Source organism: Adiantum capillus-veneris, chromosome 5, assembly GCF_014529385.1.
Source record: "Adiantum capillus-veneris isolate H3 chromosome 5, ASM1452938v2, whole genome shotgun sequence".
NCBI classification, from domain to species: domain Eukaryota; kingdom Viridiplantae; phylum Streptophyta; class Polypodiopsida; order Polypodiales; family Pteridaceae; genus Adiantum; species Adiantum capillus-veneris.
In genome coordinates, this window is record NC_140935.1 from 139,732,101 (window position 1) to 139,854,629 (window position 122,529).

The 122,529-nt window shown below is 42.7% G+C and overlaps 1 protein-coding gene across 1 annotated transcript; it reads left to right on the forward strand.

Annotated features, from left to right (window-relative positions):
* The first annotated feature begins 48,953 nt into the window (after nt 1-48,953).
* LOC147458176 (uncharacterized) lies at nt 48,954-108,557 on the forward strand. The gene is made up of 3 exons (XM_086512901.1): nt 48,954-49,201; nt 49,328-49,457; nt 107,190-108,557. The coding sequence occupies exons 1-3, from the start codon at nt 49,075-49,077 to the stop codon at nt 108,469-108,471; spliced, it is 1,539 nt and encodes a 512-aa protein (XP_086369027.1). The 5' UTR covers nt 48,954-49,074; the 3' UTR covers nt 108,472-108,557.
* Nucleotides 108,558-122,529: the final 13,972 nt, after the last annotated feature.

Sequence of the window (122,529 nt, forward strand, 5' to 3'; positions counted from 1 at the left end):
GGCATGCCAGATAGTTGTTGAAATGGGTCTATGGTGTTTTGGTAGTTGTCTAGCTTCTCCAACATACCTGGGAATTTTATCCACTTTAATGCATTCATCAAACATTAATACATTCATACAAATGTGTTCATGGTATTGGCCAAAGGAAAATGTATGTGTCATACACATAAAACTTAAATACTAAAACAATGGGGACATTTAGTTATGTAGTCCAACAACTAATCGTGGTTCTAGAAAATGGAGAAGGGCTTCTTTGACTCACGGTCCTCCTTGTAAAGTTATCACAAGTAAGTTTAGGATCTATTACCAAATATTTTGACGATTCCGATAAGTAAACTAATGAGAGTGAGATTACAGACAGAGGGATGGGTTCGCTGGCTAAAGAACCGCAGACAGCTAGGCAAGAAGCTACTTTGGACCTTGTGCCTTTTCACATAGCACCCGAGGTGGCTCCATGCGTGGATGAGGGGGACGATATCCACTTACATGGGGAAAGAGGTGAGGACATCCTAAAGACCACAAGGGTATTCACTTACTTTGGATCTCCTACTATGGAGAAGAGAGCTGGGCTACTCTTGAAAATTTGAATTTGATTGCACTTCATAATGTTACATTAGAAAACAAAATCCTATGGGTGTCTTTAATAGAGGCCAGCAAGATCACACGTGTTTCCTATGGATTGGTGTGAGGTGACCACAATTTCCATGGATGGGTGTCTCAAAGGCCCTTTGATTTTTTTATAATTTTGTATATGTGTACACATCTAACTTTTGCTATAGAGCAAGAGTTACATGATGCGCAGTTCAGAGGAGTTCATAGCCATTCCTCCGTCCTTTCTCGTAGATATTGTTGATCCACCCTCTTACTCTCTTCTATCTATCAAACTCGCACTAGCCCATAAATTATGGTGACCCTTGCCCTTAAGAGGACAAGCAGTAGATTGATTGCTTTAAGCCTTTTCGGCGGTTGTTTTGTTTTTTATGCAACTCTTTGGACAAGAGCAAGCAGATAGCTGCATGTTTGACAATGTATTTGACATCTCAAGTATAAAAACGTTTGCTTGGATGTAGTACATATTTATTATGGTTAGAATAGACGAATGTATTAAAAATCACAGTGTTATCACATTTATTATGTTTGTTTTCCCTTATCACTTTTGAAATTCTCTGTATAACAAAAATAATTTGTTGAGGAACTCGCTCATTTTTTTGTCGCTCGGAAAAACTTGCTCACCATTTTGTAGGACCCAAAGTTCCTCGCTGCTTACAGCCACCGCACACCCTTGTTTGATGTCGCGGATGATATTTGTTGTACGTTGCAAACTACTTTGTATCTTTGGAGGGGTATTCCTATTGCTTTGACCCCCTTGATATCTAAAGGATTGTGTAAGTTTGAACCTTTGGCATTTTCATGAAAATTATGAAAATTATCATTGTATGTGTACCTTGGTCCCCTGAAAATTTTTACTAGTGCACTTTATCTTTTGTACACGTACTTTTTCTTACTATTGCTTTGGTACTTTTCTGCTACTACTTGGTGACAAGCGTGACTTTGCAGGTAGTGACAAGTGGGATTTTCCAGGTTAGTAGTTCCTCTTCAAGGCAAGATGAGAGGAGGGAAGAGGACAACAGGAAGCTCGGGGAGAGAGATGATGAGAACAAGGGAGGGGAGGATGAGAAAGAAAGAGGAAGGGGATATTTTTTTAGGAGTACTAGGAAGGGTTCTTATTACGCAATAAGAATGGGCTTTATAACTCTGCCTGCATAAGAACTGTACACAACAATCAGTTAAAACCATTTAGCACACTACCAAGATTCGATACTACAGTACCAAAATTGGTGGCATATTACCACCAAAGATTTGTATTGTATAACACAGTAGTAACTGAATGATGATTGTAAAGCGAGCAGATAGTACCAAAGGTGGGTAGTATAGAGTATCAAATTAGCTACTACATTACTATAGAGTATCAAATTTGGTATAGTAACATAGAGTATTAAATTTGGCACTACAGTAGTCAGTTGAACACAAAAAAACACAGTATCAAAATTTACTACTACAATAACACAGCTTTCAGCTAAAAAATATAAAGCACAACACCAAAGTTTTGTATAATAGAGTATCAACCTTGGTATTGTGGAGTACCAAAGTTTGGTACTGTAGAGTACCAAATTGATAACACAGCAATGGCACTAGACACTACTGGTCTTAAGTAAGATTCTATTCAAGAGAATTACAATTGTTGGCTATGGTCAGAATTGTAGTTGGGAAAAACATTGTATGGGTCCCCTCTTGCCCACTTCCTTCTTCATATGTCATACTATTGTAGATATTTTCGTATATCTTTGAGGATGCGTTGAAGTGGTTAAGTAGGCCATTCATAGCCTCCATGGGGAACCGTATGGCTCTAACTAGTAGACCATCATTGGTGATTTGTGATTCAATAGGTTATAGGTATCATCTTTGCCCTCAACCTAGGCATAGGTTATAGGTATCATCTTTGCCCTCAACCTAGGCATAGTACAAACCCTCAACTAGAATTCCACATTTTATGATCTTGTTATGCCAAAGGTCCTTCAGTACTCTTGGTGCTTGGTACATGGTTTTTGTACACTTTAGAAGGTAGAAGTCTTCTTTCTCATAGACTGCCTTCATTGCAAAATTATCCCCAATGGTGGACAGTAATTGGCTCAACACCTCACGATCTCCTTCATACATAGGCATGCTTAAATCCTGACTCATTTTGGAGAAAAACAGATAATTGAGTTCTATTTATCATCCTCATCCTCATCACTATCTGCTTGTACCAACTCTATTAATGGCTCGATGGAGACATATTTCCATTCTTCAATGTGTTGCTTATTATTGCATCTCCTCCATTGTCCATTCACACATGGATCACAAAAGCATGACATCGTTCAAAAACGCACATGGCATGGGTTATGTGTTGAGTAGCCATCAACACATTGGAATGAGCGAGAGCCTGCAATTGATTTACAGTCCCATAGTGGAGAACGCAGCACCTCATTCGGTGAAACCAACCAAAACACCCTCTTTGTGCTGACACCATCTTCCCCATGTTGAATGAAACCTTGGACGTTCAAAAAATTGACCGCATCAGCCGCACACTTCATCGGCCAGCCATCGGGTTATAGCTCTTCATGCGTAAGAGTTCTTGTAATAACAGTGCCTGCACCATCATGCTCTCCTTTTCCATGTCTTGAAGCGGAGAAGTTATGCATCATATGCAATCCTGTCCTGATAATCATGTGCCTTGAATTGCGAAGCGGCACCATCTGACCACACCCAATGATAACGCAAACTGTCTCCTTGTTGTTTCAGTCAATTGTCATGCAGACTAAAGCAATGCTGAACAAAGAGCGTTTCATGGAGCTTATCATTCAATATGTAAAAATGGAGTCTTCTCAACAGCTCCTACTAAATTCTTGATATAAGAGATGTGCACCAGTATTGTTACCTGTATTAACCACCAATGCATGGGCTGCATCTCGTCCTGCACTTAAAGCTGTAATTCTCTGCAAAATCAACAACAAAAATCACGTCCCTAGGAAACTCAAGCAAGCAGTCTTTAAATTGTTGGGCCTACCACCTAAACACAAAGTTATGCTTGACGAAGCTTTTCAGATGATCTAAAAAAAGATAAATGAAAATTTTAATTTTTATCCTTTCACCACCAAGTTCTTTCTCTTCTTTTATTTTCCTTCGGCATAAACCTGTCTAATACCCACATCCTTAAATATCTTAGCAGTCACCTCCCTGCTATTTGTTGCAATCTCGTTTGGGTAGAATGCCAACTTTTTACACCACATCTAGCGTACTCTCCAAGCAAGCATCTCTTTGCATGATATTCATGATCCGTAGGGCGAGGGCACAATATGGAGATTAACAAGTTACTTATGTGCTAAAAAAATGCCTAATTTGCAGAACACTTACTTAGGGCACTATGTATACCACAAATGGAGCATCCTTGAAGTATACCATGTGGATATGGTAAACACAATAGTAAGTATAGCGCTCTTTCAATTTTCGGACAAAGAATGGTTTGAGTTTCTCAAAGGACCTAAGTGACAACTGTTAAGTATGGAGCTTGATTTACCCTTGTAATTTTATGTGGTAAAAGCACACATTTGTAAGGCCCCCATTATGAGGAGAAGCCATCGTGCGTGAAGGAAAATCACTCATCGGAAACCAAAATTTTCACGGACAAGAATCAGGGACAACTTTAAAGGCAACTTTTTCGTCGGAATATTCTTTTTCGCCGGAATATTATGGCCGGACGGCGGCCGGAAAGTGATCGGAAAACAACCGGTCGGGTGGCCGGTGGTCGGAAGTCAATGGCCGGTGGCCGGTGGCCGAATTCAAAAGCGGACTTGTCTTCTCAAGGGCGGCCACACATGGGCGGATTGGAGGGTCCGATTTGGGCTTATTCGCACAAGGGCGGCTACACATGGCTGTCTCTCATAAGAGAGGGCAGCCCTTTTGGCCTATAAAAGGAGGCCATTTCTACACACATTTCATAGTGTGAAGTTGATGCAACAAGGTGAGTGTGAGGTGGTGAGAGTGAAGCAAGGCGGGAGCTCTATTAAGGGTATAACCCTTTGTAAACTACTTCTTGTTTTGAAGTACTAAAGCCATTGAGTGACTGCTTTCCCGTGGACGTAGCCCACATTGGGTGAACCACGTATATCGTGTGTACTCTCTCTCTCTCTCTACTCTATAATCTCGTGTATATAAATCTCTCTCTCTCCATTAAGTAATCTACTCAATTATCTATTTAGCTACGTCTTATTTCCTAACAACTGGTATCAGAGCAAGGTTTGCTCGTAGCTAAATTATCTCAAGGAAAGGATTCCTTGAATTGAGTGGGAGTTATGGCGGAGGAAGGGAAGCTCAAGATTGAGAAGTTCAACGGCAAAAACTACCAACATTGGAAGATGCAGATTGAAGACTATCTCTACCAGAAGGACCTCTATTTGCCACTAGGCGGTCTTGCGAAGAAGCCCGCAACAATGGCAGATGAAGCATGGATTGTTCTTGATCCAAAGTCACTGCGAACAATCTGGTTAAGCTTGGCGTCAACGGTGGCCTTCAATGTTTCGGAGATGAAGACCACGGAGGACTTGATGAAGTCACTTGACGACTTCTACGAGAAACCATCGGCATCCAATAAGGTATTTCTTATGAAGCGCTTGTTCAATCTAAAGATGGTAGAGAATGGTTTAGTTGCAGAACACCTAAATGACTTTAACACAAACATAAGTCAACTTCGATCGGTGAAAATCAATTTCGATGACGAAGTGCGAGCTCTCCTTATACTATCATCTCTACCGGATAGTTGGGACAGCCTTGTGATGGCTGTAAGTAATTCTATTTCTGGCACAAATACTCTTAAGTTTGATGATGTTGTGGGTATTCTCCTAAGCGAGGAAATACGAAGGAGAAGCGAGGAAAGGATGAATAGGACAATCACAAGGCGAGCACGAAGCATGCAGCTACATGTAGGCCTACCGCTTGAGCTTTGGACGGAAGTTGTAGGTACGTCTGTGTACTTAATCAATCGGTCACCCTCAACGGCATTGGATAGGGGAGTTCCAGAAGAGGCATGGACAGGTAAATCGGTGAATTATGCATTTCTCAAAGTTTTTGGGTGTGAGGCTTTCATGCACATAGATAGAAGCCTAAGATCAAAGTTAGATGCAAAGTCCAAAAAGTGTTTCTTCATTGGCTATGGAGAAGGTGACTTTGGGTATCGTCTATGGAATCGTGAAGATGGTAAAATCTTAAGGAGTAGGGATGTAATTTTTAACGAACAAAATATGTACAAAGATTACTTGGAAAGAAAACAAACAAAAGAAACAGGTGATGAGTACATGGAGCTTGAGGACGGTGAAGACTTAAGGACTACAAACGGTGACAATGTGCAACAACGTCAACCAAATGAGGAGCCTCAACCTATTCCCCGAAGATCTACAAGAGCAAGTAGACCTCCAGAAAGGTTTATGCCTTCCTTCAACCATCTCTTGATCTCAGCTTCTGGAGAGCCAGAATCATACGAAGAAGCTATGCAACATGAATCCAAAGAAGAATGGACGAAGAGCATGCAAGTGGAGATGGACTCACTACATCACAACCAAACATGGGAGTTGGTTGAGTTGCCTAAAGGTAAGCGGGCACTTCAAAACAAATGGGTGTACAAGGTGAAGGAAGAAGGTGGGAAGAAAAGGTACAAGTCTAGGCTTGTGGTAAAAGGTTTTTCTCAAAAGAAAGGTATTGACTTTAATGAAATATTTTCTCCTGTTGTAAAAATGAACTCAATTAGGCTTGTCTTAAACCTTGTGGCTGCTCATGATCTAAATCTCGAGCAAATGGATGTAAGTACGACATTCCCTCACGGTGACTTAGAGGAGGAAATCTACATGCTTCAACCAAAGGGGTATGAAGTAAAAGGTAAGGAGAAAATGGTTTGCAGATTAAAGAAGAGCTTGTATGGTTTAAAGCAAGCATCAAGACAATGGTACTTGAAGTTTGACGATGGATGTTGGATCATGGATTCACAAGATGCAACTCGGATCACTGCGTCTACACGAAGAATTTGGGAGGTGGAAAATTCATCATCCTAATGTTGTATGTTGATGACATGCTCATTGCAAGTGCTAACATGCAGGACATCAAAGACCTAAAAGAGGAGCTGTCTAAATCTTTTTCAATGAAAGATTTAGGTGATGCAAAGAGGATATTTGGTATGAAAATATCAAGGGACAGGACGAAGAAGACAATAAAGCTATCTCAAGAAGATTACATCAAGAAGGTACTAGAAAGGTTTGCAATGCAAAATGCAAAACCAGTTTCTACACCTTTGGCTAGTCACTTTAAACTAACAAAGGATATGTGTCCAAAGATACAAGAAGAGATAGCCTATATGTCTAAAGTTCCATATGCTGCAGCAGTAGGTTCTCTAATGTATGCTATGGTCTGGACAAGGCCAGACATTGCACATGCAGTGGGAGTTGTGAGTAGGTTCATGGACAACCCAGGTAAAGAGAATTGGCAAGCTGTGAAGTGGATACTTAGGTATCTAAAAGGGACAACAACAAATGCTTTGTATTTTGGAGGAACTGATATTTTTCTAGAAGGGTATGCTGATGCAGATAGGGCAGGTGACAAAGATACTCGAAGGAGCACTACTGGCTATGTGTTCACGGTTGGAGGCACAGCAGTAAGCTGGGCTTCAAAGCTGCAGAAAGTGGTTTCACTTTCTACCACGGAAGCAGAGTATGTAGCAATGACGGAGGCAAGCAAAGAAATTCTGTGGCTTCACAGATTCTTAGAAGAGCTTGGATTCAAACAAGACAATTGTGTCTTGTACAGTGATAGCCAAAGCGCTATCCATCTTGCGAAGAACTCAGCCTTTCATTCAAGGACAAAGCACATTGAGGTGAGATATCACTTCATACGCACTCTTTTGGAAGAGGGACAACTAAAGCTAGGAAAGGTGCATACAAGTGAAAATCCTGCAGACATGTTTACAAAGGTGGTCAACAAGGAGAAGTTGAGCTTTTGCTCATCTTCAATCGGCATTCAAGGATAAGAAGCCAGAATGGAAAGCAGTCACAGGTTTGGTTTGGAGATCAGTCTCCAAGTGGGAGATTGTTAAGTATGGAGCCTGATTTACCCTTGTAATTTTCTGTGGTAAAAGCGCACATTTGTAAGGCCCCCATTATGAGGAGAAGCCATCGTGTGTGAAGGAAAATCACTCACCGAAAACCAAAATTTTCACGGACAAGAATCAGGGGCAACTTTAAAGGCCTCGGGGGCGGAGGCCCCCGAGACTTTTTTTTTCGCCGGAATTTTCGTTTTCGCCGGAATATTATGGTCGGACGGCGGCCGGAAAGTGGTCGGAAAACAACCGGTCGGGTGGCCGATGGTCGGAAGTCAATGGCCGGTGGTCGGTGGCCGAATTCAAAAGCGGACTTGTCTTCTCAAGGGCGGCCACACATGGGCGGATTGGAGGGTCTGATTTGGACTTATTCGCACAAGGGCGGCTAGACATGGCTGTCTCTCATAAGAGAGGGCAGCCCTTTTGGCCTATAAAAGGAGGCCATTTCTACACACATTTCATAGTGTGAAGTTGATGCAACAAGGTGAGTGTGAGGTGGTGAGAGTGAAGCAAGGCGGGAGCTCCATTAAGGGTATAATCCCTTTGTAAACTACTTCTTGTTTTGAAGTACTAAAGCCATTGAGTGGCTGCTTTCCCGTGGACGTAGCCCACATTGGGTGAACCACGTATATCGTGTGTACTCTCTCTCTCTCTCTCTCTCTCTCTCTCTACTCTATAATCTCGTGTATATAAATCTGTCTCTCTCCATTAAGTAATCTACTCAATTATCTATTTAGCTACGTCTTATTTCCTAACAACAACTTTGCCACAATATATGTGCTCTTGAATCTTTTGTAGAGCTCCACCTATAAACAAAAAATAATCCATGTTAGAGCTCATAATATTACAAAAAAAAGAGTAAAGCACCAAATTAGTTTACAGTACCAAATTTGGTCCTATAAAACACTAACTCATTCTAAAATACCAAATTTGGCACTATACTGACATAAATCGGACTATAGTACCAAATTGGATCCTATGCTTGCAAATATCCTTTTTGTTAGACGAGACTCGTTTCGGATTTTTAGAAAGCGGTCACCAAATCTCTAGTTTCACTTGTGATACTTGTTTGCAGAGGCAATTATTTGAGCAGCAGTAAGTGGCAACACTTCATCCTCATCTTTCATTTTCAATCGCTACTTGCTACCACTATATTTCGTCAATGAACACCCAAGACAACAAAAAATTTGGACAGGTTCACTGACGTTGTCCTCTAATCGGCATTGTTCAGTATCATCATCAAAGAGGTTCTCTTCACAAAAAGCTCACTTGAAGAGAGGGATACTTTCAACTGAGACAATGTGTTGCAAACACCGAAAAGAAGACTTGATTGCACATTTAAACTCCTGAACCTGGAGAATGGCTACTAATGCACGAGCTGGTCTAGAATTTATTGTTGTTGTACTGTTGTTAGTCCTTGGGTCTGCCAACACCAACATCTAGCCATGGCTTTGCATATATTGTTCCTTGATCTAGTTCTAGAATGTTCAACTGTCTTAGCAGGGTTGCGCTTCTTGCGTCATTGCTCACGCTTCTTTTGCGTCTAATAGCCCCACAAAAATTCTTCATTGCTAATAGGTTCGTGAGTGTTGTTGGTTCCCATTACAGTACCCTCTGTAAATTCAAGTATCCCTGACTTGAGATTGTTGAAGGGATTGCGACTTGCTTCCAACATCGTCTCTGTAGATATGGTACTGGCCGCAACTACCATGGAGGTAGAGAGAGAGAGAGAGAGAGAGAGAGAGAGAGAGAGAGAGGGGGGGGGGGGGGGGGGGGAGGGGAATATGGTTCTCCACAGAGAAGAGAGGGTGGGGAGGGAGAGACAGACGAAGAGAGAGAGTGTGTGTGAGAGAGCGCAATGGAATCTGAATCCCACCTATGTCTTGCACCCCACCCACGTCAATCTGTTACGGACATTTCAAAAAAGAAGACTAAAGTAATAAACCTCTGAGGATTTTGCAATTGATTTTCTCCTTTATTTTTCTTTTTTCCTCTTTTACTTTAGTCTTGTTTTCTCAGGAATCCACCAAGCCTGGGTGGTGTCAAGGACAACCAATTTTGTACCGCCATCCCTTATTTTCAGCCTGTACCAGCTGGTGTCCCGTCCATCCTAATTCTAGGACAACGCATAGTATAGGAATAAAAATTTTCACAGGCAGAATGACATTTATTCCATACACCAGATTGAAAGGTGTGTGGGATGGGTTTCTAACCTCACTCCTATCTTATTGCAGACATAGCGAGAACCACGAACATAATTGTCAATCCATGGGATGAAGCTGACTCGACTAGTGCATAGAGGCTACAAGAGGGTGTCAATCTCTTGGAAAACAATAGACAACTCGCATCTAACACAAACTACACTCAAATGACCTAAGTCATCAAAAGCTAATTGCTAATCGACAAACAAATCATAATCGTTATAGCATCTAACGACGTCCGAATGTTACGAAACTTTTAGGACATGTATATAAGACCTAATCACACATGCTTATGGCCTAAAATCTCATTTTTGATGAGTTGCAAAAAACGCGATTATTAACATCAGTGAGATTTTGACCTAGTCATTTTTTACTCCGAATGTATATAAATGCTTAACAATGATGCCCCAATACCCTGCTTATGCTTACTTTGTGATTTCCTAGCTTAAATTCCTACTTATGATGAAATTGGCGATGCAAAAAGCTATGGATTGCCATGATATGTTTACGTCAATGCGTAGAGCTCTTACCTCTGGTTTCAACGCAGCAGATGGCACCGCAATGTGACAATCGGGAAGGGAGTAGGAAGCGTGAGAAGGAGAGAAGTGAGCGCCGTTAGCTCACACTGTGTTTCTATTATCCAAAACGAAATATCAAAATTTATAAAGTTGGCTTTTATGCCTTAGCCAAGGTATCTTTGGTCAAAAACTAATAATCTGGGAGCTTTAACTAAGGATAGATTATTACAATCTGGAAACTTATAGCCCCGGCTCATCGATTACAATATCCACTTGAAAAATAAGAATTACAATATTCTTGATATTTCAAAAGAATAACTGTTTTTACAATAAAATCTCCCAAAAATGTTACATGGGTTAGCTTGCTGCTATCATTCCCCCCTCCTCGACTGTGTCGTCCCTTGACATAGTTTCAAGGGCTGAAATAGTCTTTGAGTTGACGATTGGCGAGGTGGTTTTTAAGTACGTGTAGAGCTTTCTCATATCTAATGCGTCTTTCTTTGTCAGAGACTTGCAAAAATTGAATAGTGACTTTGTTTTTAAGTTCGATGGTAGAATAGCTAACAAACCTTGATGTCAGATTGATGATCATTGAACCCAAAATCTTTGTTCGCCATGTGAGAATTCCTGTATAAAAAGCCTCTTCAAATGCCAACATATTGCTTGATGGCAAGAACATACATCTAGCGTAGAAGCCGTAGAGGACTTCTTCTGAAGGCTATCCACTCAAATCATCGCACAAGCCTTTGTTACCTTCTAAGAAAGACATCCATGGGGCTCCTGCTTGCTCAGGCTCATGAAAAGCTTGAATGCATATAAGCAGCATTCTGCATATTTTATAGAGCATTGCACATGAGAGGTCAAGGAGGCTCTTGAAGAAGTTCATGGCATCTGTTAGGGTTTTCACCATGTATTCCTCCGTTGGCTGGTCCCTGCTATGGAGCCGGCAGTTTTGGGTAATTGAGCCATGTCGGCCTCTTCTTCTTTAATGCTTCGTGTGCCTGCCATGTCCTTATCCTTGGTACATGACTGAATGTAGGGTCTTTCTGTATTGTTGCAGGTGCTCTTGTAAATAGAATGAGGTACCTTGAGTTCTTGTTGAGCCAATTTTTTTTCCATTTGGGATGGAGACCATCACCATCGGAACCTTCTTCCTACATATCCTTGTAAAGTCTTTCTTTGACTTGCAGTAGCTCCACCTTTATCAAAGGGTAGGGGAGCGACTGTTGATGCCATTGAGAATTGATTTGGTTGGTTGTGAGTTGGGTTACATTGACCGAGTGGAGAACTCTCAACTCTCAATCCATTGCTGCTTTCCATTCAACATCTACTTGATGGACAATCTATTTTTTCACTGCATCTTCTTTAGCTTTAGAAAGCTAGACCATTGGCACTTGTTCTTCTTCAATGATTGGTACTTGGAATTCAGAATCTTCAGTCTGTTGCCCTTCTATTGGTTGTGTTTCCATATCCGCAAAGGAGACTGATGGTATGTCTATAATTGGTTGTTCAGAGGCTCCTACCTCCTCTTGAGCTTCTGTATGCCCTTCTCTCAGCAACTGGTTGGCTCTCTTTAAATCCTATATCTCCTTAAGAAACTGCTCTTTCCTTTGTACTCGCATTAAGGCGAGGTCTCGTCTTTATGCGTATTTCAGCTTCAACTCAAGTTACAGGTCCTTGTTTCTCGTTTCTAAAGTCTTGTAGACTTCATCTGTCCCCTTGAGTGAAGCGTTGGGTTTTCTCTTATTTGCCTTAGGAATGCCGCTTGGTGCTTGGAGTATTGCAATGAGGCATTGGCTACATCTAATTGCACTAAGATCTTTTGGACTGACTAAGTAGTGATTAAAAGTTCATTGGTCACTTTCGCCAGTTGTAGGTCCTTGCTTTTTCATGCATCTAACAGCTTCGTGAGGAGCTCCTCTAAATCTTCCATCTCTTTCTGCTGCCTTTCCTTGACAGTTTGGTGTTTTGCTTCATGTTTCAACTCTTAACCTTAAGCGTTGTTGTTCGCACCTTCTCTGTCATCATCTGCATCTTCTTTATATGCTCATTAATATGAATGATGACCTCATCCGTTGTTTTCCATTCTTCAGGTTCTACCTGAGGCTGCTTAGAAGTTCTAGTAGATTCTTCTTCTGGCTCTTCCGACGGTGCAACGGATTCTGGTTGTGGCTTCGTAGATGGTTTAGTCTATTCTTCTTGAGGCTTTGTAGCTGCTTCAGCTGATTCTGGTTGTGCTATTGTAGTAGGTCCAGCTTCATCTTTGTCACTTTCTTTAGGTTGTTCATGGCTGGCTTCCTCCTATTGTTTCTCTCTTTTCTTTGCTTCCTCGCCTTCATTGGATTTAGTAGTTGGTGAAGGGTTTGGACTTGGCATGGGATGGTTGTCTTGTTTCGTAGTGGGTGAAGTGGGTCTTGGAGACATCTCTCCTTGTTCATGTTATGGTTCAGGTTGTTGTGCATCTTCTGCTTGCCTGTGTTGCTTAGCCGACTTTTCTCTTGCTTTTCTTTGCGCTTCTAGAGCTTCTTGTATCTTCAAGGCTTCGGCTTCTACATACATTTACTCAAAATAAATCTTCAGATCTTCTGGGACCTTCTTCGCAGAGTTCTTGGTCCTTGGACCCCTGATCTCCCTCAAACTCCATGATTCCGGGCTTTCTCTTGCAGCTTGCCGGATTCTTTCATAAGACCCTTTTTCCCTCTCAAACCTTGCTTTCTTCTACTGAGGTTCTTCTTGATGGGCTGTCACTGCTTTGTTCTTCATTTTCTCTCTCCTTGCCCTTTTTTTTCATTGTCAGAGCTTTCACTATTGTGGGCTTTAGGCGAGCTTTCTGTTGATTCCTCATTTGATTTATATATCCTTTTCTTCTTTGATCTAGTGGTTCGTGGAGAGGGTTGAGCTGAGACTATCCATGTATTTTGACCTAGGGCTGGCGGCAAGTTTCGGGCATTCCAATAGCATGGTATGCGATTCGTGTTAGAACTTCGGGAGCGCCCATATATGTTATCTTTTCTTCCTTCTTTGTGCTCTTGAGTGTTGTAAGCACGTACTACGCGTGATCTATTGCTTGCCTTGTTGTTGACTTCAACAACTTACGTGAAAGTAGTTACAACTGCATGATTCATAGTTGTGTATCTTGGTGGTCTCTTTGAGAGAAAATGGAAGTGTTGGTGATAAAGACGGGCGAGATCCTCCACTTGCTTCAGAATGAGGTTAGAGAAAGTGGCGGCAGTTGTATCCTTGGTGAATGTGTCAGTCGTGTTCCTATCCCTCGTCCTCATTGTCATGTCTTCCGTTGGAAGCTTTAGTGCCTCGGCCACTATGTCCTTGTTGATAACCACTTCAATTTTCTGACCTTGTTGATCCGTGATCTTAGCAAATCCATCTTCTTTGATAGTGGATAATAGTTCATAGGCCCACTGGAAATCTACTCCACATGGCTCTTAGTCGTAGAATTCTCGAAGTCACGGTATTTTGTTGGCTTCTTTAGTGTTTGGCTTTGTGGCTACATCATAAACTTTTTTGGGTAGCATTTGTAACTCCACCTGGTTTCCATCTTCGCTCTTAAACCTGCCGATGAAGGCTGTAGTGTTGTTTTCTTCAAGCTGTTCTTCGGATAGGTAGGTTGCCTTTGCCGTTTTCACAAAGCTCGGCTCCAACTGGTATTGAGGCAATTCTTGCAGCTTCTCTTTCTGAGTCACTCTTATTTGCTTTTTCAATCGCTTGCATTGCACCTAATAGGAGAATACAATGTCAAAGTTAGAAAATTCCACGGATTTTACTTTGAAATGCTATGTGTCAAATGATATCCATTTTGATTTAAATCAATTTTGGAGCATGCATAGATGCATAAAAACATGTAAGGATCAAAACCATGTAATCGAGGCAAAATTTGTAACCAAAGTAAATAATCGTAATTAATTAAGGCTGGAAAAAAATTTCAACTTTTTACATTTTTGACATCGTAGGCTTGAAATATATGTGATTTAGATACTCTAAGTGAAGTGTGGGCTCATTTGAGTGTATTAAATGGAAATGGTGCCAGACTTAGGCTTCAGACTCTGAAACAGTAAGTACGAAGAGATTTTGGATTTTTGTGATCCAAATGTGATCAAACTTGATTGGTATGCTTGGAGCATCATGTACTTTAGTCTCATAAGGTCAAAGTTGACATTTTTTGTTGTAAGTTGATTCTAGGCATGATATAGATCCTCTATGTGAGATATGGGATGATTTAGATCAAAAAATGTGACTAATAACTCAAAATTTGGACAGAAGATTCTTTAATGCATTTTTTTGACAAAAGCAAAGGTTTTCTTGATCTTTTGGGCTCATATTTGACATGTGGCATGAAATAGATGTATACAAGCGATAGGTCAAGTGACAAGATAAATTTCAAGCTAAATGTGCAAATAAATAATCGCGATTATTTTCAACGGTCACTTTTTTGTATGAAAAGATAATTTTATGACCTATATATCTTTAATACATCTAAAACAAGTCCTAAAAAGAACTTGGTAAGGTTTTGTCGTATCGGTATCACTTGGTAAGGTTTTGTCGTATCGGTATCCCAAATTATGTTCCCCCAGCTTCCTCTGTTAGTTTTAATAGGCCGTGAAATCTACGTTATACTCAAAAAATTTCTCAATCGGATTTCGTTAGCTCATTCTACAAGAATTTGCAAAAGCAGGTTTTGGTACCTTAATTTAAGCTTTCCGCTTCCGTTTGTCGTTTTGATTGAAAATTTTTGTGTGTGTGCGTGTCTTGTTCTTTTGATCATCAGCGTATCTTCAATTTCTCCATCTGAAACCATTTGCTATTTATTATTAATTTTTGATCTATTTATTGAAAAAATCAAAGACAATAATAAAATGCACTGAAAAAGCAATGTAAAAAATCAACATTAAGAAAATTCATTGAAAACCACTTTTTTTTTGCAGATTTCTATATATTTAAGCTTCAATATCAAGAAAAGTTGATGAAAATAAATTAAAAGAGCTATTTTTTAAATGTATTTTCTAATAGTATATACACTATTTACACTCATCCGGGAGATGTTATCAGTTGAAACACCCCTGCTGATGATTTTTAAGGGCATTATTAGGTAATTTTGCAAAAAAAACACACATTGACATCCAACTTTTCCTCCCTCTTCAAACATTGCACTTAATTATTGAAGTTTCCTTCCACCCTTCCTAGATGGAGTACTCCGAGGCGACTCTATGCTAGATTGAACAATCGTGTCTATGCATAGCCGTGGTTGGCTCTATCATGCTTTGAAGGTCAATGCAATTCAAACCAGTATGCGGTGCAAGAGTTGGGTCTTGAGTAGTTAACTCAAGGGTTTCCGTGGTTGAGGAATTCCAAAGACTGAGCAAGAGTTGTCGAGCAAACCAAAGACCGAGCAAGAGTTGTCAATCAAACAAGATAGTATTGTAAACTCTTGGAAGATTTTTGATAGTACTTAATTTCATGTGAAATTTCATAAAGTAAGCAAACACTATAAAATTTTCTCAATATATTTCTCTACATCTAGAGGCATTAGATTTCTTCACATATACAAGAAAAACTAAATTTTTTCATAGGTTTGCACGTTCCATCTCTCTCTCTCTCTCTCTCTCTCTCACACACACACACACACACACACACACACACACAGGCATGTGCACGCACACGCACACACACACACCAACATATTCATAAATATTTCCCATAAAGCATACGTTTAATATTGGCCATACATGAGAAAATAAATTAATTAAAATGCATGTTTTGTGTATAACAATTATAGAAATTATAGTAAAATACTTCAAGGTGTTGAAGTTAATGTGTACAAGGTAGTGATAGATCATGGCAATAAATGTAAACATGGCCATGATAGGAACTTATTGTCTCCATCTGTAAAGGAAAGGACTCGGACGATTGGTATCAGGCCATTAACGTCACTCTGGCAGGATAAAGTCGACCTATAGTGGGGTAGTGGTTTGTTGCTTTGGGAAGCTTGGTTGTTTTCTTATGTGATCTGATGACCATCAAGATTTGGCACAATCTTGAGGTATCTTTGTACATTAATTTGATGAATACAATACGTATGCACTCACTATTGTGAGTTTGGAGAGAAAAGGAATATTTTTATGTCGACGTAAGTGTTTGTTTAGGGCTATGTCCTCTTATAATCGTTAAATGTTGCTTTCAATTGAGTCCCAAATTGAGTGTACTGCATTGTGCACGAAAAAAGAGACTCACACATTGAATAGCAATACCTATTTCATGATTTTAGCTCACAATTAACTAGAAGTGAATAATTGTTAACCATCCATTATCACATGGACAAGGGATCAATGGGGGTATTTAAATCAGCTATAGTGTAAGTTGGTGCAAAGTTCTCTCTCTCTCTCTCTCTCTCTCTCTCTCTCTCTCTCTCTCTCTCTCTCTCTCTCTCTCTCTCTCTCTCTCTCTCTCTCACACACACACACACACACACACACACACACACACACACACACACAGTTTCTCTCAAGAAGTAGACTCGCTTTGACATTATAAATTTCTCTCTTCTTCTTCTTCTTCTTCTTCTTCTTCTTCTTCTTCCTCTCTCTCTCTCTCTCTCTCTCTCTCTCTCTCTCTCTCTCACCATTTCCTTTCGAATAACAAGTCTTGAGTTCAACTCTCCTCGTCGGATAGATCTTTGGGACAGTTTCCTACGACGTTAAAACTCTCTTCTTCTTCTTCTTCTTCTTCTTCTTCTTCTCCTCTCAATAATCAAAACTTAAACTCCATCTACATAAACCAAAATTTTAAAAAATGGTACCATGTGGTCTAGAAAACGGTTTTCGTCCACATAAGGCCTCTAGTACACTTTAAGCAACTAAATTCTAAATCACACCCCAAGGCAACATTCTCAAGAAGACTCTTGTATGGGTACTCAAACACTATTCCCTAGCTAGCTTGCTTTTTAATAAACTCCATTGAATCTTGCCAATGTGTACTCTCTGGTGCAAGGATCAAGGGATGACTTGTGCAAGGCATTTTTGGATCTAAAGGACATCCACAACATCTGCATAGGGCATTTGATGACAAAGCATTGGTGATATTTGGCTTTAGCTAGTAGGCATGGATAAGGAGGAGGAGGAGGGATGGTTGTTAGAGACAAGAGGCAGAGCACTAGGAACATCCACTAGGAAATATATATACCATCTAGTAGCGGTGGCGATGAGCATGATGTAGATGTATCACAGCTCTTTACATTCTCTAACGTGTTCATGAATGTTGATATAAATGGTGAGTGAGAGTATTGCAAGAACTCTTGCTTGCTTTGCCAAGCAAGCCTTTCATAATGCATCTTGCTCACCTCTAGGCTTCTACTGGACTCTTCTACTTGAAGCTTACTTAGAGCCGTTTTGCACGGGAGGGGTCAGAAGTTTAAAGGTCACTTAGAGGCGTTTCGACCCCTGCGCATTTGTGGAAGGTTAGGTGCGGATGGGCGATGCGCAGTGTTCAAAAAAAATCATATATCCAAACATACATGATTCCTTCCCTTGAATTTGCTAAGAAGAAATTTTAGAAAATTAGGTTTATTTTTTGGGTTTTAACACTATTTTCCTCTATTTTGGGACGGATTTTTTCATTTTCCCTGGGTTTTAACACTATTTTCCTCTATTTTGGGACGGATTTTTTCATTTTCCCTTGCCCTCAACCGATATTTTTGAAATTAAAAACAGCAAGATATTAACCTGAGACACATTTTTCCTGAACACTGGTGGTGGGTCACTCTACCTAGTTTCATAACTCCGCCCCAATGGTGGCTGGAGTTGCAAACCTCGAGGACACCCACTCATGAGTGTGCGGCAGAAACCAAGGTTGAAGATGCGGAGGGTGTTAACTACAACAATTGCTCGTGGAAACACCTCCCTCTTATATAGTAGTATTCAAGATATTTCTGTAGAAACAAGTGATAAAATCACAAGGCCTGCCAAATTAAGGAAACTAATAAAGAACATGAAAGTGAAACAAAAAACTACTAGGATGGTAATCATATTGATCCATAGAGAAAGTGATTTACAGATTACACCATAAATGTTTACCGCGATGAAGGATTGAAGAGTATCAAAGTGGTGTTTTGATAGGATAAACACAAACATAATGTATGGAATCATGCCAGGCCCGATAAAATTTTCTTCTTGAGATGCATTTTTTGAAGTACCCTTTCATATGCTTTGTGTAATGCAATCAATTTATATATTTTTTCATATATATCATTAACTTAAAGATATAAACACAAAAAATGATAGGCAATTTTGAGATTCTAGCATGTCAAATGACATGAGTTTTTTTTAAAGCACATGTTTTGATAGGCAAATAGCCCTTGACAAAGAAAAGCGTCGATTTTAGGCCTTGATCTAAAGCTAGATCCCACTTTAAAATCTCTACGACTCTGAGCTTTTAAAAAAAACATAAGCATAGTGAATTTAATTAAAAAAAGCACCCTTAAGCTCTACACCCTAAGCTTTAGATCCCTATGCTCTACACCCCACTTTAAAAATTCTACATTTTTAAGCTCTAGAGCGCCTTTTACAAATTAAAACTATAGATCCCTAAGTTGTAAATCTCACTTTAAAAGCTTTAAAGTTCTAAGTTAGTAAGCCCTAAACTCTAACGTCTCGGGGTGACCCACCCCCTACCTGTGGATCCATGTAACATTTTCACTTTCTTTAATTCAAATTTTCACCTTCTAATAAAAAAAAACTCTAGTTCCTCATTGGATTAGCTTTAAAATCTCAAAAAAAATAATCTTTAAAGATTAAAGCTCTAAAGGATAAATTCCTTCCATAAAGTTTTAACCAACAAAAATAACAACTTTAGTTATTACCTAACCCTTGACAAAAAAAAAAGCGTCAATTTTAGGCCTTTATCTGAGGCTAGATCCCACTTTAACATCTCTAAGCTTTAAAAAAAAACATAAGCATAGTGAATTGAATTAAAAAAGCACCCTTAAGCTCTACACCCTAAGCTTTAGATCCCTATGCTCTACACCCAACTTTAAAAATTCTACATTTTTAAGCTCTAGAGCGCCTTTTACAAATTAAAACTGTAGATCCTAAGTTGGAAATCCCACTTTAAAAGCTTTAAAGTTCTAAGTTAGTAAGCCCTAAAACTCTAACGCCTCGGGGTGACCCTCCCCCTACCTGTGGATCCATGTAACATTTTCACTTTCTTTAATTCAAATTTTTACCTTCTAATAAAAAAAAACTCTAGTTCCTCATTGGATTAGCTTTAAAATCTCAAAAAAAATAATCTTTAAAGATTAAAGCTCTAAAGGATAAATTCCTTCCATAAAGTTTTAACCAACAAAAATGACAACTTTAGTTATTACCTAACCCTTGACAAAAGAAAAAGCGTCAATTTTAGGCCTTGATCTGAGGCTAGATCCCACTTTAAAATCTCTACATCTCTAAGCTTTAAAAAAAAACATAAGCATAGTGAATTGAATTAAAAAAGCACCCTTAAGCTCTACACCCTAAGCTTTAGATCCCTATGCTCTACACCCCACTTTAAGCTCTAGAGCGCCTTTTACAAATTAAAACTGTAGATCCCAAAATTGTAAATCCCACTTTAAAAGTTTTACAGTTCTAAGTTAGTAAGTCCTAAAACTCTAAGTCTCGGGGTGACCCTCCCCCTACCTGTGGATCCATGTAACATTTTCACTTTCTTTAATTCAAATTTTTACCTTCTAATAAAAAAAAAATTTAGTTCCTCATTGGATTAACTTTAAAATCTCAAAAAAAAAATCTTTAAAGATTAAAGCTCTAAAGGATAGATTCCTTCCATAAAGTTTTAACCAACAAAAATGACAACTTTAGTTATTACCTTAAGTTTCAACCGTGAATGAAATTCTCAAAATGAAAAGATGGGTAAAAGAACTTCTCAAATTTCAAAATAAAAAAGAGAAATTGGGAAGAACTCAAAGTAGCTTTAAAGGAGGAATATTTCATGGAGGACTTTGAGAGAGTAACCAAAAGGACATTCTTAGAATGGATAGTCAAGCCAAAGCAAGGACTATCAATAACAGAGCTACTTAGGGAATTTGAGCGGCGCTATGCACAACTTACAAGGACAGAAAGGGCCACACTAGATGCAGAGAAGACAGATCTTTTCTTTCAAGTTGCAGGTAAAGAGTTTCAAGAAAATTTGGAGCTTATTCTTGAAGATAAAGATGCTGAGCAAGGACTAAAGACCGACTGGAATGAAGTTGAAGGTGTTGTCTCGTTGCTTGCCAAACGACACAGAAGAAGGGACAAGATGGTAGTAAACACTACAAGTCTTTCAACCTCAACTTCTGACAAAATGGTAAAGCCTACTTTTATCGCTCCTAAGTTTGATGAGTCCATGCTACATGAGCTTGTGAAGGGAATGCGTGACTTGAAGGTGAAGCTTGCAAAGCTTGAAGAAAAAGGCCAACCATCAGGGCCACTTCCTAGGCAAAGAGTTCATCTTGTTTCAGCACATTTTTGTCCTTAGAGCCATTGGAGAGCTTTTCTTCAACCTTGTTCCCGAAGTCATCACTCTGCAAATCATGGAGTTCATCCTCGTCATTGTTACGAAGATCTCAAATAGAAATTTCATTGACTATCCATTTTCAATCGATTATTTTTTTTGTTTTCGTTGTTTCGTTTTCTTTCTTAGTTTCAAGTTAGTGTTCACCATCTGGAAGGGTATTATGTCATAACTATCTTTGTTGCAAAATGTAGTGGAGACTACCTCATTCACGCAAACATCTAGAGTCGCCAATATTTGTTTCCATCCAAAGGGTTCAAATAACTCCACTGAAAAATGTATCTTTCACATAGTGATTGTCTTCTATCGGGCACTCTAGGATGCAATCCTCCTTTTTCAGGCTTCCACACTATGAGCCTCCGCACATGCAAATATGTGCTTCCCTTATACCAACTTGACAACTGTGTTCCGGAATTTGTAGTTACACCAAAGTCTTCTAATGGGGTTTGGTTTACATCTCTATAAGTATGGTCCTTAGTGCGAACCCTGGTTGTGATACATTTATGTTGTGGGTAGAGATGGTTGTAGCCCCAATTTTGAACCACTTTGAGTTGATGCATGAATGGTTATCCCAAAATAACCTCAAAGTTGTTACCTTTTTTGAAGTCAACTAGCAAAAGTGTGCTTGTACTCTATTCCGCATGAGGACACAATAACTTGTTCCAACATTCCTAAGGATCGCTCCATATATCCATCTGTTAGTTGCAATTTCATGCGTCCATTGAGATGGCATAATTCTTACTTCAGATTTTGTCTTGTGTTCCCCTACAAAGGAAGGTAAAGTCCTTATGGTTGCTCATTTACACTCCACAGATACTTTCGTCCATGCATCTGCGTACAATGATTGTATATCCCCGGATAGATCTCATGATCCATGTTTATCTCTGGAATTGGCACAGACAACAATGTGGCACTTTTGTCTTTTTTGTTTCTGATTGTTTTCAATAATGATTGTTGCCAAGGCTGGTCCACTTCCAAAATTGGTGGCACCTCGTGAGATTTGACCCCATCCGTCGTGTTCGTAGCCACCCTCACATCTAAAGGTTCTTCTCTTTCCACTATGATTGTTTTGTTTGTGTTTTTTTCGTTGAGTGCACTTACGTTTTTTTTTTTGGCACATGCACTACTTGCTCATGGGTTTTCAATGTTTCTAGCTGCATTAGACCTTGAGCGGTCTCTATGAGCCTTTTACACATTTCCATTCGTTTGGTTTCTATTACGTAATGCAGATAGGTAAGCAATCTTTGTTTCAATGTTTGGTTGCTTTTCAACCTCGCCTCATAGGCTTGTAACATAGCATCTAAATGCTCATTCACCTTTTCAAATAAGACTAATCCACCTGATAAAGTCTTTGACTCTTCCTCTCCCTACGCATTTTTCTTTTTTCTCTTGCTCACATTTGAGTTGTTACTTGGTTTGGTTTAGTTCAATTTCTAAGGTCGTCTTCTCCTTCAGTCACTTTGCTTTCATTTTGTCTCTTTTGCTTTCCATGATTCTGTTGAGTCCTCACTGACACTCTTTCAAACTCGATTTGTTCTGGAGATTTCAACTCATCTGTCACTGACTTGTTCTTGGCTGCTTCTTGAGCTTGAGCTCTTGTCACCACTTTGATAAGAATTGTCGGCTCTGACTCAAATTTGTTTGAACAAGGTAAAACTCCAATGATATTCACAGTCACCTTTTTCGTGTTGCCTGGATTCTTAGCACAGTGTTGGAGTAGGTGATCCTTTCCACGACCATCATAGAATCCAAAGATTTTTATTTGTTGGCCCTTGTGTGGATAACCTCATGTCCAATGGTCACCTCCACATTCATAGCATGGACCTTCCGTCTAGCAGCTGGCTGGTGGCAATCCCAATGGCTGTCATGTCTTAGACAAATATCCTCTAGATTTGTAATTTGCTATGAACATGAGCGGGTTTTCATCCATTATGAATTGGTTCCTAGATGTTTGAGCCACATATAAAGGTTTCTAGCTTCATCTGTGCTTGCTTAGAATGGACTATTCTCAATCGCATGTGCTACATTCTCGGGTTCTCTCACATGGGTTTCTACAGGTTTCTTGTAATAAACTATTGGTGGCATCATTGATTGAATCATGAGTGGCTCAATTAGCTTTGCGTATCAAAAAAATAGCTCCATTGACATGCGGCAAAGGTGGCTGTTAGCCCAACAGAGGTTGCGGTTTATCTCCTCCTTGTGCTACGTTATTGGGTCCAATTTGGTACCTCGGAGGTGGTGGCAATTGTTGCACCGTTGGAGGTCCATATGGACTATCCCTCACATAATTTTGGTTGTAGAAGCACTCATTAGTATCATGATTGGTATATTTCTGCTCTAAGGCACACCACTTCAATAATCTTGGATCATTTGCTGCTTGTGGATGCGGTGGTCTCAAATTGGGATTCTACCTGTATGTTTGGTTCATCTGTTGGATCACTTTTTCGACCACTTGATCCACGTTTTGTGTGATTGCAGCAGGAGCACTACATTTTGTAGCTGACTCATTGGTTGTAAAAGAGGCAGTGTTGGTGTTTGTCTTCGTACTATGTAATGAAATCCATGACTTGTTTTTCTCTTAAGACTATCTTAAATATGGAAACATGGACATATGGATCTCCTGATCCACTATACTTTTTGGGCACACACTTAGCCATTTGAAAAGATTGCATTCTCCATGTTTTTGCTACCATTCTCGTCATTCTAAGATCTCATATCATACCATCTCTCATCTCATATTCGTTGTGATAGGAGCTCTTGAGGGAGTTAGTTTGGTTACTCTCGCCTCATGTCGCATGTCTCTACCCTCAGTTCTAGTATCAGGCACCCTTGTGATGAAAATCGTATATGGAATATCACTACCTCAATGCATCGACATAGGAACCTTTGAATTCAAGGATCTCATTGGTCTAGGTTCAAAAAAATATGGTCAACTAAAAGAATCTTCCACTCTGGTTCTCGGTGGATTCACTCTAGTAGTTTTTGGCCTCGTTTTAGAGACAGTTGGTCTATGCATGCTGAGGGTAACATAATACTAGTGGAGTGGTCCCCTGAAGTGCGTATATCCCACAAGCTCTTTGTGGTTTACTGTGGAGTATCTCCGATCATACTTGTCTAGCGTGATCACCTCAATATCTGTCTCCACTTCGTACGTGAACACATGCAAGCATTTCTGCTCCGTTAACTCTCTCACATTGGGCTCATCACATCTCTAATAGCGAATTTGCTCTCCATTATCGTACTTACATAATCCCACACGCGTGTTGTCAGTGTTGATGCGAGTAGCCACATTCACTCACTAGCTTCCACAATCAAATAAAGTGTATTTGAAAGGGACTCCTTGCACAATGTTGTTTTCTCCTTGTCTCTTGGAATCTAAGAAAAAGAAGAATAAGTTGGTATCTATATCTTATGCCATTAAAGAAAAATAAAATTTCTCCATTCAATAAGTACATTTCTGTTGTTGAGATTTAATGTATACACTTTTGGCAGAAGTGGAAGGTCTTCATATGTAAGATCTACCCTGAGCTACACAAGAAATGTACTTGACACGTCGAGTGGGATAAGTTGTCAACTAAGAAGATGATATCTAAAATAGTAAAATGAACGTATGAATTTTGAGAGCTTATAATGTACTTGCAAATTATGGACTTCTTTTTGCAAAGTACAAATTGTGATCTGTAACTATTTCCTATCCCTATTATCATCAAAAAAGTCCAACCAGCTCTCAGATTTGCAAATGAACATTGTTGTGGAAGTCCTTATTTGCTCATCAAAGAAAAAATCTACAAACACTTCAACTAACATAAATAGAGTGAGCCTAATAATATTAGTAGCAATTGAAAACTTAAGGTACTTCTGTATATCTTGAAACAACCTGTTCTGGAAGCTTTCACTAGTTTGGCAAAGACCAGTCCTTTCTATCAAAGGATGGAAGTGACAAAGAAGTTACACGATCCCAGTCAGACGACATTTTAGGTTCCAAATATGACATATCATAAAAGAGCATTTCAATATTTGCAAGCTCCTTGTGCGGTCTTCCTCGGTACATTTGCTCACCGATAAATGCATGGAAAGCATAAAAAATCCCAACTTTGCTCTCAACTAGTTGTTAGTCCGTCCTGTTAGATGGATAAATATCAGCAACATACCAAACATGATATCATGTATAAACCTACCAAAATAACCATGCACTAAATGAGATGTATGCTAAAAAAACTTAAAGTTGGATAGGTACCGTGGAAAACTAGGAGAAGATGTTTGCAGCCTTAAGTCTGCATGTTGGAAAGTATGTTGTATCAGGACCTCTTTAACCCGCTTTCTTTGTGCACACACTTTGAGATCTTTAATTTGTCCCTTGAAAGCCTCCACAAAATCATTGCATTGCCTCCTCTTCCTCCTCATCTGCAATAGTACCCAACTTCTGATAGTTATTCTAGATGGTATCCATGCTTGATCATCTATAGTATAACTATTAAAAATGCAAATAGAGTCAATGGTAGTGTTAGGCCTTCGAGAGGTAGTCATGGTGTGCACTAGAACACATAGTACAGTTAGCGCAAATATTAAAAGGGAAAGATAAATTTTTGAGAGGGAAGTAGATTTACTCAAAGCAAGATTTGGATGGAAACATAGATACTAGAGTCTTCACTGCAAGTTCAAAATTTTTCGGTACAAAGTTAGTACGACTTATGGCATTTATGCTTTGGAAGTATAAGATTGTATAATTTGAAGAACAAAATTATTATTATTTTCATTTTTTCTCAACGAGTTTGGCTCTAAAATGCCACTTTTCTATGTAGCATAAGCCTCTTCATCATTAGTCCAGCGTCACTCTCTCTTTGTAAAACTAAAAGGCCCAAAAGTGAGTCCAAATTTCTCTTAATGGTAGGGATAATGGGCTTTGTGTGCCACTATTGACACCCATTTTCCACTTCACAAGTATAAGCACTTGACCCCTTTAGCTCTTTGCCATGCAGTAACGTATGTGAATCGGCAGTGAATGCCTTTCTCTCTTTTTTCTTGATGGAGGCCTTTCGCAAGCAAGCAAGAAATTAAGCTCAGGATCAGGTGGCTAAGCAACAATAGAGTAGTGGAAAAGTCTCTTGTGAATCACACAAACAAAAGCAACACCCTTTCCGTCCAACCACACTACATGCACAACAATATAGAAGTGTGACTCCAATGCATTGGCTGCCTGGAATCGCCTTATAGCCGTTAACCAAATTATCACAAGCAGACAACATGGAAACTCATGACCACCACCACCCACACCCAAGGTGTAGTTAGCTCTAAATCTCTCTTTCTCTGCTCATCACCTCCAACCAAAACAAACTACTCTAGCAGTTACAACCTTGATATTTTCAAGCATCACAATTATTTTTTTGTGTTGTCTCTTATTGACAAGCAGCTCCATAAGGTGTTACTCGTTAGCACATAGCTACATAAAATGTTTCTCATTAAAGCATACATTGTAGCGTTACATTTATCCAATTCCTTTGGATGCCAATCAATCTCGCCACACACCTAGAGGTGCCAATCAAACTCAAAAATAATCAAATGATGATATCATCTAGATTATTGCCCATTGTTTTATTACAACGCATCGTTCATCACTTTAGTCAACCATGTAATTATAATACGTAGTCAATATGACAATAGAGCATAGAAGAGTTCATAATAGAGAATGATGGTAGCTATAATCACCACCAGCAAAATATAGCCAAAAAGAGGAAGAAAGAGACTGTGATAGGGACAAAGAATATGGCAATGATGATAATTTGAGCATTCTCAGAAAAAACTATGGTTGCAGGCATAGGAAGTGATGACACTAGTGGGCACACATTATAGTACGCTTTGCAAAGCTACTAGAATAATGCAATCTAGATCCTCCTTGAGGGACAACATAGCACTTAGGGCATCGGGGTGCCTTCTAGAGTAGTAGCAAGACATATTTGGTAAGGTACCCACCTTTGGCAAACAATTCAAGCCATCAAAACAAAAGTTCAGCCCAAGTAACAAGTTACTATATAAGCTAGTCAGAAGGGCTCATAATAACCACGTTTTTAATTGAAGCTTGTTGTTGCCAATTGCATCTCGCCAAATACTCCCCCTACTATGTATGAAGGTTGCTATATCAACTATCAGAATGAGAATAAAGCTATGTAAACAATTATCTACTAAAGAGGAGAAAATTTCCCTCTCCTCACTATCTATATTGCCATTAGTTTAGTAAATGAACGGTTATACCAATTAGCAGTGATGTAATGTAATTAGATTTTCACTTTGATTGCTCTGCATTTATCTTGAATGTTGTATATTACTTGATATTGCTGCATATATTTGCTTCTATATCATATCCTTCCCAACAATGTCATTTCTAATACTCCTTGGTAGAGGGCTACGATTACTGAAGGGTGCTTACTTCTATGCGAGAATTGATATCAACACCTTTCCACTAGGAGACCTATTTGTAGCCTATCCAAATAATTTTTCATCGAGCTTGGTACCACTTTGTCACAAGACTGATATCCATTGATTATCCCAGCTTTGCAAACCACTTTGCAAATTTATATAGAATGTTCATTATCCGCTTGTTCGTACTTAAATTTTCCTGCTTTCAATCCCAACTTTTCAATATTATGTATTTAGTGTGCGTTTGAATTGTTATTGAATTTAACAAGAAATCACCTTATTGCTTTGTCTTTGAGAAACACTTTTGCAAACAAAGCCAAGTACAATGCTATCATATAAGAGAACTTTCAGGTATGATATTTCTCAATACATTTTGATAATATACATTTAGCAAGATCATTTCAATTATCTTTGATGAATAAAGCTCTCTCTATGTATCTTTAAACCCAAATACCATATATATATATATATATATATATATATATATATATATATATATATATATATATATATATATATATATATATATATATATATATATATATATAATACAGCATCATTAACATTTTTACATACTTCAGTACTTCAACTTACTCTAATTTGGTATCAAACAGGTAGTATTTGTTTTGTCTTTTATGTCTTGTCTAATCCATTGATCACGTGCACACAAATTCACCAATTTAGGTAATGCGTAAATGCTTATCCTGGTGTAGATTAAGCAACACATCAACAAATAATAGATTCATTACTTAAAATAATATTAGTGCAAATTTGTTGGTTTAGGTAGCACAAGTGCAGGTTCGCCGATTTAAGCAGCACGTCTCATTGGTATCGATTTACCAATTTAAGCAACACCAATAACAAAATCATGCTGCAATGACTGACCACCACTGCGCTAAGTGCGATTTTGCTACCAAGGTATATAATGAAAGTGATTTTGGATTTGAAATTGGAGTTGAATTTGGAATTTCGTTTATCGTGCTTGGTTGTCAACATTGTGTATGGAATTAGACTTGATATTGTGAGAATTCATTTATTGAATGATGAGTGTGACCAATGATATCTTGATACATCAGAATACAACATATAATACTTATTCTTGTGGTATAGGTCACTAGAATGTGGATGATGACAAGCATAAGCAAATGTGTTTGTTTAGGTCTATAAATTTTCATTTTCATACGTTTCATTTCTTACACACAATTTTGACCATTGTTTTTGACAATTTTGCAAATTCTTAACCTAGTAATTGAGGATAATTGCTTTTTAGCAGAGAGGTATGTAATGGAAATTGATATATAGCTATTTATTGCAGCAGACGTGAGGTAAAGGCATGAGTGAGCTATGGGCTACGCAAAAGGATATAACATTTATGAATATATTATTATTTAAGTACTCTTTATGAGCTACGATCATAATTATGTCTGAAGAGTAGTTTGTATCCATTTTTTAGCATTCAAGAAATCTATAAATAAATACGTGCAAGAGAAAAATGCAACTATTGATTGTGTTCATTTTGTCTCCTTTTCTCTTGACGTGTTGGTGTAGCACTCTGCTCTATGAGGTGCACCTGTACGTATTCTCTCTCTCTCTCTCTCTCTCTCTCTCTCTCTCTCTTCCAATTCTTATATAGCATCAATCATGTGTCCTATGGAATTTGCCAGGTATGTTGATTTGTTATTTGAGATCTTGTAGCATGCTATTTTGGGTATTTTGTAGGCTTTCTGTGCTCTCAACTATTGTACAATTAGCCTTGCTAAATTTGGATCCTTACATGTGGTAATTGTGGTGGAAAGAAATCGACACATTCTAGTCAAGCAATCTACTACTACCCAATAGAGTCATAGCCATGAATAGTTATAGGTGGACCAATAATGAAATCCATAGAGATGCTGTTCCACTTGCTATTTGAGATCTCTAATGCTTGTAAAATCCAATCTACCTTGAGATGCTTAGATGTTGACATATTTAGCGATTCATCATGTACTCATGTACATATTTGTGTAAACCTAGCTAGTAAAATTACCTTTGTACTAATACATAAGTCTTCTTAATGTCAAATGACGTGCACTTGGACTGTCGTGATATTAAAAAAGAATTTGGAACCTGGTGTTTGAGTCCCTGGGTACACATATTGTCTCTTTATGGAGTAGATACCCATCCTCAATAGAAAAAATCTTTCATCGTTGTAGGTCAATGTTTATTTTATAGGAGTCACTTCCTATGTGCTCAGTTTACTAACATGTGGAAGTGAATTAGTGATCTAATTAGATGATGTCATTGTGTGCAGAGTATACTCTCACATGAGGTAATCAGTCTGCAAAATATAATAGAATAGAGGTCGGTTTTATTTAGGTATGTGTTCAATTTTGACGTGCAGATATTTTCTCACGTCAAAATGAACATAGGTAAAAAAAAAATTGTCCTGTGTAGAGCCATCACACTATGCTCTCACTGGAATTAGAATTTATGAATCTCATGTCCAAATACATTAATGTTTAATTATCTTTATTTGGATTGCCACGTCTATCATAATGTGTGATTATATACGTACATCAACTGTAGATAGATAAGTGCTGAAAGATCTATCGTGGAACGTGAGGACTTCATGTTCGCATTTCACTTGTGCACTTCAAATAGATATGGCAATCATCAAGGTCTGCAATTAATCCTCATGTTACAATGAGGATCAATTGCAAGACTTGATTAATATTATCGATTATCGTAATGCATGAAAGCCAAAAGCTTGCACTTTAGATAAATTGATGTAGTGCAATGTGAGCATTGTGAGATTGAATAAAATTTTGTTTCAAGTGATGAAGTTATTTTGCATTTGAAAAAGATAATTTGATTGACATGAGTTTATACATGGACAACGATAAGATTATCATTGCTTATTGTTAATTGATAATATAGCGTGAGTTTAATTGATAATGTGGACAGATTTTGATCACTAGATTGATTGATAGGACATTGCTTGTGTAGTTTGTTGCTTCGAATTGTTATTGACCTCAAAATTGATAGCTAAATTTGTTGTTGCTAGCATATTAAATTCATCTGCCAACAACAGATTATCCTTGTGCAACATGGTGAAAGGACACGAGTGGAGTTATGTCCACGACTTGCGTGTCGAGAAGAATACATCTCAATTGAAATGCAAGACCTGCGACCACGAGTTCAATGGTAATACGACCAAAATCAAAGAGCATCTGTTTAAAGTCCTTGGCAATGTGTTAGAGTGTACAACTTTGCCAAGAGATATTCATTCTAGATTGCCAAAGTACGCTCATATAGCAGAGCGAATTTTTGTAGCTAAAAAGAAAAGTGATACTGCTAAATAAGTTGAAATCGATGTTGAAATGTCTAATGCCAATGAGGGAATGGAGCATGTGTCTACGCAAGCAAATGATCATACTCCCCAGTCAACTCCTCTTCATGGGTATGCTTCAATGCCAGCAGCAACAGATCCTAGCACAACTAAATTTAGTAAAGCATCATCCAATGGACAGACGCTATCTGAAGCCTTAGATAAGCAATGGTTGCTTGAGTTGCACTTGAAATGGATGCAAGCTTTTTTGGTGTGCGGTATACCATTCAATGCTATGCGCAACCCTATATTTCAAGATGCTTTAATGAGCACATCCAAAAAAGAGTTTGTACTTCTTGATTATAATAATATGTACACGGAGCATCTAGATAAAGTGAAAGAGAGTATTGAAACCATCCTCAAGCACATGGTGGTAGACTTTGTTCTTGTACATGGTTTCACTATAGCGTTGGATGGATGGACCAATTGTCAGAAGAAGCCGCTAATTAATGTGATGATTATTAACCCTAGAGGGTCCATGTTCGTAAAAGCCATTGACACCTATTTGAAAGATAAGAGCAACGATTCTCTAGCAAGGGTATATGAGCGCGCCATAGCAAGGGCAGATGGGCCAAAGAATGTGACTGCAATCGTCATAGATAACACATCCAATTACAAGGCTGCAGGGAGGGCTATCCAAGTTAAGTACCTAGAGATTACGTGGGTGTCATGTGCAGCGCATATACTTAATTGTCGTTAAAAGACATTAGTAAAATGGCCGTCATAAAAAAAACTCTACTGGATGCAAACCATGTAGTGAAATTTATTAGAGAGCATCAATTGTATTCTCTTTTTTGAACAAAAACTTTACAATTATTTTGTGCGACAAGGTTTGCAACCACATACTATGTTCTTGCCACCTTGCAAGAAGTGAAGCCTGATTTGATTGAAATTGTAGCTGATAGATGATGGGATGCATGCTAAACAACTATCCTAGCTACCATGAGGTAGCTACAAGATGTGCACAACTTGTGAACTCATCAGTTTTTTGGCGTAAATGTAGAGAGGATTGTCACTCTAGCCAAACCATTTGTAGATCTTTTGCAAACAGTCGACAAAGATTCTTTTGTCTTTGGTCGAGTTTATTGGTATATGTGAGAGGCATTACACAAAGTAATGATGGCTTTGGTGCAAAGGACAAAACTACCATAATCACAACTGCCAACAAGCGATGGGTGCAGTTGCATATGCCGTTGCATGGTGCTGCATATGTATTGGATCCCAAATTCCAAATGCATCAACAATCGACCAACAAAGAATTCATGGCCGACTTCAAAACAGTGTGCTCTTGACTGTTGGGATAGGAGGATGGGAAAATTGCTTTTCATTGAGTTTAGTATGCTATTAGAACTGGTATATTCCAGGATCCATGGCATATAGATGCCATTGCACAGACAAGTGTGCCTCTATGGTGGAAGGAGTATGGTGGAGAGAAAGTACAGCTGCAACACATTGTAGTAAGGGTTTTCTGTTGAGTATCTGTTGCAGCATCAAGTGGAAGATATGAGAGAAATTGGTCGACATTTGACTTTATGCATACCAAGAAACGAAACCGATTTCACCATAAACGAGCTGTTGATTTGGTCTATGTTTTTTGCAACATGAGACTTATCCATAAGCCAGTGAACATTGCAATAAGAGCAGCACAAAAGCATTATGGTGTCTTCCAAACCCATGAAGCTATAGCTGCAAAAGTTGACAATGATGATGATATGGAATGGGAGATAGCTTCATAATGCTCTAATATGGATTGAGTAGATGGTATGGTTGGTGTGTTTGATGCAGACGAAGATGTATGACTTAAGTTCTATAAGTTTTGCCCAGTGTGATTACTTGAAAAGTATGAAAGATAGTCATGCTATACTACTTGATGTTCACCTCCCCCCCCCCCCCCCCCCCCCCCCCCCCCTCTCTCTCTCTCTCTCTCTCTCTCTCTCTCTCTCTCTCTCTCTCTCTCTCTCTCTCTCTCTCTCTCTCTCTCTCTCTCTCTCTCTCTCTCTCTCTCTCTCTCTCTCTCTCTCTCGCTAGTACTTCTTCCATATCTGTAAATCAAGCGAATATGTCATCATTAGAAATTTGAACCATGAAGTTAACAAGTCATCACATTAAAAGCGCTTATTGAATACTACTTATAACCATCTTGAAAGACAAAAATCGATGGACAACTTAACAATCAGAGATGTAAGCCAAATATCGTATATATCTACATCCAAGACAACACCAAGTCATCTAGTGATGAAAAATGGTGTGTCTTTGGAGTCCAAAGCACAAGGGTAAACAATGTGTCACACAGAGATGAAGAGGGCATGAAGCATGCATCTCTCACTCTCTATTTGACGAGCAATACTCTTGCGTTCTATGTGGTACACACGATGATGTGTCTTGATCTTAAATTGAGAAACCTATAGGTCACTCTGAAGTGAGAGGTGTAGCATCATGCCTATTACACTCCAAGAAAAGCTGATATACCACACGAGCCTGGCACAACACGAAAAAAACAAGTTAGTACGCAAGAAAGTTAAAAATTATACCTCAATAGTCTCTATCTGTCGGTAAATGCATTGGAGCCGTTCAACTGGGTAGTGTCTCAAAACTCCGCAATGCAAAAGACAATCGTCGATTTCGATCAAAATCGACAAGTGTTCTTTATATAAGCAGTTTTTTTATCAAAAGATGCTTTGATCAAAAGATACTTCAATCAAAACTAAAAAATAAGAGTATTTGGCCATTATTCGGGATTTCGGTATATGATATCATTTTATACGTATAGTTTTTCAGTACGGGCGTATAAATGCAACCCAACACTAAAGTGAGAGATTTATCATTGGGAATTCAAGGGTAAAACACGTCCTTGGATTTCCAGGTTATGAATATGGAGCGTGCATATATAGTACTTGGTCAAGAATGGTTGCAGAGCCTAGGGCCATCACTTAAGTGTAGCTACTGCAAGCACAATAGTCTGATGTTTGAATCCCATGGCGCACATGTGTTGTTGTTATGAGAGAAAGATGTTCCTTTCTTACCACTCATATGTATAATAGAGCTTATGAAGCTCACTTCTAAGAGTGCAATAGAAGAAGTTTTCTTGTGTTACTCTTTGTGTCATTTTCTTTTAAATATTGATTCTTTTGAAAATTCCTCAACGATGCATGCTTCTCTCTCTTCTCTCCCAGGAATAACTACTACTCTGTCTCCCCTCGGTAGCAAATGTTGCTAATCAATTAAAAAATTTGTTACATGGCATAGACGTAGTTAGGTAGTAAAGCTGTTAGTAAACCACCTTATAGAATGAGCCATCCTAAGGCTGTTGAGGTGGAATGTAAGCTTACTGACTATTCTCAGTAGAGGGTTTATTCAACCTAGTTCTTCACTATGGGATTCTCCTATCCTATTGGTGAAGAAATAGAACGATAGCATGCACATGTGCACTGTGGTTTAAATGTGGTAATTGTTAATAACAAGTACCCATTACTACGAGTAGATGAGTTATTGTTTGGTGGATGCTGCGGACCATCACCTTAAGAGCTGGCTATACACCACACTTTGCTATATTCAATCATTTTTTTCCAAAAGAAGCCTTGTAATTATGCTAGTAATAATTCTTGAAGTGTAATCTAGCCCATTATTTTCTATTGCCTGCTTAGAACCTATGAGCCTTGTAAAGGGGGCAATGGCCGTGGGAAAGGGTCCTAAGTTTTTGAGTCAAAAACGTTTAGTTTGAAACGGAACATCATCATTATCTAAGAAGATTTTTGGATGTTGTGTTAGGAAATAAGACGTAGCTAAATAGATAATTGAGTAGATTACTTAATGGAGAGAGACAAATTTACATACATGAGATTATAGAGTAGAGAGAGAGAGAGAGAGTACACATGATATACGTGGTTCACCCAATGTGCGCTACGTCCACGGGAAAGCAGCCACTCAATGGCTTTAGTACTTCAAAACAAGAAGTAGTTTACAAAGGGATTATACCCTTAATGGAGCTCCCGCCTTGCTTCACTCTCACCACCTCACACTCACCTTGTTGCATCAACTTCACACTATGAAATGTGTGTAGAAATGGCCTCCTTTTATAGGCCAAAAGGGCTGCCCTCTCTCATGAGAGGCAGCCATGTGTAGCCGCCCTTGTGTAGATAACTCCAAATCGGACCCTCCAATCCGCCCATGTGTGGCCGCCCTTGAGAAGACAAGTCCGCTTTTGAATTCGGCCACCGGCCATTGACTTCCGACCACCGGCCACACCGGCCATTGACTACCGGCCACCGGCCAACCGACGGTTGTTTTCCGACCACTTTCCGACCGCCGTCCGGCCATAATATTTCGGCGAAAAGGAATATTCCGATGAGGGAAAAAAAGTCTCGGGGGCTTCCGCCTAAAGTTGCCCCTGATTCTTGGCCGTGAAAATTTTGGTTTCCGTTGAGTGATTTTCCTTCACGAACGATGACTTCTTCTCATAATGGGGGCCTTACAAATGTGCGCTTTTACCACAGAAAATTACAAGGGTAAATCAGGCTCCATACTTAACAATCTTCCACTTGGAGACTGATCTCCAAACCAAACCTGTGACTGCTTTCCATCCTGGCTTCTTATCCTTGAATGCCGATTGAAGATAAGCAAAAGCTCAACTTCTCCTTGTTGACCACCTTTGTAAACATGTCTGCACGATTTTCACTTGTATGCACCTTTCCTAGCTTTAGATGTCCCTCTTCCAAAAGAGTACGTATGAAGTGATATCTCACCTCAATGTGCTTTGTCCTTGAATGAAAGGCTGAGTTCTTCTCAAGATGGATAGCGCTTTGGCTATCACTGTACAAGACACAACTGTCTTGTTTGAAGCCAAGCTCTTCTAAGAATCTGTGAAGCCACAGAATTTCTTTGCTTGCCTCCGTCATTGCTACATACTCTGCTTCCGTGGTAGAAAGTGAAACCACTTTCTGCAGCTTTGAAACCCAGCTTATTGTTGTGCCTCCAACTGTGAACACATAGCCAGTAGTGCTCCTTCGAGTATCTTTGTCACCTGCCATATCTGCATCAGCATATCCTTCTAGAAAAATATCAATTCCTCCAAAATACAAAGCATTTGTTGTTGTCCCTTTTAGATACCTAAGTATCCACTTCACAGCTTGCCAATGCTCTTTACCTGGGTTGTCCATGAACCTACTCACAACTCCCACTGCATGTGCAATGTCTGGCCTTGTCCAGACCATAGCATACATTAGAGAACCTACCGCTGCAACATATGGAACTTTAGACATATAGGCTATCTCTTCTTGTATCTTTGGACACATATCCTTTGTTAGTTTAAAGTGACCAGCCAAAGGTGTAGAAACTGGTTTTGCATTTTGCATTGCAAACCTTTCTAGTACCTTCTTGATGTAATCTTCTTGAGATAGCTTTATTGTCCTCTTCGTCCTGTCCCTTGATATTTTCATACCAAGTATCCTCTTTGCATCACCTAAATCTTTCATTGAAAAAGATTTAGACAGCTCCTCTTTTAGGTCTTTGATGTCCTGCATGTTAGCACCGAATCTGAGATCAAGAGATGGTTGAAGGAAGGCATAAACCTTTCTGGAGGTCTACTTGCTCTTGTAGATCTTCGGGGAATAGGTTGAGGCTCCTCATTTGGTTGACGTTGTTGCACATTGTCACCGTTTGTAGTCCTTAAGTCTTCACCGTCCTCAAGCTCCATGTACTCATCACCTGTTTCTTTTGTTTGTTTTCTTTCCAAGTAATCTTTGTACATATTTTGTTCGTTAAAAATTACATCCCTACTCCTTAAGATTTTACCATCTTCACGATTCCATAGACGATACCCAAAGTCACCTTCACCATAGCCAATGAAGAAACACTTTTTGGACTTTGCATCTAACTTTGATCTTAGGCTTCTATCTATGTGCATGAAAGCCTCACACCCAAAAACTTTGAGAAATGCATAATTCACCGATTTACCTGTCCATGCCTCTTCTGGAACTCCCCCATCCAATGCCGTTGAGGGTGACTGATTCATTAAGTACACAGACGTACCTACAGCTTCCGCCCAAAGCTCAAGCGGTAGGCCTACATGTAGCCGCATGCTTCGTGCTCGCTCCATGATTGTCCTGTTCATCCTTTCCGAAATCCCATTTTGTTGAGGTGTCCTTGGGGTTGTCTTTTGCCTCCGAATGCCATTGCTAGCACAAAAGCTTTCAAAAGCTTGGCTGCAATATTCGCCTCCATTGTAGGATCTGAGGCATTTAACCTTGGTACCTGTTTCATTCTCCACAAAGGCTTTCCACCTTTGAAATATGGAAAATACATCGAATTTATTCTTCATGACATAAACCCATATTTTTCTAGTCGCATCGTCTATGAATGTTACATAGTACAATGAGCCACCAAGTGATGGTGTACTTGCAGGACCCCAAACATCAGAATGAACCAACTCAAGTTTTTTATTTTTTCTTTCATTTCTTGATTTTTGAAATTTTACCCTCTTTTGTTTACCATAAACACAATCTTCACAGAACTCTAAGTCCGCTTCTTTCAAACCTGGTAGAAGCTTGAAGGATTCGCATTCCTTTGGCACTCATATGCCCAAGCCGATAGTGCCACACCGCACTATCAACTTCTGTAGTTGTTGCACAAGCTGAAGGTTGCATGCTAACAGTACACAAGTAAAGTGTACCGACCTTTTCTCCCTTGGCAACCACCAAAGATCCGTTTGAGATCTTCCACCATTTGTTTCTGAATGCAATGTTGTGACCTTCATCGTCCAATTGTCTTGTAGAGATCAAATTTTTGCGAAGAGAATGAACATGCTTAACATCTTTAAGCTTCCATTCATTTTCGTTAGCAGTTTTGACAGAAAATGTACCTTTGCCGACAATCTCACAAGCTTCATCATCTCCCAAGTATACATACCCAAAATTACCTTTGGTGTAGTCTTGGAAATGTTGCTTGTGTGGTGTCGCATGGAATGAAGCCCCGGAATCTACTATCCAGGAATTAGACACATTGTCTAATGAGAGAATTAGAGCATCTTGCTCTTCTTTACCTGCCACATTGGCCTCCGATGTTGGCTTGTTGTTTTGAGACTCTGTCTCCTTCTTCTTCTTGGACCAGCAATCCTTCTTGACGTGGCCCTTCTTGCCGCAGTTCCAACATTCAAGAACTGACTTTGTGCGTGACTTGCTCCGCCTTGAGCGATCACGACCCTTTTGGTTTTTGAACCTTTCCTTAAGCCTTCCTCTTGTTTCCACTGACAGTGCAGCACTTGATGATTCTCCTGTGCTTCTCCTTCGTATTTCCTCGCTTAGGAGAATACCCACAACATCATCAAACTTAAGAGTATTTGTGCCAGAAATAGAATTACTTACAGCCATCACAAGGCTGTCCCAACTATCCGGTAGAGATGATAGTATAAGGAGAGCTCGCACTTCGTAATCGAAATTGATTTTCACCGATCGAAGTTGACTTATGTTTGTGTTAAAGTCATTTAGGTGTTCTGCAACTAAACCATTCTCTACCATCTTTAGATTGAACAAGCGCTTCATAAGAAATACCTTATTGGATGCCGATGGTTTCTCATAGAAGTCATCAAGTGACTTCATCAAGTCCTCCGTGGTCTTCATCTCCGAAACATTGAAGGTCACCGCTGACGCCAAGCTTAACCGGATTGTTTCCAGTGCCTTTCGATCAAGGACAATCCATGCTTCATCTGCCATCGTTGTGGGCTTCTTTGCAAGACCGCCTAGTGGCAAATAGAGGTCCTTCTGGTAGAGATAGTCTTCAATATACATCTTCCAATGTTGGTAGTTTTTACCGTTGAAATTCTCAATCTTGAGCTTCCCTTCCTTCGCCATAACTCCCACTTAATTCAAGGAATCCTTTCCTTGAGATAATTTAGCTACGAGCAAACCTTGTTCTGATACCAGTTGTTAGGAAATAAGACGTAGCTAAATAGATAATTGAGTAGATTACTTAATGGAGAGAGACAAATTTACATACATGAGATTATAGAGTAGAGAGAGAGAGAGAGTACACAAGATATACGTGGTTCACTCAATGTGGGCTACGTCCATGGGAAAGCAGCCACTCAATGGCTTTAGTACTTCAAAACAAGAAGTAGTTTACAAAGGGATTATACCCTTAATGGAGCTCCCGCCTTGCTTCACTCTCACCACCTCACACTCACCTTGTTGCATCAACTTCACACTATGAAATGTGTGTAGAAATGGCCTCCTTTTATAGGCCAAAAGGGCTGCCCTCTCTCATGAGAGGCAGCCATGTGTAGCCGCCCTTGTGTAGATAAGTCCAAATCGGACCCTCCAATCCGCCCATGTGTGGCCGCCCTTGAGAAGACAAGTCCGCTTTTGAATTCGGCCACCAGCCACCGGCCATTGACTTCCGACCACCGGCCACACTGGCCATTGACTATCGGCCAACCGATGGTTGTTTTCCAACCAATTTTCGACCGCTGTCCGGCCATAATATTCCGACGAAAAGGAATATTCCGGCGAGGGAAAAAAAGTCTCAGGGGCTTCCGCAGGCGAGGCCCCTAAAGTTGCCCCTGATTCTTGGCCATGAAAATTTTGGTTTCCGTTGAGTGATTTTCCTTCACGCACGATGACTTCTCCTCATAATGGGGGCCTTACAAATGTGCACTTTTACCACAGAAAATTACAAGGGTAAATCAGGCTCCATACTTAACATGTCGACTGTGAGCTCCAAGTTGGCTACAAATTGTAATCAATTATTCTCTTTGACTGGTAATCAGAATTCAATTTTGTTTAGTGCACTATGTTTCTTACCTCTTGCTCTTTAATCTAAGTGAAACCATTCTCAGTTTTGCTGCGGTTTGCGACAACCGGTTTGTGAGCTAAATGCATGGATTTGAGTGCTAAAATGGTTATATTTTGATGTTTTGACCTTGGAAGAGTGATTCTAAACTATAGAGATACCTTTTGAATAGTTATATTGCAGTTTTTTGCACATTTTATGGGATGGATTGGGATTTTGGTACCTTCCTAGATGACCACAGGACTTGGTAGGATTGTGCCTTTAGGTTTTATAATACTCCTCCTTAAGTTTTGTTTCTATCCTACACTGTTTGAATGCCGAAAAGGTGTGATGACCTAGAGCGATGAGGTTGAACATAGACTGATTTCTCGACTAGAGAGTGATAAATTTTCTAAAAGTAGTTAATCGTGTTGCTCCATAGGTTCACTTCTTGAGACTGACAATCTCAAAGAGTCTCCTTGCCCCATCTCGATTTGCTTTCTTGAGTATTGACATATGTTAGTGCCAGATATCTATGCTATAGACGTCCATCGCAACGACCCGCTAACATTGGCGTCGCTATCGAGGAACACGATCCTTAGGTGGTGAATGACTTAGTCGTACGAAAAAGCTTCCTTTTCAGGGGATTTGACAACCATTCCATTTACACTTAGGCAGTAAAGCAGCTAGATGAGGGTTTAGTGCTTGGTAGAGACTGGAGTCGAGGACTGACAGGAGCAAGGAGAGCTGTGAGTGAGATATAAAAGGTATTTCATTCTTTGTTTTTCTCTACGCTTGGTAAGGGCTGCTTATCCATCTATTACATTGTTATTTTTGTATTGTTTTATTCATTTCTGTTCCTAGATTCATGTAGTTCATAGGAGTAGGTTAAATGACAACAGCAACCATCAAATGGGGCTAAAAGCATCAGAGTAAAAACTATTCGGACAAAAGACCTTAACTTTGAAAAAATAAAAATTTGATAGTCAAAGCATCAAACTTGAATCTAACCTAAAAAGAACTTGAAAAAAGGGATAACCAGGTTTGCAGAAAACTATCTGAACAAATTTTTTCTCAATTTCGATGAGGAACATGGGTTGCGATCTATGTACCTCTACGACCAATTGACTAAAAATTGTCACCCTTTGTATGAGCTTGATTCCAGATACCAAAATCCCGAGTTGGACAGAAATAGACTGCTAGAGTACATCTAAAATCAAGAAATTGAATCAATCTGCAAAAAACCTCGAAAATCTAGTAAACACTTGGGAAATTGAACTTTTAGATTTCCAAATTCAGAAAGGGATGAGATTTGGCTTGTATAGACAAGAAGGAACCTTCCCAACATGGATCGCAATCCATGTACCTGGTAGACACTTTGGGATAATATTTAACCATTGCATCCCTAATAACTAGTAGATCAGCTTTTCCAAAAGAGACCACAACAAAAAAATGCAAAAAGTTGATCAAAACACCAAAAGACAACTAATAGCCAAAAAACCGCAAACCAGACAGAAAATCTTGCTTTTGACTGGGCAAAAGTGGTTCAAATCCAAAAAGATTTGGGGAAGAGTATCACCATAACCAATATTATAAGCTAACCAAATCTCATGTCAAAATGAGGACCAGCATGGATCGCGATCCATGTACCTCATTTGGATTTTAAGTTGAAATTTGACAGGCGGATAACTGGTAAGATTTGAAGAAAATTTTCCAAAAGAACTATTGTCAAAAAAGTTCAAAAAGTGGGCAAAAGGGCAAAAAACAGTTGAAGGTGAAAACCCTAAAATAGACCTAAGGATTGACTTTTGGTTGACCTAAATATGTTACCATATACATGTGGTAGTGATGTGTGTGAACACACTTAGGACTGCCGGGGTATATTTCCCTTACTAGGAGGTTTTGCCCCCATTCATTGTATATACGCCCATGATTCTAGGGCTATCAATATTTCCATTGCACACTAAGTAAAAGACTCTCTATTGTGTGCCTCAAGCTTCCTTCATCTTCTCCGAGCTGTGTATGTTTTCTTGCAACCCTAATTTCAACAATTGGTATCAGAGCAGGTTGCGTCCTCCTGGCCTTAGTCGCTAGCAGCTCCAAGACATGCCTACTCACTTTCTCCAAATTCTGTGAGCTTTGGTGAGTGTTTGCAGGTCGACAAAATTTTTGGAGATCTCAAAGAGATTAGTCTGCTCAGATTTTTTATTCGGGCTCATATCGGCCTCCATTTCCACTACATGCAATTTTGTGCAGGCTATTTCGTCATTTTGTGCAAAATTTTTGTCAGTGTTATTTTTTGCATAACAGTTCCATTTACAGTCTTCTATCGTTTGTGATATATAGCACGTGTTGTTCCCGATTTCCTTCTCCTCTTTTCAAGCAGTTTTCACACCAGGTGTAGCATTTACCATGGCTGACAACAACACATATGTGTTCAAGATGTTTGCTGGTGAGGACAGATTGGATGGGGACAATTACCTTATGTGGGCTTATATGATGCAACATGTTCTTGTGTCGAAGGCGTTTGGAACATTGTGCAGAGCATTGATGTACGTCCTGGTTTCGAGGATACAGGCGATGTTGAGAATGATGCAGGTCTTGCTGCAAGGATTGTTGTTGTTCGAGTTGTTTTGCCTACGATAGAACAAGCTTGTTGGGATGAGAAAGATGCATAGGCTCATGCATTGATTGCGTTATCTGTGAAGCGCACTATTACTCCTCACATTTGTTCAACGAAATCCACAAAACGGGCTTGGGATATTCTGGCTAGTCTTTATACAAGTCACGATGAGCCAAAAATTTATCGTAGGTTCATTTACATGTATGTGATTATTGGGAAACCTATCTACACACCTATCACTAACATTGAGTGGAACGAAGAGTGTGAGCTTGTTCTTCCTTCAATTACTTCAAAGGGTGCCTTTCTTATAGAAGTATGGACGTGTTATTGTACTCATACTCTACAAATGGTAAATACTTTTTCCATTGATCTCTTTGATCTAATTTCATAACATAGTCTTTAAGTAGATAAATAATGGTTCAATTTGCTATCGCACTTTGGCCATCCATTTGTGGGTGATAGGTCAAGGAGATAGTACCCATATTCTCAAAGAGACACTTCAAAAAATTTCTAGTCATTCTATGATCTCTATCGGATACTATAGATGTTGGTGTGATACTTTAAGAATGTGAGATAAAGAGGGTTGCCATATGGTGTGCTTTAAAAGTCTTTCTGACCGATATACAATGTGCTTGCTTGCTAAACCGATCGACAATTGTCCATATTCGTGTATTCCCATTAATGGATTTTGTCAATCCAAAGATGAAATTCATGGATAAAATCCCCCATGGGGAATCAGGCATAGCCAATGGCGCAAGCAAGCCAGGATTCTTCCCTCTATTGTACCTTGTCTTTTGAGGTGTCTTCATTGTTAGCCAATAAAAGTACATTTCTACTCCCTTGAGAGTAGTTTGAATCCCTCTATGGCCTACATAAGGTGGAACATGAGATTCATTAATAACCTTTTCACGTAAGCTACGTGTAACACATATCCTTTTGCCATAGAGAAGATAACCATCTTGCACATTGTATGGTTCCTTTTTATGCTCTATGCAATAGGTGACATTGAATATTCAAAGTCTGGATCCCTAGTGTACTCATCTATCATAGAGGATAGATTATTGTGAGTATCTATTGAAACAATATTTACCCTTGGTCTTTGTGAAAGAGTATCAGCCACTTGGCTGTGATTACCAACTATGTGAGCAATATAAAAGTTAAACTATTAAAGAGTGTTTGCCCACCTCATTTTTAATCACTTCATTTAGTTTGCATAAAAAAATACTTAAGAATTTTATGATCTGTGTGCAAAATAAATGGAATGCCTACTATGAGATAATGCTTCCATGCATCTAGGGCATGTGAAATAGCTAGCAAGTATTTTTCATATATGCTTAAATTCTTTTCTTGGTCATCCAATATCCTAACATTTTATGCTACAACATGCCCTTCTTGAAACAAAATATCTTCAAGGCATTGTCCACAAGCATCATACTATACTTTAGAAGGCTTTGAAAGGTCTAGTAATATTAAAACTGGTTAAGAGGTAAGCTTCGCTTTGAGATTTTCAAAAGGTTCATTCTCTTTTGTAGTCCATAAAAAAATAACATTCTTTTCAGTAAAATCATGCAATGGCCCTGCTATGAAAAAGACTTTTTGAAGTTCAAGATGGTTGCTACTAAGGATAAATTGGATGGGGACAATTACCCAACGTGGGCTTACATGATGCCACACGTTCTTGTGTCAAAGGGTGTCAAGAATGTTGTGTAGATCATTGATGTACGTCCAAATTTTGTGGATACAAGAGCTATTGAGGATGTTGGAGGTCTTGGTGGCAAGATTGCTACTGCTAGAGTTGTTTTGCCTATGGCTGAGCAGTTTTGTCGGGATGTTAGAGATATGCAAGTTGATGCATTAATTGCATTAACTGTGAAGCGCACTATTACTCCTCGTTTTTGCTTAGCTAGATCATATTTGCTCATATTTTCTCAGCTAGATCAACTAAACAGGCTTGGGATATTTTGGTTGGTCTTTATGCAAGTCACAATGAGGCTACAATTGCATTGTTGCGTAGAAAAATTATGGACTTTGCATGTACCTTGTAAGAAATCCTAATTTTTAGGGATTAAGGTTAATGTGATGTAGGATTAAGAGAACAAGTGCATTAAAAAAGCTAGTTTTGAGTAGGCTTTTCTAGCTTTTTTTAAAGGCACATGTAGGATGTGGACTTAAGAGGTCAATTTCTCTCTCTAGATTTTTGAAGGTGAAGGGAGTAAAGGAGTGTGGCCACATCATAAAAAACGTGTCACTAAAGACCAAAATTTGACTTTTTTCAAAAAAGTCATTTTTAAACTTATTTTTGAGTTAAACCCTCCCCCCCCCCAACATATATACATATCAAAAATATCATTTTTTGATCTTTTTTTAAACCTACAAGCATTAAAAGTCCACTTTTTCAAAAATCTCTCTCCCCCCACCCCCCCCCCCCCCCCCCCCCCCCCCCCCCCAAAAAAAAATCGTTGTTCTCTTCTCCTCCTCTCTCCCTCTCCTCTCCCTCCCTAACCCCCTTCTCCTCTTCCTCCCCTCTCTCTCCCTCTCCCCCCATGCTCCCTTCTCTCCTCCCATCTCCCTCACTCTCTCTTTTCATCCTTTGCTTCCTCACGCATCAGCTGCCATGGTGCTCATGGACATCACAAATTGTATGCCTCCACCACCACATACTCCGCACACCAAAAGCTACATATTCGCTTACCCATGATGTTTGCACCAAAGACCACACGTGAGGGTAAGTAGAGGTCATCACAAGAACGTCGTGCCATCAGTGAGACGTATGTTGACATTGGGTGGATGGCCATTTGTATCCTTACGATCCTATAAGCCGCTTTCATCCATCCTTTAATAGCCTTTTGACGTTTCTTCAATATCTTGAGAGAGGAGAAGCATGCTTGTTAAGCTATTGCAAGCGGTTGTGTATGTGTGCAAGTGCTTCTTTGCATTTGTGGATGCACGAACGTCAAGCTCTTCAACTCAAAATAGTGGCATTACAAGAAAGTATTGCATCTTGGGAGGTTGAAACTCTCCAACAACAAATGTAGGAAAAGGATGTCCACATTATAAAGCTTGCCAACACCATTATATATTTGAAAGAAACACCCCTTGGTGCAAGGGAGCGCAAGTGCACATTTTCATCCATTGAAACCCTTGCACATTCTGGTGGAGCACGAAAACAACGAGTGACAGCCACAAGGTGATTTTTGCTTCACTTGCAATATACGTTTTTACTTCACATTATTCGCTAACATTTATTTTATTGATTGCTAGAAACTTCATCCAGGAGGCATGCGGTGGAACAAGCCAAGATGATCGAGTCAACCTTCTCACTAGTTGCCGCAATACCATTGATGTGATTTCTATCTTACAATCACCTTGAGTCAAAGATCCCTGATGAAATTGAAGAAGAAGTTCACCATCCACGCTTGGCCGTGCCAAGGAGAAACTATTAGCATTTGGTGTCAATGTCAAAAAAGCATTGGATACTCCCGTAGCTTGGCCGATTGTAGACGTTTGTCAAAAAAGACCTTGTCTATTTTGACCATTTAGAACCAAATATCTTGTAAGACTTCGTGTCGTCGAGCTTTCCCTCGATCTGTTTGCCAATGAGATTGATTCTATTGCTTGAATCGCCGTTGGACTCTTGTCCACGTTGTCAAGTTTACTTGTTTACCAAATTTGACAACTTCAACTGCTTTAAAAACTTCAGCAAGCTGTAGAAATTTTGAACTTTGAATTACATGGCGAATTCATGTTGCCTCGAATAGCCTTGCCTTGGTGGCTAGGAAAATACCCAAAGGGTGTGTGTTTATGGGGTGGGCATGCACCCTTAGGTGAAATTTTGGGTAGCCTTGATGGCTCTTGGGCGCCCTCGTTCGAAGGCTCTCGTCCTAAACACAGCGATGGCAGGCTACAACATGTCACCGAGAGAGAGGATGAGAGACAACACTCTGGGATGGGAATCTGGCTTCGGTGCAATGTTGAAAAAGCTTCAGCGAGCCTCTGTAGCCCTAATGGGATCACCCCCTTTGCGTTCTCGATTAGTCGCTTGTTGACCCCTTCCAGCTCAAAGGGCACCTACATGCGCGGTGCCCCACCTCTTCCCTTGCCAAGAGCTCTTGCACACAATCAAATTTTTTTGCATGTATGCAAATCATGCAAAAGCTAAGAGATCACGCCCCGTCTTTCCCAAGAAAACTTCTAAGATTTGATACTAGTGTAAATCCCTGAGGAACTACCTTGGGAATACATTCTCCCTACCACCCTTTATGTAGGCCTTGGCTGTCCTCACATGGTATTCCCCTGTCCACACCTTGGGAATACATCCTCCCTACCACCCTTTATGTAGGCCCTTGGCTGTCCTCACATGGTATTCCCCTGTCCACACCTTGGCAGTCGGCCCTTGGCCCAATCCGTGACCCCCCAGGGTTGCCCTTGGCATGACACCAGGGACCTATATATAGGATGGTTGGATGGTTATTCACAGGTTTGTCTCCCCTCTATCTTACATAGGAAAATCACTGATTCAACTCTAACTGTCCATGATGAACACATGCTCAATCCTCACTCCTACCAAAACAGATTGATGATTTCCTTAGCCAAACAAGCTCCAAACGCTGTAGGACTCTAAGAGACTATAGACAAGGATTAATGAAACCTATCTAGACTCTATAAAATCATTTATGAGAGGTACATAAATCACAATTCATGGATTTGCAGGTCAGAATTACACGAACGAAAGTGGTCTGATAACATCGCTTATGGCTTAAGATTAGTCTCCCATAAAAAAATCAGCATTTACACTCGACTAAATAGTGAGTTCAAATTCATACAATGTAGTCATGAAGTTAAAGGAAACTAACAATGCATATACTCAAATGAAAGAATAATAATAGAGAAAAAAGATGCAATAGTCAAAACTTGATTTTGATTATTAGCAAAGGAGATATGTCGATTACAAGTTTTCATAGAGTAGCTCTCTTCTCATACAATGTCATCCTCCAAAGAACCCCTTTTACTTTTACAATTTGTCATTTGTACCTAGGGTTACTAAAAAATGGCTTTAGGTTCTATTCACATGGGATACAAATTCACAAAATGAGAGAGGACTTTACAAACTATAAATAAAAATTGGGCATTGGCAATTTTGACATTACAATGTGGCTTTTACAAGGACTATTAATCTAAAAGGGGTATTTGCAATGGCATCTCTAAACAAGATAGCACCAAGATTTAGAGTGGAAGATCACCCTTGGTAGGAGAGGGCACCAATGCTTTGGTTTAATCAACCATGTTTCGTGGGAAAGGGGGCTTTGAGCCCAATTTATTCAATAGGCCAAAGCTTATAAAACCTGGCACATGATCGTCTTAAAAAAGTGTTGGACCCACAGTCTCATGAGAATCACTAATTACAAACTTGCCTTGAATATCAAGCAATTTAACATCCACTTTTGAGATCCTCCAAGGCCCAAATTAGGATGGGTGAGCTATCCATTTGCTCCCTCAATGGCCTTATGGTAGTGGGAGGCAAAGAAAAATGGATCTCTTATTCTTTATTAACAAAGCATCACATACATTTTGGGTACAAAATTAGGAGGGAATTAGATAGGCTAATATATTAAGCTTGGTTTTCTTAAAATGGAACTTATGTAAAAAGCTTTAATGCCAATTACCTTCAATGCTCTTGTGATAATGAATTATAAGGATGGAGATTAGGTAAAGCTAGAGAGAAATTGAGTTAAAACCTCACACACACCTAATGCTGAACACCTAGGTGTTAATCCAACCCATAATTCATCAAGTGACCATTGGAAGCGAACCAAATAAGATGAATTAAAAGTAAATTGAGTCAATTTACCCAAAGATTTTGTTGATTCATACAAATAACAATTTGTGTACACTTTATTGACAGGTGATTAGTGTTTAATTTGCTCCCTTATCAACGAGGAAAGTAGCGGCTCAAGGGATTGGCCCAAGAACATATTCACACTACTAGTTTAATGAATAAGCAAATAATGATCATGCAAATAGAGAGAGATGCCTAAGATAAATCAGACAAGAATTGCTAGTCTCTTAAAGGATATGATACCAATTTGTTATCTAAATGGATCAATTAGTGTAGCATTCATAGTGATAGTGTAATTCATAGTCTCTTAAAGGATATGATACCAATTTGTTGTCTAAATGGCTTAATTAGTGCATCATTTATAGTGATTAGTGTAATACTTAATAAATCAATCCACAAGAGATGAACAAAATGAAACAAAACTTGATTCTTGAAATGAACACACAAGAAGTGTGTGTACAAGTGATGGCTACTCAAGTAGAAGTAGCATAAGCATTTAGTAGGTAGTACTAGCATGTGGCTCCAAAATGCTCCAAAGTCACCCCCTACAAAGGAGGATTGACACATGAAGCTAGGGAGGCCTTTGGCATCTAGCACACTTCATTTGCAAAATGTGAACATGGAATAAGCTTTAGAAATAGAATGTGTGGCTAGATGAACACGATCCTTTTCACTTAAAATGAGACAGCACGTGTAGTTGGTTGGATATGATAGAAAGAGGACTAAGTCCATAAGAGGTAGTAGCATAGGATTTTCACACTAAAGAGAAGCAAGGTAAGGCAAATCCATCAAACTTTGGGGTCAATTAGTTATTAATACAGCATGGGACAAACAAGTGCCACTGGGCTCATGAGGAGAGCGGGACTTCTGTGTTTGACAGGTAGACAAATTGTCAACAACTGTATTATGGTAATGGGGTCCAAGACTTGTGATTATAAGCTAAGGGTTGTTTTCCAAGGGGAGAAAACTTAAAAGGGACAGGGCACGGTGTGGCACATAACTAAAGGGGTTTGGTGTTCTATTTGCTCGCGCGCTCTCTCTCTCTCTCTCTCTCTCTCTTTCTCTCTCTCTCGTTCTCGTATCATGCAATGCATTCTGGCAAAGAAGGGTTAGCTGCTTAGCCATGGTGCGTTGTGAAAAGCAGGCTGGGCTGAAAAAGGGGCCGTGGACACCGGAGGAGGACCAGAAGCTCAAGAGCTACATTGAAACGCAAGGGCATAGCAGTTGGCGAGCGCTGCCCAAGCAAGCCGGTGAAGCTCAGTGGAAGGCAACATTCTAGGAAATTAGAGTGCCAAATTATAAGGCCTTTATAATTTTGTTTGATTGAACAATGAAGTCTACATAATACTGATCGAAAATCTGTGGGTTTTGTGTAGGGCTGGCGAGGTGTGGCAAGAGCTGCCGACTGCGGTGGACTAACTACCTGCGGCCTGGCATCAAGCGTGGCAACTTCTCAGTGGAGGAGGAGAACTCCATCATCCAGCTCCACGCCGTTCTTGGCAACCGGTACTCTCCTCTACCTCCTTCAATTTCTTTCTCAAATGCTACATAGTTAACGTAAGGTAGGTTTCGCCCGCTACGTTGGCCTCGTTGAAGCTCACGTTACTTCTTTTGTCTTTGTGCTCCTTCCAAAGGAGCCTACATAAGGCAGCGGGGCGTGCCTTCTCCTCCCAACAAGGATTTGCTAAAGCCAACTCCGCCAAAATTGTCAGAGTTGAGCTCTTAAAGGCTTTGTATCCTGCCAAGAATGCCGTACGAAAACTCGAGCGATAAGATGTCATCCCATTCCGAATGCCGCATGCAAAAGCGCTCTTATGTACTTGGTTCTTATGCACATTACGTTGTCTTATGGAAATGTCCTCGAAAGATGCATGTCTTGTGGCAATATTAGACCTTCCTTCCTCCATACTGCAATTCCTCCTCTTCATATTCATTCAATTGGATGAGGTTTCTTCGTCTTCATGTTTATTGGATGAGGTTAGCTCGCTCAGTGGTAGTTTATAAAAGTTCATATGGCTCGATTCTTAACTGTATTCAGGAGCTAGAAGGATTCAAGGGGCTTGTGATGTCTGTGTAAGGGGACTCCCACATGCTAGGGGGTAACTATTATGTGTTTACTTCCCCGCCCCCTCCCCACCCCCCAAAAAAAATCTGTGTGAAATCATGAAAGAAAAATCACATCCACCTAATCAAAAGGGAAAATAAGGATTACCCTTCAGCTTGGGTAGCTTTTTTGTATGTAAAGAGCTAGTTTCTTTATTGCCGGTTTTTTGAAATCATGATATAGGAACCTTCTATAACTATCTTTTCAACTTGAGACTGCATGAAGAAAACCATCATAGGAGGTTTGTGCTTGATAAAAACCTAGGTTTAGCGTAAGCCCACCGAGAAATTTTGAGATTTAGCTCTAAATTCAAAGTTGAAGATGAGGAAACCTGCAAAATTTGGAGAAATTTAGTGTAAAAACCTTCAAATTTAGTCAATTTACCTCTAAAATTTCTCATATGTAGGTCTGCCAAGTTTTTGGAAAAAAGTGTTTTTTCAAGCACTGCAGGAGGACAACCATTCCAATTACTAAACCAAAAAATTTCAAACAAGTCTTGTGATGAAGAGCCCGAAACCTTTACGTGATGAAGACCTCTAATTTGTGCCATCCAAAATTCCCTCCCCCACCCCGTTCACGCTTTGTTGGAATCTAAACGAAGAGTGCTTAAAGTTGTCTGGTGAACTACTTAGTTGATGGGCATCTTTGCAGCCACCCAAGCTCACACTCACTAGCTTTTGTTTTCTTTTTCTTTCTTTCAATTTTATCTTCCTTTGTATTTTGTGAGAGCAATTTATTGTACACTAAAGGCAGAGCAAGAAGAAGAAAAAGCAATCTCAAATTAGTCTTGATCAAGAGAAGTTTGTACTCTAAGCTATTATCCACTGCTCACTGCTTCAAAATATCATATTTTATGAGAGGTTACTAAGTGCTTCCATTGTTTAGGAGTTTTATGATTGTCTGACCACTAGTCCATTGTTGAATAAAAATTGAAGTGAAGCCCTTATAGAGTCGTGCCCAGGGAGAGCAAGGGGAAGGAACTCTAAAAATGGGATGTTTCCTGTTTCTCAAAGCTCTCCTAGCTTTCCCTTAACCCCTTGGTTTTCACCAAGATTAAACTATTTTTTTTTGTCTAAGATGGGAGTAGTACAATTCTCTCTTTGCGTGGCCAATGAAGTTTTCATAGCTTTTGGCCTTTTCAGTGATATTCTCTCCTTCAAATGTTGATCCTCCCTTCTACCTGGCAAGTGCGACTACATTTTTGTAGTCCTTGCTAGCCCGGTGCGACTCAGTTCTTACTTCCAAGAGAGACCTTCATTAGCAAGAACATTGTTCTGCAAGCATGTGTAAAGGCTTAAGATATATAATAAAAACACCTTGTGTTCTTACATCCCATTTGTGCAGCTAGTATATTTGACTAGCTTCTCTACTTAATCTAATGCAGGTTGAGAAGGGTTGGCCACATGGCAACTTCTAAGGAGAGCAACTTAGAAGACTCGGAAGCCCTTTGTCATTCTGGCGTATTGGAGTGGCGGCCAAGCAACATTAGGGGAGGATGAGTGGATCCCTCCCCACTCTCTCTCTCTCTCTCTCTCTCTCTCTCTCTCTCTCTCTCTCTCTCTCTCTCTCTCTCTCTCTCTCTCTCTCTCCCCCCCCCCCCGCATGCGATTGTCGACTTCACCGCACCACACCATTCTCGTTTATCTACTCTGCTACCTAGTTGCCAAGGCCGAGGCACCATCCCCCCTAGCAAAGTGCGCGCACGGGCACACACAAACACACTTGTAGGTCTCTCTCTCTCTCTTTGTGTGTGTGCAATGTTGTCCAATTACTAGTCGGGGTTGCTTGGCCACTAGCTGCTGCCGCCCGACCACCTATCCTTGCTGTTGCTTGACGAGCGTGTTGTTGACCAACCAATTGGTTTGCGTGCAATCACCCTACACCAGCGACGTGCTTTAGCTCGGCCACCAGAGATCTGTGCTGTAAAACAGGCTTGGACACTCCAAGTCGAGAATCTACCGCGTCATCACAAATAACCACTTCAAAACAGTTCACAGTTCACAATTGATTTGACACTGGCCCGGCGGAGTTCCGTGCCTAGAGTTATTGGCCCCAAAGACTGGCGCCCCTTTCGATATTTCTTTTTGTATTAATCTGAGTTCAAAGTACAAGAGTGCGGGCAGGCGCTCACACTCAGACTTTGCATCCAGATGCTCTGAGTTGTGAGAGGCCTGCTCACATATTTAAAGGTTACAAAGGGATGCTAAAAGCAGAGCCCCCAAAAGCTTCAAAAGCTGAAAATCAAACGCTTTCTCTCACAAGCTCTCTTGAGCCCCCAAAATAAAGCAAAGGAGCTCGCTCTCTCTCTCTCTCTCTCTCTCTCTCTCTCTCTCTCTCTCTCTCTCTCTCTCTCTCTCTCTCCCCTTGCGTAAATAAAGCAACAAAGGACTCTCTCTCACATCAGTTACGTAGCTTTTGCGTAGACCAAAAGCTGGACCAAAAGTCTGTACATTGCCCGTGCAAGGCGCTGGAAATCACGGACGTCCGTACTGCTGCCACGTGGCACAACCCCCGCCATTTCCGGTGTTGACCGTACGCAGCCGCCACGTCATCATTCAGCCCGTTCTTCCCCAGGATTGTCCATGCTTTAGGGGAGAAGGTGTGTGTGTACACAAGCTGCCACGTCACCAGTTTGTGACATACCCCCCTCTTGAAAGCATTGTAACGCCCTCGATTATGCCTGCAAAACAGACAGAAGCCATAAACTGCCTTGGCAGACACTGATTGTTAGTACGTACGCACTAGGAACACACATCTAGCACATGTACCAATCGACAATCACATCACACGACATCACATGACATCACTTGACATCACAGGACATCACATGACAAATCACATTCAACATTTATTCGGATCTTAGACCATGATTTATCGGCAATGTAATTAGCGATCGCATCTAGATCCACTCTAAGACCTCATAGATGCCCGATTGACTAACCCTTATTGCAACCATGTCTATTCGAGATCATTGAGACCGAAATGCTGCAGTCATTTTGTCTATCAGTTCTTGCACTTAAAAACAAGTCAAGAACAAATCAGTTTCAAATTTTCCGGAATTCCATTTCATAAAGTCATCGAGCAGAATACTGTCAGCTCTCAGTATGCCTGAAGCTCAAAGAGACATCAGTGACTCTAGTATTAAAAAATCGAGGCATCTGTTGACAAAGGAGCGGAGTAACTCCCCTCTTGTGCAAACCCACTGCACCAGATCTCCGGCCAAGCTGAATTCTGGGTTCCATTTGGAGTAGACTACGCTAAACCAAAAGCTTCAAGGTAAAGATTCACATTCCGAGGAATATCTACTAGGTCTTCTCCTCCATTCGTTTCGCATCCCATTGCGAAGTAGGTCTTGAATTTAACCAAGAACCGTCAGTTCGCTTTACCTTCTTTCTTTCTTTCTGTGCCAATTTTTGTTCTGGAACGAGTATCTGCTCGTTTGCGTCCAATTCGGGTTGCACATCTAGCTTCCCATCATCGGGCACATCGCTTTCAAAAGGCTTTAAGAGACTCACATGAAAAACATTGTGAATCCTCCAAGTATTCTGGGAGCTTCAGTCCAAAGGAGATATCATTTATCTTTTCGGAAAATCTGGAAAGGTCCACACTATCTCATGCTAAGCTTTGAAAGAAGCCACTCCTTTCACTATTTTTTTTTTCCCCTCCTCGGGAGTGCCTTCCCATAATGTAAGAGCACCCAATCATTCTCCTTCAATTTCAAATCGCAACAATGGCGATTTGCTACCTTTTTCCGTCTTTCCTGAAATTTTTGCAAAGCCTTTCGGACCAAGTCCCTCGTGAACTGGTCGGCTTCAAAGGAAAATCTTATCTTTCGTGCTAAGGAAGGGTGGAACCTTCGTAGCAAATACAAGAATCTCAAATGGCACCTTTCCCATCAATGAGTTAAGCGTGTTCCTGTAGGCGTATTCCACCAAAGGTAAAAACCTTTCCCAAGTAGTCTTTTGATTCAACAAAGAAGACTTCAACAAATCCAGTACCACTGAATTAGCAATCTCTGATTGCCCGGCATTCTGCGGCTGGAATGATGACGAGAACTGCAACCGCGTGTCTATGTTCGCCCAAATAGCCGTCCAAAACAAACTCGTGAACCTAGGGTCCTGTCGGAGACAATCGTCTCAGGCATGCCATGTAATCTTAAGACCTGGGCAATAAACAATTGTGTCCACGCTCTGTTCTCGGGAGATGAAATTAATTGCAATACTTTCCCAGGGGTGGGTGGTTATGGGTAAAGGCTGTAACAATCCCTGTGCTTTATGCCTGTCAAACTTGACCTTCTGGCATACCAAGCAACTGCGCACAAACTCGTCCACATCCTTCTAGAGTCTTGGCCAAAAGAGGTACTCTACCCCTTTCAAGGTGGTAGCAATGCCGCGGTGACCTGTTTAAGGCGGACAGTGGCATTCGGTTTTAACCTTTTTCCTCAACGGCTGTGTAACGCACAACATGATTTTCTTGATCAAGTAGCCATCCCGAATGGAATAGTCCGCTACTATCTCCCTTTTCTGTATTCAACTGAATACATCTGCAAAATCCGTATCAGTGGTGTAGTGACAGACCATATCCTCGAAGTTCCTATGATGTATCGCAGAAATAGCTAGAACCAACGGCTTTTGGGTCAAAGTATTTGCCACCAATTTCTTTTGTCCTTGCACATGGACAATCCGGAAGTAAACTGTGACAAGATGTTTGCCCATCGCATCTGCTTTTTCCGGCCGCTGCTTCCATGACAAGAAGCAACGTAAACTCCCATCATCTATGAAAACCGTAAAATCGGCTCCGAGTAGGTAATGCTGCCCACTGAATAAGAGTATGGATAGCCACCAAAAGCTCTTTCTCACATATCTGTACTGTCAATTCCGGCCTTGAAAACAATCGGCTTTCGTAGGCATTACATTGGCCTTCTTGCATTAAGACCGCATCCAGACTACGACCACAAGTATCACAATATTCTTCAAACGACTTATGCAAATCCGGCAAAGTAAAAAACTGGTCCTGTAGTCAAATTTTGTTTCAATTCTTGAAAGGCAGTCACTTCTGTGGGTCCCCATGAGAAAGGGACTCCTTTTTGTGTCAAGATATGCAAAGGGGAAGCAACCTCTGCAAACTTTCGAATGAACCGCCTATAGTACGAACACAATCCCAAGAAGCTTCCAACTTCATGGACAGTCTTCAAATCGAGCCAATCACGGATAGTCTCTATCTTCGTCGGATCCATCTGCACTCCTGCTGGTGACACAGGGTGTCCCAAAAAAGTGTATCTCTGGTAGGAAAAAATTCACTTTTCTTTGCATTAATCACTAGTGTGTGATCTCGTAATGCCTGAAAGACTTGAAGAAGATATACTCTATGTTCTACCTCATCCTTGGAGAAAACAATGATGTCGTCAAAGAAAGTGCCAACCAATAGTCTACACTCTCGAAAAAATCCTGTCCATCATCCGGTTAAATATCGTAGGAGCATTGGTTGGGCCAAACGGCATCACCAAAAACTCAAATAACCCAAAAGTTGTCTGAAAGGCTGTCTTGTAGTCGTCTCCCGTCGCGATTCGGATCTGATGATATCCACTCTTCAAATCAATCCTGCTAAAACATGAGGATTTGTTGAGTATATCATCAATCCTAGGAATCGGAAATCTGTTCTTGATGGTGATTTTGTTGAGAGATCTATAATCGATGCACATTCTCTAAGATCCATCTTTCTTCAAAACCAACAACACTGGAGAGCAATACGGTGAAGTACTAGGCTGGAGAAGACCCTTTCCAAGAGGTCTTTCACTTGGTTCATAATCTCTTCGTTCTAGGCTCGGCTCACACAGTAAGGTGGCCGGTTCGGTGGCGTGCTCCCAGGTATCAGATCAATGGTATGATCTTCAGGACGAGCGGGTGGTAACTCGCCTTGCAGGCCCTCTGAGAAGCAATCGGCATGAGAGTGGAGAAAATCTTGGCGTTCTTTGGTTCAGGTCAAAACATATTCGACCTTCATCATCGTTCAGTTCTCTCCCAAAAAAAGGTGAGTAAAGAAACTGAAGTTCATCAAGTACAATCTTTGAGCTCTTCATTTGTCAAAGTCGTATTCTCGGCCCGATAGTCAACCACGGCGTTGTTCTTGTGGTACCAAGGGATTTAGAGTAGAACGTCACAACCTTCCAAGGCAATTACGTAAAACTCCGCGTGCCCTAAACACCCCTGTCATTGGAAACGAAGTTTGCCAATGCTCGGTGTAATGGCAACATCTCGTCCAGGTGCCACTCGAACTATCTCCACGTGTGGCCTCAGCCTGTCGAGCGTAATTCCAAATCGAGCTGCCAATTTACAAGAAGTTGGCCATGGCTCCTTCAAAAGAGCTTCCTGATCTTTCCTTTCACCCTAAAAACGGAAAAGTTTGTACTTTCATTTATTTAATTCGGTTCGGGTCCCATGCAATGTGGTACCAGTGCTGCTTTTTATCTGCCTTTTCTGCCACGTCCCTCAGCTGCTTTAGAACTTTCTGGCCTTTCTTCATCCTGTTCATTCGGTGCCTTTTTAGGGCACTTCGCGGAGCTATGTCCAGTTTCCCCGCATCCAAAGCACTTCCCTTCCTTGATGTAGCAAGCTCTCTCCTGAGGAGTGAGCTTGGGTCTTTTCGGGGTTGCTCTTTCTCTTTCTACTTCCATTTATCGAAGTCTGTTCGGCTCTTTGTGTCATGATCTCCTCGGTGGGGTAGGTCAAACTGCCTGAGTGAATGGCAAAACCCCGTTTCGCATGACTCATCAACTCCTGAATAGAAGCTGACTTTTGTTCCAAGCAGTGATCTTGGATCTCTGTAGGAAGACCCAAGGTAAACGGCTCAATCTGTTCCTTAAACGAGATCTTCTTAAATGAAGAGGCGGGTAGAAAAGAGCTCTAGAATCTCTCGCAATAAGCGTCCACTGTATCCTTCTTGGTCATCCGAAGATGGTTCCAAGCAGTTCGTATGTCATGTTCATACTCTTGAATCAGCCATGAAGAAATAAAAAGCCTCTTGAATTTCAGCCATTGAACTGGCGCTGTCTTGTTTAATAGAAGCGTGGACCACCAAGTTCGAGCATTCCCCTTAAGGTAAGAGGCAACTCTCCGAATCTTAGGAGTGCTCTGAGTAACCCCCTCCAAAGAAAGCGATGTCAAACTGTTGTATAAAAGACAAAGCCTTCGAAGCATCTTTATAACCAGAAAACGTGTCAAATTTAATCGACTGTCCACCTTTCTTAAACTCTCGGACTTTCTTGCTTTTGTCTTCCAGAAAGTCATATTGGTTGGCTTTGTAAAAATTCTTCTTCTTTGCATAAAAGTTGTTGTCATGAGAGTCCGAATTGTCTGTAGACGAGTCCTCAGTAGAACTGTCAACCACGGGGCGAGATTTAGGCTTCTTTGCCTTTTTCTTGCCCTTCCCGAAGCTTTGCTGTCTTCTTCGCTCGAGTCAAGTGAGCTAGAAGAACTGTCAGAAGAAGAAGAAGAAGAAGAAGAACTGGGTACTTCAAATCTAACACGCTTCTTCTGCTTTCTTGCCGATTCAAAAGTAGACTGACGACCCAAATAACCTGGGAAGTCAGTGCCTTTCTTCTGCTTTTTGTCGTGCTTTTTAGCTTTGTTCTGCGTGTCAAAAAGTTGGGCAATTCTTGCATCAATGTCACGTGACACATCCAACCCTATGTGTTCGTGCCACGTGGACAAGCTACAACATGATGAGGGTTCAACTAGTCCAGTCAAGTCTAGATTAGAAGTGATCTGGCACTTTTGTGAGTCTATTCGTAGACCGTGCATGCCCAGTCACTTAGCATAGATGCATATCCTCTCGTTGCACATAGCATGATCATCAGTATTTCCATCAGAATCCATTAGAATCAGTTAGGGGATTTTTCCAATGCATTTAGCCTATTTTCCCTATTTTTGACATTTTTTACTTATTAATTCAAGCGACTTTCCAACAAAAGTAGGTAGGGCAATTTGGCTAAGTTTGTATATAAGCAAACTAGAGCTAGCACTATTTGGCAGAAGAGGCAGCAGGAGCACCTTGCTCAATAGGCAACTTCTCAGCAAGACCAACCCCCGCGACTACTCTGGCGTTTTCTCCACAGAAGACCTAGCGTTTTTGCATCAGATCAGCCTTTGCGATTTGTGCACACCAGATCAGCCCCGGCATCGTCAAGACACAGCAGATCAGCCTAACGTTTTGCATTTGTAGAACAACGGGCGACAACAGCAGATTTTCAGCCCTAGCGTTTTTGCAGATCATCGTGACAGAATCAGCCACAAGAACCGCGATTCAGTTTTCAGCCTTTAGACATCGTAGATCAAGTCCCGAACCTCGCAGATCTCACCTTCCCGCAGCAGTTCCTCGCCGCACGGTTAGTTTCCGCAAGGTTTACAGTTTCAGCCCGGAAAACGTAGATTTCAGCATCTGCGTTTTCAGCGCGTCGTCGTCGCATCGTTGCTATCGACATCGTCACCGACATAGAGTCAGAATCCAGCAGATAGAAGATCAGCAGATTTCAGCCCATAGCGTTTTTGGACAGCAGTAGCAAGATTGCAGATTGCAGCCCTTAGGTCGACTTCGTCATCCCCGTCGTCATCGTCGACATAGCCTAGACTTGCATCAGTCTCGTGCATTCCATTTGTACCAGATTGTGCAATCATAAGTAGACCACTCTCGTCGACGAGAGTGGGGCCTTTGGAGGAGGGTTTTTACGTCGTCTCTGGTGTCATATCTCTCTTCTCTCTCTCTCTATCTCTAAGTCTCATACACTTGCACGCACAGTGTCCATTCACTTTGTTTGTGATCATAGCATTCTCTCATTAAGAACGGAAGGCTCTACCTTACATAAGAAAAAAAGGAACCTGAGCACAGTTCGGAGCACTCATCTTGAGCAAAGCGCAAACATTCATTCCACTGCACCTAACATTGGTATCAGAGCTTTGGCAGTGTTCTGTATCACTCAAGGAAAGAACCACAAGAATCACAAGAATTTTTTTTTGCTTGTTGAGGTCGCACGAACCCAAGTTCCCAAGAAAGAAGGGCTTGTCCAGCCTCCCCTTGTGTCTCTTTTCACTCATTGAGCTGACCGTGCACTTAGCGGCCGGCTAAACGACGTGAGGTGGGAAAAAGCAACCTTGGTGTGAGCGCAAGGCCGCCAAGGGATGCGCCCGCGGAAAGGAGTTGAACTCGGGTGAAGAGAAGATCCTTCTCAAACGCGGTTCGCAAGCGAAAGAAAACCTCAAGGATCTCAAGACCCTCAAGAACCCAAGACCCACAAGAACCCAAGTTCCTCGTGAACTTAAGAATCCAAGATCCACAAGAACCCACAAGAACCCAAGACTTCAGTGCATGGTCGTCACTCGAAGCGGAATGGATACTTCGCATACAGGTGATGAGCATGAGAGAGGCGGCGAAGATTTTTCCCCGCTAGGAGATTTTTTTGACCCTTCCCTTTCGCCATCTACGCCACGAGTTGTACTAACTCCTATGGAGATGATGGTCAAGTCGATGTTGGACATGATGGTACAACAACAAGAAACGAATCGAGTTGCGTTGGCACAACTCGCAAGCAAAGCAGAACAACAAGAAGCTAAGGACCGTGAGCAAGCAGCTAAGGACCGTGAGCGCGACGAAAGAAATGCAAGACTTGCAGCACAACAAGAAGACAATCGCCTTGCTTTAGAACGCGAGCGCAACTCACGCAAAGAAAGAAAACAACAAAGAAAGGCGGAATAGGCAGTACGAAGCGCGGCCTTGGAGATCGAGCGAGAGGCTCAAAGAGAACTACGAACTCAAGAATTGGTTCTACAGGGTACTTGCCTCGAAGACCGAACCACCCAAAGATCGTGGGAGTTCATCAAGTGGCGCAAGCCACGAGGTGGATTTCAACCATCCAGTCACAGAGAAGTTGACTTTCAGTAAGTATGACGGTAAGATGGATGCTACGGTTATTCATTCTTGGTTGCATCAATTTAATGCTTATTTTGCGACAACTAAGAAGACAGGAAATAGCAAAGTTTTGACGGCAGCTATGTACCTTGCCGGTGATGCCATTAATTGGTACCACGCATGGCAAGAGGCACAGCTAGCCGCGCACCTAGAGGAAGTCGACGAATCCACGCCCCTTTCCTTCAATTGGGCTGATTTCCAAGACAAGCTCAAGGCGCGGTTTATGCCACCTCAGTACCTTGCATGATTGAAGGACGATTGGCGCGCTCTCAAGCAAAATGGTATGCCGGTTATGTCTTTTTCTAATCGTGTTTTGCAGCTAGGTACACAATTACGCAAGTCGGATGATGAACGCAAAGAGGCATTTCTTTTTGGGTTAGACGACTATATCAAGTTTGATGTAGAAGTCTTCGATCCAATCGATCTCAACAAGGCGGTAGCGATTGCTCTCGCACAGGAGATGAAGCACAACAAGGGAAAGCCTAAGGAGAACAAGACTTCCACAAGTACCTCGCAAACTTCTCAGAACCCTCAGAACGGTAAGAATGGTAACTCTTCTAACCAATCTTCCAACAGTCTCTCCGAAAAGAATTCTTCCAATGAATTTAAGGGTAAGGCTAACACAATTGCTAAACCTAAGCTTACTCCATATGAAAAGGTAGCACAAGGAATTGTAGGAGGATACATCACGTTGGAAGAGCAAAGCATTTATTCTAAGGAAGGTCGTTGTTTTCATTGTCACATTAAGGGTCACATAAAAAGAACATGTCCTAAGCTTGAATCGAATGAATCTAAAGAATCCATAGAACCCACTTCCTCTGTCAATGCAATGAATGATAACACGAGTGTGCCCCAAGTTTCTCATGACCCTCCCATTGATGATTCTCTCATTAAATGTTATGGTCGTATGTTGGGGCAACGTTTTGTCATATTGGTTGACCCAGGTAGTATGCATGATGTGTCCCTCTCTTGTTGAGAGAGCCTGCCTCGAAGTTAGTCCAAGATCTCCTATCGAGGTCTCTGGCTTTGTTCCCGGTATGGACACTCTCCTCACGGAGAAGTGCCTTGATGTGTTGTTTGGAATTCAACAAGCTGCCTTCACTAGACGATTTGTTGTTTCTCCTCTCTCAGGATGTGATATGATTTTGGGCATTCGATGGTTTCGTGATACTAACGCTCATTGATTTTGAGGCTAACACTTTTAACTCTCAATGCCAAAAGTGATTCTCCTATTGTCATTCATGGAGAGGACATTGTTCATTCTCCATCTCTCATTGCTAATATGTTGGACAAGATTGAAAGGATTCAGGAGAAGGAGACTCTCTCAGTCTCTTTTTCTCCACAGCATGACACACAGAATTTGCATGATTATGAGAAGAATGATGATTTGAATGATAATGATTTACATGATGGTTTGGATGACAAAGATAAGCATGATGATTTGCATGATCAAGATATGATTTCTCACAAGCATGATGAGTTGCATGAAGAAGCTGTGATTGTTTACCAGGATGATGTGTTAGTGGATGCTTTTTCTAGCGAAGCTAACCTCGTTGCAGATTCGATCAATCACGAAGGATCGATCTTGGCTCTCGAGCTTAGGTCCAAAGAACCCTCACAGGAAGTATTATGTGTTCGCATGATTGATACGCACGCATTGTTCGAATGTTTCGTTCGTGATCGTTTCCTGTATTCTAGTCAGCATCGTTATGTGATCCCTTTTCTTAGGCATGCCATATTGTATGTTGAGTACGTTTCTCTCATGAATGAGCACGAATGTATGCGGATTTTTCATGAATAGCTGAAAAGTATGTATGTCAGGAAGTCGCATTACATGTCTCTTCCTTGGCATAACACATTTGTAGAAAGAGTACATGAAAGTATGAGCACCAAGCATGGGCATTTCCGTTGTGAATTGCCACAGTTGATTGCTCTAGATCATAAGAGAAAGGTTCGATCTCATTGTTTGCATGTATGTGGTGAACGGTTTAGCACTCTGTCTATTTGTTCATCTACATTGCATGCACAGTCCTTGAGGAAGACAATATTTTTTCCACTCACTTTACATGGAATAGGTATGTTCATGGTTTTGTGTTGGAAATGGTTTCAGGAATTTTCAGCCATGGAGATTCTTGAAGAAGAAAGAAGCATGACTCTCGACCAAGTTGAAGCAAGGAAGGAGCCACAGAAGCCTTTGTGTCTCTTTCGGCGCGGCCCAAAGAAGCAAGCGTTGCAGACCTTTATGAAGTTCAAGTACCGCACGACCCACACACCAGAGTGGGCCGACGAAGAGTCCTTTTCAGGATTCCGGATGCTATTGGCGATCTCCCTCGACGCCATACAGTTCGGTACCAGTACCTCACTTTGAAAAGGAGGGGATGTCACGTGACACATCCAACCCTATGTGTGCGTGGACAAGCTACAGCATGATCAAAGTTCAGTCAATCCAATCAAGTCTAGATTAGAAGTGATCTGACACTTTTGTGAGTCTATTCGTAGACCTTGCATGCCCAGTCACTTAGCATAGATGCATATTCTCTGGTTGCACACAGCATGATCATCAGTATTTCCATCAGAATCCATTAGAATCAGTTAGGGGATTTTTCCAGTGCATTTAGCCTATTTTCCCTATTTTTGACATTTTTCACTTATTAATTTAAGTGACTTTCCAACAAAAGTAGGTAGGGCAATTTGGCTAAGTTTGTATATAAGCAAACTAGAGCTAGCACTATTTGGCAGAAGAGGCAGAAGGAGCACCTTGCTCAACAGGCAACTTCTTAGCAAGACCAACCCCCGCGACTACTCTGGCGTTTTCTCCACAGAAGACCTAGCGTTTTTGCATCAGATCAGCCTTGGCGATTTGTGCACAGTAGATCAGCCCCGGTGTCGTCAAGACACAGCAGATCAGCCTAGCGTTTTGCATTTCTAGAACAACCGGCGACAACAACAGATTTTCAGCCCTAGCGTTTTTGGTTTGCAGATCAACCTCAACGTTTTTGGAGATCATCGCGACAGAATCAGCCACAAGAACCGCGATTCAGTTTTCAGCCTTTAGACATCGTAGATCAAGTCCCGAACCTCGCAGATCTCACCTTCCCGCAGCAGTTCCTCGCCGCACGGTTAGTTTCCGCAAGGTTTACAGTTTCAGCCCGGAAAACGCAGATTTCAGCATCTGCGTTTTCAGCGCGTCGTCGTCGCATCGTTGCTATCGACATCGTCACCGACATAGAGTCAGAATCCAGCAGATAGAAGATCAGCAGATTTCAGCCCATAGCGTTTTTGGACAGCAGTAGCAAGATTGCAGATTTCAGCCCTTAGGTCGATTTCGTCATCCCCGTCGTCATCGTCGACATAGCCTAGACTTGCATCAGTCTCATGCATTCCATTTGTACCAGATTGTGCAATCATAAGTAGACCACTCTCGCCGACGAGAGTGGGGCCTTCGGAGGAGGGTTTTTACAACGTCTCTGGTGTCGTATCTCTCTTCTCTCTCTATCTCTGAGTCTCATACACTTGCACGCACAGTGTCCATTCACTTTGTTTGTGATCATAGCATTCTCTCATTAAGAACGGAAGGCTCTACCTTCCATAAGAACAAAAGGAACCTTGAGCACAGTTCGGAGTACTCATCTTGAACAAAGCGCAAACATTCATTCGGCTGCACCTAACAATCAACCACCTCTTCTAATTCTTTCTCTGTATACTTCTTGGGAGTAGGAGGTTTCTTGAGAGCCGATTTTCGGGGTGGTTTTGTGGTTGTCTGTCACTGTGTGTGCACCTCTTCGAAAGAAGGTCCTTGGCAAAATTAAGCATCATCTTTGTTGCATCGCCGATCAATTGTCGGCGCTCCATCTCTTGACGCTCCGCCTGAGTAGGCTGAGGCGGGCCATACTCCTTGCCGGAATCTTCGTTGTGATCCCTTCTCGCATCTCCAAATGCAGAGGGAGTTGACTGATCTTTGCCTGAAGCCATAGGTGCCGCGGAAAAAAAATTAGGGATCGGATTTCCTGTAGAAGAGAAATCGGCCGTGCTCTGATACCACTGTAACAGACTTGGACACTCCAAGTCGAGAATCTACTGCAACAGCACAAATAACCACTTCAAAACAGTTCACAGTTCACAATTGATTTGACACCGGCCCGACGGAGTTCCGTGCCTAGAGTTATTGGCCCCAAAGACTGGTGCCCCTTTCGGTATTTCTTTTTGTATTAATCTGAGTTCAAAGTACAAGAGTGTGGGTAGGCGCTCACACTCAGACTTTGCGTCCAGATGCTCTGAGTTGTGAGAGGTCTGCTCACATATTTAAAGGTTACAAAGGGATGCTCAAAGCAGAGCCCCCAAAAGCTTCAAAAGCTGAAAATCAAAAGCTTTTAAAAATAAAGCAAAAGCTTTCTCTCACAAGCTCTCTTGAGCTCCCAAAATAAAGCAAAGGAGCTCTCTCTCTCTCTCTCTCTCTCTCTCTCTCTCTCTCTCTCTCTCTCTCTCTCTCTCTCTCTATCCCCTTGCGTAAATAAAGCAACAAAGGGCTCTCTCTCTCATCAATTGCGTAGCTTTTGTGTAGACCAAAAGCTGGACCAAAAGTCCATACACTACCCGTGCAAGGTGCCGGAAATCTGCACGGACGTCCGTACCGCTGCCACGTGGCACAACCCCCGCCGTTTCCGGTGTTGACCGTACGCATCAGCCACGTCATCATTCGGCTTGTTCTTCCCCGAGACTGTCCATGCTTTAGGGGGGAAGGTGTGTGTGTACACAGGCTGCCACGTCACTAGTTTGTGACATGTGCCAATGAGCTTCATTCCTGAACACCTCCCCAACGGCCACCTGGTGCTATCGGAGCAGTTGCTTTTGTCGATGACGACGAGTTGAGGATGGGCCAAGGTGGTAACGACGTGCTGAGGTAAGCTGGCACAACCAGGACTTGCCAAAAGCATTTTTTCTAACTGAAGAAAATAAGGGTAAACTTAGAATCTTTTTGGTTTTTATGTCAAGATTAGAAACGTTTGCTGCTTTGTGAAGTGGCATACATGTTGACCAAGGCAGTGCCAAGCACTACATTTGTTGGGCATAACATGCAATCAGAAATCTTCAAGACAGGGCATCTGTCAGGTAGCTTCTCAAGCATTTTTTTGTGCTTTTTGAAGTAGGCGACATTTGGCATACATGTCGACCAAGGCATTGGCAAGCACGATGTTTTCTTTCAACAACCCTCACTAACAAACTTAGAATCTTTTTGGTTTTTAGGTCAAGATTGGAAACGTTTGCTGCTTTGTGAAGTGGCATACATGTCGACCAAGGCAGTGCCAAGCATTATATTTGTTGGGCATAACATGCAATCAGAAATCTTCAAGACACGGCATCTTGTCAAGCAGCTCCTCAAGCACTTTTTTATACTTTTTGAAGTAGGCGACATTTGGCATATATGTCGACCAAGGACACGATGTTTCCTTTCAATAGCCCCTCACTAACAATATGAGCGAGAATTCTTTTGCCCATATGAATGTCTTGTGTAGTGCCACATGCATTCAAGACGAAATCGTGGAGGTTTCATCTACGTTTTCTTTTAGTAGCCGCCGATTAACAGTATCATTGTGAAGCCCTTTGCCCGTATCAGCATCTTTATTGGTGCCACACGCCCTCAAGATGCAAATGTAAGTGATTCCAGCTGGGAAAATGCTGTCACGTGCGCACTTCACTTGCACCACGTGGACAAGCTATTGCTATAGTGTAGCGTCAGTCTTAGTTAGCTCAGGATCCAGCCTAACATTTTGTGAGCCTCTAGAACGACATGCATGATCAGGCAGGTCATAGCTGCATACCCTCACTTGCACATTTAAGTCACTTAAGCATATAGGCATATGAACAATCACTTAAGTCATTTATTTATTAGTGATTTTAACATGACATTTATTAAAAGTAGGTAGGGCAAATGGCTAAAAGACCTACAAAAGAAGCCCTTTGGGCGCTAGAGAAGGTAGAAGAGGCAGAAGATGAAGTAGTATCGACAACACCCTCTTCTAAGCAGTACCCAACAGCCATCAGTGGTTTCAGCCAGCCTTGGCTTTTTCCCTCAGCCTCTCCCACCAGCGTTTTTCAGCCCTAAGCACCCTGAATTCAACGATCAGCCCTTGTGGATCAGCAGCGTTTTTAGATCAGTCAGCAGCACCTGCGTTTTTAGTTTTTTTTCAGCCATTGCCGTCCTCGGCAATAGTAGATCAGCCCACAGCCTCGTCGTCGTCGTCGTCACAGTACCAAGTATCTCGAGTAGTGCCCATTAGTACCTCAGCAGCACCGTAGCTGGTACCCCTCATTGTCGTCGTCGTCGTCGTCACAGTACCCCAACATCTAGCACCCCTTGCGTTTTGGCTTGGCTCCTGCCCTCCTGCCTAGCTGAGTGTAGAGATCATCAGGACCTCCATGCAGTGTAACAAGGAACAGGCGGAACGCAACCCAAACGTTCCGAAACAGCGTTCCGGATGAGTTGCGTTCCCGAAATGGAGTTGGGAATGGAACGCCATTCCGGAACGGGGTGTAACCGGAACGAAGTTCCAGAATAGGGTTTAACGTGAGGCGGAATGGCGAAACGGGCAAAAGTAGGCATTTGGGGGAAGATTTGGGGCATTTGTAAGGCAGGTTTGGGCAGTTTTGGGACTGTTTGGGAGTTGATTTACGACTAAGCTGAATGGAGGTAGCTCAAGCGTTACTTTAGTTGACCGTTCTGGCCTCCTTCCTGTTTCCGCCCCCTCGGCTCTTCCCCGTTCCCGTTTCCCATTCCCGTTTCGGAGAACTATGCCTCCGTGTCCTTAGCACCCAAGTACCTTCAGTACTCAAAGTACCAGTAGTACCAAGCAACAAAGTACCTGCAGTGCCCAATAGCCTCTCAAGTACCAAGTATCCATAGCAGTACCCCTCAACATTTACCGTAGTACCCTTCAGTATCTCAGCAGTTCCAAGCATTTGCATCAAGTATCCATTAGTGTCACCAGCGTGTGACTACTATCTATCCTTTTTGTTGATTTCTTTCTTATTATCTATTTACTTTCACTTTTTGGAAACACCCCTCGGGAAATCTAACTGCCTTGCATTGCATAGCTAGTGTGGAACTGTCGAGAGGGAGTCCAGGCCTGAGGGCAAGAGAGCACTAAGGTTGGACAAGGACTATGGTTAGCCAAAGTGGGGTCATTGACTAACCAAAGTGGAATCCTTTGCTACAGAGGCTACATTTTAGTTCTGGGTGTGGTTGCAGTGTACAAAGGGGGTCGAATGACCTAGAAAGATACAATGGCAGCATCTCCTAAAATTTAGGGAACTGCTATTTTGGGACCTGAAAATGTCTTCGCGTCATTACGTGCAATTTGACATGGGGATCATTTTGTTACTCTGTGGCCAAGTCAACAGAGGCTGTAGGTGAGATATTTTTAGACCCGAGGGTCTATAGCGGGAAAATGCACAAATGAGTGACACTTGGCACTCTGAGGCCAGTTTACTACTTATAGAGAAGGCAAAAACGTGATTATCAGCTGTGAGCTCATTTTCAAGTTTCCGGTCACAGGTTGAGAGCTATGGAGTGCTTGCTTTCCCTCCTATGTACAGTGTGGTGCCAGGAGTGATGCCCTGCACGCTACGCACTGCCCTCTCTCTCCTCTATGGCAGTATGTTATGCCCCTCTAGTGGGCTTTTCATTTGACCAATGTACAATTGTGTGGGTTCATGCGCGATTGCCGAGGCAAGAGCCTCTTGCACAGGTACTGGATTAGCTAGCGGCTAATCCCCCGCAGGTACTGGTGAATTCGGAGAGGTTTCACGCCAGAAATCTCGTCCGATTCAAAGGGCAAGTAGCCTTACAGGTGCGGGAGCTTGAGGACTTGCTACGGATGTGACCGGCACACGAAACGGAGCCCGAAACAGTAAATTACAGCCTGCTGTGTATTTTTGCAGGTTTAGGGTTTTGGCCCTAAACGGTCCCTAATACCCCCAGGAGGTTCGGGGACGCGAGGGAGCCGTTGTACAGGTGATCTGGCGCATTTTCGGGGCTGAAAACAGAGAATTCAGCGTGCTGCAGATTCTCACGAGGTTTTGCAAAGTGCCCGTATATGTCGGGAAGGTCATTCAATGCGTGGGAATACTGACTATGAAGGGTCCTAGTACAGTTATGTTGCCGAAATCGGGCCGGAACAGTTGAAATTCAGCCGAGCTTGTGTGGGGCAGCTTGTAGGGAACCACAACGTTTATTCCCTCTTTTTAACAATAAAGAAATACCGAAAGGGGCACCTAAGTTAGGGGCCAATCTGGTGTCGGTCTACTCATACAGCTGCAATCTAGCAGCCTGTATCCCTCTCCCCTTTGTTGTGTCTTGAAAGTACAGGTAAAGTGGGCGACGAATTAAATGGGTGAAAGCAAACAAGGTTTAAGTCTAAAGTCTACCGTCCTTTTTGGATTGAACATGTCGGTTTCATGGTTCCGTTGCCGGGACTAAATCACTTTTTCCCATAGAAGTGAGTCTTGGTCAGTTCGGGCTTGAAGACAGAGAGGATCATAGACCAGACACAGGGAATTGCAATTATGGTAGACAGACCAGATGATGTGACTGAAGAGGGTTCCTCTTCACAGGGTCAACAGACACATGAAGTGGGTGAGTCTTCAAGACCACCACAGACGGATGATGATATATTCAGGACCCAGTTGGCTACTGCTGTGGCTATGTTCACACAAGTAATGAAGAACCCGAGGTTTTTAGCCTTTCTGCAACCTCCTCTTCCGTCTCAGCAAGTTGGGTCACTGGATCGTATTCAGAAGCCTGTTAAGGCTCAAGCACAGGTGATTCATACTGCACAGTCAATGGAAACACCTGTAGACTTGATGGAGAACATGCAGTCTCCACAACCTGTGCCTAAGGTGCAAGAACAGGTGGCTGAGATGCCAGTCTTTCAAGCTGTACCAGTTCAGCCCGCCACCTTTCAGCAGCCTATAGCTGGTTCTAATGGGCAGGGAAGCAACCTACAGACTATGCAACAGGTCTTCCCACCACCTTCAGTACACCCTGGCTATTTTGGAGGTGGATCGGTATTCCAGAGCATGGCTGGTCATGCACCTGGAAATCAGTTTTACACGCTAGGAACAGTGTTCGGGGGTGCTCAAACGATGATGCCTAACCCCATGTATGGTGTCACAGGCATGCTACCAGGGTTTCAAAGCACTCAGGGCCAATTTGGGATGCCACAGGAAAATTTTGGTATGGCTGGAATTACAAATCAACAGCAGCTAAATATGGCATTTCCAGGTCAACTTAATTGCGGTCAGGGAACACAAATGAACCCTAACAGTGTTCCCATGTTTCAGTCACTTCCATATGACAATTTAACGCCGTTGGAGAGGCCAACTCCGTACAAAGAAGGTGGCAAAGGTGTGACTTTCACGACCTTTACAGGGTTTGATGACAGGAAGAAGGCTCTCTCATTCCTCCAGCAGTTTGACAATGCCTATGCAAGAGGAAACTTTACAGAGGCTTCAAAGGTGCGCAAGGCAGCCACTTCTTGACAGGGAATGCGGGACAATGGTGGACAACTTTATTGCTTCTAAGGGCAAGCTCCGTCCACATGGATTTACTTCAAGCAGATTTTTGCAGTAGCATGGTTATCTGATGACTTTGAAGCAGATGTCATGACAGAATGGCACCAGCTTAATGCTGCCACTTGCAAGAATCTGGATGACTACAATCGGAAGTTTTGGAAAGCTCTACTTCCAGTAACTTCCTATAGGTTTGTGCCATTGACAGAACAGATTGAAAAATACTGTTGTGGCCTACCCAAAGGATTGAGAAAGTACTGCACGAAGACCAAAGTCACTACTTTGACGCATCTCATCGAGGTAGCAAACACTGGCAATGGTTTGCTCAAGGGAGAAGATTGTGAATTTAATACTGGCGTCAAGGAAGGATCAGCCAAGAAAAATTCAGCGAAGAAGCACGTTCCCAATGAGGCTCCAAAAGGGACTCAGGACCCAGCCAACGCAGGGAAAGGCAAAGCTTCGGCTGAATCAGAAAAGGGACCAGCGAAGAAATGAAAAAGACGTTTTCCTCGCAAGCTAGAAGAGCAAAGAAGGTCCTGAGGTCAGAGAACAAATGCTTTATCTGTGAGCAGCCTGGCCACATTGCTTACAATTGTCCTACAAAGAAAAGGCCAGCTGATTCTGAAGACAAGGAAGACAAGAAAGGAAAGAAGCCCATGGCTGGTCTAGTGCCAGATATGGTGGGCGACAAGCCAAATTTAGATGCAAGTGAGCTTTGCAGAGCATGGGGAAAGGTCAGGTATCAAACAATGCTTATCTTCTTTGATCCAGGTGCCAAAGCCAACTTCATTTCCCCAGAATTGGCTTCAAAGTTGGGAATCAGACCTGAAGAGATGGGGTATACAGCAGAGGCAGGTTTGGCATGTCATGGCCATACAGAGGCTGTGACACCCATCATTGGAAAGTTGTGCCTACATATCCAGTCCTATGTAGATGCTGAAGAATTTTACATCATGCCACTGGACGGATGTGATGTGTTGTTAGGTATTCCTTGGTTATTTCGTGTACAGGGAATCATGGATGCCTACAACAAAAAGATCACTGTACAGAGCAGGGGAAATACTCACATTCTGGATGTAAAGCTTAAAGGGGAGTCTATTCCCACTGTATCAGCTTCTGCTATTACTTCTGTAATGAAAAAGCATCTTTCTGCGTACTTGGTTTTTGCACGTGAAGTGTCAGATTGTGATGAATCAAATTTATCTGCATTAGATAAGGAAAGGTCAATGTTTTTACAACAGTATAGTGACTGTTTTTCTGATTCATTACCGTCTCAATTACCGCCAGAGAGACCCGAGGACCATGCGATAGATTTGGTGCCAGGCAGTAGCCCACCAAATAAGCCTCCGTACAGGGTTAGTGCGGCTCAGCAGAAAGAGATAATGGGCCAAGTACAGGAGCTGTTAGAAAAGGGGCTGATTCAACCCAGTTCATCCCCATTCTGTTCTCGAGTGTTGTTGGTGCAGAAAAAGGATGGCTCATGACGTATGTGCATCGACTACCGTGCACTGAACAAGAATACCATCAGAATAGGTTCCCTATACCTAGAATTGATGATATTCTGGACAAATTAGAAGGAGCAGCTATGTTTAGCAGGATAGATCTAAAGAGTGGGTACCATCAGATCCGCATTAGATCAGAGGATGTGCACAAGATTGCTTTTAGAACGACGTTTGGCCTTTACGAATTTTTAGTGATGCCCTTTGGTCTCACAAATGCTCCTGCTACGTTCAATAGGATGATGGACAAAATTTTCCGTCCACACCAGCAGTTTGTTGGTACATTCTTTGATGACATGATAGTCTACTCAAAGAATGAAGAGGAGCATAGGCATCACTTGGCCATTGTGTTCAAAGAGCTACGCAATCATAGGTTGCTCATCAATGCAAAGAAAAGTGAATTTTTTCTGGAAGAGATCCACTTTCTGGGACACATTGTCTCAAAGGATGGTGTTAGAATGGATCCTGCAAAAGTTGAAGCGATCAAGTCATGGCCAGATTTGAAGACGGTGCACGATGTGCGAAGTTTCTTGGGACTATGCTCCTATTACAGAAGGTTTATCCGAAATTGCGCTGAGATTGCTTCACCTTTACATGCTCTTCAAAAGAAGGCAGTCACCTTTAGATGGACACAGAAAGAGATTTCAGCTTTTAATCTCTTGAAGGAAAAGATGACTTCAGATCCAGTCATTGTGTTGCCAGATCTTAGGAAGTCATTTGTGGTCCAGTGTGACGCCCGTGGTAGTAGCATTGGTGCAGTGCTAATGCAAGATGGCAGGGTAGTAGCCTATGAGAGCAGAATTTTGCAAGGGCCAGAGATGACCATGCAGGTCTATGAGAAAGAGTTACTGGCTGTGATTCATGCGCTCTTAAGTTGGAAACACTACCTGCTAGGTGCAGACTTTGTTGTCCAAACGGACCATCAGACCTTGCGATACTTCTTGACACAGATAAAGTTATCTGAGAAGCATATGCGATGGGCAAATATCTTGTCCATGTTCCATTTTCAGATTGTGCATGTGGAAGGCAAGAAGAACGTTGTGGCTGATGCCTTGTCAAGGAAGCCACAGAGCTGTGTCAATTCCTTATCATCATGCACTTGATGATATGAGGGAACGGTATGCAAATGATGAAGATTTTGCAAGGGTCTTCGAGCAGCTAATGGATGGACAATGTCATGAACACTATCTTCTCAAAGATGGGTTCATGATGATGCATGGCAGATTGTGTGTCACAAAGCCATTGCGACGCAAAGTTATTGAAGAGAGTCATGTCCCACCGTATGCAGGGCATCGTGGTATCGATGCTATAGTTAAAGCGGTTGAGACATTCTTCTACTGGCCTACATTGAGAAGAGATGTGGATGCCTTTGTGCGAGAATGCCTAATATGCCAAAAGGTCAAGTTTGACAGGCAAAAGGCACCAGGGTTATTGCAACCACTACCTATTCCAGATAAACCATGGCAAAGTATTGCTATGGATTTTATCTTCGATCTTCCGAGAACGCAGACAGGAAACGATGGTATTTGGACCATCATTTGCAGATTCAACAAGTAGGCTCATTTTATTCCTGTCAGGAAGAAGATAAAACCAGATCAGATGGCACGCTTATTTATGAGCAATATTTTCAAGTATCATGGCATGCCATAGTCGATTGTTAGCGACCGTGATCCACGCATGACAAGTTTGTTCTGGAGAGGCTTGTTTGAGAATATGGGCACCACGCTCCAATTCTCTTCGTCATTTCATCCTCAAATAGATGGGCAGTCAGAAGAGGCAAATTCTACTGTCCTAGATCTGCTGAAGTGCTATGTGTCAGAGCATAAAGGACAGTGGGAGCAATATTTGCCATTGGTGGAGTATGCATACAATAATACAGTGCATTCATCAACTGGCAAGGCACCTTTTGAGATAGTTGAAGGTGGCAAGAAAGTTCCTCCCATATTGCATACAAAGGACAAGATATTTGAAGCAGATAAGTATGTTCAGGACATGGATGAAATGTACAAGAAGGTCAAAGTGGCCTTAGAAAAGACTTAGGCAAAGCAAAAGAAAGCAGTCGATTGTCACCGCCGTGAAGTGGTATTTTCACTTGGTGATTGGGTGCTCTACGCTTTGAAAAGGCAAGGTTAAAGAAGATGAAGGGCAAGGAAAGACTGTTTCCAAAGCTCAACATGCGTTACTATGGGCCTTTTCAAGTGTGCGACATAATCAGTGATGTTGCATATAGGCTGAAATTGCCTGATAGTTGGAAGATTCACAATGCGTTTCATGTGAGTCTTCTCAGACCCTATGTGGGTGATGTGCCAGAAGATATGCCAGTTGAAGATCAGTCGGAAGTCGTGGAACTTGACGAGATCTTGGTCCCTGAACAGATTTTGGCACATAAGGAAAGAAAAGTGAAAGGCAAGGTTGCTAGGCGCTACTTGGTAAAGTTCAGAAACTATCCACCAATGGATGCTAAGTGGATGGAAGAAGGTGAACTTGCAGAGTCACCAACTGTGTTATCACTTTACCTTGAAGCCTTCGATTTGCAACCTACCTTGACCCCTTGAGTTTCAAAGCTACATGGATCGTCGGTGTGACAATGGCTTCTGAAAGAAATGATGTACATGGTATTTAAAGTGAGCTCAAATGAAATACCTGTTACATGAATGTTAGAGCTGTACATATTGTCAGTTTGACAATTGCTCTTATGGAATGTCCAAAAGTTTGGTTAGTGCTATAGAAGTGAGTATTTCTTGTCAGTTTGTCAAGGATACAGTAATTGCTTCTATTAAAGGGTACATGTGTAACTGCATTCTTAAACTGTCGGTTTGGGTATGCTCGAAAGTGTTACTGGGCCCAACGTGTACTATAAGACAGTGGCAAAATACGTAGCTACCATTTTGTCATTGCAAAGATAGTGACTCAAAGCAATGGCAGAGTGCAAAGCTACCACTATGTCATTGGGACAGGGTTCACATGCAGGCAATACATGTGTCGATGAGGTGTTGAATACACCAGGGTTGACAATGAGCATGTATGTGTTGTACATGCGTCGGCAGGTGTTGAATACATCAATGTTAACTGTGAGCATGTACGACATAGATGCAAACGAGGACGTTTGAGATTTCAAGAAGGGGGTATGTCACCAGCGTGTGACTACTATCTATCCTTTTTGTTGATTTCTTTCTTATTATCTATTTACTTTCACTTTTTGGAAACACCCCTCGGGAAATCTAACTGCCGTGCATTGCATAGCTAGTGTGGAACTGTCCAGAGGGAGTCCAGGCCTGAGGGCAAGAGAGCACTAAGGTTGGACAAGGACTATGGTTAGCCAAAGTGGGGTCATTGACTAGCCAAAGTGGAATCCTTTGCTACAGAGGCTACATTTCAGTTCTGGGTGTGGCTGCAGTGTACATAGGGGGTCGAATGACCTAGAAAGATACAATGGCAGCATCTCCTAATATTTAGGGAACTGCTATTTTGGGACTTGAAAATGTCTTCGCGTCATTACGTGCAATTTGACATGGGGATCATTTTGTTACTCTGTGGCCAAGTCAACAGAGGCTGCAGGTGAGATATTTTTAGACCCGAGGGTCTAAAGTGGGAAAATGCACAAATGAGTGACACTTGGCACTCTGAGGCCAGTTTACTACTTATAGAGAAGGCAAAAACGTGATTTTCAGCTGTGAGCTCATTTTCAAGTTTCCGGCCACAGGTTAAGAGCTATGGAGTGCTTGCTTTCCCTCCTATGTACAGTGCGGTGCCAGGAGTGATGCCCTGCACGCTACGCACTGCCCTCTCTCTCCTCTATGGCAGTATGTTATGCCCCTCTAGTGGGCTTTTCATTTGACCAATGTACAGTTGTGTGGGTTCATGCGTGATTGCCGAGGCAAGAGCCTCTTGCACAGGTACTGGATTAGCTAGCGGCTAATCCCCCGCAGGTACTGGTGAATTCGGAGAGGTTTCACGCCAGAAATCTTGTCCGATTCAAAGGGCAAGTAGCCCTACAGGTGCAGGAGCTTGAGGACTTGCGACGGATGCGACCGGCACGCGAAACAGAGCCCGAAACAGTAAATTACAGCCTGCTGTGTATTTTTGCAGGTTTAGGGTTTTGGCCCTAAACGGTCCCTAATACCCCCAGGAGGTTCGGGGACACAAGGGGACCGTTGTACAGGTGATCTGACGCATTTTCGGGGCTGAAAACAGAGAATTCAGCGTGCTGCAGATTCTCACGAGGTTTTGCAAAGTGCCTGTATGCGTCGGGAAGGTCATTCAATGCGTGGGAATATTGACTGTGAAGGGTCCTAGTACAACTATGTTGCCGAAATCGGGCCGGAACAGTTGAAATTCAGTCGAGCTTGTGTGGGGCAGCTTGTAGGGAACCACAGCGTTTATTCCCTCTTTTTAACAATAAAGAAATACCGAAAGGGGCGCCTAAGTTAGGGGCCAATATGGTGTCGGTCTACTCATACAGGTGCAATCTAGCAGCTTGTATCCCTCTCCCCTTTGTTGTGTCTTGAAAGTACAGGTAAAGTGGGCAACGAATTAAATGGGTGAAAGCAAATAAGGTTAAAGTCTAAAGTCTACCGCCCTTTTTGGATTGAACAGGCTGGTTTTAATTAGCATTTCATCATCTCATCACTTAGCATCATTGTGTCAGCACTTTTGTGCAAGAAATGAAACAAGTACTTGCTCTGGCAAAGAGAGCAAGGGGGCCCTTGAGGGTGGTTGGTGTCACAAACTGATGACGTGGCATGCCAACTAATGGATAAATGCCGAGGGGACACTTAATAATTCTTCCCAACTTATGGATAATTGTCGAGAGGCCCAAAGGGACACGAGAATTAAAAATTGCTAACGACCCACTAACGTGCCTGGCTATACAGACGCCACAGACTGCACTGGCTATTGACATGGCAAAACGTACGGATTTTTGCAGATTGCACCGACAGTGCTTGTAATAGACTTGGACACTCCAAGTCAAAAATCAATCGCGACAGCACCAAATAACCACTTCAAAACAATTCACAGATCACAATAGATTTGCACTGGCCCGGGGGAGTTCCATGCCTAGAGATATTGGCCCCAAAGACTGGCGCCCCTTTCGGTATTTCTTTTTGTATTAATCAATCATCAAAGTACAAGAGAGCGGTTAGGGTTTCACTCTCAGACTCTGCGTCCAGATGCTCTGAGAAGTGAGGCCCTCACCACTAATTTAAAGATTACAAGGGATGCCGAAAAGCAAAGCCCCAAAAGCTTTTAAAATAAAAAGCATGAGTTCTCTCTCTCTCTCTCTCTCTCTCTCTCTTAGAGAGTCTTTTCTCTTTTTTTATAAAAAAAAAGCAAAATTCGCGTCGCTCATCATTTAAAAATAAAAAATAAAAATCCAGATTCTGCGATTTTCGGAAAATAAAAATAAAAATTAGGGTTTCTGGCAGAAATTAGGGTTTGCAGGAATTTTAGGGTTTTTGGCAGAAATTAGGGTTTCTGCTATCCGCCACGTCATCACTTTGTGACATACCCCCCTCTTGAAAGCATTGTAATTGACCGCGATTACGCCTGCAAAACAGACAAAAGCCATAAACCGTCTTAGCAGACACTGACTGTTAGTACCTACGTACTAGGAACACACATCTAGCACATGTACAAAATCGAGTCACATCACACGACATCACAGGACATCACCAGACATCATAGGACATCACATGACATTCAACATTCATTCGGATCTTAGACCATGATTTATCGGCAATGTAGCTAACAATCACATCTAGGTCCAATCGGGACCTCATCGATGTCCGATTGACTAACCCCTATTGCAACCATGTCTATTCGAGATCAATCAGACCAAAATGCTGCAGTCATTTCGGCTATCAGTTCCTGTACTCAAAAGAAGTCAAGAACAAATGAGTATCATTATCAGGAATTCCATTTCATAAAGTCTTCCAGCAGAATACTGTCAGCTCTCAGTATCCCTGAAGCTGAAAGAGACATCAGTGACTTTAGTATCAAAATTGAGGCATCTGTTGACAAAGGAGTGGAGTGACTCCCCTCTTGTGCATCCCACTGCACCAGATCTCCGGCCAAGCTGAATTCTGGGTTCCGTTTGGAGTAGACTATGTTAAACCAAAACATCGAGGTAAAGTTTCACAATCTGAGGAGTATCTGCTAGGTCCTCCTCCTCCATCCACTTCGCATCAAACGTAGGAAAGTTCTTGAACTTAACCAAGAACCGCCTTCGGACTTTACCTTTCTTCGTATCGTTATGTGCCAAAATCTGTTCAGGAACAAGGATCTCCTCGTTTTCTTCCACTTTGGGTTGCTCATTAGGCTCCCCATCATCAAGCACATCACCCTTAACAGGTTTCAAGAGATTCACATGCAATGCATTGTGAATCCTCCAAGTATCTGGCAGTTTCAATCGGAAGGAGACATCATTTATCTTGTTAGTGATCTGGAAAGGTCCGTAGTATTGCATACTAAGCTTTGGAAAAAGCCTCTCCTTTCCCTTTTTCTTTCGTAGGCGTGTCTTCTCAAAACGTAAGAGCACCCAATCATCCTCCTTCAATTTCAAGTCGCGACGATGGCGATCCGCTGCCTTTTTTTGTCGTTTTTGAGACTCCTGCAAAGTCTCGCGAACCTTGGCAAAAGCCGTATCCAAATCTCGCGAATATTCATCCGCTTCAAATATCTAATCTTTCGTGCTCGAGAAGGATGGAACCTTCGCAGCACTTTCAACAATCTCACATGGCGTCTTCCCCATCGAAGAGTGTATCGTGTTATTGTAGGCAAATTCCACCAAAGGTAAGTTCTTTTCCCATTGAGTCTTCTGATCCGAGATACAAGACTTCAATAAATCTAAAAACACTGAATTGGCAATCTCAAATTGCCCGTCAGTCTGCAAGTGGAACGATGACGAGAACTGCAACCGCGTGCCAATGTTCTCCCAAATTGCCTTCTAAAACAAACTCATAAATCTGGGGTCTCTGTCGGAGACAATCGTCTCAGACGTGCCATGTAATCGGAAAAATCATCGTGATCATTCTGTGTTCTTGGGAGATCAAAAATGAAATCCATTTCAATATTTTCCCAGGGGCGGGTGGGTATGGGTAAAGGCTGTAACAATTCCTGTGCCTTATGCCTGTCAAACTTGACCTTCTGGCATACTGCGCACAAACTCTTCCACATCCTTTTTGAGTCTTGACCAAAAGAAGTATCTCTCTACCCCTTCATGGTGGTAGCAATGCCGCGGTGACCCGTAAAAGGTGGACAGTGGCATTCAGTCATAACCTTTCCCGCAACGGCTGTGTAACACACAACATAGTCTTTCTCATCAAGTAGCCTTCCCGAAGGGAGTATCCCGCTACTATCTCCCCATCCCGTATCCGTGTGAAAATATCTGCAAAATCTGTATCTGTGGCATACTGGTCGACCATATCCTCGAAGCTCCTATGATGTATCGCTGAAATAGCCAAAACCAATGGTTTCCGAGACAAAGCATCTACCACCACATTCTTCTGTCCCTGCACATGGACAATCTGGAAGTGGAACTGTGACGATGTTCGCCCACCGCATCTGCTTTTCCGAAAGCTGCTTCTGTGACAAGAAGTAGCGCAAACTCTGATGGTCTGTAAAGACAGTAAAATCCGCTCCGAGTAGGTAATGCCGCCACTGAGTAAGAGCATGGATAACCGCCAAAAGCTCTTTCTCATTACCAGCCTCAGCGGACGCCACCTGTGAGCCGACGCCCTTCCAAGCGGGTATGGCATTTCCTAGGGGAAAACCGTCGGGTTTCAAAGGCAGTTTAGTGAGGTGAGCGATAAGTTACATGGAGGAGGCAACTCCAATGGGAAGACCGAAGCAAGTCCCGCAGTACCTGGGCCTCTGAACAGAGGTACTTGGTCGTTGTCACGCCCACCGAAATGGGTCTCTCAAGGGCAAAGTCATCGCCCTAAGAGTGTAGATAATTCTGGCCTTCCGAGTCCAGAGGAAACTAGTGACAATAGCATCTGCCTTCGGTTTCTCGGGGCATAGTCCTGGTCGTTCTTCTTGTTCACTTTTTATGGTGGATAAGGGGAGCGGCCGGGCTTGCCCCACCCGACTCCGAAAACAAACAAAACAAAAAACTCTTTCTCATAGATCTGTGCTGTCATCTCTGGCCTAGAGAACAAATGGCTCTCGTAAGCTATGACATGGCCTTCTTGCATCAAGATCGCACCCAGACTACGACCACAAGCATCACAATATACTTCAAATGACTTCTGCAAGTCCGGCAAAATAGGTCTTGTAGTCAATTTCTCTTTCAATGTCCGAAAGGCAGTCACCTCTGTGGGTCCCCACGAAAAAGGTACTCCCTTTTGTGTCAAGGTATGCAAATCGGCATGAGTGTGGAGAAAAATCTTGGCGTTCTTTTGTTCCGGTCAGAACATATTCAACCTTTATCCATCGTTCAGTTCTCTCCCAAAAGACTGAGTAAAGAAACTGAAGTTCATCAAGTACAATCTCTAAGCCCTTCATTTATCAAAGTCGCTTTCTCGGCCCGGTAGTCAACCACGGGGTAGTTCTTGTGGTACCAAGGGATCCCGAGAAGAACGTCACTCGCGGGCCCTGAACACCCCTGTCATTGCAAACGAAGTTTGCTAATGCTCGGTGTAATGGCAACATCCCATCCGGGTGCCAGTCGAACTACCTCCGCCTGTGGCGTCGATCTGTCGGGCGTAATTCCAAATCGAGCCGCTAATTCCAAGTGAAAAGAAGTTGGCCTTGGCTCCTTCAAAAGAGCTTCCTGATCCTTCACTTTGCCCCAAAAAGCGGCAAAGTTTGTACTTTCATTCATTTGATTCGGTGCAAGTCCCACGCCATGTGGTACCAGTTTTGATTTTCTATCTGCCTTTTCTGCCACGCTCTTCAGCTGCTCTCGAACTCTCAGGCCTATCGTCGTTCTTATCATTCTGTTCTTTCTGTGCCTTTTTAGTGCACTTCGCGGAGATATGTCCATGTTCCCCGCATCCAAAGCACTTCCCCTCTCTAATGAAGCGAGCTCTCTCCTCAGGAGTAAGCTTGGGTCGTGCATCCTTTTTCTCTGGGTTGCTCTTTTTCTTTCTACTTTCATTCCCATAAGTCTGTTCGGCTCGTTGTGTCATGGCCTCATCTGTGGGGTAGGTCAGACTACCAGAGTGAATGGCAAAGCCCCGCTTCGCATGACTCATCAACTCCTGAATAGAAGCTGACTTCTGTTCCAAGCAGTGATCTCGGATCTCTGTAGGTAGACCCACGGTAAACCGTTCAATCTGTTCTCTGAACAAGATCTTCTTGAATGAAGAGGCGGGTAGAAAAGAGCTCCAGAATCTTTTACAATAAGCATTGATTGTGTATTTCTTGGTCATCCGAAGATGGCTCCAAGCAGCTCGTATATCTCGTTCATATTCTTGCATCAACCAAGAAGAAATAAAAAGTTTTTTAAATTTCAGCCATTTAACTGGCGCACTCTTGTTTAAAAGAAGCGTGGACCACCAAGTACGAGCATTCCTCTTAAAGTAAGAGGCAGCTCTCTGAATCTTGGAGTGCTCTGAATAGCGTCCTCCCGCGAAAGCGATGTACTACTGTATAAAAGACAAAGCCTTCGAAGCATCTGAGTATCCTGAAAAAGTATCAAACTTGATCGAGTGGCCACCTTCCTTAAACTCTCGGACTTTCTTGCTTTTATCTTCGAGAAAGTCATACTGGTTGGCTTTGTAAAAATTCTTCTTGTTCGCATAAAACTTTCCGTCATCGGAATTTGAGCTGTCTGTAGACGAGTCCTCAGTAGAACTGTCAGTCTCTGGGCGAGATGTAGCCTTCTTTTTTGCCTTTTTCTTGCCCTTTCCGAAGCTTTGTTTCTTGCTTCTCTTTTTACCTTTTCTGTCTTCTTCGCTCGAATCCGAGGAGCTAGAAGAACTATCAGAAGAAGAAGAAGAAGAAGAACTGGTAAAGCCTTCAAACTTGACACGCTTCTTCTGTTTCTTTGCCTTGTCGAATGTCGACTGACGACCCAAATAACCTGGAAAGTCAGTGCTTTTCTTCTGCTTTTTGCCGTGCTTTTTGGCTTTCTTTTGCGTGTCAAAAAGCTGAGCAATCCGTGCATCAACCACGTTCTCCAGTTCCTTCTCCGTATATTTCTTGGAGGCAGAAGGTTTCTTGAGAGCGGGTTTCGGGAGTGGTGTTGTGGTTCTCTGCCACTCCATCTGTACCTCTTCCAAAGAGGTCTGGTTCATATATTTTGCCATCTTCGGGTCCTTGGCAAAATTGAGCATCATCTTTGTTGCATCGCCGATCAACTGGCGACGCTCCATCTCTCGCCGCTCCGCCTAAGTAGGCCAAGGCGGGCCATACTCTCTGTCTGAATCTTCGTTGTGATCCCAGCCCACATCTCCAGATGCAGAGATGCAGAGGGAGTCGACTGATCCTTGCGTGAAGCCATAGGTGCCGCGGAAAAAAAATTCGGGGATCGGATTTCCCGTAGAAGAGAAATCGGCCGTGCTTTGATACCACTGTAACAGACTTGGACACTCCAAGTCAAAAATCAATCGCGACAGCACCAAATAACCACTTCAAAACAATTCACAGATCACAATAGATTTGCACTGGCCCGGCGGAGTTCCGTGCCTAGAGATATTGGCCCCAAAGACTGGCGCCCCTTTCGGTATTTCTTTTTGTATCAATCTTTCATCAAAGTACAAGAGACCGGTTAGGGTTTCACTCTCAGACTCTGCGTCCAGATGCTCTGAGAAGTGAGGCCCTCACCGCTAATTTAAAGATTACAAGGGATGCCGAAAAGCAAAGCCCCAAAAGCTTTTAAAATAAAAAGCATTAGTTCTCTCTCTCTCTCTTAGAGAGTCTTTTCTCTTTTTTTATATAAAAAAAGCAAAATTCGTGTCGCTCATCATTTTTCAAATTTTTTTAATTTTCCAGCCTCCGCGATTTTTGAAAATTAGGGTTTTTGGCAAAAATTAGGGTTTGCAAGAATTTTAGGGTTTCTGATGTCCGCCACGTCATCACTTTGTGACAGTGCTGACGTGGCACAACTGTACGGATTTCCGCAAACAATGTTGGTTGCTTTTGGGCCTTCTGCTTTTGAACTAGAAGCTTTTGAGTTATTGCTTTTGGGGGCTCTGCCTTTGGCATCCCTTTGTAAGAAAAAAAGGAACCCAAGGGCCTCACTTTGCAGAGCATCTGGATGCAGAGTCTGAGAGCTAAGGACCCGCAGGAGTTGTACTTTGCTCAAAGATTAATACTAAAAGAAATACCGAAAGGGGTGCCAATCTTTGGGGTCAATCTCTCTTGGCACGGAACTATGCTGAGCTGTGTCGACTCAATTGAATTGTGATTTGTTTGTGAAGTGTTTTAAGTGTTTCTCTCTCTCGTGTCGCGACAGATTTGTGACACCCATGGATTTAGGCAAGAATTATACGATGACGATTCCTCCTCGAAAATGGGAGGCAGTACGAAAAATTCAAGTGGATTATCAGAGAACGAGTACGGGCCACCTTGGCCTACGCAATATCAACTCATGGAGATGCAATGTCAATAGCGGGTTGATGAGTGTGCAAAGCAGATGCTCCAGTTTGCCAAGGATCCACAGTATACCAAATTTTTGACCCGGCACCCGATGGATGAAGTGCATACTCATCGACAGAAAGCCATTGAGTCACCAATTAAACTGGTAATCAAGAAACCTTCTATTCCAAGGGTGTTCACTGAAGAAGAACTCAATGATGTCGTCGAAAACCGAATTAATCAACTTCTAGACGCAAAGAAGCGATTGAAGAAGCAATTGAAGAAGAACAAGGGGATTGACTACCCCGGTTACTTGGGCCGTCAATCTTCTTTTGCAACTGCACGAAAACAGAAGAAGCATGTATGTTTCGAAGGACTACCCATTTCTTCTTCTTCTTCTTCTGATAGTTCTTCTAGCTCTGCAAAGAAGATCAGATTCCGATCCGTTTCTGACAGTTCGGACTCCGATGATCACATGTTTTATGCGAAGAAGAAACACTTTTACAGAGCCAACCAGTATCATGTCCTCGAAGGTAAGAACAAAAAGACGAAGGAATTTAAAGAGGGTGGACAGTTAGTGAAATTTGAATCTTTTCCGTATTCCGAGATGCTCTCAAGGCTTTGGCTTTCATTCAACAGTTTGATATAGCATTCTCTGGAGGGCACTACTTAGAGCACTCCAAGATTAGGAGGGCAGCATCGTTCTTAAAGAGAAATACACGAACATGGTGGTCCACTCTTCTTCTGAGGAGAGAAGCCTCGACGAAGTAGGAGTATGAATGAGATGTAAGAACCTCTTGGAACCATCTTCTGATGACCAAGGGTGACACTTTGGATGCACATTGTGAAAGATTTTGGGATTCTTTTCTACCGACCTCTTCGTTTAAGAAGGTCACTTTCAAAGAGCAGATTGAGCGGTTTTGCTGCGGACTCCCTAAAGAGATCCGAGATTACTGCCTTGAGCAAAAGTCCGAGTCTATACAACAACTGATGGGACTTGCTACGCGGGGATTCTCGATACATTCGAATAACTTGACCTACCCCACTGATAAAGTTTTGACAAAAGGACTGGACATAACTCGACAAATGACAATAAAAAGAAGAAGAACTTCCAGAAAAAGAAGGATGCACAACCCTGATTGAGTGCGGAATAGAGAGCTGACTATCTCAGAGAGGGGAAGTGTTTTGGTTGCGGGGAACAGGGACATATCTCTGCAACGTGTCCCAAAAAGGCAGAGCAAGGACAATCGGAAGAAATGCCAGAGAGTTCCAGGGTAGCAGAAAAGGCAAGATGAAAGTAGGACTGGTACCGGATTGCATGGGGACAAACCCGAGTCAGATGGACGAAAGTACAGAACTTTGCCGCGCATGGGGCAAAGTAAAAGATCAGGAAGCCCTCATTTTCTTTTCTGGAGGGGCCAAGGCCAGCTTCATTTCACTTGAATTGGCGGCTTGACTTGAGATTACGCCCGACAGGATGGGGCCACCGACGGAGGCAGTTCTAGTGGCGCCCGTATGGGATGTTGCCATTACACTTGTCATTGACAAACTTCGTTTGCATTGTCAAGGGTATTTAGGGCATGAGGACTTTTACATCATGCCTTTGGAAGGGTGTGACGTTCTCCTAGGAATCCCTTGGTACCACAAGAACAACACTGTGGTCGACTATTGGGCCAAGAAGACGACTTTGATGAATGAGAAGGGCAAGAAAATTGTACTTGATATAAAATTGAAGGGCGAGTTCGTCCTTATTATACCGGCTTCGGCCATTTTGAAATTAATGAAATCCAGTCTTACACACACATGCTGGCTGTTTCTTAGAAGGCCTACCAGGCGAGTTACCTTCATCTCGTCATGAGGACCACACCATTGATTTGATTCCTGGAAGCACACCACCGAATCGGCCACCTTACCATTTGCTGAGCCCAGAATGAAGAAATCATGAACCAAGTGAAAGACCTTGAAAAGGGTCTCATCCAACCTAGTACTTCACCCTACTGTTCTCCGGTTTTATTGGTACTAAAGAAAGACAGATCTTGAAGGATGTGCATTGACTATAGAGCTCTCAATAAAATCACCATCAAGAACAGATTTCCGATTCCAAGGATCGGTGATATTCTTGACCAACTACAGGGATCCTCTTGTTTTAGCAGGATTGATTTGAAAAGCGGATATCATCAGATTAGAATCGCTCCGGGAGATGTCTACAAGACAGCCTTTCGGACAAGCTTTGGTTTATACAAATTTTTGGTGATGCCTTTTGGACTTACCAATGCTCCAGCAACTTTCAACCGACTGATGGATAGGATTTTTCAAGAGCATCGACCTTTTGTGGGCACTTTCTTTGATGATATTATCATTTTCTCCAAGGATGAAGCAGAGCATCAACACCATCTGCTACTGGTCTTTTAGGCATTGCATGATCATAGATTGGTTATTAATGCCAAAAAGAGCGAGTTTTTCTTGCTGGAGATACATTTCTTGGGACACATCGTCTCAGCAGCAGGAGTACAGATGGACCCCGGCCACAGTTGAGACTATCTGCGATTGGCCTGACTTGAAGAATGTTCATGAAGTTCGAAGCTTTTTGGGCTTGTGCTCTTATTATTGGCAGTTCATTCGGAAGTTTGCAGAGATAGCTTCACCTCTGCACTTATTGACTGAGAAAGGAGTCCCTTTCTCGTGGGGACCGACAAAGGTGAGTGCTTTTCAGATACTTAAGGAAAAAATGATTATTGGACACCGTTCGAAATTATTGTGATGCTTGTGGTCGTAGTCTAGGAGCGGTCTTGATGCAAGAAGGCCATGTGATTGCTTATGAAAGCAGAATGTTTCTCTGTATCTGTGGCGTACTGACCGACCATATCCTCGAAGCTTCTATGATGTATCGCGGAAACAGCCAGAACCAACGGCTTCCGGGACAAAGTATCTGCCACCAATTTCTTCTGTCCCTATACATGGACAATCCGGAAGTAAAGTGTGACCATATGTTTGCCCACCTCATCTGCTTTTTCCGATAGCCGCTTTTGTGACAAGAAGTAGCGTAAACTTCAATCATGTGTGAAAACCGTAAAATCGGCTCCGAGTAGGTAATGTCGCCACTGAGTAAGAGCATGGATAACCGCCAAAAGCTCTTTCTCACGTATCTGTACTGTCAATTCCGGCCTTGAAAACAATTGGTTCTCATAGGCAATGACATGGCCTTCATGCATTAAGACCGCATCCGGACTACGACCACAAGTATCACAATATACTTCAAACAACTTCTATAAATCCGGCAAAGTCAAAACTGGTCCTGTAGTCAAATTCTGGTTCAATTTCTGAAAGGGAGTCACCTCTGTGGTTCCCCACGAGAAAAGGACTCCTTTCTATGTCAAAATATGCAAAGGGGTAAGCAACCTCTGCAAACTTTTTGATGAACCGCCGGTAGTAAGAACATAAGTCCAAGAAGCTTCCAACTTCATGGACATTCTTCAAATCGGGCCAATTACGGATGGTCTCTATCTTGGCCGGGTCCATCTGCACTCCTGCTGTTGAGACAAAGTGTCCCAAAAAGTGCTCGGCTCACACGGTAAGGTGGCCGATTCGGTGGTGTGGTTCCAGGTATCAGATCAATGGTACGATCCTCAGGACGAGCTGGTGGCAACTCGCCTGGCAGGCCCTTTGAAAAGCAATCGGCATGAGCGTGGGGAAAATCTTGGCGTTCTTTTTCAAGGTCAAAACATATTCGACCTTCAATCATCATTCAATCCTTTCCAGAAAGTAAAGAAACTGAATTTCATCAAGTACAATGTCTGTGCCCTTTATTTGTCAAAGTCGCTTTCTCGGCCCGATAGTCAACCACGATGTTGTTCTTGTGGTACCAAGGGATTTCGAGTAGGACGTCACAACCTCCCAAGGGAATTACGTAGAAATCTTTGTGCCCTAAACACCCCTGACATTGCAAACGAAGTTTGCCAATGATTGGTGTAATGGCAACATCCCGTCCGGGTGTCGATAGAACTACCTCTGCCTATGGCCTTAGCCTGTCGGGCATATCAAGCCGCCAAAAGGAGTTGGCTCCTTCATCAAAGAAAAAAAAAGAGGGCTTCTTGATCTTTCACTTTGCCCTAAAAGCGGCAAAGTTTTGTACTTTCATTCATTTGATTCGGTTCGGGCCCCACGCTATGTGGTATTGGTTGTGCTTTCATCTGCCTTTTCTGCCACGTTCCTCAGCTACTTTCAAACTCTCTGACCTTTCTTCATTCTGTTCATTCGGTGCCTTTTTAGGGCACTTCGCAGAGATGTGCCCAGTTTCCCCGCATCCAAAGCACTTCCCCTCTTTGATATAGCTGACCCTCTCTTGAAGAGTGAGCTGGGGTCGTGCATCCTTTTCTTTCTGTTCTGGGCTACTCTTCTTCTTTCTACTTTCATTATTAGAAGTCTGTTCGGTTCTCTGTGTCACGATCTCATCTGTGGGATAAGTCAAACTGCTTGAATGAATGGCAAGACCCCGTTTCGCATGACTCATCAATTTCTGAATGGAATTTGACTTTTGCTCTAAGCAGTGATCTCGGATCTCTGTAGGAAGTCCCAAGGTAAACCGCTCAATCTGTTCTTTGAATGAGATCTTCTTAAATGAAGAGGCTGGTAGAAAAGAGCCCCAAAATCTCTTGCAATATGCGTCCAATGAATCTCTCTTGGTCATCTGAAGATGGTTCCAAGCAGTTCGTATGTCACATTCGTACTCCCGAGTCAACCAGGAAGAAATAAAAAGCCTTTTAAATTTCAGCCATTTAACTGGCGCTTTCTTGTTCAATAGAAGCGTGGACCACCAAGTTTGAGCATTTCCCTTGAAGTAAGAGGTAGCCCTCCGAATCTGGGAGTGCCCTGAGTAACGCCCTCAAGAGAAAGCCATGTCAAACTGCTGTATGAAGGCCAAAGCCTTCGAAGCATCTTGAAATCCAGAAAACGTGTCAAATTTAATTGACTGTCCACCTTCTTTAAACTCTCGGACTTTCTTGCTTTTATCTTCCCGAAAGTCATACTGGTTGGCTTTGTAAAAATTCTTCTTCCTTGCATAAAATCTGTTGTCATCGGAGTCCGAACTATCCGAAGACGAGACCTCAATAGATTTGTCCAAAACTGGGCGAGATTTTGACTTCTTTGCCTTTTTCTTGCCCTTTCCGAAGATTTGCTTTTTGCTTCGCTTTTTTCCTTTTCTGTCTTCTTCGATCGAGTCAGAAGAGCTAGAAGAATTGTCAAAAGAAGAAGAAGAAGAAGAAGAACTAGGCACTCCTTCAAACCGCACACGCTTCTTCTGTTTTCTTGTCGAGGCAAAAGTAGATTGACGACCCAAATAACCCGGGAAGTCACTTCCTTTCTTTTGCTTTTTGTCGTGCTTTTCAGTTTTGTTATGTGCGTCAAAAAGCTGAGAAATCCGTGCATCAACCACCTCTTCTAATTCTTGCTCAATAAACATCCTTGGAGTAGGAGGTTTCTTGAGTACCAGTTTGGGGGGTGGTTCTGTGGTTTGTTGCCACTGTGCATACACCTCGTCGAAGGAGGTCTGGGTCATAAATTTTGCAAATTTCGGGTCCTTCGCAAAATTTATTATCATCTTTCCTGCATCGTCGATCAATCGTCGACACTCCATCTCTTCAAGCTCCACCAAAGTAGGCGGAGGCGGGACGTACTCCTCGCGTGAATCTTCTTTGTGATCTCTTCCCGCATCTCCAGATGTAGAGGTAGTCGACTGATTTTTGTCTGAATCCAAATGTGCTGCGTAAAAAGGATCGGATTTCCCGGTTCAAGAGAAAACGACCACGCTTTGATACCACATTAACAGACTTGGCCAGTCCAAGTCAAGATTCTACCGATACACGCACAAGAATTCACTTCAAAACGGTTCAGTGGTCACAATTGATTTGACACTGGCCCGACGGAGTACCGTGCCTAGAGATGTTGGCTGTAACGGACTTGGACTCTCCCAAGTCGAGAATCTACCGCGACACCACAAAATATCACTTCAAAACTGAAACCAGCCCGTGGGGCGGTAGGCGTTGGCTTTCACCCGAAATTCTTTACTTTAGACACATACACACAGAGCACTTTGCAAAGAGAACCTGCGACGGGAATTAACACTTGAATACACACACGGCTCGGAAGCTAGAATGCCCCGAGTAGACTCCGACAACCTGTAGGCCCCAAAATTGGCGCCCCTTTTGGTATTTCTTTATTCTTTGAGAGGGTAAATTACAAAGTAAGGTCCTGGGAATCCTTTACCTGTATCACACTAGATACGACTTGATTTGGCCAAATTTCGGCAGCATAACAGCCCCAAAACTTGCGCGGAATCAATTCCTCTGCTGGATCTCACTTGCATTGGCGTAAACCCCCTGATTCCTGCCCAAAAACAGTAAATTCAGCACGCTGTATTTACTGGTTTTTGGGCAGGAATCAGCCCCAAACAGTTTCCTAACTGTCCTTTGCCAGTGGGGCACTATTCCCAATGGTTCTGGCGTCTGTATGGCTGAAAAACAGTCAATTTACAGTGCATACACAACGCTGAAAACGCACCTATACGGTGAGGTTATGACCCTCACCGGTGCCTGCTTTGGAGTAACAGCTAGCTACCCCTGTTCCTGCTCAAGGAGGCTCTTGCCTCAGCACAAAATCATGAACCCACACAGCTGTACATCAGTCAAATGAAGAGCCCTCTTGTGGGGCATCACATAATTGCACGTAGGAGAGAGAGACAGAGAGCAGTGTGTAGTGTGCAGGTCATCACTCCTATCACCACACTGTACATAGAGAGGAAAGCAAGCACTCCATAGCTCTTAACCTGTGACAGGTTCTCAATGAAGCATCCCCCTAGCATAAATCGAGCGCCCCCTCTGCTGCCCTTGACTTGTAATGCATCTGTGAACAAATAAATGCAAAAAGGGGAAGATTTCCATGGCTGCCAAAACCTGTGTATCGCTGAAAACGCAGAAAAACAGCCCTGTAAACATGCATCTGATGTATTCCAATGCTGAAAATGAGCTCCTTGGTCCTAGACAAAGTCATGGGAAGCTCAAATATGGAGAGAAATGGCTGAAAATCAGCATTAACAACCTCCAAAAAGTCAGTAACGAGTTTTGTTCTCGCAAACTTGGTAAATTGGCCAAAAAGTGCCACTTGGCACTCATACATGCAATTTTCCCGCATTGGGCTTCCTGCTTAAAAATCTCTCAATTGGTGCATCAGTTGACTTTGCAGCAGAGTAATAAAATTTCCCCTGGTCATACCGAAGGTAATCACTCGAACACCTTTCACGGCCCAAAATAGCAGTTCCCTAATTTTTAGGAGATACTTCCGTTGGGCTCCCACTGGTCATCTGACCATCTATCCTCATTGGGACCGCATCCAAAAGTGCAATGTGACCCAACTGTCGGATACTTTTTGTTGGTAGTCCCACGTTGACTTTATGCCTTTATTGAGTTCACTTCCTAGTATCCACCAACTTGCTAAGTGCGACGAGGGAACCTACATGATCTTGAACTGAGCCTAGACATCCTTTTACTTTACGAGTTCCAATGCCGACCAACTTCCCGTCTGCGGGTGAAACTACCGTTCACATTGACCATACAATGTCCGCCATTTGCAACTTCAAAAAGAGGGTCTCAAAAATAAAACAAAAATCATTGGAAAGAAACCAACAAAAGGTTAGCAATTGCCACGTCCTCGTGACAAAAACAGTTCACAGTTCACAGTTCACAATTGATTCGGCACTAGCCCGGCGGAGTTTCGTGCCTAGAGATATTGGCCCCAAAGACTGGCGCCCCTTTCAATATTTCTTTTTGTATTAATCTGTGTTCAAAGTACAAGAGTGCAGGCAGGCGCTCACACTCAGTCTTTGCGTCCAGATGCTCTTGAGTTATGAGGCCCTGGCCACATATTTAAAGTTTACAAAGGGATGCTAAAAAGCAGAGCCCAAAAGCTGAAAATCAAAAGCCTTTAGAAATAAAGGAAGGCTTCCTCTCTCAAGGCTTGTAAAAATAAAGCACTTGATTTTTAAAAGATTCTCTCTCTCTCTCTCTCTCTCTCTCTCTCTCTCTCTCTCTCTCTCGTCAATTTGCGTAGCAAAAAGCAATGCCCAAAAGCAGAAAACTGTCATAAATCACACCGCAAATCGTGGGCGTCCGTATAGCCTACCACGTGTCAATGCTTCCGCAATTTCTGGCCTGTCCGTACATAGCCTGCCACATCAGCATTCAGCTCTGCAGCTTGCAAGAGAGAGAGTGTGTGTATCAGGGTTATGCCACGTCACCATTTTGTGACATACCCCCCTCTTGAAAACATTGTAATCGCCCTCGATTACGCCTGCAAAACAAACAGAAGCCATAAATTGTCTTAGCAGACACCGACTATTAGTAGTGACGCACTAGAAACACACATCTAGCACATGTACCAATTGACAGTCACATCACACGATATCACAGGACATCACTTGACAGATCACATTCAACATTCATTCGGATCTTAGACCATGATTTATCGGCAATGCAGTTAGCAATCGCATCTAGATCCACTCAGGACCTCATAGATGCCCGATTGACTAACCCTATTGCAACCATGTTCATTCGAGATCATTTAGACCAAAATGCTGCAGTCATTTCGTCTATCAGTTCCTGCACTTAAAAAACAAGTCTAGAACAAATCAGTTTCATATTCGGGAATTCCATTTCATAAAGTCATACAGCAGAATACTGTCAGCTCTTAGTATCCCTGAAGCTCAAAGATATCAGTGACTCTAGTATTCAAAAATCAAGGCATCTGTTGACAAAGGAGCGGAGTAACTCCCCTCTTGTGCAACCCACTGCACCAGATCTCCGACCAAGCTGAATTCGGGGTTCCATTTGGAGTAGACTATGCTAAACCAAATGCTTCAAGGTAAAGGTTCACAATCTGAGGAGTATCTGCTAGGTCCTCCTCCATCCACTTCGCATCCAATGCAGGATAGTTCTTGAATTTAACCAAGAACCCGTTTTCTTCCACTTCGGGTTGCTCATCAGGCTCCCCATCTTCGAGCACATTATCTTCAAAAGGTTTGAAGAGACTCACATGAAATGCATTGTGAATCCTCCAAGTGTCAGGCAGTTTCAGTCGGAAGAAGACATCATTGATCTTTTTGGAGATCTGGAAAGGTCCGTAGTATCGTATAGTAAGCTTTGGAAAAAGCCTCTCCTTTCCCTTCTTCTTTCTCAAGCGTGCCTTCTCTAAACGTAAGAGCACCCAAATCATTCTCCTTCAATTTCAAATCGCGTCGATGGCGATCCGCTGCCTTTTTTGTCTTTCTTGAGATTTCTGCAAAGCCTTGCGGACCTTGGCAAAAGCCGTGTCCAAGTCGTGCGTGTACTGATCGCCTTCAAAAATCTTATCTTTCGTGCTTAAGAAGGGTGGAACCTTCGCAGCACCTTCAATAATCTCAAATGGTGCCTTCCCCGTCAAAGAGTGTATCGTGTTGTTGTAGGCAAATTCCACCAAAGGTAGATACTTTTCCCATTGAGTCTTTTGATGTGAGATATAAGACTTCAATAAATCTAAAAGCACTGAATTCGCAATCTCAAATTGCCCGTCAGTTTGTGGGTGGAAAGATGACGAGAACTGCAACCGCGTGCCAATGTTCTCCCAAATTGCCTTCCAAAACAAACTCATAAATCTGGGGTCCTTGTCGGAGACAATCGTCTCAGGCATGCCATGTAATCTGAAAATCTGGGCCACAAACAGTCTCGCTAAGTGATCCGGTTTGACTGTTTTCTTCATTGGAATGAAATGAGCCTGCTTGCTAAATCTGTCAATAATAGTCCATATAGCATCGTGACCACTCTGTGTTCTCAGGAGATCAAAAATGAAATCCATTGCAATACTTTCCCAGGGGTGGGTGGGTGGGTATGGGCAAAGGCTGTAACAATCCCTGTGCTTTATGCTTGTCAAACTTGACCTTCTGGCATACCAAGCAAGTGCGCACAAACTCGTCCACATCCTTCTTGAGTCTTGGCCAAAAGAAGTATCTCTCTATCCCTTTCAAGGTGGTAGCAATGCCACGGTGACCCGTAAAAGGCGGACAATGGCATCCAGTCATAACCTTTTCACTCAACGGCTGTGTAATGCACAACATGGTTTTCCTCATCAAGTAGCCATCCCGGATGGAATATCCCGCTACTGTCTCCCCATCCCGTATCTGTGTGAAAACGTCTGCAAAATCCGTATCTGTGGCATACTGGTCGACTATATCCTCGAAGCTCCTATGATGTATCGCGGAAATAGCCAGAACCAACGGTTTTCGAGACAAAGCATCTGCCACCAAATTCTTCTGTCCCTGAACATGGATAATCTGGAAGTGAAACTGTGACAAGATGTTTGCCCACCGCATCTGCTTTTCCGATAGCTGCTTCTATGACAAGAAGTAGCGTAAACTCTCATGGTCTGTAAAGACAGTAAAATCCGCTCCGAGTAGGTAGTGCCGCCACTGAGTAAGAGCATGGATAACAGCCATAAGCTCTTTCTCATAAATCTGTGCTGTCATTTCTGGCCTTGAGAACAATCGACTCTTGTAAGCAATGACACGGCCTTCTTGCATTAAGACTGCACCCAAACTTCGACCACAAAGCATCACAATATACTTCAAATGACTTTTGCAACTCCGACAAAGTCAAAAGTGGTCCCGTAGTCAATTTCTCTTTCAATGTCTTAAAGGCAGTCACCTCTGTGGGTCCACTGAGTAAGAGCATGGATAACAGCCATAAGCTCTTTCTCATAAATCTGTGCTGTCATTTCCGGCCTTGAGAACAATCGACTCTCGTAAGCAATGACACGGCCTTCTTGCATTAAGACTGCACCCAAACTACGACCACAAAGAATCACAATATACTTCAAATGACTTTTGCAACTCCGACAAAGTCAAAAGTGGTCCCGTAGTCAATTTCTCTTTCAATGTCTGAAAGGCAGTCACCTCTGTGGGTCCCCACGAGAAAGGGACTCCTTTCTGTGTCAAGATATGCAAAAGGGAAGCAACCTCTGCAAACTTTCTAATGAACCGCGTGTAGTACGAACACAGTCCCAAGAAGCTTCTAACTTCATGGACATTCTTCAAATCGGGCCAATCACGGATAGTCCACAATGTGTCCCAAAAAGTGTATCTTGGGTAGGAAAAATTCACTTTTCTTCGCATTAATCACTAACTTGTGATCTTGTAATGCCTGAAAGACTTGAAGTAGATGATCTCTATGTTCTGCCTCATCCTTGGAGAAAACAATGACATCGTCAAAGAAAGTGTCAACAAATAGCCTGTACTGTTGAAAAATTATGTCCATCATCCGGTTAAATGTCGCAAGAGCATTGGTTAGGCCAAAAGGCATCACCAAAAACTTAAATAACCCAAAAGTCGTCCGAAAGGCTGTCTTGTAGACGTCTCCCGGCACGATTCGGATATGATGGTATCCACTTTTCAAGTCAATCCTGCTAAAGCACGAGGATCCCTGAAGTCGGTCAATTATATCATCGATTCTAGGATTGGAAATCTGTTCTTGATGGTGGTTTTGTTGAGAGTTCTATAATCGATGCACATTCTCCAAGATCCGTCTTTCTTCAAAACCAACAACATTGGAGAGCAATATGGTGAAGTACTAGGTTGGACAAGACCATTTTCCAAGAGGTCTTTCACTTGGTTCATAATCTCTTCGTTCTGGGCTCGTTCTGGGCTCGGCTCACACGGTATGGTGGCCGGTTCGGTAAAGTGCTTCCAGGTATCAGATCAAATGGTATGATCTTCAGGACGAGTGGGTGGTAACTCGCCTGGCAGGCCCTCTGAGAAGCAATCGGCATGAGAGTGAAGAAAATCTTGGTATTCTTTATGAAGTTCAGACATATTTGTCCTATCCTCATCACTTAACTCTTTCATAAATAACTCTCATGGATTCATTGGCTTTGATGAATCTCACATTCAGTTTGTTGATCAAAGGATGGCTCTCCTCTAGGTATTCTCCCAATCCCACTGTTGAAGGCATTGCAAGGTTTTTCATGTCTCTAAGTGGAGTAGAGAACCCTCGTGGTGGGTGATTTGTCATGTTTAAGGCTCACCCAAGATTCTCAAGATTGTACTTGACAATCTTACTTTGGCTTAGTGTAACTTATCCCTTTTTGCCCTTGATCAGGTCTCTCAAGAGTCAGGAATTTGTGACTTTTTGGTCTCTGGAAACTATTCTTGGGGTACTCTAAAAGTTTGGATTTAGGAAACCTGAGAAAGCTTTCTTCCTGGTTATACCTGACTCAATTTGGAGTTGTCTATCAAAAATTAGAGCAATTTTAGTGAATTGCACTTGAAACAACACTCAAAACAGTCTCAGGACGAGAACACAGGAACTTTGGCTTGTATCTTGGTCTCCAAAAGGTATTTTAAGCTCAAACGAGACATTTGGGATGCTCTCAGGTATGTCTACAAGATCATCAAGTCAAATATCCCCACTATGCTGAGGTACATGGATCGCGATCCATGTTCCTCTGTCAATTTTTTTTTCCAAATTTTGATTGTATATAGACAAGGTCATGTGCATGCTGTGTGCAAATTTTCATCAAATTCTGAGGTTGAGGTACATGGATCGCAATCCATGTTCAACCACATCTGGACTTGAGTAAACAGACTGGATTTCATTAATTTGGAAATGGCCGAAGCCGATACAATAGGAATAGACTCGCCCTTAAGTTTTACATGGAGTACAATGGTTCTGCCCTTCTCTGTGGTCAATGTCGCTTTCCTCGCCCGATAGTCGACCACGGCGTTGTTCTTGTGGTACCAGGGAATTCCCAAGAGAACATCACAACCTTCCAAAGGCATTAGTAAAAGTCCTCATGCCTCAAATACCCCTGACAATGCAACCGAAGTTTGCCAATGACAGGTGTAATGGCTACGTCCCTGCCGGGTGCCGCTAGAACTACCTCTGCAAGTGGTCCCATCCAATCGGGAGTGATCTCGAGCCGCGCCGCCAATTCCGGTGACATGAAGTTGGCTTTGGCTCCTCCATCAAAGAAGATCAAGGCTTCTTGGTCTTTCACTTTGCCCCAAGCTTGGCAAAGTTTTGTACTCTCGTCCATCGTGCTGGGATCGGTACCCACGCAATCTGGAACCAGTCCTGTTTCCATCTTGCCTTTTCTTCCACATTCCTCGGCTGCTCTCGAACTCTCAGGCCTTTCGTCGTCCTTGTCGTTCTGTCCTTTTTGTGCCTTTTTAGGGCACTTCACGGAGATATGTCCAGTTTCCTTGCATCCAAAGCACTTCCCTTCCTTGATGTAGCGAGCTCTCTTTTGAGGAGTGAGTTTGGTCGTGCATCTTTCTTTTCAGGGTTGCTCTTCCTCTTTCTACTTTCATTTGTCGGAGTCTGTTCGGCTCTTTGTGTCATGATCTCATCGGTGGGGTAGGTCAAATTGCCTGAGTGAATGGCAAAACCCCGTTTTGCATGACTCATCAACTCCTGAATAGAAGCTGACTTTTATTCTAAGCAGTGATCTCGGATCTCTGTAGGAAGACCCAAGGTAAACTGCTCAATCTGTTCCTTGGACGAGATCTTCTTAAATGAAGAGGCGGGTAGAAAAGAGCTCCAGAATCTCTCGCAATAAGCGTCCACTGTATCCTTCTTGGTCATCCGAAGATGGTTCCAAGCAATTCGTATATCGCGTTCATACTCTCGAGTTAGCCATGAAGAAATAAAAAGCCTTTTGAATTTCAGCCATTTAACTGGCGTTGTCTTGTTTAATAGAAGCGTGGACCACCAAGTTCGAGCATTCCCCTTAAAGTAAGTGGCAGCTCTCCGAATCTTAGAGTGCTCTGAGTAACGCCCTCTGCGAAAGCGATGTCAAACTGCTGTACAAAAGACAGCTTTCGAAGCCTCTCTATAACCAGAAAACGTGTCAAATTTAATTGACTGTCCACCTTCCTTAAACAACTCTTGGACTTTCTTGCTTTTGTCTTCCAGAAAGTCATACTGGTTGGTTTTATAAAAATTCTTCTTCTTTGCGTAAAAGCTATTGTCATCAGAGTCCGAACTATCTGAAGAAGAGTCCTCCGTAGAACTCTCAACCACGGGGCGAGATTTAGACTTCTTTGCCTTTTTCTTGCCCTTTCTGAAGCGTTGCTTTTTGCTTCGCTTTTTGCCTTTTCTGTCTTCTTCGCTTGAGTCCGATGAGCTAGAAGAATTGTCACAAGAAGAAGAAGAAGAACTGGGTACTCCTTCAAACCGAACACACTTCTTTGCCTTTTCAAATGTAGACTGACGACCCAAATAACCCGGGAAGTCAATGCCTTTCTTTTGCTTTTTGTCATGCTTTTTAGCTTTGTTATGCACATCAAAAAGTTGAGCAATTCGTGCATCAACCACCTCTTCTAATTCTTGCTCTGTGGTAGGAGGTTTCTTGAGAGCGGATTTGCGGGGTGGTTTCGTGGTCTTCCGCCACTGCGTGTGCACCTCATCACAAGAAGTCTGGCTCATATATTTTGCCGATTTCGGTTCCTTCGCAAAATTAAGCATCATCTTTGTTGCATCGCCGATCAATTGTCGACGCTCCATCTCTTGACGCTCCGCCTGAGTGGGCCGAGGCGGGCCGTACTCTTTGCGTGAATCTTCGTTGTGGTCCCTTCTCGCATCTCCGGATGCAAAGGGAGTCGACTAATCTTTGCCTGAAGCCATAGGTGCCGCGTAAAAAGGATCGGATTTCGTGTAGGAGAGAAACCGGCCGCGCTCTGATACCACTATGATAGACTTGGACACTTCCAAGTCGAGAATCTACTGCCACACCACAAAAGATCACTTCAAAACAGTTCACAGTTCACAATTGATTCGACACTGGCCCGATGGAGTTCGTGCCTAGAGATATTGGCCCCAAAGACTGGCGCCCCTTTCGCTATTTCTTTTTGTATTAATCTGTGTTCAAAGTACAAGAGTGTAGGCAGACACTCACACTCAAGACTCTACGTCGAGATGGTCTGAGTTATGAGGCCCTGCCCACATATTTAAAGTTTACAAAGGGATGCTAAAAAGCAAAGCCGAAAAGCTGAAAATCAAAAGCCTTTAGAAATAAAGCAAGGCTTCCTCTCTCAAGGCTTGTAAAAATAAAGCACTTGATTTTTAAAAGACTCTCTCTCTCTCTCTCTCTCTCTCTCTCTCTCTCTCTCTCTCTCTCTCTCTCTCTCTCTCTCTCTCTCTCTCTCTTCAATTTGCGTAGCAAAAAGCAATGCCCAAAAGCAGAAAGCTGTCGTAAATCACGCCGCAAATCGCGGGCGTCCGTACAACGCGCCACATGTCAATGCTTCCGCAATTTCTGGCCTGTCTGTACATAGCCTGCCACATCAGCATTCAGCTGCAGCCAGCAAGTGTGTGTGTGTGTGTGTGTGTGTGTGTGTGTGTGTGTGTGTCAGAGTTATGCCACGTCACCATTTTGTGACATTGGCTCCAAAGATTGGCGCCCCTTTCGGTATTTCTTTTTGTATTAATCTGCAACTCAAAGTAGAAGGGAGTGGGAGGCTCTCACTCTCATACTCTGTGTCCAGATGCTCTGAGAAGTGGGAGGCTTGCCCACACTTATAAAAGGTTTTACAAGGGATGTCAAAAGCAGAGCCCCAAAAGCTGCCAATAAAAGAGCACTTTAAAAAATAGAGTTATCTTTTTTTCTCTCTCTCTCAAGCCATTGCTTGACAAACATAAAGCAAGGCCTAAAACTTAAAACTCTCTCTCTCTCTCTCTCTCTCTCTCTCTCTCTCTCTCTCTCTCTCTCTCGCCCCGCCCCCCCTCGCGTTGCCTCTGCAACCCCGCCCCCCTCCTCGCGCTTCGCCTGCAGCCCCCACTCGCTCGCTGCCCTGCTCCTCGCTCCCCGTCGCGCGGCCCCTGTGCTGCCCCGCCCCCCCCCTCGCGCTGCCTCTGCAACCCCGCCCCACCCCTCGCGCTCCGCGTGCAGCCCCGCCCCTGCTCACGCGCTGCCCTTGCTCCCCGCTAGAGCGACGCTCCACATGACGGTGCGAGACTTATGGGACCACACTCAAAGTGGCTGCTTGGAACTGTAATGGATCTATGCGTCTTGATGTGGGTGCTTTTGAGGATAGCTTTACTGGAAGAGACATCATCTTTTACTCTTAGACACACCACGCCCCTGGGCAATCCATGCCTCACATCAGTGGATACAGGTGGGAGACAGCTTACAGACGGGAGACACGCTCAGAGCACAGAGGGCGGGGCTCGGGGGGAGTTGCAGTGTTATTTAGAGAGGATCTGCAGCCACTGATACATATAGCCCGCACGGATGAGTAGGCTAGGTACATGTGGGTGAGATTGAAAGCAGAGACAGGCAGATATCTCTACCTAGCTATTTGCTACTTTCCCCCGAGTACATCAGTTTATGCATCACCCAGAGGACAATCCCCTTTCTCTATTTTGGATGATGACATATGGGAGTTCTCTAGGGATGGTGACATTATCATCCTAGGGGACTTCAATGCTAGGACTGCCCATCACCAGGCAGTGTTTTATGATACTTCAGAGGAGATGCTAAGAGAGCTAGATGTTGTAGAGATGGGCCTGTCCAGACTATCACACGATGTGGAATATACTGAGTATGGGCGACACCTGATAGACATGGGCAACGCACATGGATTGGCCATCTTGAACGGCCTACAGAGATTTCCTGTTGTGGGAGGTTTTACATGCTTCCCACACAGACATGGAGCCAGCACAGTGGACTATGTCATGGCACAGCTGAATCTCATCTCTAGTATCCAGGATCTCACAGTTGGGCCCAGACCGGTCGGGGTGGCAGTGGATCATGCTCTGGTGTCGATGACCATCTCCTTCCAGTTTAGTGTAGCACACAGGCCACGGGTAGCAGCCCCTACTCGCTACACATTCACATGGGAGACGGATTTTGTATACATGGACGGGATCTACAAACGCCTATGCACTGAGGACCCGGGCCGACCTCTGGAGGAGCTAACTACTATACTGACAGACATTACATGATGCAGCAACAGAAGCATACCCACACACCCAGCCTCAGCAGAGCCGCCGATCAGGGAGCACACCTCAGAACAGCTGGTACGGTGAGGAGTGCCGCCAGACTAGAGCCAGACTTCATAGGGAGGTGCTTTTGGGGGAGGTCACTCACAGATAGTCACAGATTGACTTTCGACGCCTGGTGCGGCGGAAGAAAAGGGCTTTTTTGGCTCGACTCGAGCAGGATCTATATCAGCTATTCTTGAGTCAGGACTTGCGTGAGGCGTGGCGGCTCTTTCATGAGCAGTCCCCCCCCCCCCCCCCCCCCCCCCCCCTTGCTATTTCCTCCATAGAGACCTGGGGTCAGTACGCATCATCTTTGTACACAGTACCTGGACAGCCCCTCCCCAACCCCCCGATCCATGCCCACACACATGTGTTTTTTTCACTGCTGAGATGGTGAAGAAAGCTATTGACAGGATGAGGACTGGGAGAGCATATGATCATGATGGCTTAGTCGCTGAGCATTTCATGCATGCCAAAGACCTACTAGCAGAGCTTCTAGTAGTTATGTTTAACCGTGCCATGTGTGAGGGCCTACCGGACACTTGGAGCCTATCTACAATCGTACCTATCTTCAAGTCAGGAGACCCCATGGAGCGTGGGAATTATCGCACTATTATGATTGGGCACACACTGGCACGGTTGTATGCATCCATTCTTGAGCAACAGCTGAGTAGATGGGCAGAGAGGGAAGGAATGCGTGCAACTGGGCAGGCAGGGTTCAGGAGAGGCTTCTGTACTCTTGACCATATCTTGACACTCAGGGCCATCATCGAGGAAGGCAGATCTCATGGGAGACGGATCTATTGTAGCTTTGTGGACTTCCGCAAAGCTTTTGACACAGTACCCAGAGCTAGATTGATGCGCAGATTATAGGAAATGGGAGTACCCACAGAGCTCATTTGGGGGATCATGGCATTGTACAGATCAGTAGTAGAGCATGTACGCACCCCGGAGGGACTTTCTACACCGGTTCACTCCACTATTGGGGTGAAGCAGGACTGCCCGCTCTCTCCTACTCTTTTCGGTATGTATGTGGATGAGGTTTCTGACTACATTGAGAGCGATGGGGATAGAGGTGCACAGTTGGCAGGGACATGGATTCCACTTTTGTTATATGCCGATGATATAGTATTGATCTACGAATCCCCGGAGGGAATGCAACGTCAATTGGATGCTTTGCATACGTTTGCCCACGAAAGTGGTCTGTCTCTCAACCTTGGTAAAACCAAGGTTATGGTGTTTAATACCACCCCACAGTGGATCAGGAGGTCAGCACCTACATTCACATACGGCCAGGAGACTGTGGAGTACACAGACGCTTGCACTTACCTTGGAGTGGTTTTTAGCGGACCTGCATTCTCACTCAGAAGAGCAGCAGAGACCAGACTGACTAGAGCCCACGCAGCATTGGGTAGATTGGAGAAGATGTGTTCGCAGGTTCAGTTTCATGAGCCCCGGACGAAGCTCTGGCTCTTTGACACTTTGGTGGCTTCAGCATTGCTCTATGGAGCTGAGATATGGGGACCTTCATTGGATCACCGCGGGAGGCCGGGTCGCACAGACGGATGGGGGAACATGGAGAAACCTCTCGTCTCTATGATCTCGCGGCTCATTAGAGCCAAGGCATCAGTACCACGGGCCTTTATCCGAGCAGAGCTAGCGGCCCCCCCACTAGTGGTGGAGGAGCTCACCAGATCAATCTCCTTCATAAACCGCACATGGGAACTTCCTAGAGATAGATATGCTCGCAGAGCACTTGAGTCCTCTCTACAGTTAGCCATACAAGGAGATACAACATGCTGGTATGGGGAGATGACATCATGGTTTCAGGCGCATGGGTTCAGCATAGACAAGCTGCCACCATTCCAGTACTCATTGGATGCACCATCCCTCACTCTTACACAGTCAGAGATCACTAAGCTCATCCGCCAAGACCTGACCCAACTAGACACCAGGAGGACATGGATACAACCAGCACAGGAATTGGGCACGAAGATGGCTTTCTATAGAGACCCCTTCTCCAGCTTACGGAAGATGGTTTTGTGACGAGACCCAGATACATGGATACCCACTTGTCTCATGGGATACGATGTGCTATTGGCCAGTTACGCACATCTTCTCACCAGCTGCGGATTGAGAGTGGGAGATATAGCGGAGTACCAGCAGAGGCCAGGACATGCCCCTTGTGTGACGTGGAACCTGAGACAGAGGTGCATTATACATGTCGCTGCCCCGTCTACTACGAGATACGAGGCCGCTTCCATTGCTTATTCAGAGAGGGTTTTGGACCACTCTCAAGAGTCATGGGATACGAAGATCAGAGATGCTTGGGTTTGTTCTTGCTCGAGCTGCGCAGACACAGAGATAGCCTGATGAATGGCGAGGCTAGCCAATCTCAAAGACGGATCACAAACTTCTTCAGAGCAGACACGGGACAGCCGCAAGAGCCACTCCCACAGCAGAGCTTCCCCTTGTCTCACACCAGAGGCACACTGATCGACCGAGCGATTGAACTGGGGAAATCCAGGCCTGCACGACGCCCGGTCAGACTACTAACCATGGAGGAAATTGATGAGATTCGCCAACGACCGATGCTAGATCTCTTGTGATTCAGCTATCCCAACAAGCCCCCATTTTTGCTTAGTTTTTTGCTTAGTTCACATCAACCAATCTAGGATCCCATAGTATATATCTTTGTTTTGTACTGTGGTTATGTTATTTTGTTACTCTGACTTTGTATCAGATCCACCACCTTGTAACTTTTTGGTCTCATAGGTCACTATGGCCTTTTGAAGACGTTAATATAACATTTTCATTTTCATTTCATCTCATTTATTGTCAGAGGTTCTTGCGCGGTTGTTTAACCGTGTCATGTGTGAGGGACTACCCGAGTCCTGGAGATTATCTACTATTGTACCTCTTTTCAAGGCAGGGGACCCCACGGTACCAGGGAACTACCGTACTATTATGATAGGGCACACATTGGCACGGCTGTATGCATCCATTCTTGAACAGCAACTGAGTAAATGGGCAGAAAATGAGGGCATACGAGCAACAGGGCAGGCTGGATTCAGGAGGGGTTTCTCCACTTTGGACCATATTCTTACACTCAGAGCCATTATTGAGGAGGGTCGGGCACATGGGAGACGGATGTATTGTTGCTTTGTGGACTTCCGCAAGGCATTTGACACAATGACGAGGGCCAGATTGATGCACTGGCTACTGAAGTTGGGAGTACCCACAAAGATCATATGGGGGATCATGGCTTTATACGGCTCAGTGACTGGCCAGGTACGCACTCCTGAGGGGATTTCTGACATTGTTCATTCCACTATTGGAGTGAAACAGGGGTGTCCTTTGTCCCCTACACTTTTTGGTATGAATGTGGATGAGGTCTCTAACTACATTGACAGAGAGGGTGACAGAGGCGCTCAGCTGGCAGGGACATGGATCCCTTTATTATTATATGCTGATGATATTGTGTTAATGTCAGAGTCGCCAGAGGGCATGCAAAGACATTTGGATGCATTGCACAACTTTGCAGAGGATAGTGGACTGTCTGTGAACCTTGGTAAAACCAAGGTTATGGTGTTTAACACCACACCACAGTGGGTCAAGAGGTCGGCACCTACACTCTTATATGACCAGGACACTGTGGAGTACATAGATGAATATACATATCTGGGGGTGGTATTCACGGGACCGAGGTTTACCCTGAGGAGAGCAGCAGAGACTAGACTATCCAGAGCCTATGCGGCATTAGGAGGGCTAGAGAGGATGTGTTCGCAGGTTCAATTTCAAGAACCACAAACAAAACTATGGCTCTTTAATACTTTGGTTGCTTCAGCTATGCTTTATGGGGTCCAAGTTTGGGGACCATCTGTGAATCATGACAGTTGGAGGAACATGGAGAGACCCTTGGTATTTATGATATCCCGGATGATTAGAGCCAAGGCCTCTATACCACATGCGATTATTCGAGCGGAGGTAGCCGCCCCTCCTATAGAGATTGAGGCTCTTACCAGATCAGTGTCCTTTATGCAAAGTCTATGGGATACACATAGAGGTAGATATACTAGACTGGCTCTTGAGTCCTCTAGACAGTTAGCGATGCAGGGAGATGCATCATGTTGGTATGCACAGATGACCTCATGGTTTCAGAGGCATGGTCTCAGCATGGATAGATTGCCTCCCTTTCAGTATTCCCTGGATGCACCCTCCCTGCCAGTCACACGGACAGAGATCACTAGACTCATTCGTCAGGATCTTATACAGTTGGACACCAGGAGGACATGGGTAGAGCCGATACAGGAGTTGGGCACGAAGATGGCTTTCTACAAAGAGCACCTTCTCCAACTTTTAGGGGATGGGTTTGTGACTCGTCCGAACTACATGGACACTCATTTATCTCATGGTCTGCGATGTGCTATTGGTCAGATTCGCACATCCTCACACCAGCTGGAGATTGAGACGGGTAGATTCAGAGGGATACCACCAGAGTCTAGGATATGTCAACTATGCGGCAGAGAGCCAGAGACAGAGCTACACTACATATGCCACTGCACTGTGTATTATGAGATACGAGGGCGCTTCCATTGCTTATTCAGGGAGGGTTTTGGACCCCTAGATAGAGTCATGAGGTATCAGGACCAGAGATGCCTTGGCTTATATCTACTTGAGCTACACCGACATAGAGACAGTCTGTTGGGGAGACATGGAGTATGACAGTCGCAGAGACAGATCACAGATTTCTTTGGATCGAGGGAGCCAAGAGACCAACCACCAGCACAGGGTTGTACCCGCAGTCATACCAGAGGCACCCTCATTGACAGGGCGATTGAGCTCGGGAGATCGAGACGACCACGACCGAGACACAGGAGCACACTACATCGACGGAGACTCCAGCAGAGGATCAGAGGCATTCTAGCACGACACCCAGATTGTCATTGAGGACCTATTCTACATTTTCACATTTCACATTTCACACTTCATTTCAGTTTTCATTTTTACTTTCAGTACTTTTTGTACTTGTACTTCAGACATTGTATTAGATTCACCACTTTGTATCTGATGGTCTCATAGGTCATTTTGGCCTTTTGAAGACGTTAATATATCATTTCATTTCTCTCTCTCTCTCTCTCTCTCTCTCTCTCTCTCTCTTAGCTTTTACGTAGCCAAAAGACGACGCAAAAGCTGCCCTGTACGTTGCCTTTCCGTACAGCCCTGCGTTTTGCGCCGCAACATGCGGAGATGTCCGTACAGTCCATGCCGTGTCAGCCTCGTGTGAATTTCGGGAGTAGCCAGCATTTCCGGGACTCTCTCTCTCTCTCTCTCTCTCTCTCTCTCTCACGCTTCCGCACACGCGCTCTCACAATTGCTAAGTGAGACATTTTCATTCATGAGCCCTCGACTAACAATATCATCCGTGTTTTGCTTAGTGCTACATGCCTTCAAAATGCAAGCGTAGGTAATTGCATCTTGAGATATGCCCTCACTTTGCATTCTCTAAAAACAGCCCAAGGCTTCCTAGCCTTGCCCCTGTTGGGCGTACCCCGCAATCACAATTCTCACAGAGAGGGCATCCCGGACAGCAAGCAACAACTCAAAACACTTTTTGTGCTTTTTGAAGTAGACCACATTTGGCACACATGTCACCAAGGCGTTGCCAAGCATGATGTTCTCTTTCAACAGCCCTTGACTAAGTACGTGATCGTGAATTTTTTTTCCCATATTAGTGCCTTGCGTAGTGCCACATCCCTTCAAGATGAAGGCGTAGGTGGTTTCATCTAAGTTTTCTTTCAACAACCTTTGACTAACATTATCATTGTGAATTCTTTGGCCTTTATCAACATCTTGAGTGGTGCCACACGCCTTCAAGATGCAAGGATAAGTGATTGCATCTGGATGCCCTCGCTTTGCGTCTGTTGAAAATAGCCAAGAGCTTCCTGGCCTTGCCTCTGTTTGGCATATCCTGCAATCAATGAAGAACACATCCCAGGCAGGTAGCTCCTCAAGCACTTTCTGTGCTTTCTGAAGTGCACCACATTTGGCATACATGTCGACCAAGGCATTGCCGAGCATGACATTTTCTTTCAACAACTGCTTACTAAGAATATCATCGCGAATTCTTTTGCCCATATCAATGTCTTGCGTAGTGCCACATGCCTTCAAATTGCAAGCGTAGGTAACTACATTTGGAGAGATGCCGTCACCTCGCCTCTTGTGAGAACAACCCATAGCTTCCTGGCCCTACCATGTTGGGCATATTCTGCAATTAGGACACTCCAAGAGAGGGCATCCTAGATAGGCATGTCTTCAAGCACTTTCTTATGATCGTGTATTCTTTTGCCCATATAAGTGTTGACGTGCGTAGTGCCATGTGCCTTCAAGACGAAAGCGCAGGTGATTTCAGTTACGTTTTCTTTGAGCAATCCCTGACTAACAATATCATCGTGAATTCTTTTGCATGTATCAAACTTCTTGAGTGGTGCCTTGAGAAATATTTGCACTGGTAGAAAGGGATGGTCCATCCCCAAATATGTGCCAAAGATAGAATTTAGAACTATGTCAACCTTCACAACTTAAAAAAAGTAGAGGAATAATGATGCATCGAACCCAAAAAGGTCATTTCCTTTTGTGATTATGTATATGTATATGTAGAGGAATAATTATACAGTGAACCCAAAAAGGTCATTTCCTCTGTAATGATTTTGTATATGTGCTTTTTTTAAAAGAATTTGATTGATAAAGCTAAACAATTATTTATTTCTTTAAGTAAGAAAGTTTTACAAATTTTCTTCAAGGGAAGCTTAGAACCTAGCTAGCGAGACACTCCCTCACTCTTTCCTTCCGCTCTTGCCGTTGTGCTCCCCTTCCCCCCCAAAGTGCCCCCCACCAATTTCTATAAGCATCTTTTGTTCCTTTGGATCATGACTATACATATGTTGACTGAGTGTACTTGACTTTGCGCTCATGTAATGTATTGCTACATTTCTTAAGTTTTGATCTTTCTAAAAAGATAAATTACTACCCTTCATGTTTTGTTGTCAAGCTGAAAAGCTAGCTAGCGATGCACTCCCTCTCACCCTCTTTGTCTTTCTTGCTCAATGTTGCTCTCACTCCTTCGCTCACTTGCATCGCCATGTCTGTCACCCCCTGCCACCCGGAGGACGGGGTCACACTCACACTTATAATGTGCAATACAACATGAGTAGCAATCAATAATGCTAGTAGAAGAAGCATCAACAGTGGCTGCGGAGTTTTGTCAAAAAATGAAGCTCTTTGTTTTGGAGATTATTGAATGTGTGCGCTTAGAAATGGCAAAAGTAGGGCTATTGACTAACTGATAGCAATGTGAAACTGAGGCCAACACATATTCAAAACCAAACACATGAGAAAAAAATACCACAAAAGAATGCAAATGTGTGTGTGTGTGTGTGTGTGTGAGAGAGAGAGAGAGAGAGAGAGAGAGAGAGAGAGAGAGAGAGGAAAGACCACCTAATGGTTTAATTCTCCTTGGGTGCAGCTGGTCCTCGATAGCAACGCATTTACCTGGGCGGACAGACAACGAGATCAAGAACCACTGGAACACACGCTTGAGAAAGAGGCTATTAAAGATGGGAATCGATCCTACGACGCATTGCCCGTGGGTGCAACCACCGCCTTCTGCACAAACCATACCCTCGATCAATACCCTCTTGCTCTCTCTTCTACACACACAAGGCCTCCCCACTACAACTACCCCTGTGGATCCTTTAGCTCTCCTGAAATCTCCTCTTTTCAATTCTGCACCAAGCGCTACAAATCATGCAGTACCTGCTTCAACATCTTTATGTTCGTCCTCACTCCCTGCCTTTCCCGCTATTGATCCTGCACTCATAGCTGCAGCCGAGGCCCATCTAGTCTTTGATTGCCTCAAGCTTGGCTCGGGTGATGAAAGCCGTAGTAGCAACTCGGAGCGCCAACTCAACCAACTCGTCACTCGCTTGCTTCTGGTTAAATTGTTGCAGCAGAGCTCCTCCAATGGTCCTCTTGCCACTTCTTCATCCCCAAGCTTTGATAGTAGCAAGTGCCCCGTCCACAACCTGCATGTCAAGGTGGACCAACGAATGTGCAACCCCTCGTCCGTAAATCATGTATTGTATAATCAAAACTTGCATTCAATGCTTGCAGGCACTACAAGCACCTACAATATCATGCCGCACGAGTTGACTGCAACAGCAGCTGCTAAAGCCCCAACTTCCAAATACATGAACCCTAATTATTCTTCATTAGTCAACAACAGTAGTAGTCACAATGTTGAAGTGCAGCTTCCTGCCATGGATGTTCTCTCAAGCAGTTCGTATCAGCAGCGCCTACTACAAGCATTGCCTTTTTTAGCTGAGAGCGGAATTGAGCCTGGTGCCGACACATCAAATGCAGTGGAGGATGTGAGCTCCAACCAGGTATGTCATGCCAGTACCCATTTCAACTCTTCACCTTCATCATCGGGTAGCATGCCCGGCCAACAGCAACCACCACCATGGCCGGCCACTGCAGGGGTCCATAATCACACACAAACACCTTGCGGGCCGCTGTCGAATGGAATGCAACCTACCACTTTAATGGCATGGGAGGAGCTACTTATGAGGGGGGTCGATAGAGACATTGCCATGGCCAGCTCATCCACAGTAAACAAAACGAGCAGCTCTAGCACAGTTAGTTCAGCCTCAGCTCATGCAACTGCAACCCCTGATACTTTCACCAACAATGTTAATGCCGAAGAATACTGGTCTAATCTCCTTAAAACACTTAAGCCCCAATACTAGTCCCCACACTTAATTAAGAAAACATCATTTGTAAACACTGTATTTTCATTACAATCACATCTAATTTGTCAAATTGTTGGTAAAAATGTGTACAAACGATACTTTTCATGAAGAACTCCATAAATGTCGTAGACGAATGAATAGTAATTCAAAGTACACTTGTTACATGAAACCAAGAAGAAGGTAATAAATCACAGAACAGTTTGTCTATGTTCTAGGAAGGGATGTATGTTATTAATAACATTGAGATGAGAAAGAACATAATTTAAAGGAGTGCTTGTGCAGCTGATTTTACGCACAATGATCAATACTACCCTCAACACTACTCATTTTCATGTGGGTGAAGACTCCTTGTACAGTTGAGTGTCCTTTTAATTCTTGTTTTCACGGACCTTTCATTCATTGTAATCCATGCTCATGTTGGCTCAAGTGAAAAATTAACAAGAGCCGTGCAACAGAAGGTGACTTTTTCGAAACTACCATTGCAATTAGATTGAAATCCAGTTCTATGGACTGGTCTTGAGTTCTTAGGAATGGAAACACAAAAGCCCCAACAAAGGCAACACTAATTAAGACACATTATTTTGAACAATTTTCCTTTTCACTGTGCAACATATGTGTTGCAGCAAGAGGGATCAAGTGCTCACATCATTGAACAATATGGAGCATCAATTTCCAAAAACAAGGCTAGACCAATAGGGCAAATTGTGCAAGATGTGGTCGCAAGGATGGACATTTTCTAGAAGATTGTCGTAGGAATCCAATGAACAAAGGGAAGGCAACCATAAACATAGTTGAAGTCTTGCCAAGTAGCTCATCAGAAGGGGTATCCACAGTTTCAAGTTGGATAGTTACTAGGGTACAAGCTAGAGCTAATCGAGAGAAAAGTGTGAGTGAGTCAGAAACACCCAGTAAACCTTCAAAAGACTCCAAAAAAGAGCGACGCAAACTATATAATTTGAAACCTCAATATGAGAGTCACTCCTTACCACTCTTATAGTGTGCTTGTTGAAATCGACTTGTTCTTTTTATATTAAGATATGGTGCATAGTTCACACAGTTCACAAGAAACACACATGATCTACATGGAGTACACATGATGATTCAAATTGAGCTCACATAAATTTTAATCAAGTTTTGGATGGTAATCATCCATCCTAACGGCGGCAAACTTTACTACTTGATGAAAGGGGGCGAGGAAAGCAATGAAGGAGACAAACTCTATCCTTCACATGTATCGATGCAGAATAAAGGATTGCAATACAAAATTGTCCTTTTACTCAACAAGATTACTAATTTGGCATGTATGCCTTCTAAGAATGCATTAAGAACCTTCCAATTATCCTAAATGAAGTATTCTTTGATCGAGATTTTTTTTTTTGGTATATCATAGCTATGATGAAATATTATATAGTGCTAAGATGTCCTGATAAATATTGGACACATTCAATAACAGAAGGGTATGAATATAAGAAAGTGAAGGACAACATTGTGGCATGCGATAGTTGTAATCCTCAATCTAAGTTTAATATTCATTGTTGGCAAGGTTATGAACAAAGACAATTCTCCTATTAGCTAGCCTAGAAAGTATCTATCTTACTCACCACACCTAAGTCCTCCCAATGTGGAAATGTAGGCTAAAGCTTGAGCCTTGTTAGTGGTAGTTGAAGTGAGAGAGGTTGCCTCCTTGTGCTAGGATTTGTCGTAATACAAAGGATGTGCCGTCCTATATGATAAACTTGGTACACCAAGGATAAATCGTATAAACTAGGCGAATGTTAACCGACAAGTTAGACAGTGGAGTCAACACTGGGCAAATAGGAGGCTTGGCCACTGCCCAACGCTCCCTATCGCTTGGTGTTGACCTTGGTGTAACTAACGATGGAGACCCTTTTGGTGATGTGATCACAATTCATGCAATGGAGTCAACACTGGGCGAATAGGAGGCTTGGGGACTACCCAACGCCGCCTATCGCTTGGTGTTGACCTTGGTGTTAAAGTCATCACAAGAGGCAAGTGAGTCAATACTAGGCGAATAGGAAGCTTGGGGACTACCCAACGCTCCCTATCCGCTGGTATTGACCTTGGTGTCGAAGACATAACATGCGATAGTGAAGTCAACACCGGGCGAATATGAGGCTTGGGGACTGTCCAACGCCTCCTATGGCTTGGTGTTGACTTTGGCAAATAGGCGTCGGCCCAGTAAACATCCACGGACATTACCTTGTTTTGAGTGAAGGATCGGGCTTGTCGGTCCAATAGGAAAATTGTTAGAGTGATAGTCTATGAGAGGCACTGGAACATTCAAGGGTTAGTTGGCTAAGCATGGGCGCCCAAGTGTGAACGGGTAAGCCCATATAAAAGTAAATATAAACCTAAAATACCTCATTCTCTCATTTGTGCAATTGAAGAGTGCTCTTGCTCCATCTCCATCTTCTTCTTCTTTTCCCTGTGTGGGTGTGTATGAGAGAGAGAGAGAGAGAGAGAGAGAGAGAGAGAGAGAGAGAGAGAGTGGGTGTGATCGAGCATTACGAAGTCACAACGGCAGTGACACGGGTGTGATTGAGCATTACGAAGTCACAACGGCGGCGACACGGCGGTAGCTCCCTCTTCATCGCGGCGAGAAATCCTCCACGAAAGTGAGCATAGGGCGGTGAGTGACACACCCTTTCTCTCTTGAGCTTGCTAGATTAGTCTGGCTGTGTGTTTGCAGCCATTTGTGACTTGCACACAGTGTACGACAAGTGCCTTGCATTGAGACATACGAAAGATACACACATTTTTGGCGTCGCTGCTGAGGAATGCCCTTCACTAAGCTCGAATAGCATTCTATGTTGCTTTGTGGTGTAATTTCAGATGTAGGAAAGGTAGAGAAGGAAGGTATGTGTGTTGAGAAGGAGTTTGTTTTTGTTGCAGTGTACTGTTTTTGTTAATAAGGTGTTAGTTTTTTGTTGTAAGGTACTGTGTTTTTTGTTCATAAGGTGCTAGCTTAAGGTATTAGATCTATAATGTTAATTCTGTAAGGTACAGTAAGTAGATCTATTAGTTAATTAGTTGATGTAGTACTCTGTTAGTGTGTCGCAGGAGCTCTCTTAGTTGTTTGGTTGTAAGTAGGTAGGTAAGGTGTGTGTATGCTCGCGCGCGCGGCGCGATCACGACCACGACGGCGTTATCAAAAAAAAAAAAGAACTAAAAAAAAAAGGTAGGACCGAGATCGGGAATATTTCCCAGGTCCAAGCCCAAGCCCAAACCCAAGCCCACGCTTAGGCTCAGGCTCAGGCCTCAGTCACCCTTTAGAATTACTTATTTTAGCTTCATACCTACGTAAAAATCGACCCTTTTGAGGACCAACGGAGCTTCAGGTAATCGAACGCTGTGCTGTAAAGCACATCATGACCCTCTGAGCGATACGCTCGTTTTGAGCTATCACACGCTCTAATCCAAAACCGATCATTAAAAAACATATAAAAAAAGAGTGAAAGTGGGGTGCAAAACGCCTAAAAAATCAAGCAGTTAACCTTCGAGGTTATTCGTCGACGCTTGGCACATGCACCTACGCTCCGATCGTATGTTAGAGGATGAGAATATCGAGTGTCTCCGTTTATGCGGGCACTTATTATTCCTCTACCATAGGTTCCAGACCTTCAGTAGGAACCCAAGGTAGTACCATTCAGGACTCGCATATTGCATCCAGTGACTCTTCCTCAGACTACGACGTCATGGAGGGTTACCCAATGCCTAATCCTGATAGCTCAAGCCAAGACATGCATGCCATGGGCCCATGGTCCAGATTGAGCGTGCTTAGCCGCTTGAAGGAAACCTTTAGTAGAGCCACTTGCTCCGAACATGGAGCTAACGATGTAAATGAGGGGGAGGAGATCCCACAAATCGTACTAGTAGTAAACATGTTAGGTGTAGCGTATATAACCTCTGACGATAAAAGAGAGGCAGACCTACCTAAGAGTGAAACTGATGATACCTCAAGGGATTCTGACCAACACATCTCAGAAACGGAATCTTAGGGAGAGATTCATTCAGGACTAGATGAAATGACCAATGAATCAAGTCAAGAAACTAACCACTCAAGGCCTAGTACAACAACCTATGGTGATCTATCTGAGAGTGAAGAGGGTACAAGCGAAGACATATCAAGCCGGTCTGATTCAAACATAACCCAAAATCACAACCTCAGCAAGAAAAGAAGCTCATACAAGATACGACGATATCGAGAAAATGTGTGTGCTAGAATAAATCAAAATAAAGCAGCCAAAGAACATGCAAAGCTTAAAAAGATCCAAGCAAGAGTTGAGGCTCGAGAAAGACAACAATGTCTTAGGCGACAACGAGAGGCTAATCTAGGAATCACGGAAGCATTTTCTGAAGACACTGATGATGATTCATTGGAATCTGAGCCACCTCTACGATATCAAATTGAATTAAATAGTCTCTATGGGAGAGTACTATATAACGCATTATTGGATACAGGAGCTCAACATAATTTGTTACTCTATGGAGTTTGGTGTCAGCTAGGAAAACCACCCCTATCCACAAGCACCATCCAATTCAAGGACGTCAATAAGAAGAAGACCACTATTTTTGGAATCCTACACACTTCTATTATTTATGACAATGGAACCGTTTGGTCATGCATGTTGGTTTTATGGAGGAGGGTAATATAAACCTGGGGTGCAAATGGATGTTTGCAGTCAAATGTAATATCGATTGAGAGACCGGGAGTATCACGGCACAGAAACCAACTCATGGCCCTATGGCTCAAGGAATAACACCTGAGATAACACAAAAAACAACAAAATATTGCCAATCCAAAAAGTCACAACATCCTTGCTAGTAGCACAACTCTCTAAAGCTTCAACTTCTATGGCTACGGCAGATAGTGCTACATCAAAGGCTCCACGTGATCTGACCAAGGATACATATCAATGGGTCCCCAAGGTATCATTATCGATGGTTCAAGTTAATTCACAAGAAAACCTCGAAGGGAGGTATCCACTCAGGTTAAGAAGGTGAAAACCAAATCATGTTGGATTTCCAAACAACTATTAGAAGCCCAAGGCTACTATGAAGGAAATGATCAAATCTGGGTGCCAAAATTTAAATTGTGCTCTTATTAGTCACCTGACCCATGTGAGCCCAATTCCGTAGCTCCAGACCAAATTGAAGATTGTAGCTCCAAACCAAATTACAGAATGCTACACACCCACTCCAGAGCTAGTTTGGGTACCGAAGAGAAAACGATTTGTTCCACCTAGCTCAGAAACAGAGAAGTCAAATGAAGCTTCTTGCTCTTCATATTATTCATATACGAAAATAGAAGCTTTGACACAACCTCCACCTACCATTGTACATATCCATACAAACAAGGAAAAGTTTGCACCTCCCGTTGTAAGTTCACCACCTACAACAATATTGCAAATAAAATCATGGGACAATACCTTACCACCCTTGCAACTAGATGAAACGCATAGGGAGGTTGAAAACTATTGGTTAAAGCCTTCACCATAACAACTTGGAACAATTCCAAAAGGTGATGACATCATTCCAAAAGGTATGATCTACCCAAGGAAGGGGGGAGTATTTGCTGACATCTATCATTCACTTGCTTCCCTCTCAACCTTCCTCCCTGTGCTCTCAATCTCCCAATCTTAGGGAATGTATATATAAAGCCTTATACTCACAAAAAAAAGATTAAAAAAAATAAAAGAGCAAGAGCCCCCAAACAAAAATCTTGAAACCTACGAGTTCTATACATAGCACAAATCCATAAAAACACATTATGCACAAAGACACGACCTTTTGACACGACCCTTGTAATATTTGCACTCTAACCATCATCTATCTATGTGTACAGATATGGCTAGTACGCTAGAGTCATCCACTCATGCCTTGGGTGAGAGGTACCCTTGTTACTTTTCGCAAATGTTTCACATGGTCTTTCCGGTGCTTACCTGAATGGGATTTGGTAGATACGCTAGCATGTGAGAGAAATTTCGATGAGTTAGAATGGATGATACGTCTCTTGACCACGACTGATCTATACTTAGTAGAGAGCATTTCTCCCATTGCGCAAGCATACCCTTTTGACCAAGATGACTATAAACGTCTAGTGACCTTCTTAGTAAACATTGGTACCTCTAATGATGAAGAAAATTTACATGATTACACGGATGACACATATGGTCTCACGGATGATGACTGTTTTTCTCGATGATGAGGATAGGGGTTTAGCCTTAGGGTTTTCCCCCAATCTCTACAATATCTTATTTCCTTGACTCTCTAAGGAGAGTGCAAATAATTAGGTAAGGGTTCCTTATGTTGTTTGAATGTGTTCAATAAGGGTTGGTACCTCTTCCCATTGATGTGCCTCCTAGAGGTATTGTTTGTGTTTCCTAGTGTGTACAAGGATGTGTTGTTGTTATTAGAATTTGGACCTTCATGGAATCTTTATCTCGTTCACTCTTCAAATCAAGCGCGATCATCAACACAAACATGTGTTTCTTATCCATTAACATTGCCCTTTATCTTTTTGCATCCATGTTTGTCTGCTTTAATTGTGATTGGATGCATAATATTCAACGCCTTTGCTTAGTATCAAACATTAAATTCAATGTAATTCTTGTCATAGTCACTTGTCTAGGTTTAAAAATCAAGCGGTCCGACTAAGCTAGTTTGACCAAGCTAGGTGTTAGAGATCTTCTCTTAATACCGTGGGCAATGCCTTTCTAATAATCAATGGTTACTTAGGTTCTTAATCCGATTTAGGCAGCATTGTGTACAATGTACTAGAGCTTTCTAGTGGGATTAGTCCCTATTGACCTTTAGCTTAAGTATTATAAAGGGAGTTTACTAATGTGATGAGCCTGGGGAAGGTAACAGTGTTATATGACCCCCCAAATTTACAAAATTAAAATGCTAAAAACGAACAAAAAAGTAAAATAAAAAATCAAAGTGCCACAATGTAAAATCTTAAGCGGGAAGAGAAATCTCAGCTTGATTTGATACTTCACTCACTTGTATTGCCTATGGTACTAGAGCCCTAGAGGTTCCCATGTGGACGCTTTTTCTTAAAAAGCAAAAAACCCAAGGCATACAAAATAAGCACACCCATCAAAAGTGAATCAATGAAAAAAGACTTTGGGGGGTCAAAGAAAAGGAAATAAGTCAGGCGACGATTTCATGAGCAATTCCTTTTATCGTATCCTAACTTAAGGTCTTCTAGGTATAGCCTCTAGTCAGCCCTCGGACATGAAATACTTGGCTCTCGCGATTAGACAGCTCAATTGACCAGAGAAAATTGAGAAGCTTGCCCATGGTATTAATAGTTGAACTCTAGTGCCTTTTGACCGTTAAATTAGCGACCCCAGACTTGCTTAGTTTTTGACTTTACAATTGTTTATACGTTTGATCATATTACAATTTAATGTTTAATGGTTGAAAATTTTGGTACCAATCAATTTATCTGCCTACAACTGCATATTCTTTTTAATTGTATATAAGAATGCAATTACTGTGCCAATTTTGTTTGATTTTGCGGTGACTGAAGACAGCTAAGGACATTCATGTCAAATGCTCTTCCACCTTGACGACCGAGCTTCAACACAATAGATTCCGTGGACGCAATCTGCATCAGGAAGGGGGGCATGTTAACCAACAAGTCAGATAGTGGAGTCAGCACTAGGCAAATAGGAGGCTTGGGCACTGCCCAACGCTCCCTATCGCTTGGTGTTGACCTTGGTGTAACCGACGATGGAAACCCTTTTGTTGATGTGATTACAATTCATGCAATGGACTCAACAATGAGCGAATAGGAGGCTTGGGGACTACCAACGCCACCTATCGCTTGGTGTTGACCTTGGTGTTAAAGTCATCACAAGAGGCAGTTGAGTCAATACTAAGCAAATAGGTAGCTTGTGATTACAATTCATGCAATGGACTCAACAATGAGCGAATATGAGGCTTGGAGACTGCCCAACGCCTCCTATGGCTTGGTGTTGACCTTGGCAAATAGGCGTCGGCCCAGTAAACATCCACGGACATTACCTTGTTTTGAGTCCGGGACCGGGCTTATTGGTCCCATAGGAAAAGGGTAAGAGTGAGGCGCTCTCTAACTGGAACATTCAAGGGTTAGTTGGCCAAGCATGGGCGTCCAAGTGTGAATGGGAAAGCCCATATAAAAGTCAATTTAAACCTAAAACACCTCATTCTCTCATTTGTGCAATTGAAGAGTGCTCTTGCTCCATCTCCATCTTCTTCTTCTTTTCCCTGTGTGTGTGTTTGTATGCGAGAGAGAGAGAGAGAGAGAGAGAGAGAGAGAGAGAGAGAGAGAGAGAGGGTGTGATCGAGCATTACGAAGGCACGACGGCGGCGAGACGGTTGAGCGCAGCACGAGGTAGCTCCCTCTTCATCGCGGCAAGAAATCCTCCACGAAAGCGAGCATAGGGCAGTGACTGACACACCCTTGCTCTCTTGAGCTTGCTAGATTAGTCTCGTTGTGTGCTTGCAGCCATTTGTGGCTCACACACAATGTACGGCAATTCCCTTGCATTGACACGTGCGACAAACGCGCACAGCAAAAGAGGGGTGTTATAATCTGTATCGGGAATCTTTGATTGTTTCACTTAGGACCTTTTCATGAGGATTATATATGCAAATGTGGAAATGATGATGATTGGATTCTATCTGATTGCTATAACTCAACTGTACGATTCAATTTATAATTTGACAGTTATATTCATACCACAAGTTTTGGAATTGAGCTTGTTAAACACAACCAATCTTTGAAGGTGATTGCAAATAAGCCAAAAGAACTCTTCATCGTATATTTGTGTATGGACAACTTTTATATATCTAGGACCATTAATGTCATACAGATATTTCTTTAAGAAAAGTGGGCAGGTAGGGCGGACGCAATTATATGAGTACTTTCCTAACAAGAGGCTCCTCTATTTCCAAGGTAGATCCCACACTAGAGGATAAGCTTGCATTGGGATACCCCGAGTCATCTTATGTGTTCAGAGCATTATCGTGTAGTCTGCCCAATCATAGAGCTCCAATATAAGCTAAGTTTAGCTCCTTTATTCATTTATTAACATTGTATCCACATCGTAATTTTTTCCCAAATAATGATGTTTTTAGTGCTGCATAATGCGCAATTGACATTAGAAAAAATTTGGGCTCTCAAAAAAGCCCTATAAGAATGTTTGCCTTCCTCTCTCGTGTCCAAATTGGGCAACTTGGTGAAGTCCATGAAGCTTCACCAAAACCCCATCAAGTGACATATCATTAGAAACTTCTTAGAAATTAGGTTTTAAATCCACAAACTCCGAAAACAATGATTTGGGAGAAGATACAATTTATAAAATGGAGTTGTCACATTAAGAAATGAAATCTTCTAGATTATGAGGAATCTAATGGCATTAACTGTCCAACCTGCATGAGGATGCCACCAAGTTAGGCAAGCTGCCACCTTGCCCCACCATGTCCCCCATGATACTTAGACATCAATCCCAAAGCCCACGTCGAAAAAGTGTTGCACCATCAAACCATCCCCACACAAACTCAAGCCCAACAACACTCCAACCACCCTTAGGACAAAGGACAACCAAAATCCATCTACCTAAACACCCATCATGAGAATAGCCATCTGCACCATCACTACCAAAAGGAGACTTCAACACACCATTCACACCATGCGTGAGCAACCCTTCTACAAGATAATTTCAAGCCCGCATCTTGCAAAGTTACGCACCATGATAAGGAGGGCAACTGATCCTTGGAGAGCTAGGCATCCTCTTGGAAATCTCCTGCATCATAAGGAAGGACGCGATGCTCCAAGGGAAGTCAACCCCACACCCATCATCTGCTTCGTGCTCGACATAGAGTTGATGCTTTTTCTCGTAGAGAAGGATGACACCGTGGCTCATATGTTCAATAGACTATGATGTGTGCTTCTATGTATTTCACATTAATAGATGTTTTCTTCAAAGTCTCCTCTCCCTCTCAAAATAAATACATAGCACAAGGACACTCTAAAGAAAGAAAACCCTAAAGGAAAATTAAGCTAAGAAAACACAAATGTAGTGACATACATAGTGCAAAGACACTCTTGAAAGAGAAGAAAACCTTTAAAGAAAATTAAGCAAAGAAAAACATAAATTGTACCCACATAGTCTCTTTTGAGGTTTTGAAAGCCTTTTTAATTTTAGGGAGACCTAATCCCTGGATAGTACAATGTAGGCCAAGATGCACCCAAGAACTTATTAGGGCCAAGATGCACCCAAGAAGAGTGGGGGGAATGTTTTTCCTACATTAAGAAACTCTAAAAGGTCGCATAGAAATTGAATTAAAAAAATATCCTACTAGCAGTTTGAAACAAGTTAAAAAAAAAGTGAAAGAGACACAATGGCTTTCAAAAACAGTAAGAAGTGATAAAATTGTTAGGTTGAATTAAAATGGTATCAATGTTTGAAAAAAGATTGCATTAGCTTAGTCTTGAGCCGATTGAAAATCGAGACTAGCTAGCTATAAACCATGGTAAACGAAAAAAAAATAGATGAAATATGTGAGAAAGTCGTTCAAAAAATTTGCTAGTATTTCTAATTTTTTTTCTTTGAGAAAAAAACTCGATCAACAACTATTTAATAAAAGAGATTTTTTTCGAATGTTAACACTAATTGGAATCAAGCTATAAAATGCAAAAAATGTGTATGTGTAAAATTTACTAAAATTATGTAAGGTGAAACTTCACTTTAGCAATTCAAAACAATAAAATGCAAGAAAAGTAAAGACAGCATGTGAAATGAACCATCACATGCACTCAAAACTATGAAAGTCCCTTAACCGAACCCAACACTAAGGATTTCTTTTAGAAAACCAAATGTAGACATAAGCTAATGCTAGGAGAAACTTTTCTTCTCCTTCTTTCTATAGGGAGTTTCCTTCCAATCAAATACATTGCATGTTCTTTGCTTATTCTCTATTTTCACATAAGGATTTTGCTACCTCTATGGTGGGACCAAGGGTGTGTCTTGCACCCACTAACCCCACTAATACTGGCACGACTTGTCTCTTAGATAGAATCTTTTGGATATTCTTTCTCTACCTGATCTTCTAAAGGTCTCTCTCACCCACTTCTCAAAACACAACAATAGGTTTGAACTCGTGCGCAGGAGAGGGATGACAAGGACCGTGATGTTGTAAACTAGCTACCAACAAGGCCATCTATTGAGACCTTTGAATATATCATACAAAAAAAAAAACTCCAAACTTCCCTTCTCATTCACGTCGCCTCCCTCTTGCGCTAGTGTATTGCTACCAACTCTCACCGACATGTTCGTCATCTCTCTCTGCTTGCCTTTGCTAATTAGCATCTTCAAAAGATTCTAGCTAATTGACATTTCCGAAAATCGTTGGGGCATACATTGAGGGTGAGTGCAAAGCCAATAAAGTTTTTCCTCCCACAAAGAAGGTTGGTGTGCATGATGAGCCTTTCTTAGTGAAAGGAAACTAGGAAAACTCCCCTTCTTTAGGGAGGATAAGGGCATCTTGCAATTTTCACGTGTGTAGGGTAGAGGAGCCACTGTAGAGACGCCCAAATCTTGGCGCCTTTAAAACGAGCAACGCATGGCCATTGGGGCGGAGGAGGGCGCATTTGGTGCATCGCAATTTTGCGCATCTGCAGCAAAACACCACACCGCGAATGGTGCTCCACAACTCGAACGTGACAGGAAATTCAAAAAGCTTTGTAACAAAAGACGAGGCGAATAAGCAGACTCTTAGGGGAGTAATTTGAGTTGCGCATGCCAACAAGGAATGAGCCTGTGCCTACACGAATAAACGCCCGACACCTTTACAGTAAGCCAACCAGTTTCGGTTGCAATGTGTACTTCAACTAGTCTCGATTACTATCTATACTATAATAAAAGGGGGAGGGATTCCGGCTCCCTCTTGTGACATGGCAAGCGCACGATGATCCGGTGAATGCATTCTGAAGCTCGATGGCACCGTGGCACAGGGATAGAGAGAGAAAGAGAGAGAGCGAGAGAGAGAGAGAGGTGCTTTAATTGTAATGGTTTTTCTCTGCCGATTTTAATGGATGTGACCCTTCATGGCATGCTCAACCTGCACGATGATAGGGCCTGCATGCAATGCCACGCACCCTTTGCTAAAGGTGGTGTCAGGACTAAAGAGGCAAGGGTGCACTGAGGTATTCCAACCCGTCCTGCACATACCTCCTGCCGACGGTGCTCTTGAGATCGAAATTACCCACTGCCACCCCCCAAGCATCCCAAGTCCCCAAAAACCTGGCCGCAGCCTTGGACTCAATATTACGAATTTACGAGCTGGGCTCTCGCCTCACGTTGTCATGCTCTCTTGCATCCGGCCACAGTCAGCCGACCACAGACCACAGTCAGACGCAGGGCTGCCATCTCTCTCTCTCTCTCTCTCTCTCTCTCTCTCTCTCTCTCTCTCTCTCTCTCTCTCTCTCTCTCTCTCTCTCTCTCTGTGGAGTTAGTACTACAGCGGCATGTCAAATGGCTCAGAAGATGGCGATCAAACGTCCACTGCCAAAGGTCCAAAGGCACCACCCAGTGTACTATCCAATGCAAGCGTCAGCATCGAGGAATTAATGAACAGTTGGCCATTGCGGGCATCAAGCAGTGTTCGGAAAAAATTATTTTATAAACGGAAAATTACCAAAATGCCCCTCTAATTTGTGGAAATCTCAAAATACCCTTCAACTTTCAAAAATTTCCAAAATACTCCCAATAAATTTTCATAAATTCCCAAAATGCCCTTCGAGTTTTCCAAAACTCCAAGATACCCCTGGTTGCGAGATTAAATATTTTTAAAAATAGAAAAATTTGTAGCTTTTCATAAGAAGACTGATTGTCTATCAATACAAGAAGAAATTCAGTTGGTTATATAGGTTTTGGAGATGAATTGCTTCATTACTTTTAGACATAATTGCCTTTTTTTTTTTTTTCTTCTAGGTAATTTGGGACAAATTACGTGCTAACCACTCAAAAATGGATGTCAATTGTCAAATAGGAATCTATATATACTATCATAAAAGGGGGAGGGATGCCCCCCCCCCCCCCCCCACACCAAAAACATGGTGGGGGCACGATGATCCGGGGAGTGCATTTTGAAGCCCGGTGGCACCGTGACATAGAGAGAGAGAGAGAGAGAGAGAGAGAGAGAGAGAGGTACTTTGATTGCGTTGGTTTCTTTGCTAATTTTAATGGATGTGACCTTGACGGCTCTTCATGGCCTACTCAACCTGCATGGTGATGGGGCCTGCACGTAGTGCCACACACCCTTTGTTGCAAGTTCCAGTGCACGGGAAAAACCACCATACGACCTTAGCGGCTCAGTCCGATGGTTACCAAACAGGGGCACCTTTGTGGTTACCAAATGGGCGCACCTCTGTTCCCTCCACAACTTCTCCCTCTGTGGGCTCGCTCGCCCTGACCCAAATACAGATGCTCTCTCTCTCTCTCTCTCTCTCTGTGCAGTTAGCCACAACCCAACTCTTCTCTCTCCAATGCCATTTTCACACACAGGTAGGCAATGCGACTCTTCACGGGCAGCCCAACCCCTCTCTGCAGGGACTCATTAGACAACCTGAAATTTAGCTTTTGCCCCTTGGCCTATTTCCTCTCTCTCTACACAAGGGGATAGCGCACTTAAGACAAAGAGAAGGAGAGACGTGTTGGCTAGAGTTTCGGGAAAAATCATTTTTTCGAACATACAAAGTTTCTTTCCTTAATTTTGTCAAGAGGAAATTTCAAAAAACTGGGCTATTTTTTAAGGCTTTTACACTATTTTTGTCTATTTTGGGGCGGAATTTCTCCTTTTCCCCTTGCCCTCAACCGGCATTTTTGAAATTGAAAACAACACGATATGAAGTTGAGACACATTTTCCCTGAACACTAAGAGGCAGTCGTCGAGCACGGGTAGGGCTAGAAAAATAGATTTTCCCTAACCGAAGAAAATAAAGGCTAACTTGAAAGAGGCCGTCGAGCAGTATCAGTCAGA

Excerpts from the sequence above, each read along its gene's own strand:
- LOC147458176 (XM_086512901.1), top strand. The coding sequence starts at position 49,075 with ATGGTGCGTTGTGAAAAGCAGGCTGGGCTGAAAAAGGGGCCGTGGACA. Across the intron at positions 49,202-49,327 it reads AGCGCTGCCCAAGCAAGCCG|GGCTGGCGAGGTGTGGCAAG; the intron begins GTGAAGCTCAGT and ends GGTTTTGTGTAG. Across the intron at positions 49,458-107,189 it reads CACGCCGTTCTTGGCAACCG|CTGGTCCTCGATAGCAACGC; the intron begins GTACTCTCCTCT and ends CCTTGGGTGCAG.